The sequence below is a fragment of the Argopecten irradians genome, chromosome 1 (genome assembly GCF_041381155.1).
Source record: "Argopecten irradians isolate NY chromosome 1, Ai_NY, whole genome shotgun sequence".
NCBI lineage: Eukaryota > Metazoa > Mollusca > Bivalvia > Pectinida > Pectinidae > Argopecten > Argopecten irradians.
This window is the reverse complement of record NC_091134.1, coordinates 8430368-8574546: the sequence shown is the minus strand read 5'-3', so window position 1 is coordinate 8574546 and position 144179 is coordinate 8430368. Positions and strand designations below refer to the sequence as shown.

The 144179-nt window shown below is 38.6% G+C and overlaps 2 protein-coding genes across 5 annotated transcripts; both read left to right on the top strand.

Moving 5' to 3' along the window:
* Positions 1 to 8530: 8530 nt before the first annotated feature.
* LOC138316603 (uncharacterized WD repeat-containing protein all2124-like) lies at positions 8531 to 32987 on the top strand. Of its 3 annotated transcripts, XR_011207658.1 has the most exons (10): positions 8531 to 9631; positions 9772 to 9893; positions 9990 to 10112; positions 10346 to 10432; positions 12938 to 13026; positions 20943 to 21162; positions 22350 to 22472; positions 32277 to 32386; positions 32526 to 32544; positions 32707 to 32808. XR_011207658.1 is itself a non-coding variant. In XM_069258290.1 (9 exons), exons 1-9 carry the CDS (start codon positions 9567 to 9569, stop codon positions 32744 to 32746), a joined length of 888 nt encoding a protein of 295 aa, XP_069114391.1. In that variant the 5' UTR covers positions 8531 to 9566; the 3' UTR covers positions 32747 to 32883. The 3 variants fall into 3 exon arrangements, 2 of the variants coding, with proteins under 2 accessions (XP_069114391.1, XP_069114383.1); XM_069258290.1 differs by lacking the exon at positions 32277 to 32386 and having other exon boundaries at positions 32707 to 32883; XM_069258282.1 differs by lacking the exons at positions 32277 to 32386; positions 32526 to 32544 and having other exon boundaries at positions 32707 to 32987.
* Positions 32988 to 78456: 45469 nt separating this feature from the next.
* Positions 78457 to 135921, top strand: LOC138316622 (pleckstrin homology domain-containing family M member 1-like). 2 transcript variants are annotated; one of them, XM_069258299.1, is made up of 17 exons: positions 78457 to 78785; positions 79726 to 79846; positions 92765 to 92843; positions 93157 to 93210; positions 93569 to 93664; positions 93936 to 94015; positions 94322 to 94392; positions 95162 to 95287; positions 95735 to 96895; positions 99107 to 99246; positions 114116 to 114193; positions 126430 to 126532; positions 131046 to 131168; positions 131983 to 132095; positions 133086 to 133217; positions 133573 to 133743; positions 134231 to 135921. In XM_069258299.1, the coding sequence occupies exons 1-17, from the start codon at positions 78764 to 78766 to the stop codon at positions 134381 to 134383; spliced, it is 2823 nt and encodes a 940-aa protein (XP_069114400.1). In that variant the 5' UTR covers positions 78457 to 78763; the 3' UTR covers positions 134384 to 135921. The 2 variants fall into 2 exon arrangements, with proteins under 2 accessions (XP_069114400.1, XP_069114407.1); XM_069258306.1 differs by lacking the exon at positions 114116 to 114193.
* Positions 135922 to 144179: the final 8258 nt, after the last annotated feature.

Below are 144179 nucleotides of genomic sequence, written 5' to 3'. Positions count from 1 at the left end.
CACATGCGGTCACTTCAAAAAGTTGTGCGAAACTTTGTTTTAAGACGGCAGTATAGCATGTTTGTCTTCCCTATTGCCCGAAAATTCACTTTGAAGTTTTCCGTCTGAAGACACCAATTGCAACGCGCACCACACCCGGTCACATGATACTGACAACGTGAAAGGCGAACACGTTTGTCCCACCTGTTAGCTGAGCGCTAAGCAAAATGAGAAAAGCTACCACTAAGTTTAAAAATTGGACTTTATTAAGTCTCGACTAAAACAGGTAAAAGGAAGGCTTCAAAACATTTCAACGAATTGCCGAAAATGCATGTTCAGCAAGTGGAGGAGAAATTTGGAAGATAAAACTCTCAGTTAGAGAAGAAAAAGAGAAAACCTGGTGGAGGAAGGAAATTTACAAACCTTTTTCACATTGACCTTGAGTTATTAGAAATGGCTTAGGGATCACCAAAAAAAGCTCAAGCCCCCCAAGTTACTGGGAAAGCAAGTGCTACGAACAGAGAGCGATACAGTTTACATAAGGAAAGGGGGATGTCAGAGTTTTCAAAGCCTCTAGCAATTGGTTTCGATGTTTTAAAAAAATTGACACAAAATAAGTATGCGCCATAAACAACTCACATTGCCAAAAAAGTGTGCTGTCGGCTGTAGATCACCGTATTGACTATTCCTACGTTTTTATAAATAGAATGCGGCATTACTCGAACTATGATTTTAACACATATTGCAAACATGGATAGACACCTGTTTGGATGGAAATGCCCGGGGAGTCTACCCTTGACACCATAGGAAGTAAAAGTATTAGTCTCACATCTACCGGAATGAGAAATTAAGACTTACGGTGATGTTATCTTTACGCTGATGGTACTTGAAATGTCGCCGTTTGTATTGTTACCAGGCGTGAAACTCCATCCAAAAACTGATATTCCCAGTGGGATCGTACCCGATTCTGTTTGGGATGTACATATGTGCGGGAGTGGAAAAAAATCTTGGGCGGATGAAACCACGATATCAATATGGCTGAAAACCATTTTAGAAACAACACGGATAAAAGACTGCTTGTGTGGGACACGTTTAGGGGACACTTAAACTGAAAAATGTAAAAGATGTTGCGAGAAAAAAAATGTAATACAGATTTGCTTATATATTCCGGGTGAATGTACCATTATTAGACTTGCCCCCAGATGTCTCTTGTTTGAATAAACCATTTAAATCGTAATTTGTTTGAAATATCTTTACTGGTTTTCAGCGAGTGAGGTGAGTCTCACTAATCATGGGAATCGACGTTCTCATTTGTGTGTTCAAAAAAACTAATTCTGAGATGGATCAAGGAGTCTTGGCTTTCGATTTCACCAGATATTATAACGTTCTGTGGATCACATCAAAAAAAATGTGCTGATTATCACAAATGCGTTAGACGGTACAGAAGACGTATTTATTCCTATGGATTTGAATCCGACATTCGGAATCTGATAATGAACCAATTGGATTCAAGGATTTACTCCTAGTGACGTACGAACATACCTTGCTCAAGCGATGTATGACAACACCAGCGCAGGTGTGTACAATGTAAACATTGAACTGTCAGAAAGCAGTGACTCCAACAGTGATATGGATGAGATTGACCATTACTACTACTGTGCGAGTCCAGGTCATTGAATTGACACTCAAACTATATAGCTATCGGATAAATATGTGAGGCTGTTTATGTTATTTCATTCTGTACCTTTGTCCTGGTAAATTGAATATGAAATAAAAATCTAAAGGAAGGTAAGTGCGTTGTGTTTTTGTGATAACTGGACACTGCTCCATTTTTTTTTTTTTTTTTTTTTTTCTTTTTGAGAAAAAAAGGCAAAGGCGCCCTTATTACAGCAGGTGCCCTCTTAAGGTCAAATACGGTAGGTTACATTATTGAGAAGAAAAAGTTTGTGAATGACTGTGCATCACAACAATATTTATGTAGAATTTGTTCATATTGGTGACTTTGAAGTTTTGAAACCAGATTTTTCTATGGCCCAGTAAACGGACTGATGAAGTTGTTGATTCTGGTTTGAGGTTAAGTATTAAGTTGGTATGCTGCACTCAGTGAACCAGCCAAAAGTAAACAAAGTATTTTAGGGCTTGGTGTCCTGAATACGTTTCGTGTACTGCATTATAATGGTTACCAAGATTTTGCAGTAAAGATATTACTATACCTGCTTAAGCTGGTAACATGCGGTTAAACATTCAAGGGGAGGTAGATATGTGAAACGATAACAAACGATTAATAATTTATGCCAGAGTCAACATGTTGTATATTAATTTGCTATAAATATTTCAATTTTTTTCATATTTACTTGTTCCTATAGGGTAAACATAATATCATGAGGTGATATTGCTATGCAGGTTATTAGGTATCTAAAAAAAAGAGTATGCACAAGTTTGAATATCATTTAGCCTTCTAACACAGACTGATATTGTCAATCAAACATCTGTCTTTTTATATCTTCTAACACAATGGTTAATTAAGTGCCAATCTAGACACCCAAGATTGGAATTTTGCCAAAAAAGGCTAGATAAAATCACACAATGACTGAAGCTATGCCAACACAACTAGTACTAGAACATATTGCCAACATCAACCAGTGAGGGGGGGCTGAAAACACAAGACTAGATATGCCAACTAGACTAACGGGAGGGAAGTTGCCAACACAAGACTAGTATTGCCAAAACAATGACTAGATATTGTGCAGGTCACATTCTAGACTAGATATTTGCGTCCATAAGTAAAATTTCACAGGGGGGGGGGGGGGCCTTGCCTCATAAATAACATATATTCATAGTTATTCTGTTTACGCCTTTCGCCTAAATTACAGATTCTGATGATTTTTTGCGTGAAACAATAGGTAAACACGTGTAAAAAAAATGGTTTGAAAAACAGGTTTCGAAATTTATTTCATCATGAATTATCTCTATGACATTCATTAAAATCAACCTGAGACGCCAGGACCATAAGATGACAAACTAAAATCACAACGTAAAATCAACCTACTGTTTGGGGGGACCATATGAGATGACGATAGAGGACATAGGTTCAGTGCCTAGAGTATTTTTGGTTCAACAAGACATGATTTATCATCAATTGCCAAAATAAATGCCAAAGACCCAGAAGTCATCAGCGCAGCTCCCGGGGAGGAGACAGACTGATGAGAAACCTGTTGTAGCAGAGGGGAATACAAATGCTGCCTCAGGGAGTAACTCAAGCACAGAACACCCATTGTCAGAGTCAACATTGGCTTCCATTGTGGAGAAGGTGTTTTACAAGCTAACTATATAATATTTAATCAATTTGTTATTCAGTTAGGCATTAAAAAAAAGAAATGCCAGGTTTTCGCCAGAAAAGACAGCTCAAATGTGGATAGAAAGACAAGAAGATCAGGAGGGAATTGAGATTATTTATATCAACCCTGTCCCAATGAAAAATATTGTCACGTGACCTTTACTTTCCATTCTCTAGCTTGCAAAGACTTATATTATTTTCGTATTATTTTGAGTTTATATTACCGTATTTGACCGCAAATAAGACCCCTCCCGCAAATAAGACCCCCCCACCTATTTTGACACATTTTCAGACTTAGGGGGGATGTCTGCAAATAAGACCCCCACCTATTTTTCAGTTTACTGGATGATGGATTTGAGCAATGGAGTAATTAAAGATATCACCAAAATGACTTTGTATCGGAACTTCTTTTTGTTTGTTTTATCGGCAAAGAAATATCACGTAGAAAACAACTGCTTGTGTGCTTGTTATTTTTGTCATTTAATTCAAGTTAATTCACAGGTGATTTTATTTAATTATCAATAACTACGAATTGTGGACAGTGCTCATATTTAATTGGATTTTATTTTCAACAAAATACGCCGATATGTGTTTCCATGAGCACTTCATATCGGCATGGTTAACAAGTTTTAGTGTTCGTACGGCTTGTCATTTTTTACATGAATCGGCAAAGATATTCGTCATTGATGCAGATCGTTTCTGCAGTCGTGGATTCTAGTTCAATACAATCATTACCTAAAATATCTACTTAACGCATTTACAGTTTCAAATATGTTTATTTGTGAACGTGACGTACCTGTAGTTCACGATCAGTTGGAGAAACCATGCTTTACGTTTCGGCCGCCATGTTTTGTTTACGCAGTCAGTATAATATGATTAGCCGCAAAGTTTCGTATTTTACTCTGGATACAAAAATACTCGCTACGATGTTTTAATGCAGTTAATACTTGGACTAATATCTGAAATATTATCAAACTATCGTTGTATCAATAGCAATACCGATCAAATTCCCAAACATGACCCAGTGTGAAAATGTGAAAGTATGATGGTTTAACCAGGCGCCATTTTCCTACACATGTGTGTACGATGTTACAAACAACTGCATCAGTGCATGTCGGCACGTTGAAGTTAAATCACGATCGTTTGCTCATTTGGCTGAGACAAATGTATTGATATGTAAATGTTTGCAGTGAATTTTAAATAGACCACCTGAGTCTGCACGGCGATCGTCCTTCCGATTCACGGCGATTGATTCACGTGTTTACTAAGACGGAGATGTAGTTTTGTGATTGTAAACAATAACCGAATTTGAATATTTCAAAATTACTACACGATTAATAAAACTTATTGACTAAAATAATATTGCTTATGATGCGTTTAGTGTTTTTTCGTTTTGATTCAGTGGTGAATATCGAGACACTTGCAAAAGTGTGTTGTAAAAACATAGTCCGTTTCCCTTTCAGACTTACAACTTAATTAACTGCCTTGGTATTGTTTATATTTTAATATGATTTAATTTTACTCATTATTATCAATGCTTGAACATCTTGTTATTACCCATCTGCCATACGACTGTTACAACAATGACAAGACATTGAAAAATCCAAGATGGCGACCTCATATATCGATGTTATGAGGCGGGTTGTCCGCAAATAAGACCCCCCACCACTTTTGACCTTTATTTCTTCTCTGGGTGGGGGGTCTTATTTGCGGTGAAATACGGTAAGTAATTTATATATCTCAGATAGATGTGTTCTCTGTTTAAGTGAACAAGCTGGTGCTCCTGCATGGGCTTGTGACCCTCGTCAGACACGTAATGCAAATATGTTATCAATCATGATTGTGTATGCTGAATTAATGTTGTTACAAATGATAGATGGACACATAAAATGAAAGTAATTAAAATATCGTTACTAGAGTATGTATACGTTTACATTAAATATCCCTTGATTCACTGTACCAATAGTAAAACACAACATGCTTTGTTAAATTGTTTTATCAGTTACAACATACATCGAGTACCAGGCCAGGTACAGTTTGATGTTTAATGATGTATTAAACTTGGTTTATAAACTAAACAAGTGTCTCTATTTATCACTCCTTCAGTTCGCTCGACCGTTATACGCTATCATAGCTATATGTTTATGTACTGAGGAATCTTGTGATGACCTCGTTATGGGATCATGCATATTAAGTAGATCTGCTATATTTAGCATCACTCCGAGATGCATGGCCGAAGTGGTGACCTCTCCTTTGTGTTTAGTCATTTCAGTTGCATTATTTTCTATTTCATTTCAACATTCGCTTATGGAACAGACTATTCCTATCATTGACGCTTCTTGAGTTACCTAGACACTACTAAGGATATGTGTGCGTAATTTTATGTCTTTCGTCATAGGTGTTTTAATAATGGCACCTAAACGTAAGGCTACTCGCAATCACCCTTACGATGCTACCAACCCGGCAAATTGGACTGTGAAAGAAATGAGTGAGGAACTCGCAAAAAAGGGTATTGTTGTTAATCACACATCAATTTCTAGAGTGGCATTTTTGGAAATGTGTAAGGACAGTGGGGTAAATGTGCTGTCCACCCATGGCCCACCTCCAGCTCAATCACCATCGTCGGAGTCGTCAAGAACTACTAGACAAAGAATCAACACTCCCGATGTCAATCTAGACTTTGAACAACGTGTTGATGTGAATAATATAAGACTGTCATCATCACGTATACCAAGACCAGTCATCAGTATGCCGGAACGTGACGTACTTTGTTTCGACGCGGAGCCCGTTCCAACGGTAGAGATTGAGCCTACTGTGATTGAGGCGGCCCGCACTGTTGATGGAAATGACATTTAAAGTCATCCAATCTACTCATGGAACAGCATTCAACGAGTATCTTTATGAAGATATCAATGTTTGTTTTTGGTTGAGTGTATATATGTTTTGGTTTTCATATAATACAATTTTGCAGTTTATCATATGTGTATGTTTTTTATAAATGGGGTATTAATTTGGGTACCCAAGGACAAAATTTAGTACCCATGCCAGCCCTGTAGTATCAAGTGTTAAAAGAAGCCTGATTAGCTGTTTACGAGATGCAAAAATATCGCTTAAGATTCATCTTTTCTTCTTAGCATATTTGTGTTCTAACAGAAACATCCAGACTGCAAAGCATATATATAAATTTATGTTTTCCTCAATCAATCAATAATCAATAATTATTCAGAGCTCAAAGTGGGGCCTAACTTGTTGACCGGACTTTGGTTTGTAAGGTGCCTACATGGTGACTAGAAAATTTGGACAAGAAATAAGATAAATATTTAACCCCAACTGAAAACATGGCAAGTTAAGCCTACATGAAATGTTGATTTCATAAATAACTCAAACTAATTCGGTTTCATAATTATAGGTCAATATTACTTGCAACACATCTATCTTTCAGCATACAGGTGATCACCTGTGCCAAAGGATTGAAGCCTTTCTGGGTCAAGAGTACATTGAATATATTAGAGCATTTATCAAAATATTTCATAGAAATTGTAAAAGATTTTGTTTAGTTTCTTGTATGATAAATCTATATGATTCCAATTGTTAGTCTTTATTTTGTCACTAAATACGACTTTTAATACATCATCGGTGAGGTGCATGTTACTAGCCATAAAGTTGTTTTTTTCATGCTTCAGAAATAATTAGGGAAAATAGGACTAAGTGTTCAGTTAATGCACATAATTTACAATTAAAGATTTTTTTACAGAATTTTATGAAACCTATTTACTAAATTTATTTACCTATAAAATGAAAAACAGCAGGTAATTAACGTATTGATTGTGATATTGTTTTCCATGGTAAGTTCTTTGATTATCTGACAATTGCATATGTAAATCGTTGCAAAAGAGATAATATTAATTAAAGTTTATGTAATCATAAGCTGTGTATAGAACTGTAAAACCATAAATTTCTAAGAAATAAGAATAAGCTATTCAAATACGTTGATGAAATAAGATTTTTTCAATATGCGCACTTTTGCATAATAGGATTGTACACAGACTTACAATATTGACTCAACAATGGGCGAGCGTACACTAAATGAATTGTTTAATAAACAACTTTACACTTGATTCAGTTAAATTACATCATATTCACTGAATTACTGCCTTAACTTTTACAGGATTAGTACAGCGTTTGTTCTACAAAGGATTTCAAGATAAATTTCCTACTTGAATATGTTGGGAGAAAAAATCAACGAAAAGGAAGCATTTGCAAGGGAAAGTGAAATATTACTTTGCAGCTAAAAAATGTGTTTACAAAATAATTTCAGAATTGTAATTCCAGATGTTACACATACTATTATAAACAAGAAGGGCGATATTTCGGTATGTAAAAATTAGCTAAGAATGGGGTCTTAAGCTCTTAATTAGAAGAGAAACATATCACTGCAATGCATTTATGCTTTTTGTTTTCCTCATCAGATTTCTTTATTCTATGGAAATGAGTTTTGTTCAAAGATGTTTATAATTGTTGACCGGACTGTTTTGTAAGGTGCCTACATGGTTTTTTAGAAAAATTGACAAAATCATGAGCTAAAAATAAAAAATGCCTATAGTTTCTGTTCTTCAATTAGTTTTTTTTTGATAATATAAATCTGCATATATTTAGTTTACAAATATCTTAAAATGCTTTAATGATGCATACTAAAAATGCTATATCGATGAATTTGCTTGAGAAAAAGATGCTGTACATGCTATGAAAGGTATAATAAAACTTTATATCAAAATCATCTAAAAAAGAAAAAAATTCGAAAAACAAATATGTTTGTGGCCACAATTTGGTTAAGCAATCCATGCAGAATATCTATGACTAATAGTGATTTCAAGGAACTTGCAAAACGGACGGAAGCCTCAATCAAGAGACTTTCCAAATCTTGACAAAAGTTGGCCTGAAAACTTTGGGCCAGGTGATGCTAACTAGTAAAGAAAATTACACAGAAAGTGTTGGAGGACTCTAGGACTTTGAGTCGAGATTCAAACTGGACTTTCATCATCGAAAGTGTGTTTTGTCACTCCAACGACGGCCTGAGCTTGAGCTTGCCATGATAACAAACAGATTGACATAGGCACCAAAAATAGTTTGCTGGCGTATATAACTTGCAAGTTTAGCATACAAGTTTGAATATCATGTAGACTCTGTCTTTTTACATCTTCTAACAGAGATCAGGTCATGCATTTTTCCTTAAGATGCCCAAATCAATGAATACCAAACAAGATTTGGGTCAATTGGTTAAAAATACAAAAGTTTTCTACAACTTTTTCGCAAGAAAAATGTCAAGGAGCATTTCTGAAATCATAAATTATATCTCACATTACATGAACAATTTTTAGAACACTTTGGGGTCATCAAGTAGCACATCTAGTTTACCCCTAAAAGAAATCATTGAAAACTATTATAATTAAGAAAATCCAGCAGATTTTCTTTTATTAATCGTTCAAAACAAAGCTATATACCAAACCGCATAGAAAATCAAAACATTACGGAAAAGTTAAAGTTTCAGTATTGTAAGAACATGAAAAACAAAAATATTTTGAACATCGTAGCAACCATTAGTATTTCAGGGATCTCTACAAAAATGCATATCTTAAAGATGCTCCACCGCTGACAAATGGTATTTTTTCACTATCAAAAACAGGAGCAGACAATTTAGTATTTTTCTTCAGTTACAAAAGTTACTTACTTTATACCATTACCACAATTGAAAAATTTGAGCTTCTTATGAAAAACAATTAATTGCATACCGAAAAAATTCTGTGGCACTATCTCTTATATAGAATGAAGTAATGATTGCGCATGCACCAAAGGCGAAATGAATTATTTTATGTTATTTTTTGTGTTAATTATGCATATATATGCACCATTAAACACCAACTATTGTTCAAATGTTGAATATCATTTATGCTCTGTCGGCAGTGGAGCATCTTTAAAAAGCTAGGTTTGAAGTTCAAGAGAGTTGCTTTATCAATGTTTCTATTGCTTAAACAGTTGGTTTCTCATAGGTGCACAGAGTTTGGGAAGTGGCAAACATGTATTGAACCAGCAATGAATAATCAAAAATTCAGTATCCTCTTTGACAAAGATGCTAAGCGGATATATGTACACTGCAATTTCTCAATAATTAATTATCTTTTGTATTACAGAATGTGCCAAGTTGAAGGCTGTTGTCCATAAGTGGCGCCAGTGTAGGTTTGGTGTGGTGGAAATGGAGGGTCACAGTGACCTAATTACAGACGTCTATGCTGATGGAAAGTTTCTGGTATCTGCTAGGTATATATTATTTCACAATCATATTACCCTAGGCCTTGTACATCATTAGAATATACTATATATAATATTGATAGTAATGGCAATCGGATCTGAGCAATTAATAAAATGCAAATTAATATTTTGTTTTTTAATTATCAAAGCCGAGACACAACATTGAAGTTGTGGGACCTTGATAGCCTAACAGAGATTCACAGCTTTGGCGGCCATACTGGAACGGTAACCTCGGTTACCATTCTCAACCGGGAAGATTCACTCAAAGTTTGTAAGTATAGAGTTCATCATTTAGTTCAAAGTTCTTGTAATATCACAGGAAATGAAATGCTTTTATTTTATGTTTTATTCTATATTTTTTTCCAAGGTGAGTCCATTGATGTAGATGTAGGGGAGAGAATCATCCTCAGCTGTTCCCTTGACTGCTCGTATAAAGTATGGTCCACAGGACTTGATGTCATCATACCACCAGCAACAGTGATCAGGGGAGGTAACTCTTACAGTCATTACCTAAACACATATTTATTTATGTCTGATAATAGATGCTATTTGGTTACTAAATGAGAAGGTGTATTTTAGATAAAACTATTTTATGTTTGTTTAGCAAAATATAAACATTCAGATAAGATAAAACTGCAGTTATATGTATGCAAGTGGGTGGTGATGGTTAAGATCATGTTCTTTTGAAAATCTGATCATTTATTTGAATATTTTCTATTGAAGGACAGTCTCTGCGGTCAGTGTACACATACAATCCTGTTACTAGGGTAGCTTTCCATTCTGGGGCTGTGGCTGTAATTACAGGGTCAGGTAAGTACATGTAAAACCCCAAAACTTAGAGGCTGTTTAATCTATGGCCTGGAAAGCTTTCCATTAGATGGCTGGATCAACTATAAGAGAATCACACAATTTCTTTGCTGTAATGTACAGTCAAATTTATTTATATAAAGATCTCCCAAGGGACAAAAATTCTCAGTCTCATAGTCAATATGGTCTTCATACACATATGGCCATATTGTGTTAAAATCAACCAATTGGGACCCTAGTTAAGTGGTCTTAATATGCAGATGGTCTTTATTCAGAGGTGGTCTCTAAGGCAATAGTAATAATAATAACTGCATGACTTTATTTGACAGTAAAGCTTGTACAGAGGACTCCACATAATCGAATAACGGTTATTTGAATATTTCGGTTATTTGCATAAAATTCTGCGGTCCCGATTTTTTACTTCTTTATCTTTGTTTTTCAACTCCGTGTATTTGCATAGACTTTTACATGACCTGTGGTTATATGAATAAAATATTTGGGAAATTCTAAAAATAAAATTGAATATTTTTCAATTTTGCAATTTAATTCGCCGATATATGTTTCAAGATACTTCGCTTTTACTAGAAATCATCATGGTGACAGATTAACGTTACCGTATGGCTTGTTATTATATGCATGAATCTGCAAAGGTATTCGACGCTGTTACGATTTACATCAGCAGCGGTTGATCATAACTGAAGCATGATCACTGACTCAAATATCTAATAAAAGCATTTGCACTTTCAAATATGTTTATTTATTAACGTAACGTACCTTAGTTCGCGATCGGTTGGAGAAACCATGCTTCCTTACAACAATCGCCATTCATGAGTAGTCTCGTTCAACCATAGTCTTGTTGACTACGACAGACATGTGCGAATCAAGCGTCTCGTTGAGCGAGACATAAAAGCATGCAAAATCGGCATGCAATGACTACCGCAAGTTTCGTACAGTATGTAGGATACAAAAGATACTTGCTACGTTGTTTCATTGCTACTTGAATATGCATTAATTTCTGAAATGTTATCAAGCTATTCGCTGTATAGATCAACAATACTAGTGGTGGGCGGTATTATCGGTATACCGATATATCCAGGTTCAGTTTGAAAATGATATGTATCGCGGTACGATTTAGTCATATCGGTTCACTCGTAATGATTCTGAAATTTCCGTTTATTTCCATGTAATTTTCATTTAATGGGAAATATTTTTAAAACGACCATTTGTATAAAAATTAAAACTAAAATATATGTTTTAACAACATTTAGACCAAATGTATAGGTTAAGATGGATTTTTGGGATGTTATTATACGTAGATTACGATCGATCTTGTGCTTAGTAACGTTTCAAAATGGCAGCCTTCATAGGCACGGATGATAACCTCTTAAAAATTCCCAAAGCAAAAGCGGCTGTATGGCAGCATTTTGGCCTTATAGTACGTAAAGAGGAAAGAAATAGCGAAGAAAACATTGCTGAATGTCGATTGTGTAGGGCAATCGTTAAATGTAGTGGCAGGATAACAAGCACAACAACAGTCAATCAATCAAGCATTTCCCCCCAAAAAAACAGAATAAAAGTGATAAATTCACAAAACATTTATTTCATATTCTTTTTAGGTGATTGACAAAAAAAAACCATGCAATTTTTATTGTACAAAAATAATACCAAAATATCATGATACGTATCATAAACACTTATGATCTATCGTGATATATCGAGAGAATTCTCAAAACACATTTAGGTCCAGTGAACGCATGGCTTCATCACCTGCCGCCTTTTTCGAATTCATACACATTTGTACACTAGGCCTACTAGTTGATTGGCACTTTGAAGTTTAATCACGATCGTAAGTTCATTTTGCCAGGCAAATGTAAGTAAATTTGTTTATTAGACCTATTTAGGTTCAGAATTGTAGACACAATTCAATCCTGTTTAGTTATTGCATTTGATATCGATCGTTTAGCTGTTTCTCAAATATTCTTGTGTCGATCTAACGTAAACAAGAATCTAATATTGGAATATTTTTTGTTATTGAACAATTAAAATTGATTTACAACTTCGAAAATAATTACTTGTTGTTCGTGTGAAGTGTAAATGATTTACGTATTTATCAAGTAAACGAAACAAAATCTATTTGCCTGTTCACATACATATGTGTGAGGTCAAACAAAGGTGCAAAATGTCATCTATTCGAATACTCCGGTTATTTGCATATTTTCTTCTGGAAAATGACTTATTCATATAAGCAGAATCCTCTGTACATGTATTTATGCCCAGCTATAGGTAACACATCCCCTGATTAACAAAAGCCCAAACAATATTTTCAAAAGCCCTGTAAGCAATTAAAAAGTTACTAATTAACCTAGTAATTTTTAATTTTGGCTGATGATAAAGCTAATGTTTGAAAGTATTTTTGCAAGTACAGGATAATTATAAAGTCATTTGTTTATGTAAGAACATAAACTTTGTATGTAAACAATTTGTATGCATCGTGATTGTACATTGTAGATGGTGGAAAAGTAGAATTGTGGGAAGCTGCTAGTGGGGAAAACATTGAGAGTACCAAGCAGTTTGATTCAGCTGTAACCGGGCTAAAGGTCTGCTATTCTTTTAATTACTATGAAACATATAAGATTTATTGGTGGCAACACATAACTAAATTCACAGGCACCTGAGTGAAGGTAGATAACTCTTACATGCCTCAGCTTAAATACATCGTGTTTGGTTTTAGATTTAAGTCTGCATGTCTGAAGAAAAAGATGTACTTAAAACTACTCCTGAATACTGGATCAATTTCAATGGAACTTTGCAGCAATGTTGGGGACCATGTGTAGATGTGCATGCAAGCTTTTGTTTGCAGAGATATTTTGATTGATTGCCATGGATATCAGATGACACAGGTTTTGTTAAATGTTCAATATAGGTGATTAGCTTTTGGATCAATTTTGTTTAAATATTGGTCAGGTTTTGTAACATATAGATGTCTATAATTTAACACATCATATTCTAACATAACGGTTACCATGGAAACAAAATAGAGGAAGACTTGGTTGTAGATAACAACCAACTAAATAATTTTACATAGACCACAGTGTTAAACTTTGTTAAAGTTTTGTACTGTATTATTAAAACAAAGGAATATTAGCTAGCTATTGTGTTCTATAATTAAAGTCTAGGTTCTCATATAACACTAGATAGAAAAAAAAGTTTGGGTCCTTCTGCTCAAACTCCAACTAGGGTAGCTTTATTGAAATCAGGCGCATTTTGCACTAAAAAATCCTGAAATTCTAATGTGTTTACCTATTCATTATCAAAGTTGATATTTTGAACCTAAATCTCAATATGAATTTCCAAATTCATGTCATGGTTATCTGGGAATAATTACCTGTCAGAAAACATTTTTACTTTTGAAATTCATAATTAGCCAGCCAATCAGCGGCCGGGTTAAAATTTTATCCTGGGCTCAATCTTGTATACACAGAGGCCATTTCGAAGGTCTTTTTTTTATTTAGTTGGTTGTTCCCTTGTAATGGTTTGGGAGGGCGGGTGTATATACAGTTAAACCATATTGACTTTCAGTTCTAGTTATAAATTGGTGAAGGAAAACAGAAGTAACTAGAAAAAAACATTGACCTGCAGTCTGTAATTGGCAACTTTCCAATACATATGGGTTTCAAGAAGCAGTTGCTTACCAAGGCATTGAGCATCCAGCCATCAACAATTCACAAAATTGACTTCTTGTAAACCACTACTCAGAATTTAACTAAAACAATCCTAATGAGGTGGGGATTCAAAAGTGCACAAATAGTTGGGTCTGTCACTCCCAGGGTCTGAGGGGTGGGGCCAAAAGGAGTAAATTTGGCAATAAATTGCAAAGCACTATTCTCTGAAAGTTTTGAATGGATATATCACTCATATATACTATAACAAATTCTATCCAACATTTTTTCCGTGCTTATAGCTTTATTTAATTTAATAATTCTGACTTTAAAATAAGTAGATGGATATCAATTTCTTTTGAAATAAAAAAAAAGTTTTCTTAAAGATATTTTACCGCTGACAAATGGTAAGTTTTATCTACAGTGTATTATAAATAGTAGCAGACAAATTATTATTTTTATTCTGTAAAAAAAATACTTACTTTCCACTATTTACAATCATTTGTCAGTTTCTTTCAGAACAAAAGTATTTGATACAATTAATTGCATTCCAATATGTATTTTTGTGTTAATTAGACATGTATATTATATTCATGATAAAATATCAATTACTGTCTAAATGATAACTATTGTTTATGCTCTGTCAGTGGGGAGCATCTTTAAATAAATGTCAATTATGTTTATTTGGATTCAAGCAGATGATTTTCAAATTGTCTTACTTACTAAGGAAGTTTGTGTTCAGTAGAAATAAAGCAATAAATAAATTTAAAAAAAATACTGTTGTCATAAGTATTTCACAGTTATAAAATGTTGATTATTCCATAGGATGGTGGGTTATGTGACTTAACACCTTCTCCAGAAGAGTGGAGGAGCACCTTATAGGGGTAGGGGTGCTTATTAAAAGATTTGTGCAGTCATTAATGATAATTTCAGTTTATGCTGGAAATGGCTTTAAATTAGCACGTGTAGAAACCTCTCCGTGCCCCCCGCGCCCGGAATAACCTGTAAGCCGCCGATATCGAGGTCAAATTTTCTGACCCGATTATGCATATTTTCTAGCTCTAAACCGTGTGACGTCATAATAGTCCATGGCTTATAGCTGTACTATAACTGATGTGCTATCACTTACATCAACGGTCACAGGAAAAGCTGATCAAAGATTTTTTTTTATGATTACTTTTGAGTGAAGTTAATCGTACAATAACTTTGGCTCGAATATAAATAACTAAAAGAGTGAAATTGGATGTTTCAAATACTCTAATTCATGCTCTAATAGCAGGTATCTTCGTGTAATTATGAAAGAAAATTCACACAGAAATAAAAGATTCAGATTTTTTGTCGAGGAGTTTAGCAACGAATACATGTTAGCTTTAATCAGATAATATTTTCCTGTAGTCTGTGTCTTTGATACATTGTGAATTGCAAAGTTTGTGACGACTATTAAATGAAATTTTATGTGACAATTAAAGAAGCATCAAGGATATGATGCTTGACATACGTACACACCGATGATTGATCATTACAAACATTGTTGTGTGTTACTAACCGAATAAATCGAGATACATTTATTACAATACCGTAAAACGTTTCAACAAGTGGTAGAAAGAAATTATTTCTGTTATTATAAAAGATCAAATAATTGAGATATTAAGCTAAACAAACTATTTTTTCAGACCGCGCGGTCGCTTTCAATTTTTAATCGATATACGAGTAGATACACCGATATAGATATATAATTAGCCATGCCTTTGGTTTGATGGTTATGTAATACCTTGACCAGGAGGTTGTTAACCTGTACACAGCGCCATTCATCGAATTCACCTGTAATTACCTGGCCGCGGGCAATTTGCTATTCGGTGGACTATATCGGGTATTCGCTATTGTCTTACTGTCAATCAGGTTAGGACATTCGTTAATTGGATTGTGATTTGAATTATGGAAACCCTGTACATCTATGCTCTAGGTTTTTTATTGTCACCTCCATTTTAAAAATTTAGATGTAAAAGCAAATGGAAATAAAATATACCTGATCATACCTAGGAATATACATTACATACATATATATATATGTCGTACACAGGTAAAACAATATATATATATATATGTCGTATACAGGTAAAACAATAATGGAAGTTGACTTATTCAGAAACAAAAATGGTTCTAAGAACTATTTCAACTAAATGTTTAACCTGAAAAATTATTCCGGTCTAGTACTGTAATTACGGAATCGTGGCATATAGCAATCTTCTGTAATTTCTAAGGTATTAGTAAAAATTCTAAGGATGTATTTTCACCGTTTCGAATCTAAATGTACTTACTTAAATGTCACTTAGTATATTTTTAAAAGGGTACATCATAAAGCAAGAATAACCATTTACTCGAAAAACTCAAATTGTAGATCTAATGTACACGTATATGTGCTGATGTATAGTACTAGCTAGGCTTACCTTGTGTAGCCACAGACTACTCTGACATCACAAGACCACGTGACCACCTAGCTCATTATCTCTGAACCGTAGTCGACACTACGCGTAAATCACGACCAAAACCAACCGATAGTGCTAAAAGCTAGGCGATTCGTTCGGTGGGACTTAATTTTTAGGTCATCTGACCCGAAGGGTCAGGATGACCTATAGTCGTCATGTTTCGTCCGTCGTCGTCCGCCGTGCGTCGTGCGTTAACTTTTCACATTTTGAACTTCTTCTCAAGTTCTACCAGTGCGATTTGGCTGAAACTTGCATGAAATGATCCTGACATGGTCCCGACAAAGTGTTGTTACTTTTTGGGTCGATCCGAAATCCAAGATGGCCGCCACAGCCGCCATCTTGAAAACACACATTTTGAACTTCTTCTCAAGTTCTACTGGTGCGATTTGGCTGAAACTTGCATGAAATAATCCTGACATGGTCCGGACAAAGTGTTGTTATTTTTCGGGTCGATCCGAAATCCAAGATGGCCGCCACAGCCGCCATCTTGAAAATACATTTTGAACTTCTTCTCAAGTTCTACCGGTGCAATTGGGCTGAAACTTGCATGAAATGATATTTTTAATCGATGACATGGATCCCGATAGAAATTAGTGCCTTTGGTTTGATTTATGTTTCAGACCAGGAGGTCGTTAACCTGAAATCCAAGATGGCCGCCATTCAGCGCCAATTCACCTGTAAATACCTGGCCGCGGGCAATTTTGCTATTCTTGGACTATATCGTTTCGCTATTGTCTTACTGTCATTTTAGGACATTCGTTAAACTTGGATTGCATGAAATGATTATGAAATGGTACATCTATGCAAAGTTTTTTATTTTTCACCTCCATTTTAAAAATTTAGATGTAAAAGCAAATGGAAATAAAATATACCTGATCATACCTAGGAATATACATTACATACATATATATATATGTCGTACACAGGTAAAACAATATATATATATATGTCGTATACAGGTAAAACAATAATGGAAGTTGACTTATTCAGAAACAAAAATGGTTCTAAGAACTATTTCAACTAAATGTTTAACCTGAAAAATTATTCCGGTCTAGTACTGTAATTACGGAATCGTGGCATATAGCAATCTTCTGTAATTTCTAAGGTATTAGTAAAAATTCTAAGGATGTATTTTCACCGTTTCGAATCTAAATGTACTTACTTAAATGTCACTTAGTATATTTTTAAAAGGGTACATCATAAAGCAAGAATAACCATTTACTCGAAAAACTCAAATTGTAGATCTAATGTACACGTATATGTGCTGATGTATAGTACTAGCTAGGCTTACCTTGTGTAGCCACAGACTACTCTGACATCACAAGACCACGTGACCACCTAGCTCATTATCTCTGAACCGTAGTCGACACTACGCGTAAATCACGACCAAAACCAACCGATAGTGCTAAAAGCTAGGCGATTCGTTCGGTGGGACTTAATTTTTAGGTCATCTGACCCGAAGGGTCAGGATGACCTATAGTCGTCATGTTTCGTCCGTCGTCGTCCGCCGTGCGTCGTGCGTTAACTTTTCACATTTTGAACTTCTTCTCAAGTTCTACCAGTGCGATTTGGCTGAAACTTGCATGAAATGATCCTGACATGGTCCCGACAAAGTGTTGTTACTTTTTGGGTCGATCCGAAATCCAAGATGGCCGCCACAGCCGCCATCTTGAAAACACATTTTGAACTTCTTCTCAAGTTCTACTGGTGCGATTTGGCTGAAACTTGCATGAAATAATCCTGACATGGTCCGGACAAAGTGTTGTTATTTTTCGGGTCGATCCGAAATCCAAGATGGCCGCCACAGCCGCCATCTTGAAAATACATTTTGAACTTCTTCTCAAGTTCTACCGGTGCAATTGGGCTGAAACTTGCATGAAATGATCCTGACATGGTCCCGACAAAGTGTTGTTATTTTTCAGGTCGATCCGAAATCCAAGATGGCCGCCACAGCCGCCATCTTGAAAATACATTTTGAACTTCTTCTCAAGTTCTACCGGTGCGATTTGGCTGAAACTTGCATGAAATGATCCTGACATGGTCCCGACAAAGTGTTGTTATTTTTCGGGTCGATCCGTAATCCAAGATGGCCGCCAAAGCCGCCATCTTGAAAACACATTTTGAACTTCTTCTCAAGTTCTACCAGTGCGATTTGGCTGAAACTTGCATGAAATGATCCTGACATGGTCCCGACAAAGTGTTGGTATTTTTCGGGTCAATCCGAAAACCAAGATGGCCGCCACAGCCGCCATCTTTAAAACACATTTTGAACTTCTTCTCAAGTTCTACCAGTGCGATTTGGCTGAAACTTGCATGAAATGATCCTGACATGGTCCCGACAAAGTGTTGTTATTTTTCGGGTCGATCTGAAATCCAAGATGGCCGCCACAGCCACCATCTTGAAAATACATTTTGAACTTCTTCTCAAGTTCTACCGGTGCAATTAGGCTAAAACTTGCATGAAATGATCCTGACATGGTCCCGACAAAGTGTTGTTATTTTTCGGGTCGATCCGAAATCCAAGATGGCCGCCACAGCCGCCATCTTGAAAATACATTTTGAACTTCTTCTCAAGTTCTACCGGTGCAATTAGGCTAAAACTTGCATGAAATGATCCTGACATGGTCCCGACAAAGTGTTGTTATTTTTCAGGTCGATCCGAAATCCAAGATGGCCGCCACAGCCGCCATCTTGAAAACACATTTTGAACTTCTTCTCAAGTTCTACCGGTGCGATTTGGCTGAAACTTGCATGAAATGATCCTGACATGGTCCCGACAAAGTGTTGTTATTTTTCGGGTTGATCCGTAATCCAAGATGGCCGCCAAAGCCGCCATCTTGAAAACACATTTTGAACTTCTTCTCAAGTTCTATTAGTGCGATTTGGCTGAAACTTGCATGAAATGATCCTGACATGGTCCCGACAAAGTGTTGGTATTTTTCGGGTCAATCCGAAAACCAAGATGGCCGCCACAGCCGCCATCTTTAAAACACATTTTGAACTTCTTCTCAAGTACTACCAGTGCGATTTGGCTGAAACTTGCATGAAATGATCCTGACATGGTCCCGACCAAGTGTTGTTATTTTTCGGGTCGATCCGAAATACAAGATGGCCGCCACAGCCGCCATCTTGAAAATACATTTTGAACTTCTTCTCAAGTTCTACCGGTGCAATTTGGCTGAAACTTGCATGAAATGATCCTGACAAGGTCCCGACCAAGTGTTGTTATTTTACGAGCCGAATGGAAATCCAAGATTGCCGCCACAGCCGCCATCTTGAAAACATATTTTGAACTTCTTTTCAAGTTCTATCAGTGCGATTCAGCTGAAACTTGCATAAAATGATCCTGACATGGTCCCGACAAAGTGTTGTTATTTTTGGAGTCGATCCGAAATCCAAGATGGCCGCCACAGCCGCCATCTTGAAAACACATTTTGAACTTCTTCTCAAGTTCTACCGGTGCGATTTGGCTGAAACTTGCATGAAATGATCCTGACATGGTCCCGACAAAGTGTTGTTATTTTTCGGGTCAATCCGAAAACCAAGATGGCCGCCACAGCCGCCATCTTTAAAACACATTTTGAACTTCTTCTCAAGTTCTACCGATATGATAATCTGAAACTTGCATAAAATGATCCTGACATGATCCCGACAAAGTGTTGATATTTTTCGGGTCGATCTGAAGTCCAAGCTAGCCACCACAGCCGCCATCTTGAAAATACATTTTGAACTTCTTCTCAAGTTCTACCAATGCAATTTGGCTGAAACTTGAATGAAATTATCCTGACATGGTCCCGACAAAGTGTTGTTATTTTTTGGGTCGATCTGAAATCCAAGATGGCTGCCACAGCTGCCATCTTGAAAACACATTTTGAACTTCTTCTCAAGTTCTACCGGTGCAATTTGGCTGAAACTTGCATGAAATTATCCTGACATGATCCCGACAAAGTGTTGTTATTTTTCGGATAGAAATTGAAAGTGATCTTGACATGGTCCTGCCAAAGTGACACCATATATAATTAATTACTATTGCCAAGGTAGTCAGATGAACGTTAAGGCTCTTTGGGCCTCTGGTTCTCATTGGCCATTTGATGGTAATTTGGACGTCGATGTTGCTGTTTCCATTTTTTGAAACACTGTGTCAGGATGGTGTCCTAAGACCATTGTTCTTCTTGCTAAGTTGTTGGTCATTATATTGAATTCTAAAAGGAAAGGTATAGCACCATGCATATTGAGCTTAAAGAAGGTTAATAAAAAATGCAAAAAAAATATTAATTTAAAATGATTAAGCAATTCAAATTAAAGCATTTTTGAAAAAAGAAGATTTATTTACAAAACTGATTCCAATCAATTCCAATATGTTGACAGGTTGAGGGAGACAGAATTTATTGCTGTTCAGATGAGGGTCTCATCAAAGTATTTGATGTTAAGGATGGCCACCTGTCGTGTTTGTTTGCATCTGAAAATATCAAGCCTGCTCCTGGCTGTAACCTCACAGAACGACCAATCAGGGGCCTGGCAGTTTCTATAGATACTGTATACTATGGCGACGAAGGCACCAACATTAAGGTTGTTGACTGGAAGAAAGGTAAATATTAAAACTCAAAAGGTGATGTAACATATATAAATAAGTTTGTTAGTTGAATTACACAAGTACCCCACCCCAGTACTCCAGGATGTTGAAAAATCAGAAAAATTGAAAAGACAGGGTTTATGGACAGGGTTTACCTGGCTGTTACTGCAGAGCAAAATTTTTCGTGATTTAGACCTTAAAAATAGAGAACAAAATGTTAGCAAATCAAATTACATACTTGACCAGAAACATCCTTGGGGGAAGGGGAACACTCACGGAACTTGTATAAATTTTGGCTCTGACCCCCCGGGGGCAGGAGGGCAGGTCCCAATAGGGGAAATACAGGTAAATCCTATAAATCGCTACTTGTCCTAGAGTTCTGCATGGATTGTAACCAAATTTTGCCACAAACATCGTTGGGGAAGGGGAACAGAACTTGTATAAAGTTTGACTTTGACCCCTCGGGGCCACGAGGGGCGGGGCCCAATAGGGGAAATACAGGTAAATCCTATAAATCGCTACTTGTCCTAGAGTTCTGCATGGATTGTAACCAAATTTGGCCACAAACATCCTTGGGGGAAGGGGAACAGAATTTGTATAAATTTTGACCTTGACCCCCCTGGGGGCAGGAGGGACGGGGCTCAATAGGGGAAAAAGAGGTAAATCCTATAAATCGCTACTTTTCCTAGAGTTCTGCATGGATTGTAACCAAAGTTGGCCAAAAACATCCTTGGGGGAAGGGGAACAGAACTTGTTTAAATTTTGGCTCTGACCCCCCTGAGGGCAGGAGGGGTGGGGCCCAATAGGGGAAATAGAGTTAAATCCTATAAATCACTATTTGTCCTAGAGTTCTGCATGGATTGTGACCAAATTTGGCCACAAACATCCATGGGGGATGGGGAACAGAACTTGCATAAAGTTTGGCTTTGACTTCCCGGGGGCAGGAGGGGTGGGGCCCAATAGGGGAAGTAGAGGTAAATATTCGAATTCCTTCCGAAAAGAAACAATGAACCTGTATTTAGAACATTACTTAGCATTACAAACCAGGTGAGCGATATAGGCCCTCTGAGCCTCTTGTTCAAAATTCTCATGGGGAGAAAGTGCGTGCACAGCATTTCCCAGCTGAAAGACATGTCGCGCGCGTTACAAATTTAGTATTTATTCAAGGGAAGATAATTTTTATCTATGGATTTATTTTGAAGGTGAAGTAAGTAAGCTGATGAACCACTTAGAAGAGTTTGGTATGACTGACTCACTCTGTTGCCATGGTGATACCCTATTGTCCTCATCCTATAATCTGGATACCGGGAGAGGATCCATCAATGGTAAGTCTTAAAACCTATTTTTATATTGGTGTACGTCACACCAACTACTGAGATCACTGAAGGACAGACACCATGATATGGCATGTTTATGTCTCCTGTCAGTATATGTGTATTTTGGTAGAATTTTTGTCGAATGTCCTTAGCTTGTCATAGTGGAAATATTTACATTGCCACTGTACAGTAGCTATATGTTGCTACTAACCCCAATGTATGTTATTTTCCAATATTAACATTGGCAGTTAGGCTCTGGCGTACTAATACCACAATCACAGTTCAAGAGGTCACGAAAATACTGGGTTTTAGTCAGTGTGAGAATTCACTAAAAAAATGCTAAAATATTCTTAAAATTGATCAATATGAAAATATATTCTAGTTAAAATATTTGAAATGGATTGAAGTGTTGTATCTATCTATGTATATTTGGTTTATCGATAGGACTATTTCATCTACTGCTATTGTTTAGTCGGTTGTTCAGGACAACAGACCAGAAACCAGTGCCACCCAGTATTTCCTGCCAAAGCTGTTCCATCCACTGATATTTTTCTCTGTACATACGTATAAGTTTTATTTTCATGCTTTATTTTTTATCTATTTTATTTTTTTAAATGATAATGACTACTTTAAATGTAAATATAAGCATTGGATGTCATATTTTTGACATGCATTGGTGTATAACATACAATGTACAGTGGACCCTCGATAATCCGGACACCTTCGTTCCCAGCCTAAACCGTCTGAAGTACAAGTTTTCCGGACTGCCAAATTCTGTGTTCTTAGTCAATTAAATTGTCACGTACGAGTTACTCCCCTTGACCTCGTAATCGATGATAGGCTTTTATGTAATATAAGTGTATTATAATTAATACTTCGTTTGTTATGTTTTATAGGCATTCTTATATCATTACGTTAAGAATGTTAAATAAACGCATTTCTTTTTCAAAATACGAAACCTAAAGCCATAGTTAATTACGTACTATGTATGCATATAGCTATGTATCCGAACCTTGATCTGTCGTACAGCAAATTGCCTAACGAATTATCAATATCATCTACATTCTTGGCATGATAACAAATAGTTGTGAACATTTTATGAACTCATATAATTGTTATTTTGTATAATGTGTGTTTTTAATGACCATTTCCACAAGTCTTTGCTTTCTGACTTACAGACGTGTGTAACAACCAAGTGCCCGTTCACGTCTATCTTTGTGCACAATGTCACACACGTGTAAATGGCATGTGCTGTAGCTTTTATATCTTATACCACAGACAATGAATTCGAATAGATTCACATACATTTAAAATTCTTGTTAATTTTGTGAGTAGTTTCCACTTTATTGTATCCGATACTCATAGCGATATATTCTGTATGCGAAACAAGTAAGGTACAGTATCTACAACATACGTACCCATACCCAAGCTCAAACTGCATGTTTAAAAGCGTGTGGCAAATAAAATATTGGGTATCTCAATTACAACACTGAAGTTTGATCTCCTATAGAAAATCAACAAACTGTTACATGACTGCATGTACCCGTGTGAAAGGTGTTCAGGTAAACCAGACATGTTAACCTTTGGTGACCAAAAATAGGTAGATTTTTAACTCAAAAGCGGTAGCATTGCACATGGCATTTTTCATGGCGCGTCATAGATATATAGATATCAATAATATGCAAAATAATTACAAAAACATATTTTGTTAACAAATTATGTTTTAACTTTGATTATCACCATAGGCCTTGCATTGGTGGCTCATTTTGCATTTTTTAAATGTTAATTAAGGCTTACTTTACATTTAGAAGATGAAAAATGCCAATAAATACATTGTATTATTTCAATGATATTTATCACCTTTTTTAAATATACAAGTATTTGTTTGATTTTTAGGTCATCTGACCCGAAGGGTCAGGATGACCTATAGTCATCATGCACCGTCCGTCGGCGTCCGCCGTCTGCCGTGCGTAAACTTTTCATTTAAACGACTTCTTCTCAATTACCATAAGGGCTACCAAAGTTGTGAAAATAAATGACCTTGACCTACTTTCAAGGTCACGGGGTCAAAAAGGCTGAAATCTTTGAACTACTTCTTCTCAATAACCATACGGCCCAGAGTATTCATATTTGGCCTGTAGCATGCGGGGATGAAGGGCTATCAAAGTTGTGAAAATAAATGACCTTGACCTACTTTTAAGGTCACAGGGGACAAATAGGCTTAAATCTTTGAATGACTTCTTATAACTAACCGAAAGGCCCAGAGTACTCAAATTTGGCTTGTAGCATGCTGGGATGAAGAGTTACCAAAGTTGTGAAAATTAATGACCTGGACCTACTTTCAAGGTCACAGGGGTCAAATAGGCTAAAATCTTTGAGCGACTTCTTCTCAATAACCATAAAGCCCAGAGTACTCATATTTAGCCTGTAGCATGCTGGGATGAAGAGCTACCAAAATTTGAAAATAAATGACCTGGACCTACTTTCAAGGTCACATGGGTCAAATAGGCTGAATTCTTTGAACGACTTCTTCTCAATAACCATAAAGCCCAGAGTACTCATATTTGGCCTGTAGCATGCTGGGATGAAGATCTACCAAAGTTGTGAAAATCAATGACCTTGACCTACTTTCAAGGTCACAGGGGTCAAAAAGGCTGAAATCTTTGAACGACTTCTCAATAACCATAAGGCCCAGAGTACTCATATTTGGCCTGTAGCATGCTGGGATGAAGGGCTACCAAAGTTGTGAAAAATAATGACCTTGACCTACTTTCAAGGTCACAGGGGACAAATAGGCTAAAATCGTTGAGCGACTTCTCCTTAATAACCATAAGGCCCAGAGTACTCATATATGGCCTGTGCCATGCGGGGAAAAAGGGCTACCAAAGTTATGAAAATGGATAACCTTGACCTGCTGTCAAGGTCACAAGGGTCAAATAGGCTAATATCTTTGAACGAGTTCTCAATAACCATAAGGCCCAGAGTACTCATTTTTGATTTCCTATACAGCTATTGCCAAATTAGTCAGATGACCGTTAAGGCCCTTGGGCGTCTTGTTCTTTCACTTTTCTTTTTTTTTTTTTTAATACATACTGGACTCATTTTCTTTCGATTTGTGCAAGAAAAAATACAAATATTTGTTTCTAAAATTTACACCAGTATACTAGAAAATTAATCCTCCTGATAGAAAAATATAATTTTTTTAGTGATATCCTGAAAAAATAAACCAAAATCCGGCTCCTTTATTAGAATCACCCCATTCCAAAATGGCGGCCATTACGATTGCAAAGTTTATGACTTTCGCCAGACACTATACGCCTATTATACTTTAAAAACCTGTGTAAATCATTTCAATTATAAGTAGTGTTTGTTTTTGAAATGATGCTTACTAGTTTTAAGCACAAAATTTATTGAAAGGCCAGAAGATTGTTTCCTTACGGTAGGCCTACTGAAATACGTAATACACATCGTTACACTCAGACACAATAAGTGACACCACAGAGCCAAGGTGGAACTAGCCCCAGGCTGCTAATTAGCACCAGTGGGTGTTGGTCAAGGAGTGTTCACACCTCCTTTTTTTACTTAATTATGAAGCCAGTCCCCCTACTCAGTCTGGTATGCAATTTGAAGCCGCCATGGCAGCCCCAACTGACTGTAAAAAATTCAGAAATCGGAAGAAGAAAAAAATTAGACGATGTTTTGCAGAAATCGGAATATTTGGATATTAAATCGGTAGGCGGAATATCAGCCTCAGAAGCGGTAGACTTCCGCCAGAATCGGTAGGGTTAACAAGTCTGGGTAAACACCTTTGGCTATATATGACCTGGCAGCCGTAGTCATGACAATACACACACAGTGTTAAGTGATAGTGTGTATTGTACACATGACTTTAGTTTCCCTTGGATTTTCTCGGCACGTGGCGACAACAAATTGTCCGGATTATTGCGGGAATTTATTAACAAAAGTTACATTCCATTCCCGACATGGAGTTCCTGATTTGGAATACGAATTTCCGGACTAGTGATTGTAAATAACGTTACGGAAATCCGTTCCCTGACATTTCCGTCTGGATTGTGAGTTTTCCGGACTATCGGCGTCCGGATTATTGCGGGTCCACTGTATATAATACACCAATGTATGTCAAAAATATGACAACTGCATGCCTATATATGTAAAATTCTATCACTCTGAGACTTATTACACAGGACAGCAAAGAGTTACATTCTACCTTTAGTCACATTATGCTGAAAACTTGCCAATCAGTGTCCCACTCTGCATTGTTAGCCTACCTACCTCAACAAGGAAAATGAACTTATACCATGATTTAGCATCTGCAATCCCTCCTCCATCATCAACATATTCATGCAGGCATGAAGGCTGTCAATTTAGTTTGGTCAAATAATGGATTGACCACTTTAATCAAGGTCACAGGGGTGAAAGTCTTACTCTGGATTTTATGTCTTTAAGGAGCCCTAGCTAAGACCATATATGGTTAGTTGGTGTAGCATGCTGATATAAAAAGCTACTAATAGTTTGCTCAAGTAAATGTCCTTGACCTTCATTTAAGGTCATGATCAAGTCAGATACTAGCCTAAAGATAACGAAAGACACCAATATCAGGCCTTGATTTCTCAAAATAAACTGAAGTGAAAAACTGCTTCAGTCAAAATTTTTCATATAAGTTACAGAAGAAGAAAAGCTTACCTGGTAATTTTTAGGTCACCTGAGACGAAGTTGACTTCTTCTCCAAAATGCTGAAGCAATTTAAATGAAATTTTGCACAAACATTCTAAGGCATAAGGCCAATCAAAATTGTGAATTATATGGTCCCCACTTCTCAGGGGGCTGTGGGAGGGGCCAAAAGGGGTAAAATTGAGTAAAATTTCAAAAATCTTCTTCTCTACTCACAGATGTGGTAGAATCAAATACTCTTCATAGATAGAAAGGTCTTAAGGTCCTTTACAAAAATTGTGAATTATATGACCCTGGGGTCTCTAGTTTCCCCCTTAGGAGGGGCCACGTTTACTATAGTTTATATTGGAAAAACACATTTTTGCGCATTATTTGGTCATTTGTTATAGGAAATGAGTCAAATGTTGTCAGAATTATCAGTATGAGATAAAATTTTCTATGACTGACCCCCCAGGGGCCTTAGGGGCGGGATCAGAAGGGTTCAAATTGGCTAAAACTTTAAAAAAATTCTTCTGAAATTCTGGAAATGGTAGAATCAAATACTTTTCATAAATAGAAAGGTCTTAAGGTCTTTTACAAAAATTGTGAATTATATGACCCTAGGGTCTCACGTTTCCCCCTGGGGAGGGGGTCAAGTTTACTATAGTTTATATAGGGAAAGCACATTAATGAGCAAGTTTTGCCCAATTTTCATTGGAAACGAGTCAAACTTGGTTAGAATTATTAGCCTGAGATAGCATTTTAATATCATATCCACATTGGTCCTGGCCGACCCCCTGGGGGCAGAGGGGCGGGGCTAAAAAAGGGTCAAATAGGCTAAAACTTCAAAAATCTTCTTCTGAAATTCTGGAAATGGTAGAATCAAATACTTTTCATAAATAGAAAGGTCTTAAGGTCCTTTACAAAAGTTATGAATTATATGACCCTGGGGTCTCACGTTTCCCCCTGGGGAGGGGGTCAAGTTTACTATAGTACTAGTCCTAGTGTTCTACATGGATTGAAACCAAATTTGGCCAGAAACATCCTTGGGGGTAGAAGAACAGAGTTTGTATAAATTTTGGTTCTGACCCCCCGGAGGTAGAAGGGGCGGGGCCCAAAAGGGGAAATAGAGGTAAATAAAAGAAATCACTACTGGTCCTAGAATACTGCATGGATTGAAACCAAATTTGGCCAGAAACATCCTTGGGGGAAAAAGGAACAGACTTTGTATACATTTTGGCTCTGATCCCCAGGGGCACAGGGCGCAATAGGGGAAATAGAGTTAAATCATATAAATCGCTACTAGTCCTAGAGTTCTGCATGGATTAAAACCAAATTTGGCCAAAAACATCCTTAGGCATAGGGGAACAGAGTTTGCACAAATTTTGGCACTGACCCCCTAGGGGCAGGAGGGGTGATGCCCAATAGGGGAAGTAGAGGTCAATTTTCCTTCAGGAACGAATTATGAACCTGTATTCAGAACATTATTTGACATTACAAACCAGGTGAGCGATACAGGCCCTCTGGGCCTCTTATATTTAAATCTACACTTTTGCTTTGAGAAATCATAGCCTCAAAATTTTAAACTGGTATCACTCAAGGATTTAATGTTTCATACCTCATTCAAGATTAAAAACATATTAAAAGTGTAATGATTTATTTTAGGAACTTTGACCTGAGAATGCCAGAGAGGTTTCTGGTAGTAGTGATTTGGATCTATAGGTTATAAGTGAATCTGGTCCTTTAGGGTTAACATTGAAACACAGTATTTTGATTTTTGCAAGCCTTGGCAAGCAAACTAAAAAACTTCAAGATGAGTTTCATAGAATCTGATAAGAAATAAACACAAATTTAAGATACTTTTTATCACATTACTTAACAACCAACATTTCAAAGAATATAACGTAAAAATATTTTTCAAAAACCCAGTTGAGGCTGCCATTTTGTCCTACCGTCCTCAAAATCCTGATGTCATATTTTATTCTTTCTCAGTCATGACATCACAATGAAATTCCAGCCAGTGGAAATCGCTCTATATTACATCAGTGATATCAGGGCTCTTGCTGGGCCGTTTTGCCGGCCAATTATCGGCCCCATTCTCAATCTCAAATACCCATGTTTTTTCACAATTCCTCAAACTGATTTTCACAGTCACCTTTGTGTTGAAAAAATCAAAAGGTCAATGGCCAAAATGCTATGCTTTCGAGTGGTTTGTCGCCAATAAATCAATGTACTCATCACTCTAATGATATGTTAAGTGTTCTGTCGATTTAGCGTATATCCTAATCGCCATTGCGAAAGTAAAGCAAGGAGACAATGTCTCGAAACTCAAAATTTTACGGAAAGCAGATTGACAATAAAATAAAAGAAAGAATGTTGTTGCAATTGACATTCGATTGTTTTGTAGTCAATTTAAAAAACATTAGATCAACTACCATTGGATATATTTTTCTGTATCCAAAGGAGTATATCTACGGGTATGCAAATATTGTGAGTATTTTGTTATGCACAACTCTACAAGACAGTGACAGTCCGTTGCTGTCAGCTAATTTAGACAGTTAGGGAAAGGGCATTGTGAAATTTCAGCCAGGAGATAATGTCTCCAAAAAACTACAGAAAGAAAAAAAATTCTCTCTGATGAACAATTTTGTAACAAAGCCGAGATCAAGTTTACATGAAAAGTGAAATGTTGACTGTATAATGAGAATGGTGTCAGAGGGTCCTTTTTTACCTTATATTACTGCCAGTTGCAAAATGCTGTCAGCAAATTTTGACAGTTCAGAGAAAGAACTTTGGACTTCTAAATTACTAGCCAAAAGTAAAACTTAAATAAATTGCTTGAAATAAATAGTTTTTTGTTGTTTTTGTTATATTTGACAAAATATAATTTCCACAATTTTGGTCAATACCGCGATGATTTTCACAATTCTGACGGCTCCAGCCCCATTCACACAAAAGTGAGAGAGAGTCTAGGATATATGCAAAAATATTAGGCGAAATCACTGGATATCAGGCGAATTATGTGATTATTCAGAGTATTTGGTAAAAATAACCTTCAATTCAATATAAGCATTGCTCATAATTTATGGTTTTTGATAATTTCAACTAAACACTCATGAATTAACTTTTAAATGACAAAAATAACCAACTATAACAAACATATAAAAACAGTGCTTTCAATAAGGTACACAATCATTTCTTTATTGTGTATGTGGTCTTATTTTGCTGGAGGAGTTTAAAAATAAAATAATTGCCTACTAATTGATAAGTTATTTTGATTTTTTCTAATCTCATTTTTCATGACATTCAGGTAGAATATTAACTTATACAAGTTATTTTTGTTAGAATTTCGATCTTAGGTTTAGATTTTAAAGTGAACAGTCGGGCAAGGATGGCTAAAGTCGGTAAAAATGGTGTGAATGTATCCAATATAATTTCTTATGAAATGGAAAAATAAAATCTCTTGTCAAAATCTGTCTGCGTACGAAGAAATTAATTTAAAGTATGGAAATTCTAAAACATCCTCCCGGCTCACTATGTCCGTGGTTACATTTCCACGCAGCCTCGCTTTCAATGCTTTCAACTTTTCTTTACTTTAATGGTCACCGTCGTATTAATATGTGAGAACTTTTGGAAGGCCAATGAACGCATTTAGACTGGTTTTCTTTGCCCGACTATTCACTTTAACATTTACTCTGGAGGAAAAGCTAAACAGATAAAAAATCAATATTCCAGGGCATTAAACTTCTGTAAAAAATTCAAAACAAAATAAGAGTTCACAGAATTTTTCGTTATTGCTAAATTTGAAATAAATCAAAATTGACTTTCTCAGTTTATATGTACTAGGTATAACTGTGTCCTACTTTCGTCTGTAAGTTAAGCGGTATCTGTGACATTCGCTGGAGAGCTCTTATGGATCCCTCAAGGGGGTCATCAAACCTTTGTCTGTACTCTAGAGTTGATATCGCTGTTTCTAAAGTAAAGCTGTACTATTATCGTGTGGGAATGTTTACGTTATTGCATACAAAAACATCTTTTATTGCGTAAAAATACTTTGAAAATGTATATATTTGTAATTTGGGAATAGACAAGAGTACTTGTACTTATCATAATTGCACTATCATATTTAGGTCATCTGATGGGGTCAGGATGGCCTATAGTCATCATGCTTCGTCCGTTGATGTGCATTCTGCACCGTCTGTAAACTTTTCATTCAAACTTAAGACCAAAAAGTCCGGGGTAATGATATTTGGCCTGTAGCATGCTTTCATGAAGGGCTTCTTATTTAAATTTGTTCAAATGAATATCATGCTTTGTCTTTCGTTGTGCTCCATCCGTAAACTTTTCATTCATCCAACTTCTTCTCCATAACGGAAAGGCCCAGGGCACATATATGTGGCCTGTAGCATGCTGGGATGAAGGGCTACCAAGTTTCTTCAAAAGAAAGCATGACCTTGATCTTCGTTCAATGTCAAAGTGGTCAAATAGGCTAAAATCTTTAAACAACTTCTTGTGAATAACTAAGGGGCCAATAGACTTTATATTGGGCCTGTGAAAAGCTGGGATGAAGAGATACCAAGCTTGCTCGAATGAATGACTTTGACCTCCATTCAAGGTCACAGGGGTCAAATAGTCTTAAATCTTGAATAACTTCTTGTGAATAAATAAGAGGCCTAGAGATCTGATATTTGGCATGTAACAAGCTGGGATGAAGGGCTATCAAGTTGATTATGACTTTGACCTTCATTCAATGTCTCATTCATCTAATATATCAGAAACTGAACTTCTTCTATTTGAAAAGTTCTTTGTATTGCTTAATTGTTCTCCGAAAATCACCACCTTAAAAAAATGTATTACCTCTTTTCTTATTTAACTGATGTCAAGGTTGATGACTTCATGCGAAATACAACAGGAGGCCAAAGGGCTGTAACGTTCTGATGAACGTTAGGGCCTTTTGGTCTCTTGTTGTTTTTCTTAATGGAGTTTAAATCTGTGTATTTCGTTCTGCTATGCACAAATTCTAACCACTTGAAAACTAATTTAAAAAGAGACATTTGAAAGGAGTTCAAATCCAAATTCATATCCAAATATTCAAATTTATGCAAAACATCTTCTTAATTGTTTTTTCTTTTGATTTCATAGTAGGTTGGGGCTGCCATGGCGGCTTCAAAATGCATTACAGACAGAGTAGGGGGACTGGCTTGATAAATTTTTGACAAATCTATGATTGAGACCTGATATATGATTACCAGGTATATTTTATTAGATTTTATTAGCCAATGCTTCTGTACAGTAGTTAAATTTTGCGAGTGTAAAATTTCGCATATTTTTTGTGGTAACTAAACGATTTGCAAGGGGTTATTTTCACAAATTTTCTTTGTTGCTTTTCAGAGCATCATTCTTATGACAGGTAGGCAAAATATGTAAAACTATGAACTTGATTTATTTCGTGAGGTATTAAATTTTTGGAATTTGGATAGATCCACGAATTTAATGAAATCAAAACCCCACAAAATGTATCAACTATACAGTAAAGCGATTACAGTACAAGATTTTTGTTTTGTTTTTACAGTACGTTACCTACCCGAGGGGAACTACATGTCTACAATTGACGATGAGGAGACAGAGAGAATTATAGCCATTACTAGTACAATCCTTCCATCAGATAGAGTCACACTAGTAACAGCAGGAGTACAACTAAAAATCTGGACCATCGAGCCCCTGAACAGGTCAGTCATTTTAAAGTCAACTCCTGTTAACATCATATGTTGTTTAATTCCATTTTATGTGCATGTTCTGTTATGCCATATTTTCCAGACAAGTCGCACCTGTGCATAAGTCGCAAAGGCCTTTTTTCGTTCATGTATAAATCACACTGGTAAATAAGTTGCACCTAAACGTTAGGCCCATATACCCACGTAACCATGTGTATGCGATCAATCTCTAGCCTTACGAAGACTTGCTAAAGTCTGATGCATTGCATGAAGTTTTCTTGATATTATCATTCTTATAAATTCAAAAGAAATTTGAGTGTTATAAGTAACCAAATAATGTACCTTTTATTTGGCAAAAATATCTGGCCATGATTTATTATTACTCCAAAGTCGGCAAAGCAAAAATTACGATAATATGTTCTTCACGATAATATGTCGCCAACCAGTAGGCTACTGTATGGATCGTGACCAGTTATCGTGATTTCTTTGTTGTGTTTTTGGATTTATTAAAAAAGTAGCGACCTTTGAAGACTTAAAATTTGCATAAACTACCTGTAGTCCAAGAAGTTTCGGAAATAGCATTCATTTTTAGCTCACCTGGCCCGAAGGGCCGGTGAGCTTATGTCATGGCGCGGCGTCCGTCGTCCGTCCGTCCGTCCGTCCGTCCGTCAACATTTCCTTTAAATCGCTACTAGTCATAGAGTTCTGGATGGATTGTAACCAAATTTGGCCAGAAACATCCTTGGGGGAAGGGGAACAGAACTTGTATAAATTTTGGCTCTGACCCCCAGGGGGCAGGAGGGGCGGGGCCCAATAGGGGTAATAGAGGTAAATCCTATAAATCGCTACTTGTCCTAGAGTTCTGCATGGAGTGTAACCAAATTTGGCCAGAAACATCCTTGGGGGAAGGGGGACAGAACTTGTATAAATTTTGGCTCTGACCCCCTGGGGGCAGGAGGGGCGGGGCCCAATAGGGGTAATAGAGGTAAATCCTATAAATCGCTACTTGTCCTAGAGTTCTGCATGGATTGTAACCAAATTTGGCCAGAAACATCCTTGGGGGAAGGGGAACAGAACTTGTATAAATTTTGGCTCTGACCCCTCGGGGGCAGGAGGGGTGGGGCCCAATAGGGGTAATAGAGGTAAATCCTATAAATCGCTACTTGTCCTAGAGTTCTGCATGGATTGTAACTAAATTTGGCCAGAAACATCCTTGGGGGAAGGGGAACAGAACTTGTATAAATTTTGGCTCTGACCCCTCGGGGGCAGGAGGGGCGGGGCCCAATAGGGGTAATAGAGGTAAATCCTATAAATCGCTACTTGTCCTAGAGTTCTGCATAGATTGTACCCAAATTTGGCCAGAAATATCCTTGGGGGAAGAGGAACAGAACTTGTATAGATTTTGGCTCTGACCCCCTGGGGGCAGGAGGGGCGGGGCCCAATAGGGGTAATAGAGGTAAATCGTATAAATTGCTACTTGTCCTAGAGTTCTGCATGGATTGTAACCAAATTTGGCCAGAAACATCCTTGGGGGAAGGGGAACAGAACTGTATAAATTTTGGCTCTGATCCCCCGTGGGCAGGAGGGATGGGGCCCAATTGGGGAAATAGAGGTAAATCCTATAAATTGCTACTTGTCCTAGAGTTCTGCATGGATTGTAACCAAATTTGGCCAGAAACATCCTTGGGGGAAGGGGAACAGAACTTGTATAAATTTTGGCATTGACTACCCGGGGGCAGGAAGGGGGGGGCCCAATAGGGGAAATAGAGGTAAATCCTAAAAAATTCTACTTGTCTTAGAGTTCTGCATGGATTGTAACCAAATTTGGCCAGAAACATCCTTGGGGTTAACAGAATTCGTATAAATTTTGGCTTTGATCCCCCATGGAGGAGAAAGAGTGGGGCCCAATAGGGGAATTAGAGGTAAATATCCAAATTTCTTCAGAAAAGAAACAATGAACTTATATTCAGAACATTACTTGGCATTACAAACCAGGTGAGCGATGCAGGCCCTCTGGGCCTCTTGTTTATATTTGAGATGAATCATACAAAATATTGGCAGACAATGCATGCATTAAGTTGGACCTGTTCTGGACATCGACTGTACCAGTGATCATGATTTTTCAACTTTTTAGCTCACCTGGCCCGAAGGGCCGGTGAGCTTATGTCATGGCGCGGCGTCCGGCGTCCGTCGTCCGTCCATCGTCCGTCCGTCCGTCCGTCCGTCCGTCCGTCCATCGTCCGTCCGTCCGTCCGTCCGTCCGTCCGTCCGTCCGTCCGTCAACATTTCCTATAAATCACTACTTGTCCTAGAGTTCTGAATGAAATGTAACCAAATTTGGCCACAAACATCCTTGGGGGAAGGGGAACAGAACTTGTATAAATTTTGGCTCTGACCCCCCGGGGGCAGGAGGGGCGGGGCCCAATAGGGGAAATAGAGGTAAGTCCTTTAAATCGCTACTAGTCAGAGTTCTGCATGGATTGGAACCAAATTTGGCCACAAACATCCTTGGGGGAAGGGGAACAGAACTTGTATAAATTTTGGCTCTGACCCCCCGGGGGCAGGAGGGGCGGGACCCAATAGGGGAAATAGAGGTAAATCATATAAATCGCTACTTATCCTAGAGTTCTGCATGGATTGTAACCAAATTTGGCCACAAGCATCCTTGGGGGAAGGGGAACAGAACTTGTATAAATTTTGGCTCTGACCCCCCGGGGCCAGGAGGGGCGGGGTCCAATAGGGGAAATAGAGGTAAATCCTTTAAATCGCTACTAGTCATAGAGTTATGCATGGATTGGAACCAAATTTGGCCACAAACATCCTTGGTGGAAGGGGAACAGAACTTGTATAAAGTTTGGCTCTGACCCCCCGGGGGTAGGAGGGGCGGGACCCAATAGGGGAAATAGAGGTAAATCCTTTAAATCGCTACTTGTCATAGAGTTTGGCATGGATTGTAACCAAAATCAGCCACAAACATCCTTGGGGGAAGGGGAACAGAACTTGTATAAATTTTGGCTCTGATCCCCCAGGGGCAGGAGGGGCGGGGCCCAATAGGGGAAATAGAGGTAAATCCTTTAAATCGCTACTAGTCATAGAGTTCTGCATGGATTGGAACCAAATTTGGCCACAAACATCCTTGGGGGAAGGGGAACAGAACTTGTATAAATTTTGGCTCTGATCGTATAAATTTTGGCTCTGATCCCCCGGGGGCAGGAGGTGCGGGGCCCAATAGGGGAAATAGAGGTAAATCCTTTAAATCGCTACTTGTCCTAGAGTTTGGCATGGAATGTAACCAAAATCAGCCACAAACATCCTTGGGGGAAGGGGAACAGTACTTGTATAAATTTTGGCTCTGATCACCCAGGGGCAGGAGGGGCGGGGCCCAATAGGGGAAATAGAGGTAAATCCTTTAAATCGCTACTAGTCATAGAGTTGTGAATGGAATGTACCCAAATTTGGCCACAAACATCCTTGGAGGAAGGGGAACAGAACTTGTATAAATTTTGGCTCTGGCCCCCCCCCCCCGGGGGCAGGAGGGGCGGGGCCCAATAGGGGAAATAGAGGTAAATCCTTTAAATCGCTACTAGTCATAGAGTTCTGAATGAAATGTAACCAAATTTGGCCACAAACATCCTTGGGGGAAGGGGAACAGAACTTGTATAAATTTTGGCTCTGACCCCCCCCGGGGGCAGGAGGGGCGGGGCCCAATAGGGGAAATAGAGGTAAATCCTTTAAATCGCTACTAGTCATAGAGTTCTGCAGGGATTGGAACCAAATTTGGCCACAAACATCCTTGGGGGAAGGGGAACAGAACTTGTATAAATTTTGGCTCTGGCCCCCCGGGGGCTGGAGGGGCGGGGCCCAATAGGGGAAATAGAAGGTAAATTCTTTAAATCGCTACTAGTCATAGAGTTCTGCATGGATTGTAACCAAATTTGGCCACAAACATCCTTGGGGGAAGGGGAACAGAACTTGTATAAATTTTGGCTCTGATCCCCCAGGGGCAGGAGGGGCGGGGCCCAATAGGGGAAATAGAGGTAAATCCTTTAAATCGCTACTAGTCATAGAGTTCTGCATGGATTGGAACCAAATTTGGCCACAAACATCCTTGGGGGAAGGGGAACAGAACTTGTATAAATTTTGGCTCTGATCGTATAAATTTTGGCTCTGATCCCCCGGGGGCAGGAGGTGCGGGGCCCAATAGGGGAAATAGAGGTAAATCCTTTAAATCGCTACTTGTCCTAGAGTTTGGCATGGAATGTAACCAAAATCAGCCACAAACATCCTTGGGGGAAGGGGAACAGTACTTGTATAAATTTTGGCTCTGATCACCCAGGGGCAGGAGGGGCGGGGCCCAATAGGGGAAATAGAGGTAAATCCTTTAAATCGCTACTAGTCATAGAGTTGTGAATGGAATGTACCCAAATTTGGCCACAAACATCCTTGGAGGAAGGGGAACAGAACTTGTATAAATTTTGGCTCTGGCCCCCCCCCGGGGGCAGGAGGGGCGGGGCCCAATAGGGGAAATAGAGGTAAATCCTTTAAATCGCTACTAGTCATAGAGTTCTGAATGAAATGTAACCAAATTTGGCCACAAACATCCTTGGGGGAAGGGGAACAGAACTTGTATAAATTTTGGCTCTGACCCCCCGGGGGCAGGAGGGGCGGGGCCCAATAGGGGAAATAGAGGTAAATCCTTTAAATCGCTACTAGTCATAGAGTTCTGCAGGGATTGGAACCAAATTTGGCCACAAACATCCTTGGGGGAAGGGGAACAGAACTTGTATAAATTTTGGCTCTGGCCCCCCGGGGGCTGGAGGGGCGGGGCCCAATAGGGGAAATAGAAGGTAAATTCTTTAAATCGCTACTAGTCATAGAGTTCTGTATGGATTGTAACCAAATTTGGCCACAAACATCCTTGGGGGAAGGGGAACAGAACTTGTATAAGTTTTGGCTCTGGCCCCCCAGGGGCAGGACGGATGGGGCCGCATAGGGGAAATAGAGGTAAATCCTACTAAATCTATAACTTTGATATCCCATGGTAACATTATAGTTCCTCTCGGCGAAATCCATCCCATGCTCCTTTGGGGTGTCTTCACCGACGTTCGAGCATTTCGGCACAAAAGCGGACCATGGATTGAGCTTGATCATGGATCGATTATAACGGTAAACTGGAACAAGGATGCATCATTCAATCAATCAAAAGAGCTTGATATATCAATAAACAACAAACAAACAAAGATTAAGGTTTACCAGGTATATTAATGAACAACAAAAAACTTTGTGATTTGTGATCAATGTGTTATTATAATTTTTTCACTTATCTTCATGTTTAAACCACATCGACATGTACATGACATCTACAAAAGTTTTTCTATTAGGAATTACTAAATCATACATCATCAAATATTTGCTAAGATAGGTGATTAAAATAATGCATGTATTTGAAATTCAAAATCATTGAAACAATAGCGACATTTATACACAATATTTGATTAAGGGACAGTCATATAAATTCATTTACTGAAATAGATTAAGCCATTAAATTTGTTGGCTACAGATACAGGTATACAGATGTACATTGTTCCTAGTGTAGGAAGCTTAAGTTTGTTGTTAAGTTTTATTTTTTCAGCAAGTATATTATATGTTTACATCTGCATTTGTGTATACACACTTATAGCTGCTAATAAATTATCCAGATTTAACATGCATTACAAATGAAATTCTCTTCCTTCTCATTATACTCTACACACACAGTATGGTACCACACATCACAAACATCACACATGATATGGATCAAGTACAGTACAGTTCTTACGAAGACTTGCTAAAGTCCGATGCATTACATGAAGCTTTTTTGATGTCACCGAATAGCGTTCTTGTGAATAAAAAATAAATCTGAGTTTTATACGTAACGAAATAATGTACCTTTTATTTGGCAAAGTATCTGGCCATGATTTATTAGTCAAAAGTCATCAAAGGAACCCATTTTATTTTCTAAAAAGGAAACCAAAATATATCCGGAAATCGTAATATTTTTAATGTTATATTTTTCCGATAAATATTCTTAAATGTTAAGTGGATATGAAGATACGGCTATGTTAACTTATGATTTTTTTGTCTTTGAAGAGATGATGAAAATTCAACACTGCACACTTATAATTAGTATACTAAATTCAATATTTAAATGAAAAACCAATTTCTTAATTCCTTTGTTTTAGTCCTTCATTCACAGCATCTATGAGTGGCCTTGGCACTTTGATTAGGTCATCTGACCCTAAGGGTCAGGATGACCTATAGTCGTCATGTTTCGTACGTCTTCGTCCGCCATGCGCCGTCCGCCATGCGTTAACTTTTCAGATTTTGAACTTCTTCTCAAGTTCTACTAGTGCTATTAAGCTGAAACTTATATGACAGATAGCATTAGGTTAAATTAGACACAGTAATTATATCTATACATATAGATAAGAGAGTTAGACTGTCCACTGTGTAGTGTCAGGATAGAGGGACCATGCTGAGTTAGTACCCCTGGCTGAAGGGAAGGGTTGACCCCCGTGGTGACCACATGATAGCAGGTCTCAGTAAGAGCTAAAATAAATGTGTTTGTTTTATATTTAAAACAAGTAATAAGTAAAGAATTATAATAGTGAATAATGTAATTTACTAAGCACTGGATACAGTAAGATGTGTATTATTGATATACTGAGTTACAATTCAATAGGCAATATAGTTTGGAAGCTGTATAGCTTTTACAGTAATGTTTAGTATGTGAAAGTCAGTATTTCTAATGTAACATTTGTAATTAATAATAGTTCTATATATTTTCTATATCATAAGAAAGAAGATAAAGTTATCTTTAATTTGCAACCTTTATATTGGTTGTGTACTATATGGTTTCATTAATATATTAGGATAAAGATGTATAAGAAACACAGACTAGGCCTTTCAGGCAAAACCTAGAGATCCTTAGGGAGTCTGATTAGGGTGTCTTCTACCAGGTGTGGCAGGGACTTGTATAGTAGGGTTTTAGAGCCCAAAATCAATGCTAGACGATGCCATGGTAGGACATTTTAGGATCTAGGAGTCGTCTTCAAAATTAATAGATATATAGGTATAGCAGACGACTCCTCACTCTATGCTTTCTCTATATACTCTGCTCTTCCTACACCATTTCCTATCTTTTCTCGTGCCCCGAAACGTTATATTTAGCGTCACGGTACGTAAAACTCTTCATTCATTCACCCCAAAATCAAAACGAGGAGTTCCAGAGGTTCTAGAAGTTACAAAAAGTTATAGTAAGACCGTTGGAATATATATATATATGGAGTGTAATTGGTGAATGTGAGATGCTGATGTAAAATTGTGGAACCCTAAGTAATAAATATGAGGAACTGAGGATTGGACATTATATTTTAAGTATAAACTAAGCATAATCATTATGTATGATTATGCAAGTGCTATGACCAGCCACAACGCCCGGTCATACTTACATGAAATAATCCTGACATGGTCCTGACAAAGTGTTGTTATTTTTTGGGTCGATCCAAAATCCATGATGGCCGCCATAGCCGCCGTCTTGAAAACACATTTTGAACTTCTTCTCAAGTTCTACGTGTGCGATTTGGCTGAAACTTGCATGAACTGATCCTGACATGGTCCCGACAAAGTGTTGTTATTTTTCTGTTTTTTATTTACATATTTAATAAGACTTGGCATTTTTTTCAACTATATATGTTCATAATACTGTGCTATGAAGGTTTATTATCAAATATTTTGTTTATTTTAATGTTCTGATTTTTTTTATATTTTTTTTTACACAGACATTTTTAGGTCATCTGACCCGAAGGGTCAAAATGACCTATTGTCATCATGCACTGTCCGTCGTCGTGCGCCATGCGCCGTCCTCGGTGCTTAAAGTTTTCATTCAAACGACTTCTTCTCAATAACCGAAAGGCCCAGAGCACTTATATTTGGCCTGAAGCATGCTGGGATAAAGGACTACCAAGTTTGTTAAAATGAATGACCTTGACCTTCAATCAAGGTCACAGGGGTCAAATAGGCTAAAACCATCAAACGACTTCTTATGAGTAACCAAAGGACCTAGAGACCTGATATTAGGCCCATGACATGCTGGGATGAAGGGCTACCAAGTTTGTTCAAATGAATGACCTTGATATTCATTCAAGGTCACAAGGTTCAAAAAGGCTAAAATCATTAAACAACTTCTTATGAATAACCAAATGACCTAGAGACTTGATATAGGGCCTGTGACATGCTGGGATGAAGGGCTACCATATTTGTTCAAAGAAATGACCTTGACTCTCATTCAAGGTCACAGGGGTCAAATAGGCTAAAATCTTTAAACAACGGCCTCTTCTCAAGAACCGAAAGGCCCAGGGTACTCATATTGGGCCTGCAGCATGCTGGGATGAAGGGCTACCAAGTTTGATCAAATGAATGACCTTGACCTTCATTCAAGGCCACAGGGGTCAAATAGGCTAAAATCTTTAAACAACTTCTTATGAATAACCAAAGGACCTAGAGATCTTATATTGAGCCCGTGACATGCTGGGATGAATGGCTACCTAGTTTGTTCAAATGAATGACCTTGACTCTCATTCAAGGTCACAGGGGTCAAATAGGCTAAAATCTTTAAACAACTTCTTCTCAAGAACAAAAAGGCCCAGGGTTCTCATATTGGGCCTGCTGCATGCTTGGATGAAGGGCTACCAAGTTTGTTCAAATAATTAACCTTGAACTTCATTCAAGGTCATGGGGGTCAAATAGGCTAAAAACATTTAAACAACTTCTTTTGAATAACTAAAATGCCTAGAGATCTGATATTGGACCTGTGGCATGCTGGTATGAAGGGCTACCTAGTTTGTTAAAATGAATGACCTTGATCTTCATTCAAGGTCACAGGGGTCAAAAAGGCTAAAATCTTTAAACAACTTCTTCTCAAGAACAAAAAGGCCCAGGGTTCTCATATTGGGCCTGCTGCATGCTTGGATGAAGGGCTACCAAGTTTGTTTGAATAATTGACCTTGACCTTCATTCAAGGTCATGGGGGTCAAATAGGCTAAAAACTTTTAAACAACTTCTTTTGAATAACTAAAATGCCTAGAGAGTCTGATATTGGGCCTGTGGCATGCTGGTATGAAGGGCTACCTAGTTTGTTAAAATGAATGACCTTGACCTTCATTCAAGGTCACAGGGGTCAAAAAGGCTAAAATCTTTGAACAACTATGTTGTATTGTGCCAATAGTCAGTCAGATTGTCACAAAATGATGGGGCTGACCCCCCAGGGGGGCCTGAGGGGCGGGGGCCAAAAGGGGTCAATTTGGGCTATTTCCATATCTAAGAGTAATCAGAACTTCTTCTACCTGAACCACAAGCATGGGATAGCACCCATAATGCATGGTAGCATCCTTATAGGGTGGGGGATTCAAAATTTGTACAAATGATGGGAGGCCTAACAACCCCAGGGGGCCTGAGGGGGGGTCAAATGGGGTCCATTTGGCTGTTTCCATATAAACGACTTCTTCTCTGAAACACAATCTCTCTCTGCATGGGATAGCACCCATAATGCAATGGTAGCATCCTTATAGGGATTGCGGAGATTCAAAATTGTACAAATGATGGGGCTGACCCCCCGGGGGCCTGAGGGGCGGGGTCAAATGGGGTCAATTTGGCTATTTCCATATAAACGACTTCTTCTCTGAAACCAAGCATGAGATAGCACTCATAATGCAATGGTAGTATCGTTATAGGGTAGGGATTAAAAATGGTACAAATGATGTGGCTGACCCCCCGGGGGCCTGAGGGGCGGGGTCAAAAGGGGTCAAATTTGGCTATTTCCATATAAACGACTTCTTCTCTGAAACCAAGCATGGGATAGCACCCATAATGCAATGGTAGCATCCTTATAGGGTGGGGATTCAAAATTGTACAAATGATGGGGCTGACCCCCGGGGCCTGAGGGGCGGGGTCAAATGGGGGTCAATTTGGCTATTTCCATATAAACGACTTCTTCTCTGAAACTAAGCATGAGATAGCACTCATAATGCAATGGTAGTATCTTTATAGCTTGGGGATTCAAAATTGTACAAATGATGTGGCTGACCCCCGGGGGGCCATGAGGGGCGGGGTCAAAAGGGTTCAATTTGGCTATTTCCATATAAACGACTTCTTCTCTGAAACCAAGCATGGGATAGCACCAATAATGCAATGGTAGCATCCTTATAGGATGGGGATTCAAAATTGTACAAATGATGGGGCTGACCCCCGGGGGCCTGAGGGGCGGGGTCAAAAGGGTTCAATTTGGCTATTTCCATATAAACGACACCCCCAGGGGGCCTGAGGGGCGGGGTCGAAAGTGGCCAATTTGGGCTATTTCCATATAAACGACTTCTTCTCTGAAACTAAGCACGGTATAGCACCCATAATACAATGGTAGTATCCTTATAGTGTGGGAATTCAAAATTGTGCAAATGATAGGGCTGACCCCCCTGGGGGCCTGAGGGGTGGGGTCAAAAGTGGTCCATTTCCATATAAATGACTTTTTCTCTGCAACTTAACATGGGATTACGCTCATAATGCAATGGTTACATCCTTATAGGGTTTGGATTCAAAATTTTGCAAATGATGGGGCTGACCCCCCGGGGGCCTGAAGGGTGGGGTCAAAAGGGGTCAATTTAGCTATTTCCATATAAACGACTTCTTCTCTGCAACTAAGCAATAATATAATGCAATGGTAACATCCTTATAGGTTTGGGATTTGAAATTGTACAAATGATAGGGCTGACCCCCGGGGCCCTTAGACGGCAATAGATGCGAGGTCAAAAGGTCAATTAGGCTACTATTTTCATATAAATTACTTTGTCTCTGAACCTATGTATTGGATAGCATATTTGTATGGTATCAATAGCATCATTGTATGGTTGTGATTCAAAATTAAAACTTTGGGAGTCAATTTTGCTTATTTTTCTAATTGTCTGAGTCTTGTGATAATTACTAACAAAAAACCAGGTGAGCGATACAGGCCCTCTGGGCCTCTTGTTTATACTTCTATGTTGATCACTTGTTGACATTCTGCTTATAATCATATCCAATGTATTCTTTATAACACAGACCTGTTATACCCCCACAATGTTTATTATCATATTCTACTTGTTGTCATATTTTCCATTAAAAATGAAAAAAAATTAAGAATTATTAACTTAAGGCCATGGAATGCTCAGTAGTATTTCTGGTAAATATAACCTATCTGTACCTGTAACGTGCGGATGTATGTACTTTAAAGCTTTGAACCTATAAAGTTGTCTATCAAACTGAATGTACTCTAATATAAGGATTGGTCACAGGGTCTATGAGCACTCCAGTAGAGGTCAGAGTGTCTGTACCAGGGGATATTACTAAGTTATTTTTTTAGCATGATGGAGCGCAGCGTAGCTCCATCGTAGCTTATAGCATGACCCCTAGTTTTGAAAATCACCTTGTGAACAGGATATCTCAAGTTATATATCATTAACAGCAATGAAATTTGGTAGAGACATGTAGTTATAGATCAGGACGGAACTGATAAAATTTGGCGATAAACAGACATAAACTGTATATTTGGGGAATTGAAATATATTTCATTCCTTCTTTGTCTATAGTAATTAATATTTAAATGAGAAACACAATGCATTATGGGAAATTATATGGCCGCCGGTACTGCTTCATACAAAAGAAATATAATTTAAAGATGCTCCACCGCTGACAAATGTTATTTTTTCACTATCAAAAACAGGAGGAGACAATTTTGTATTTTTCTTCAGTTACAAAAGTTACTTACTTTACACCATTACCACCGTTAAAAAGTTTGAGCTTCAAATTTTGATTAAAGTTAAAAATATGAAATATAATTAATTGCATCCCGAAAAAATTCTGTGGCAGTATATCCTATATGGAATGAAGTACTGATTCCCCCCCCCCCCCCATCCCTCTGTGCCTGAATGTGTATAATTAGAAAATTAAATGAGTCTTCCGCTGGAAGACGATATTTGATTATAATTCTGTAAAATCAACTTCTACTGAGGGATCAATTGAGATGACGTAGAGGTCACGTGGTTCAGTCTTCAGAGAAATATACATGAATTCATCAGTCTATAAAGAATAGGGTAATATATGTATAGGGATGGCAGTGTATATATATATCTGTATTGTATATATTTACATAATGTGAAATATATGTTCAGGGAGGGCAATTGATCCCTCAGTAGAAGTTGATTTTACAGAATTATAATCAAATATCGTCTTCCAGCGGAAGACTCATTTAATTTTCTAATTCCGTAAAATCAACCTACTGAGGGACCATATGAGATTTCAGAGATGATGAATTCATGTAATACAACCTTGACAGATCATATAGATCTACATTGAATACATGAAATGACACAAAGTCAAAATAAAATATTTACATCTGTATTTACATATACTATACACATATTTACACATACTTATTTACATAACCACATAGTTTGCATCATGACGTCAATATATTCAGTATATCTAAACAGACTAAACTGAAGTAATAACAATGGCAATACCAATATTAATGTCCTTATATTACTGCAGATATAGTATTATGTCACAGAAAATGATCACTTGATCATGATTGAGCTCATTAATCGTCTGTTTCTTATTCCTGGAAATGTGTGAGCATGTCAACAGAGACTTAAGGTGTCTCTATCACTTGTTTGTCATAAAACCTTTGAAAAGTACATTCATTGCTCCACCCTGCCGTTTTTAAGATAATACTGATCGGAATTTTAGCTGTCTTTGCAGCGGATGCTGATGCACTACGAGTACTATGTGGTTTAAACCAGTTTGTATCAACACCAGAGTTTTTTAACACAGAAGTTATCCAGTTCCGTAATGTTTGGTTTGTTACACACACTGATGCGGAGGTAACAGTACTTATAAATAGTCTAGTGCGATCTCCTCGCAAAGGAGAAGTCCTCCGCAGATATTCTGTTATTGTTGTCACAATGCACAGTTCATGATCATGATTGAAAGCCTTTAGTTCTATCGGCGGACCGTGTTTCCCGGGTTTGGATTGTTTCACCAAATCTCCAATATGAATAGTGATTTTATCCTTTGTAAGTTTTATATTCCTGATATCAATCAGATGCAAAGTCTGACTTCTTTGGCAACTTAAAAGTGCCAGTAACATTACTAACTTCCAAGATAACAATTTCAAGGAGATAGTTTGAACTGGAGTTAAAGTTTTGAGATATTGGAGAACTGTTGAAACATTCCATGTTTGAGAACAACGAGGAAGAGAAGGTCTAAGATTATAGATTCCTTTCATAAATCTTTTTACAAGCACGCTATTTACACTATTTACACTACCAACCATCTCTAAAAAGGAAGATAAAAACGACTTAGCAGTGTTTATACTACTGTATCCCACACCTGTGTCATACATTTCGGACAGAAATTGTAAAAAGTCATATACAGATGGTGAAATCGGATCACACGTCCGTTGCTGTGAAAAAAACATCCATCGCCTGAAATGCACCCAATATTGCTGTTTTGTTGTCTCTCTCCAGGAAGATAAGATGATATCTCCAATGTTTGGTGATATTCCTTTACCTCGGAGATGATCCCGGAGAGTTTGCAGACAATCAATCTCATTTTCCTGAGAGGATGATCGTGCTGAGGTCGATTGGGTAAGTGTAACATCTGTGGATGATTGGGCAAGATGTGTGGTGTTGCAACTAGTAGCCGTAACATCTTCGGAAACCAATGCTGTGTTGTCCAAAGGGGAGCGATGAGTACCATGCGTGCTCCGTCCTCCTCTAGTTTCTGCAGAACTCGTCCCAGGAGACTGAAAGGAGGAAACGCATAATATAAGTGATCAATTGTCCATGTGAGGCTAAAAGCATCCACAGCTGAAACTGTTGGATCTGGGAGGAAAGACACATAGGTAGACAACTGAGCATTGAGTCGTGAAGCAAATAAGTCAATGTCTAACTGCCCATATATCCTAACAATATCACGGAACACGGAAGAGTCAAGTTTCCATTCCATGTCATCAGATAGTGTCCGCGATAACCTATCTGCCTCGGTATTTGATACACCTGGTAAATAACATGCTGAGAGCCATATATTCCGCGCTAGGCACCATAACCATATACGCCTTGCGAGATGATGAAGCATATCTTTCTTGCCACCCATTTTTGACAAATAGTTTACAGCGACAGTATTATCCATGTATATTCTGACATGAATGTCATGTTTGTCACCACAGAAACACTGTAATGTTAAAAAAGCGGCAAACAGTTCAAGATAATTAATGTGATGATTTTGTTCGCTATATGACCAATGTCCTCCGGTACGCGAAGAAGTTCCTTTGATAAGACCACCCCAACCACTTTTGGAGCTGTCAGTCTCAAGCGTCAGATTGGGAGATCCGCGATACACTGGATTAGCGCATAAATGTACATTATCTATCCACCATGAAATTTGTTCTCTCCCATCACTAGATACATACACTTTGCCTTCAAAATCTCCTTTTGAGGATTTTAAGGCCTGATCTTTTTCATGCTCCAATGATTTATAAAACAACGGAGCATGTGGTACTGCAGGCTCACAAGCCACCATTTTGCCAATCAGTTGCGCAAGTGTCCAAATTGTGACTTCACGGCGTTTGAGTACATCCCTACACAACAGTACTAAGGACTCAACTTTTTCGTCGGTAAGTTTCACAGTCATATCTACAGAATTTAACAAAAAACCCAGAAAAGTGATACACTGAGTAGGATATAGTATGGATTTATCTGGGTGAACGGTAAGACCTAGCGAATCAAACAGCGTTACTGTGTCTACAATGTTACACATACAGGACTCAAAAGACTCTGCTTGTAATAGACTGTCATCAATGTATGCTACATTGGCATGTCCTTGTTTCCTTAGAGAGGAGTAGACCGCTTTCATGATCTTAGTGAAAACCCTTGGAGCTGACGACAGTCCGTTAGGTAAACAAGTAAATTCATAACACAAGCCTTTCCATGTAAACCGCAAGAATTTTCTGTCACGAAAATGGATTGGTATAGAATAGTAAGCATCCTTCAAGTCAATAGATGCAAACCAACAGTTTTTTTGACATAAGAGTTATGGCAGATTTAAGCGTTTCCATTTTGAAATGTAAATGTTCAACATCAAGGTTTAAAGTTTTTAAATTTAAAATTAATCTGTATGATCCATATTTTTCGGTCGAAGAAAGATAGTAGACAGGAATTCATCACTGACCCTGTCAGAATTAGCAACTAACTCTATGACATGTTTAGACAGAAGTTTCTCAAGTTCAATATCTATAAACCCAGCTTCAGATGTTGAAAAAGGAATAGAATGCGGAGCACTTGCTTGATATGGCACTGACTGAAATTCTATTTGATATCCTTGAATCTGAGATCTAAGCCATGGATCAGATGATAATTGATTCCATGCTTCCGAATAATGTTTTACCTTACCACCACTGAAATTGTCAGGGACATTATGTAATGTTTCAAAAACGTCTTGTGCAGTTTTAAAACTGACATCAGTCTTGTCTAAACACACATGTCGTAACACTTACGTGTGAAGTATTCAGTCCTGTTTTTTCTTTGGTCCTTTTGCTGGTCTTTGCGACAAAAAAGGTCCCCGCTCAGAACTGTAATTGTTGCGGTGTCGCTGCTGTGGTCCCTGTTGGCCTTGACCGTGACCATGTTTGTTGTTGTTGTCCCATCTGCGGTGGTTCTGTTGTTGTTGTCCAGAATGCCGATTAGCATAATGTCCTGCATGTTTTCCTCCATGTGTTTGGCGGCTATGTGGTTGTCGGATAGGGTTGAATCTATCACTCTTGTGTGACAGTTTTGGTGATTTGGTAATCTGTTTGCTCACTCTTTTAGCATCACTAATTTCCTTTATCCTTTGCTCAAGTTCATCGCCTAACAATTGAGAGGTTACAGGGTTAGACTGAGCACACAAAGATTTGAATTCTTCATTTATTGCAGGCAAGAGGTTTTGTTTCCTGCGGTAGGAGATGTCAGTGTGCAGAATCTGGAGACATTTGAAAGTGTCATTTGCCAATGACAAACAGTCTTTCACTTCTTTTGGCCGAAGACCCTCTTGTGTCGCGTTAAAAAGTCTATCAGACAAGTGTAGCAGTGGGTATAAGGCTTTACACACAAGACTTTGGAATGATTGATACTTTAAATCAGTGTCCTTGTGTCGCCTCCCTAAACTATTCCAAATTGATGGAGGGAGTCTAGGAACCACGACGTTCTCACAGTTATTGGGTCGGAAGTGTTTTCCTAATAAAACCTTCTGTTTGTCTTTACATACCTTGGTATGCATGCCCGTATTGATAACTGCAGCCAGTTTACGTTTATAGCCGATGAACATTATTCTTCGTCATGGTAAAACGACATGATATTGTCAATAATGGCGTCGCCAGTACCTGTTTCAGTTGTATCCAACGCACTGGCAAATGAGGTATCCATTGATATCTCGTCTGAGATGGCGTCGGAGTCCTCTTCCTGATCACTGACAGACTGATTGTCAGATTGTTCGTCTACGAAATCTAAGGATACTGACTCCTCAACAGTAGCAGATCTGTTTCCGGACTGATCAATGTTCTCGGTAGGAGCAGTATTATCCGTTCGTGAGAGGTGGATATTTTGCTGTTTTGCCATCTGTTCCATTAAACGGAACATCATCTGATTCTGTAGCAACATAGATTGTTGTATGGCGATACCGGATGTTTCTGGCGGAAGTCTCGTAGTGACTCTCGGAGGGACGAGAGTTGGCTCTTCATTTGCATAATTTATGCTAGATGCTGAGCGTGGAGGCTCCGATGTCGTGACCTAATGGCGACCGTCATAATTTTCCACAGAAGCAGCAACCGTAACGGAATTGTTTCTTACTGCGGTATTAGCGGTAGAATTCCACGCAAAAGATTGTCTATTCCCAGCATTGGTTTCTGTAGACATATGCCCAGAATTGAGCGAAGTTTCTTCATTGACCGACCCAGAATTGGGTTCAGAGCCCATGGTGGGTCGCGAACTCGCTGACCCATGAGAATGTAAACACAGTCACAAATCTCCGTTAGCACGTGGAGAGCAACTTTCGTAAAATGCCAACTAAATCGTCATCAATTTAGTTAATAATTGGCAACGTAAAAAGTAAATTTGTAGCAGTATTGTTCCAAAAATCCAAAGTAAATTCCTCTGATGATAATTCACGTCTTGAACCACGTGACCTCTAGGTCATCTCATATGGTCCCTCAGTAGGTTGATTTTACGGAATGGCACGTACCTAATACACAGCAGCTAGTACGTTACCTTCCAGCTGACTGCTGTCCACACAAGTTATACACACTGGTGACTCACTTATACTCAACTTACATATCTAAGTGTTTCTTTCTGTGTATATTAAATAATGTTTTTTAAAAAACAGATATGAGATAAAAGACAATATAAGGCTGCCCTATTGTGTGCATGGTTTTGCTTACATATGTAAGTGAGCAATACAAGAGTGTAGGACAAAAGTTTTTTTAATGAATATAAGACTTTTGCTTTCTTTAATTTAAAATCTTTTCTTTTATTTATAAGAATTTTGATTTAAAAGAATGTCAAACAAAACATACACCCAGTATGGTTTTTCAGTGATCAGTTGAATATTCTTGAAATAAATTATATCAAAGTCAGTCAGAATTTAAGACATTTGACTGCTGATAGATACACACAGCTTTGAATTAAGCTTCTATAACACAGTTTCTGTTTCTGGGGGAATGGATATCTGCCTAACAGCTTAAAGTGAATAGTTGGGCAAAGAAAACCAGTCTAAATGCGTTTATTGGCCTTCCAAAAGTTCTCACATATTAATACGATGGTCAAGTTATGCTTACGTTTCCCAGTTCTGACCATTGAAATAAAGAAAAGTTGAAAGCATTGAAAGCGAGGCTGCGTGGAAATGTAACCACGGACATAGTCAGGCGGGAGGACGTTTTAGGATTCCTATACTTTAAATTAATTTCTTCTTACGCAGACATATGTTGACGAGAGATTTTATTTTTCTATTTCATCAGAAATTATACTGGACACATTTACCCCATTTTTACCGACTTGAGCCATCCTTTTCCCGACTGTTCACTTTAATGTTTTTAGAATGAATTACTCATATCATTAGGAAATTATTAGTTTTTTCAATATAATAACAATAATTGTCAACAGAATTGTGTATCATAATGTCATATAATCAGCATAACTTGAAACTAAAAATCATTTTGAATTATATTATTATTTGTGGCACTACTGCAAAAATTATTATATTTACAGTCAGACCATGAAGTCAAATTGTGGTCTACAATATCATTTCTTATGTTTGATTTAATTAAGCTGTACTTTGTATGGTTTGAGTCTAAGGGATTACATCCAGTAACATTTCAACTCTGTAATTTGAATTATGTTGACCTACGACATGCTAATTTCAATGCAGTTGACCTATACTGTATCTGAGCTATATGGATACACTGTTCTTGCAGATAATTATAATACAACAAATCATGTGCTATAAACTGATATGAATAAATGCTATATATTTTTGGGTATAAACAATTATTTTTCATCTCTTAGTTCCAATAAAACATATAAAATAATCGCATTTATATAAACTTATGTTCAAAGTGAAATATGTTGTTTGCATCTCACTAGCAACCTGTACGAAATAATCTGGTCGGACTGGAATCGGAATCTGATCGGATTTCAATGTTCAAAAATCTGCACGGATTAATATCTTCTCTTTACAGTATATCAAAATCTGATCATAATTTCCTGAATCCGATCGGGAAAACTTTTTTCTGATCGGAAAACAGGGGCGTAATATTTAAATGAATACAGTAAGATTTTCCATATATGGAAAATCCATGCAGAAAAAAATCCAGTTGTATTAAAATCTCAGCAGATAAAATCCGACTCAAAATTCCGACCAGAATTCAGAAAAAAATCTGATCAGATTTTTCTAAAAACCCAATCGTATTTTGAATTTTATTCCGATTGGATTTTGGAAAAATAATCTGATCAGATTTTCTGCAAACCATGATAGTTTACTGTAGCCACATATCTGATCAGATTTATTAGTACACCAGGGAAGTCAACAAAATAAACAAAAAAACTAACAAGAAAGTTTGTAAGCAGGATTTTTTATTCAATAATTATCTAATATAGAAGTTGAAAAAGTCAATTTAGTTCTTTAACCCATATTATGGCTTTTAGCTCATATATCTATAATATTTCAATGCCTCTTTATATATATACACATATATATATAATTAAGTCCTTTAGATAATAAGACAATGTTTTATTTTCCATGATTATTCTTGCTCCTCTTCGCATTAAAGAGTTTTTTTCCTGGTACTAAACTGAGATCCTTCCTTTCATTGATGAGTTTAATTTGTTAAGTAGCCAAAGGTGATAACTGTTGACTTTTACATTATCTGAAATACAGAAAAAAATCCATTCAATTTTAGTTTTAAAAAAATTAGTTGATCGCATTTCTCTTATCAACATCCTAATCCTAATTTTATACTTTTATAATGTTACATTATCTATAGTTATATATTTTAAAGCTGCTATCAGTATTATAAATTCACTGAGAAATCCAATCAATAATCACAGCTAGGTTTTCAGGTTTTTGTTTTTTAGAAAACTCAAGCTGTGTACAAAAAAGCATGCATGTATTGTATATATGTATTGATTGACCTACTCTGACTGAGTGTTTCAATACTATTTCTGTCACTTGTGTAAAGTAAATTTTATAGACGCATACTTTTTAGTAGTTTCTATGTGGATGCTATAGGCTGTATAAATGATAGAATAGTGTATCAATTTATGTTACAAACACAATTTTTACTGATTGCTTTCATAAATTCTAATTTTGTTGTGCTTTTGTACTGCTTATATTAATGATACAAACAATATTGATATTAGTAAGATGGATTTTATCTTGCTATTACTCTAGAGATTCAATTTTGAACAAATAGAATTTCTCATACATTTTAACTAAAGACCGTGTCCCAACAAGTATCATCTATAATCACATTAAGTTAAATGTTAATCTCAATATATTTCTGATTGAACGTTAGAATCGTCAACAGTAATGAATATAGCTCTCTATGGCAGAACATCCTTATCCTTCCGTACTATTGAATATAAATCCATATAAATGAATCTATCCTGTTTAAATTTTGTTAGATATTACCTCTTTACTGAACCATAGAATCCAAAATAGCACAATATAGTTCCATTCCTAGAACACTTTTATAGTTATATATTCACACAAAAATCACAGAGAAAAAAATAGTCTCCCTCCATCAACAGCATTCACTTTCAAAAGTGCTAGAATGTAGATTCCGGTTAGAAAAATTGGGGCACAAGAAAGGATTTTCAATCTAAGTGCCATAGTAATTAAAAAAGTGATTTAATTTCATTTGACATATTTGATTGAAAACAACTACATTACAGACATGTTATATATAATTATGTAAACATAATTATCATATATTTCCAGTAAAATAGAAATAAAACAGAAAATTCGGCTCCCATTATTTCCATAAATTAAAACTTGTTAAACATAAGCGGAATTTATTGGTTACTGAAACATCTTGCTGCGCGCCCTTTACAAGGGTTAATGTAAAGGCTTTTAAACAGTGATTATTTTGCAAGGCTAATAACCCATTTACTGTGCTGCAATTGACATGGAACTAATTCCATTAATTGTTGGTATATACCCTGGATAACTGTCAGTCTTTACTATTAATATGTAAATTTGTGAAGATGCTTGTAAATTCAGGAAAATATGAGAACAAAGAGGCCAATAGGGAGGACCTGTTATCGCTCACTCTGGTTTGTAATGCCAAATTAATTTTCTGAATACAGGTTCATTGTTTCTTTTTCTAAAGGAAATTTGAATATTTACCTCTAAATCACCCTATTGGGCCCCACCCCTCCTGCCCCTGGGGGTCAGAGCCAAAATTTATACAAAGTTCTGTTCCCCTTCACTCCATTTTTAAAGGATTTACCTCTATTTCCCCTATTGGGCCCCCACACACCTCACCTGCCCCCAGGGTCTGATCAGGAGCCAAAAATTTATACAAGTTCTGTTCTCCTACCCCAAGGATGTTTGTGGCCAAATTTGGTTACAAACTCCATGTAGAACTCTAGGACACAAGTTGCGATTGATAGGATTTAACCTCTATTTCCCATATTGGGCCCCCCCCACCTGCCCCGGGGGACCCAGAGCCAAAATTTATACAAGTTCTGTTCTTATTCCCCCAAGGATGTTTTGTGCCAAATTTGGTTACATTTCCATTGCAGAACTCTATGACTAGTAGCGATTTAAAGGATTTACCTCTATTTCCCCTATTGGGCCCCGCCCCTCACTGCCCCCGGGGGAACAGAGCCAAAATTTATACAAGTTCTGTTCCCCTTCCCCCAAGGATGTTTGTGGCCAAATTTGGTTACAATCCATGCAGAACTCTAGGACAAGTAGCGATTTATAGGATTTACCTCTATTTCCCCTATTGGGCCCCGCCCCTCCTGCCCCCGGGGGGTCAGAGCCAAAATTTATACAAGTTCTGTTCCCCTTCCCCCAAGGATGTTTGTGGCCAAATTTGGTTACATTCCATGCAGAACTCTATGACAAGTAGCGATTTAAAGGATTTACCTCTATTTCCCCTATTGGGCCCCGCCCCTCCTGCCCCCGGGGGGTCAGAGCCAAAATTTATACAAGTTCTGTTCCCCTTCCCCCAAGGATGTTTGTGGCCAAATTTGGTTACAATCCATGCAGAACTCTATGACAAGTAGCGATTTATAGGATTTACCTCTATTTCCCCTATTGGGCCCCGCCTCTCCTGCCCCCGAGGGGGGTCAGAGCCAAAATTTATACAAGTTCTGTTCCCCTTCCCCCAAGGATGTTTCTGGCCAAATTTGGTTACAATCCATGCAGAACTCTATGACAAGTAGCGATTTATAGGATTTACCTCTATTTCCCCTATTGGGCCCCGCCCCTCCTGCCCCCGGGGTCAGAGCCAAAATTTATACAAGTTCTGTTCCCCTTCCCCCAAGGATGTTTGTGGCCAAATTTGGTTACAATCCATGCAGAACTCTATGACTAGTAGCGATTTAAAGGATTTACCTCTATTTCCCCTATTGGGCCCCGCCCCTCCTGCCCCCGGGGGTCAGAGCCAAAATTTATACAAGTTCTGTTCCCCTTCCCCCAAGGATGTTTGTGGCCAAATTTGGTTACAATCCATGTAGAACTCTATGACTAGTAGCGATTTAAAGGATTTACCTCTATTTCCCCTATTGGGCCCCGCCCCTCCTGCCCCCGGGGGGTCAGAGCCAAAATTTATACAAGTTCTGTTCCCCTTCCCCCAAGGATGTTTGTGGCCAAATTTGGTTACAATCCATGCAGAACTCTATGACTAGTAGCGATTTAAAGGATTTACCTCTATTTCCCCTATTGGGCCCCGCCCCTCCTGCCCCCGGGGGGTCAGAGCCAAAATTTATACAAGTTCTGTTCCCCTTCCCCCAAGGATGTTTGTGGCCAAATTTGGTTACATTCCATGTAGAACTCTATGACAAGTAGCGATTTAAAGGATTTACCTCTATTTCCCCTATTGGGCCCCGCCCCTCCTGCCCCCGGGGGTCAGAGCCAAAATTTATACAAGTTCTGTTCCCCTTCCCCCAAGGATGTTTGTGGCCAAATTTGGTTACAATCCATGTAGAACTCTATGACTAGTAGCGATTTAAAGGATTTACCTCTATTTCCCCTATTGGGCCCCGCCCCTCCTGCCCCCGGGGGGTCAGAGCCAAAATTTATACAAGTTCTGTTCCCCTTCCCCCAAGGATGTTTGTGGCCAAATTTGGTTACAATCCATGCAGAACTCTATGACAAGTAGCGATTTAAAGGATTTACCTCTATTTCCCCTATTGGGCCCCGCCCCTCCTGCCCCCGGGGGGTCAGAGCCAAAATTTATACAAGTTCTGTTCCCCTTCCCCCAAGGATGTTTGTGGCCAAATTTGGTTACAATCCATGCAGAACTCTATGACAAGTAGCGATTTAAAGGATTTACCTCTATTTCCCCTATTGGGCCCCGCCCCTCCTGCCCCCGGGGGGGGTCCAGAGCCAAAATTTATACAAGTTCTGTTCCCCTTCCCCCAAGGATGTTTGTGGCCAAATTTGGTTACAATCCATGTAGAACTCTATGACAAGTAGCGATTTAAAGGATTTACCTCTATTTCCCCTATTGGGCCCCGCCCCTCCTGCCCCCGGGGGGTCAGAGCCAAAATTTATACAAGTTCTGTTCCCCTTCCCCCAAGGATGTTTGTGGCCAAATTTGGTTACAATCCATGTAGAACTCTATGACAAGTAGCGATTTATAGGATTTACCTCTATTTCCCCTATTGGGCCCCGCCCCTCCTGCCCCCGGGGGGGACAGAGCCAAAATTTATACAAGTTCTGTTCCCCTTCCCCCAAGGATGTTTGTGGCCAAATTTGGTTACAATCCATGCAGAACTCTATGACTAGTAGCGATTTAAAGGATTTACCTCTATTTCCCCTATTGGGCCCCGCCCCTCCTGCCCCCGGGGGGGTCAGAGCCAAAATTTATACAAGTTCTGTTCCCCTTCCCCCAAGGATGTTTGTGGCCAAATTTGGTTACAATCCATGTAGAACTCTATGACAAGTAGCGATTTAAAGGATTTACCTCTATTTCCCCTATTGGGCCCCGCCCCTCCTGCCCCCGGGGGGTCAGAGCCAAAATTTATACAAGTTCTGTTCCCCTTCCCCCAAGGATGTTTGTGGCCAAATTTGGTTACAATCCATGTAGAACTCTATGACTAGTAGCGATTTAAAGGATTTACCTCTATTTCCCCTATTGGGCCCCGCCCCTCCTGCCCCCGGGGGGTCAGAGCCAAAATTTATACAAGTTCTGTTCCCCTTCCCCCAAGGATGTTTGTGGCCAAATTTGGTTACAATCCATGTAGAACTCTATGACAAGTAGCGATTTAAAGGATTTACCTCTATTTCCCCTATTGGGCCCCGCCCCTCCTGCCCCCTGGGAATCAGAGCCAAAATTTATACAAGTTCTGTTCCCCTTCCCCCAAGGATGTTTGTGGCCAAATTTGGTTACAATCCATGCAGAACTCTATGACAAGTAGCGATTTAAAGGATTTACCTCTATTTCCCCTATTGGGCCCCGCCCCTCCTGCCCCCGGGGGGTCAGAGCCAAAATTTATACAAGTTCTGTTCCCCTTCCCCCAAGGATGTTTGTGGCCAAATTTGGTTACAATCCATGTAGAACTCTATGGACAAGTAGCGATTTAAAGGATTTACCTCTATTTCCCCTATTGGGCCCCGCCCCTCCTGCCCCCGGGGGGGTCAGAGCCAAAATTTATACAAGTTCTGTTCCCCTTCCCCCAAGGATGTTTGTGGCCAAATTTGGTTACAATCCATGCAGAACTCTATGACTAGTAGCGATTTAAAGGATTTACCTCTATTTCCCCTATTGGGCCCCGCCCCTCCTGCCCCCCGGGGGACAGAGCCAAAATTTATACAAGTTCTGTTCCCCTTCCCCCAAGGATGTTTGTGGCCAAATTTGGTTACAATCCATGCAGAACTCTATGACAAGTAGCGATTTAAAGGATTTACCTCTATTTCCCCTATTGGGCCCCGCCCCTCCTGCCCCCGGGGGGTCAGAGCCAAAATTTATACAAGTTCTGTTCCCCTTCCCCCAAGGATGTTTGTGGCCAAATTTGGTTACAATCCATGTAGAACTCTATGACAAGTAGCGATTTAAAGGATTTACCTCTATTTCCCCTATTGGGCCCCGCCCCTCCTGCCCCCGGGGGGTGAGAGCCAAAATTTATACAAATTCTGTTCCCCTTCCCCCAAGGATGTTTGTGGCCAAATTTGGTTACAATCCATGTAGAACTCTATGACAAGTAGCGATTTAAAGGATTTACCTCTATTTCCCCTATTGGGCCCCGCCCCTCCTGCCCCCGGGGGATCAGAGCCAAAATTTATACAAGTTCTGTTCCCCTTCCCCCAAGGATGTTTGTGGCCAAATTTGGTTACAATCCATGCAGAACTCTATGACAAGTAGCGATTTAAAGGATTTACCTCTATTTCCCCTATTGGGCCCCGCCCCTCCTGCCCCCAGGGGGTCAGAGCCAAAATTTATACAAGTTCTGTTCCCCTTCCCCCAAGGATGTTTGTGGCCAAATTTGGTTACAATCCATGCAGAACTCTATGACTAGTAGCGATTTAAAGGATTTACCTCTATTTCCCCTATTGGGCCCGCCCCTCCTGCCCCCGGGGGGGGGGGGGATCAGAGCCAAAATTTATACAAGTTCTGTTCCCCTTCCCCCCAAGGATGTTTGTGGCCAAATTTGGTTACAATCCATGCAGAACTCTATGACAAGTAGCGATTTAAAGGATTTACCTCTATTTCCCCTATTGGGCCCCGCCCCTCCTGCCCACGGGGGTCAGAGCCAAAATTTATACAAGTTCTGTTCCCCTTCCCCCAAGGATGTTTGTGGCCAAAATTTGGTTACAGATCCATGTTTAGAAACTCTATGACTAAGTAGCGATTTATACAAGTTCTGTTCCCCACTCCCCAAGGACCTCTATTTCCCCTATTGGGGCCGATTTATAGGATTTACCCCGGGCCCCTCCTGCCCCCTGGGGGTCAGAGCCAAAATTTATACAAGTTCTGTTCCCCTTCCCCCAAGGATGTTTGTGGCCAAATTTGGTTACAATCCATGCAGAACTCTAGGACAAGTAGCGATTTAAAGGATTTACCTCTATTTCCCCTATTGGGCCCCGCCCCTCCTGCCCCCCGGGGGATCAGAGCCAAAATTTATACAAGTTCTGTTCCCCTTCCCCCAAGGATGTTTGTGGCCAAATTTGGTTACAATCCATGCAGAACTCTAGGACAAGTAGCGATTTAAAGGATTTACCTCTATTTCCCCTATTGGGCCCCGCCCCTCCTGCCCCCGGGGGGTCAGAGCCAAAATTTATACAAGTTCTGTTCCCCTTCCCCCAAGGATGTTTGTGGCCAAATTTGGTTACAATCCATGCAGAACTCTATGACAAGTAGCGATTTAAAGGATTTACCTCTATTTCCCCTATTGGGCCCCGCCCCTCCTGCCCCCGGGGGATCAGAGCCAAAATTTATACAAGTTCTGTTCCCCTTCCCCCAAGGATGTTTGTGGCCAAATTTGGTTACAATCCATTCAGAACTCTATGACAAGTAGCGATTTAAAGGATTTACCTCTATTTCCCCTATTGGGCCCCGCCCCTCCTGCTGCCCCCGGGGGGTCAGAGCCAAAATTTATACAAGTTCTGTTCCCCTTCCCCCAAGGATGTTTGTGGCCAAATTTGGTTACAATCCATGTAGAACTCTATGACAAGTAGCGATTTAAAGGATTTACCTCTATTTCCCCTATTGGGCCCCGCCCCTCCTGCCCCCGGGGGGTCAGAGCCAAAATTTATACAAGTTCTGTTCCCCTTCCCCCAAGGATGTTTGTGGCCAAATTTGGTTACAATCCATGTAGAACTCTATGACAAGTAGCGATTTAAAGGATTTACCTCTATTTCCCCTATTGGGCCCCGCCCCTCCTGCCCCCGGGGGTCAGAGCCAAAATTTATACAAGTTCTGTTCCCCTTCCCCCAAGGATGTTTGTGGCCAAATTTGGTTACAATCCATGTAGAACTCTATGACAAGTAGCGATTTAAAGGATTTACCTCTATTTCCCCTATTGGGCCCCGCCCCTCCTGCCCCCGGGGGGTCAGAGCCAAAATTTATACAAGTTCTGTTCCCCTTCCCCCAAGGATGTTTGTGGCCAAATTTGGTTACAATCCATGCAGAACTCTATGACTAGTAGCGATTTAAAGGATTTACCTCTATTTCCCCTATTGGGCCCCGCCCCTCCTGCCCCCGGGGGTCAGAGCCAAAATTTATACAAGTTCTGTTCCCCTTCCCCCAAGGATGTTTGTGGCCAAATTTGGTTACAATCCATGCAGAACTCTAGGACAAGTAGCGATTTAAAGGATTTACCTCTATTTCCCCTATTGGGCCCCGCCCCTCCTGCCCCCGGGGGTCAGAGCCAAAATTTATACAAGTTCTGTTCCCCTTCCCCCAAGGATGTTTTGTGGCCAAATTTCAAGAATGTTCTATGAAATTTCAAAGCGATTTTACAATTTACCTTATTTCCCCTATTGGATCTCAGAGCCAAAATTGATACAAGTTCTGTTCCCCTTCCCCCATTGTTTAGGAAATTTGGTTACCTCTTATTCTCTATGACTAGTAGCGATTTAAAGGACCTCTATTTCCCCTATTGGGCCCCGCCCCTGCCTGCCCCTGGGGGATCAGAGCCAAAATTTATACAAGTTCTGTTCCCCTTCCCCCAAGGATGTTTGTGGCCAAATTTGGTTACAATCCATGCAGAACTCTATGACTAGTAGCGATTTAAAGGATTTACTTCTATTTTTCCTATTGGGCCCCCCTCCTGCCCCCCGAGGGTCAAAGCCAAAATTTATACAAGTTTTCTGTTCCCCTTTCCAAGGATTCAGTTTGCAGGATGGGGGTCTGGCCAAAATTGCCATGCACAATTATTATGACTAGTAGCGATTTAAAGGATAGACCCTCATTACCCTATTGGGCCCCGCTGCCCCTCCTGCCCCCGGGGGGGTCAGAGCCAAAATTTATACAAGTTCTGTTCCCCTTTCCCCAAGGATGTTTGTGGCCAAATTTGGTTACAATCCATGTAGAACTCTATCACGATTAGCGATTTAAAATATTTACCTCTATTTCCCCTATTGGGCCCCGCCCCTCCTGCCCCTGGGGGGTCAGAGCCAAAATTTATACAAGTTCTGTTCCCCTTCCCCCAAGGATGTTTGTGGCCAAATTTGGTTACAATCCATGCAGAACTCTATGACTAGTAGCGATTTAAAGGATTTACCTCTATTTCCCCTATTGGGCCCCGCCCCTCCTGCCCCCGGGGGGTCAGAGCCAAAATTTATACAAGTTCTGTTCCCCTTCCCCCAAGGATGTTTGTGGCCAAATTTGGTTACAATCCATGTAAAACTCTAGGACAAGTAGCGATTTATAGGATTTACCTCTATTTCCCCTATTGGGCCCCGCCCCTCCTGCCCCCGGGGGGTCAGAGCCAAAATTTATACAAGTTCTGTTCCCCTTCCCCCAAGGATGTTTGTGGCCAAATTTGGTTACATTCCATGTAGAACTCTATGACTAGTAGCGATTTAAAGGATTTACCTCTATTTCCCCTATTGGGCCCCGCCCCTCCTGCCCCCGGGGGGCCAGAGCCAAAATTTATACAAGTTCTGTTCCCCTTCCCCCAAGGATGTTTGTGGCCAAATTTGGTTACAATCCATGCAGAACTCTATGACAAGTAGCGATTTAAAGGATTTACCTCTATTTCCCCTATTGGGCCCCGCCCCTCCTGCCCCCGGGGGGGTCAGAGCCAAAATTTATACAAGTTCTGTTCCCCTTCCCCCAAGGATGTTTGTGGCCAAATTTGGTTACAATCCATGCAGAACTCTATGACAAGTAGCGATTTAAAGGATTTACCTCTATTTCCCCTATTGGGCCCCGCCCCTCCTGCCCCCTGGGGGGTCAGAGCCAAAATTTATACAAGTTCTGTTCCCCTTCCCCCAAGGATGTTTGTGGCCAAATTTGGTTACAATCCATGCAGAACTCTAGGACAAGTAGCGATTTAAAGGATTTACCTATAATTTCCCCTATTGGGCCCCGCCCCTCCTGCCCCCGGGGGGTCAGAGCCAAAATTTATACAAAGTTCTGTTTTCCCTTCCCCCAAGGATGTTTGTGGCCAAATTTGGTTACATTCCATGCAGAAACTCTATGACAAGTAGCGATTTAAAGGATTTACCTCTATTTCCCCTATTGGGCCCCACCCCTCCTGCCTGCCCCCGGGGGTCAGAGCCAAAATTTATACAAGTTCTGTTCCCCTTCCCCCAAGGATGTTTGTGGCCAAATTTGGTTACAATCCATGCAGAACTCTAGGACAAGTAGCGATTTATAGGATTTACCTCTATTTCCCCTATTGGGCCCCGCCCCTCCTGCCCCCGGGGGGTCAGAGCCAAAATTTATACAAGTTCTGTTCCCCTTCCCCCAAGGATGTTTGTGGCCAAATTTGGTTACAATCCATGTAGAACTCTATGACAAGTAGCGATTTAAAGGATTTACCTCTATTTCCCCTATTGGGCCCCGCCCCTCCTGCCCCCGGGGGGTCAGAGCCAAAATTTATACAAGTTCTGTTCCCCTTCCCCCAAGGATGTTTGTGGCCAAATTTGGTTACAATCCATGTAGAACTCTATGACTAGTAGCGATTTAAAGGATTTACCTCTATTTCCCCTATTGGGCCCCGCCCCTCCTGCCCCCGGGGGGGTCAGAGCCAAAATTTATACAAGTTCTGTTCCCCTTCCCCCAAGGATGTTTGTGGCCAAATTTGGTTACAATCCATGCAGAACTCTATGACTAGTAGCGATTTAAAGGATTTACCTCTATTTCCCCTATTGGGCCCCGCCCCTCCTGCCCCCGGGGGGATCAGAGCCAAAATTTATACAAGTTCTGTTCCCCTTCCCCCAAGGATGTTTGTGGCCAAATTTGGTTACAATCCATGCAGAACTCTATGACTAGTAGCGATTTAAAGGATTTACCTCTATTTCCCCTATTGGGCCCCGCCCCTCCTGCCCCGGGGGGTCAGAGCCAAAATTTATACAAGTTCTGTTCCCCTTCCCCCAAGGATGTTTGTGGCCAAATTTGGTTAAAATCCATGTAGAACTCTATGACAAGTAGCGATTTAAAGGATTTACCTCTATTTCCCCTATTGGGCCCCGCCCCTCCTGCCCCCGGGGGGTCAGAGCCAAAATTTATACAAGTTCTGTTCCCCTTCCCCCAAGGATGTTTGTGGCCAAATTTGGTTACAATCCATGCAGAACTCTATGACAAGTAGCGATTTAAAGGATTTACCTCTATTTCCCCTATTGGGCCCCGCCCCTCCTGCCCGGGGGGTCAGAGCCAAAATTTATACAAGTTCTGTTCCCCTTCCCCCAAGGATGTTTGTGGCCAAATTTGGTTACAATCCATGTAGAACTCTATGACAAGTAGCGATTTAAAGGATTTACCTCTATTTCCCCTATTGGGCCCCGCCCCTCCTGCCCCCGGGGGGTCAGAGCCAAAATTTATACAAGTTCTGTTCCCCTTCCCCCAAGGATGTTTGTGGCCAAATTTGGTTACAATCCATGTAGAACTCTATGACTAGTAGCGATTTAAAGGATTTACCTCTATTTCCCCTATTGGGCCCCGCCCCTCCTGCCCCCCGGGGGGTCAGAGCCAAAATTTATACAAGTTCTGTTCCCCTTCCCCCAAGGATGTTTGTGGCCAAATTTTGGTTACAATCCATGTAGAACTCTATGACAAGTAGCGATTTAAAGGATTTACCTCTATTTCCCCTATTGGGCCCCGCCCCTCCTGCCCCCGGGGGTCAGAGCCAAAATTTATACAAGTTCTGTTCCCCTTCCCCCAAGGATGTTTGTGGCCAAATTTGGTTACAATCCATGCAGAACTCTATGACAAGTAGCGATTTAAAGGATTTACCTCTATTTCCCCTATTGGGCCCCGCCCCTCCTGCCCCCGGGGGGTCAGAGCCAAAATTTATACAAGTTCTGTTCCCCTTCCCCCAAGGATGTTTGTGGCCAAATTTGGTTACAATCCATGTAGAACTCTATGACTAGTAGCGATTTAAAGGATTTACCTCTATTTCCCCTATTGGGCCCCGCCCCTCCTGCCCCCGGGGGATCAGAGCCAAAATTTATACAAGTTCTGTTCCCCTTCCCCCAAGGATGTTTGTGGCCAAATTTGGTTACAATCCATGCAGAACTCTATGACAAGTAGCGATTTAAAGGATTTACCTCTATTTCCCCTATGGGGCCCCCCCCCTCCTGCCCCCGGGGGGTCAGAGCCAAAATTTATACAAGTTCTGTTCCCCTTCCCCCAAGGATGTTTGTGGCCAAATTTGGTTACAATCCATGCAGAACTCTATGACAAGTAGCGATTTAAAGGATTTACCTCTATTTCCCCTATTGGGCCCCGCCCCTCCTGCCCCCGGGGGGTCAGAGCCAAAATTTATACAAGTTCTGTTCCCCTTCCCCCAAGGATGTTTGTGGCCAAATTTGGTTACAATTCCATGCAGAACTCTAACAAGTAGCGATTTACAGGATTTACCTCTATTTCCCCTATTGGGCCCCGCCCCTATGGGTCAGAGCCAAAATTTATACAAGATTTGTTCCCCTTCCTCTATTTGGCCCCTTACAATTGGAAATCTATGCCCCGCCCCTCCCTGCCTATTGGGCCCCGCCCCTCCTGCCCCCGGGGGTCAGAGCCAAAATTTATACAAGTTCTGTTCCCCTTCCCCCAAGGATGTTTGTGGCCAAAATTTGGCAAATTTGGTACACAATCCATGTAGAACTCTATGACTAGTAGCGATTTAAAGGATTTACCTCTATTTCCCCTATTGGGCCCCGCCCCTCCTGCCCCCGGGGGGTCAGAGCCAAAATTTATACAAGTTCTGTTCCCCTTCCCCCAAGGATGTTTGTGTGGCCTAAAATTTTAAAGGTTACCTCTATTTCCCCTATTGGGCCCCGCCCCTCCTGCCCCCCGAACTCTAAGTTCTGACTTTCCCCTTCCCCCAAGTAGCGATTTACAATCCATGGAACTTACCTCTATTTCCCTATATTTCCCCTATTGGGCCCCGCCCCTCCTGCCCCCGGGGGGTCAGAGCCAAAATTTATACAAGTTCTGTTCCCCTTCCCCCAAGGATGTTTGTGGCCAAATTTGGTTACAATCCATGTAGAACTCTATGACAAGTAGCGATTTAAAGGATTTACCTCTATTTCCCCTATTGGGCCCCGCCCCTCCCTGCCCCCGGGGGGGGGTCAGAGCCAAAATTTATACAAGTTCTGTTCCCCTTCCCCCAAGGATGTTTGTGGCCAAATTTGGTTACAATCCATGCAGAACTCTAGGACAAGTAGCGATTTATAGGATTTACCTCTATTTCCCCTATTGGGCCCCGCCCCTCCTGCCCCCGGGGGGGGGGGGGGTCAGAGCCAAAATTTATACAAGTTCTGTTCCCCTTCCCCCAAGGATGTTTGTGGCCAAATTTGGTTACAATCCATGCAGAACTCTATGACAAGTAGCGATTTAAAGGATTTACCTCTATTTCCCCTATTGGGCCCCGCCCCTCCTGCCCCCGGGGGGTCAGAGCCAAAATTTATACAAGTTCTGTTCCCCTTCCCCCAAGGATGTTTGTGGCCAAATTTGGTTACAATCCATGTAGAACTCTATGACAAGTAGCGATTTAAAGGATTTACCTCTATTTCCCCTATTGGGCCCCGCCCCTCCTGCCCCCGGGGGGTCAGAGCCAAAATTTATACAAGTTCTGTTCCCCTTCCCCCAAGGATGTTTGTGGCCAAATTTGGTTACAATCCATGCAGAACTCTATGACAAGTAGCGATTTAAAGGATTTACCTCTATTTCCCCTATTGGGCCCCGCCCCTCCTGCCCCCGGGGGTCAGAGCCAAAATTTATACAAGTTCTGTTCCCCTTCCCCAAGGATGTTTGTGGCCAAATTTGGTTACAATCCATGCAGAACTCTATGACAAGTAGCGATTTAAAGGATTTACCTCTATTTCCCCTATTGGGCCCCGCCCCTCCTGCCCCCGGGGGGTCAGAGCCAAAATTTATACAAGTTCTGTTCCCCTTCCCCCAAGGATGTTTGTGGCCAAATTTGGTTACAATCCATGTAGAACTCTATGACAAGTAGCGATTTAAAGGATTTACCTCTATTTCCCCTATTGGGCCCCGCCCCTCCTGCCCCCGGGGGTCAGAGCCAAAATTTATACAAGTTCTGTTCCCCTTCCCCCAAGGATGTTTGTGGCCAAATTTGGTTACAATCCATGTAGAACTCTATGACAAGTAGCGATTTAAAGGATTTACCTCTATTTCCCCTATTGGGCCCCGCCCCTCCTGCCCCCGGGGGGGTCAGAGCCAAAATTTATACAAGTTCTGTTCCCCTTCCCCCAAGGATGTTTGTGGCCAAATTTGGTTACAATCCATGCAGAACTCTATGACAAGTAGCGATTTAAAGGATTTACCTCTATTTCCCCTATTGGGCCCCGCCCCTCCTGCCCCCGGGGGGTCAGAGCCAAAATTTATACAAGTTCTGTTCCCCTTCCCCCAAGGATGTTTGTGGCCAAATTTGGTTACAATCCATGTAGAACTCTATGACAAGTAGCGATTTAAAGGATTTACCTCTATTTCCCCTATTGGGCCCCGCCCCTCCTGCCCCCGGGGGGTCAGAGCCAAAATTTATACAAGTTCTGTTCCCCTTCCCCCAAGGATGTTTGTGGCCAAATTTGGTTACAATCCATGCAGAACTCTATGACTAGTAGCGATTTAAAGGATTTACCTCTATTTCCCCTATTGGGCCCCGCCCCTCCTGCCTGGGGGGTCAGAGCCAAAATTTATAACAAGTTCTGTTCCCCTTCCCCAAGGATGTTTGTGGCCAAATTTTGTTACATTCCATGGTCAGAACTCTATGACAAGTAGCGATAACCTCTAAATCCCTATTGGGCCCCACCCCTCCTGCCCCCTGGGGGTCAGAGCCAAAATTTATACAAGTTCTGTTCCCCTTCCACAAAGGATGTTTCTGGCCAAATTTGGTTACAATCCATGCAGAACTCTATGAGAAGTAGCGATTTAAAGGATTTACCTCTATTTCCCCTATTGGGCCCCACCTCTCCTACCCCCCAGGGGGTCAGAGCCAAAATTTATACAAGTTCTGTTCTCCTTCCCCCAAGGATGTTTGTGGCCAAATTTGGTTACAATCCATGCAGAAACTCTAGGGACAAGTTGCGATTGATAGAATTTACCTATAATTCCCTATTGGGCCCCGCCCCTCCTGCCCCGGGGACCAGAGCCAAAATTTATACAAACTTCTGTTCACCCTTCCCCAAGGATATTTCTGGCAAAATTTGGTTACATTCCATGCAGAACTCTATGACTAGTAGCGATTTAAAGGATTTACCTCTATTTCCCCTATTGGGCCCCACCCCTCCTGCCCCGGGGGGTCAGAGCCAAAATTTATACAAGTTCTGTTCCCCTTCCCCCAAGGATGTTTGTGGCCAAATTTTGGTTACAATCCATGCAGAACTCTACGACTAGTAGCAATTTATAGGATTTACCTCTATTTCCCCTATTGGGCCCCACCCCTCCTGCCCCCGGGGGGGGTCAGAGCCAAAATTTATACAAGTTCTGTTCCCCTTCCCCCAAGGATGTTTCTGGCCAAATTTGGTTACAATCCATGTAGAACTCTATGACAAGTAGCGATTTAAAGGATTTACCTCTATTTCCCCTATTGGGCCCCGCCCCTCCTGCCCCGGGGGGGTCAGAGCCAAAATTTATACAAGTTCTGTTCCCCTTCCCCAAGGATGTTTATGGCAAAATTTAGTTACAATCCATGTAGAACTCTATGACAAGTAGCGATTTTAAGGATTTACCTCTATTTCCCCTATTGGGCCCCGCCCCTCTTGCCCCCGGGGGGGTCAGAGCCAAAATTTATACAAGTTCTGTTCCCCTTCCCCCAAGGATATTTGTGGCCAAATTTGGTTACATCCATGTAGAACTCTATGACAAGTAGCGATTTAAAGGATTTACCTCTATTTCCCCTCTTGGGCCCCGCCCCTCCTGCCCCCGGGGGGTCAGAGCCAAAATTTATACAAGTTCTGTTCCCCTTCCCCCAAGGATGTTTGTGGCAAAATTTAGTTACAATCCATGTAGAACTCTATGACTAGTAGCGATTTAAAGGATTTACCTCTATTTCCCCTATTGGGCCCCGCCCCTCCTACCCCCAGGGGGTCAGAGCAAAAATTTAAACAAGTTCTGTTCCCCTTCCCCCAAGGATGTTTGTGGCTAAATTTTGTTACATTCCATTCAGAACTCTATGACAAGTAGCGATTTAAAGGATTTACCTATATTTCCCCTATTGGGCCCCGCCCCTCCTGCCCCCGGGGTGTCAGAGCCAAAATTTATACAAGTTCTGTTCCCCTTCCCCCAAGGATGTTTGTGGCAAAATTTGGTTACAATCCATGCAGAACTCTATGACTAGTAGCGATTTAAAGGAAATGTTGACGGACAGACGGACGGACGGACGACGGACGGACGACGGACGGACGACGGACAACGGACGCCGCGCCATGACATAAGCTCACCGGCCCTTCGGGCCAGGTGAGCTAAAAATTCTTCTTTCTCTTATGTGGATTTCCTTCTCAAATGGGGGTTTTGGGGATAAGGATAAAGTGAGATATATGAATCAAAAAATAAACAGAAAATTCGGGCTCCATTATTTCCATAAATTAAACTTGTTAACATTGCGTAATTAATGGTTACTGAAACATCTAGCTGCGCCCTTTAAGGTTCATGTAAAGGCTTTAAACAGTGATATTTTGCAAGCCTATAACCCATTACTGTGCTGCAATTGAACAGAACTAATTCCATTAATTGTTGGTATATTACCCTGGCTAACTGTCAGTCTTACTATTAATATGTAATTTGTGAAGCTGCTTGTAAATTCAGTAAAATATGAGAACAAGAGGCCCAGAAGGGCCTGTATCGCTCACCTGGTTTGTTGAATGCCAAATATATTTTTTCTGGAATACAGGTTCATTGTTTCTTTTCTAAAGGAATTTTAATATTAACCTCTAAATCCCCTATTGGGCCCCACCCCTCCTGCCCCCTGGGGGTCAGAGCCAAAATTTATACAAGTTCTGTTCCCCTTCCACAAAGGATGTTTCTGGCCAAATTTGGTTACAATCCATGCAGAACTCTATGAGAAGTAGCGATTTAAAGGATTTACCTCTATTTCCCCTATTGGGCCCCACCTCTCCTACCCCCAGGGGATCAGAGCCAAAATTTATACAAGTTCTGTTCTCCTACCCCCAAGGATGTTTGTGGCCAAATTTGGTTACAATCCATGCAGAACTCTAGGACAAGTTGCGATTGATAGAATTTACCTATAATTCCCATATTGGGGCCCCGCCCCTCCTGCCCCGGGGACCAGAGCCAAAATTTATACAAACTCAGTTCTTATTCTCCCAAGGATATTTCTGGCAAAATTTGGTTACATTCCATGCAGAACTCTATGACTAGTAGCAATTAAGGAATTATTTCCCCTATTGGGCCCCCCCTCCGCCGGGGCAGAGCCAAATTTATACAATCTCCCTTCCCCAAGGTTTTTGGCCAATTTGATTTACCTCTATTTCCCCTATTGGGCCCCACCCCTCCTGCCCCCGGGGGGTCAGAGCCAAAATTTATACAAATTCTGTTCCCCTTCCCCCAAGGATGTTTGTGGCCAAATTTGGTTACAATCCATGCAGAACTCTATGACTAGTAGCAATTTATAGGATTTACCTCTATTTCCCCTATTGGGCCCCACCCCTCCTGCCCCCGGGGGGGGTCAGAGCCAAAATTTATACAAGTTCTGTTCCCCTTCCCCCAAGGATGTTTGTGGCCAAATTTGGTTACAATTCATGTAGAACTCTATGACAAGTAGCAATTTAAAGGATTTACCTCTATTTCCCCTATTGGGCCCCGCCCCTCCTGCCCCCGGGGGTCAGAGCCAAAATTTATACAAGTTCTGTTCCCCTTCCCCCAAGGATGTTTGTGGCCAAATTTGGTTACATTCCATGTAGAACTCTATGACTAGTAGCGATTTAAAGGATTTACCTCTATTTCCCCTATTGGGCCCCGCCCCTCCTGCCCCAGGGGGGTCAGAGCCAAAATTTATACAAGTTCTGTTCCCCTTCCCCCAAGGATGTTTTGTGGCCAAATTTTGTTACAATTCCATTCAGAACTCTATGACAAGTAGCGATTTAAAGGATTTACCTATATTTCCCCTATTGGGCCCCCGCCCCCTCCTGCCCCCGGGGTGTCAGAGCCAAAATTTATACAAGTTCTGTTCCCCTTCCCCCAAGGATGTTTGTGGCCAAATTTGGTTACAATCCATGTAGAACTCTATGACAAGTAGCGATTTAAAGGATTTACCTATATTTCCCCTATTGGGCCCCGCCCCTCCTGCCCCCGGGGGTGTCAGAGCCAAAATTTATACAAGTTCTGTTCCCCTTCCCCCAAGGATGTTTGTGGCCAAATTTGGTTACAATCCATGCAGAACTCTATGACAAGTAGCGATTTAAAGGATTTACCTCTATTTCCCCTCTTGGGCCCCGCCCCTCCTGCCCCGGGGAGTCAGAGCCAAAATTTATACAAGTTCTGTTCCCCTTCCCCCAAGGATGTTTGTGGCCAAATTTTGTTACAATCCATGTAGAACTCTATGACAAGTAGTGATTTAAAGGATTTACCTCTATTTCCCCTCTTGGGCCCCGCCCCTCCTGGCCCCGGGGGGTCAGAGCCAAAATTTATACAAGTTCTGTACCCCTTCCCCCAAGGATGTTTGTGGCAAAATTTAGTTACAATCCATGTAGAACTCTACGACTAGTAGCAATTTATAGGATTTACCTCTATTTCCCCTATTGGGCCCCGCCCCTCCTGCCCCCGGGGGGGTCAGAGCCAAAATTTATACAAGTTCTGTTCCCCTTCCCCCAAGGATGTTTCTGGCCAAATTTGGTTACAATCCATGTAGAACTCTATGACTAGTAGCGATTTAAAGGATTTACCTCTATTTCCCCTATTGGGCCCCGCCCCTCCTGCCCCCGGGGGGTCAGAGCCAAAATTTATACAAGTTCTGTTCCCCTTCCCCCAAGGATGTTTATGGCAAAATTTAGTTACAATCCATTCAGAACTCTATGACTAGTAGCGATTTAAAGGATTTACCTCTATTTCCCCTATTGGGCCCCGCCCCTCCTGCCCCCGGGGGGTCAGAGCCAAAATTTATACAAGTTCTGTTCCCCTTCCCCCAAGGATGTTTGTGGCCAAATTTGGTTACAATCCATGTAGAACTCTATGACAAGTAGCGATTTAAAGGATTTACCTCTATTTCCCCTCTTGGGCCCCACCCCTCCTGCCCCCGGGGGGTCAGAGCCAAAATTTATACAAGTTCTGTTCCCCTTCCCCCAAGGATGTTTGTGGCTAAATTTAGTTACAATCCATGTAGAACTCTATGACTAGTAGCGATTTAAAGGATTTACCTCTATTTCCCCTATTGGGCCCCGCCCCTCCTATCCCCGGGGGGTCAGAGCAAAAATTTAAACAAGTTCTGTTCCCCTTCCCCCAAGGATGTTTGTGGCTAAATTTTGTTACATTCCATTCAGAACTCTATGACAAGTAGCGATTTAAAGGATTTACCTATATTTCCCCTATTGGGCCCCGCCCCTCCTGCCCCCGGGGTGTCAGAGCCAAAATTTATACAAGTTCTGTTCCCCTTCCCCCAAGGATGTTTGTGGCAAAATTTGGTTACAATCCATGCAGAACTCTATGACTAGTAGCGATTTAAAGGAAATGTTGACGGACAGACGGACGGACGGACGACGGACGGACGACGGACGGACGACGGACAACGGACGCCGCGCCATGACATAAGCTCACCGGCCCTTCGGGCCAGGTGAGCTAAAAATTCTTCTTTCTCTTATGTGGATTTCCTTCTCAAATGGGGGTTTGGGGATAAGGATAAAGTGAGATATATGAATAAAAATAAACAGAAAATTCGGCTCCATTATTTCCATAAATTAAACTTGTTAACATTGCGTAATTAATGGTTACTGAAACATCTAGCTGCGCCCTTTAAGGTTCATGTAAAGGCTTTAAACAGTGATATTTTGCAAGCCTATAACCCATTACTGTGCTGCAATTGAACAGAACTAATTCCATTAATTGTTGGTATATACCCTGGCTAACTGTCAGTCTTACTATTAATATGTAATTTGTGAAGCTGCTTGTAAATTCAGTAAAATATGAGAACAAGAGGCCCAGAGGGCCTGTATCGCTCACCTGGTTTGTAATGCCAAATAATTTTCTGAATACAGGTTCATTGTTTCTTTTCTTAAAGGAATTTTAATATTAACCTCTAAATCCCCTATTGGGCCCCACCCCTCCTGCCCCCTGGGGGTCAGAGCCAAAATTTATACAAGTTCTGTTCCCCTTCCACAAAGGATGTTTCTGGCCAAATTTGGTTACAATCCATGCAGAACTCTATGAGAAGTAGCGATTTAAAGGATTTACCTCTATTTCCCCTATTGGGCCCCACCTCTCCTACCCCCAGGGGATCAGAGCCAAAATTTATACAAGTTCTGTTCTCCTTCCCCCAAGGATGTTTGTGGCCAAATTTGGTTACAATCCATGCAGAACTCTAGGACAAGTAGCGATTTATAGAATTTACCTATAATTCCCCTATTGGGCCCCGCCCCTCCTGCCCCCGGGGACCAGAGCCAAAATTTATACAAACTCAGTTCTTATTCTCCCAAGGATATTTCTGGCAAAATTTGGTTACATTCCATGCAGAACTCTATGACTAGTAGCGAATTAAAGGATTTACCTCTATTTCCCCTATTGGGCCCCACCCCTCCAGCCCCGGGGGGCCAGAGCCAAAATTTATACAAATTCTGTTCCCCTTCCCCCAAGGATGTTTGTGGCCAAATTTGGTTACAATCCATGCAGAACTCTACGACTAGTAGCAATTTATAGGATTTACCTCTATTTCCCCTATTGGGCCCCACCCCTCCTGCCCCCGGGGGGGGTCAGAGCCAAAATTTATACAAGTTCTGTTCCCCTTCCCCCAAGGATGTTTGTGGCCAAATTTGGTTACAATCCATGTAGAACTCTATGACTAGTAGCGATTTAAAGAATTTACCTCTATTTCCCCTATTGGGCCCCACCCCTCCTGCCCCCGGGGGGGGTCAGAGCCAAAATTTATACAAGTTCTGTTCCCCTTCCCCCAAGGATGTTTGTGGCCAAATTTGGTTAATTTCCATGTAGAACTCTATGACTAGTAGCGATTTAAAGGATTTACCTCTATTTCCCCTATTGGGCCCCGCCCCTCCTGCCCCCAGGGGGTCAGAGCCAAAATTTATACAAGTTCTGTTCCCCTTCCCCCAAGGATGTTTGTGGCCAAATTTTGTTACATTCCATTCAGAACTCTATGACAAGTAGCGATTTAAAGGATTTACCTATATTTCCCCTATTGGGCCCCGCCCCTCCTGCCCCCGGGGTGTCAGAGCCAAAATTTATACAAGTTCTGTTCCCCTTCCCCCAAGGATGTTTGTGGCCAAATTTGGTTACAATCCATGTAGAACTCTATGACAAGTAGCGATTTAAAGGATTTACCTCTATTTCCCCTATTGGGCCCCCGCCCCTCCTGCCCCCGGGGGTGTCAGAGCCAAAATTTATACAAGTTCTGTTCCCCTTCCCCCAAGGATGTTTGTGGCCAAATTTGGTTACAATCCATGCAGAACTCTATGACAAGTAGCGATTTAAAGGATTTACCTCTATTTCCCCTCTTGGGCCCCGCCCCTCCTGCCCCGGGGAGTCAGAGCCAAAATTTATACAAGTTCTGTTCCCCTTCCCCCAAGGATGTTTGTGGCCAAATTTTGTTTACAATCCATGTAGAACTCTATGACAAGTAGTGATTTAAAGGATTTACCTCTATTTCCCCTCTTGGGCCCCGCCCCTCCTGGCCCCGGGGGGTCAGAGCCAAAATTTATACAAGTTCTGTACCCCTTCCCCCAAGGATGTTTGTGGCAAAATTTAGTTACAATCCATGTAGAACTCTACGACTAGTAGCAATTTATAGGATTTACCTCTATTTCCCCTATTTGGCCCCGCCCCTCCTGCCCCCGGGGGGTCAGAGCCAAAATTTATACAAGTTCTGTTCCCCTTCCCCCAAGGATGTTTCTGGCCAAATTTGGTTACAATCCATGTAGAACTCTATGACTAGTAGCGATTTAAAGGATTTACCTCTATTTCCCCTATTGGGCCCCGCCCCTCCTGCCCCCGGGGGGTCAGAGCCAAAATTTATACAAGTTCTGTTCCCCTTCCCCCAAGGATGTTTATGGCAAAATTTAGTTACAATCCATGTAGAACTCTATGACAAGTAGCGATTTAAAGGATTTACCTCTATTTCCCCTATTTGGCCCCGCCCCTCTTGCCCCCGGGGGGTCAGAGCCAAAATTTATACAAGTTCTGTTCCCCTTCCCCCAAGGATATTTGTGGCCAAATTTGGTTACAATCCATGTAGAACTCTATGACAAGTAGCGATTTAAAGGATTTACCTCTATTTCCCCTCTTGGGCCCCACCCCTCCTGCCCCCGGGGGGTCAGAGCCAAAATTTATACAAGTTCTGTTCCCCTTCCCCCAAGGATGTTTGTGGCAAAATTTAGTTACAATCCATGTAGAACTCTATGACTAGTAGCGATTTAAAGGATTTACCTCTATTTCCCCTATTGGGCCCCGCCCCTCCTATCCCCGGGGGGTCAGAGCAAAAATTTAAACAAGTTCTGTTCCCCTTCCCCCAAGGATGTTTGTGGCTAAATTTTGTTACATTCCATTCAGAACTCTATGACAAGTAGCGATTTAAAGGATTTACCTATATTTCCCCTATTGGGCCCCGCCCCTCCTGCCCCCGGGGTGTCAGAGCCAAAATTTATACAAGTTCTGTTCCCCTTCCCCCAAGGATGTTTGTGGCAAAATTTGGTTACAATCCATGCAGAACTCTATGACTAGTAGCGATTTAAAGGAAATGTTGACGGACAGACGGACGGACGGACGACGGACGGACGACGGACGGACGACGGACAACGGACGCCGCGCCATGACATAAGCTCACCGGCCCTTCGGGCCAGGTGAGCTAAAAATTCTTCTTTCTCTTATGTGGATTTCCTTCTCAAATGGGGGTTTGGGGATAAGGATAAAGTGAGATATATGAATAAAAATAAACAGAAAATTCGGCTCCATTATTTCCATAAATTAAACTTGTTAACATTGCGTAATTAATGGTTACTGAAACATCTAGCTGCGCCCTTTAAGGTTCATGTAAAGGCTTTAAACAGTGATATTTTGCAAGCCTATAACCCATTACTGTGCTGCAATTGAACAGAACTAATTCCATTAATTGTTGGTATATACCCTGGCTAACTGTCAGTCTTACTATTAATATGTAATTTGTGAAGCTGCTTGTAAATTCAGTAAAATATGAGAACAAGAGGCCCAGAGGGCCTGTATCGCTCACCTGGTTTGTAATGCCAAATAATTTTCTGAATACAGGTTCATTGTTTCTTTTCTAAAGGAATTTTAATATTAACCTCTAAATCCCCTATTGGGCCCCACCCCTCCTGCCCCCTGGGGGTCAGAGCCAAAATTTATACAAGTTCTGTTCCCCTTCCACAAAGGATGTTTCTGGCCAAATTTGGTTACAATCCATGCAGAACTCTATGAGAAGTAGCGATTTAAAGGATTTACCTCTATTTCCCCTATTGGGCCCCACCTCTCCTACCCCCAGGGGATCAGAGCCAAAATTTATACAAGTTCTGTTCTCCTACCCCCAAGGATGTTTGTGGCCAAATTTGGTTACAATCCATGCAGAACTCTAGGACAAGTAGCGATTGATAGAATTTACCTATAATTCCCATATTGGGCCCCGCCCCTCCTGCCCCGGGGACCAGAGCCAAAATTTATACAAACTCAGTTCTTATTCTCCCAAGGATATTTCTGGCAAAATTTGGTTACATTCCATGCAGAACTCTATGACTAGTAGCGAATTAAAGGATTTACCTCTATTTCCCCTATTGGGCCCCACCCCTCCAGCCCCGGGGGGCCAGAGCCAAAATTTATACAAATTCTGTTCCCCTTCCCCCAAGGATGTTTGTGGCCAAATTTGGTTACAATCCATGCAGAACTCTACGACTAGTAGCAATTTATAGGATTTACCTCTATTTCCCCTATTGGGCCCCACCCCTCCTGCCCCCGGGGGGGGTCAGAGCCAAAATTTATACAAGTTCTGTTCCCCTTCCCCCAAGGATGTTTGTGGCCAAATTTGGTTACAATCCATGTAGAACTCTATGACTAGTAGCGATTTAAAGAATTTACCTCTATTTCCCCTATTGGGCCCCACCCCTCCTGCCCCCGGGGGGGGGTCAGAGCCAAAATTTATACAAGTTCTGTTCCCCTTCCCCCAAGGATGTTTGTGGCCAAATTTGGTTACAATCCATGTAGAACTCTATGACTAGTAGCGATTTAAAGGATTTACCTCTATTTCCCCTATTGGGCCCCGCCCCTCCTGCCCCCAGGGGGTCAGAGCCAAAATTTATACAAGTTCTGTTCCCCTTCCCCCAAGGATGTTTGTGGCCAAATTTGGTTACAATCCATGTAGAACTCTATGACAAGTAGCGATTTAAAGGATTTACCTCTATTTCCCCTATTGGGCCCCGCCCCTCCTGCCCCCGGGGGGTCAGAGCCAAAATTTATACAAGTTCTGTTCCCCTTCCCCTAAGGATGTTTGTGGCCAAATTTGGTTACAATCCATGTAGAACTCTATGACTAGTAGCGATTTAAAGGATTTACCTCTATTTCCCCTATTTGGCCCCGCCCCTCCTGCCCCCAGGGGGTCAGAGCCAAAATTTATACAAGTTCTGTTCCCCTTCCCCCAAGGATGTTTGTGGCCAAATTTTGTTACATTCCATTCAGAACTCTATGACAAGTAGCGATTTAAAGGATTTACCTATATTTCCCCTATTGGGCCCCGCCCCTCCTGCCCCCGGGGTGTCAGAGCCAAAATTTATACAAGTTCTGTTCCCCTTCCCCCAAGGATGTTTGTGGCCAAATTTGGTTACAATCCATGTAGAACTCTATGACAAGTAGCGATTTAAAGGATTTACCTATATTTCCCCTATTGGGCCCCGCCCCTCCTGCCCCCCGGGGTGTCAGAGCCAAAATTTATACAAGTTCTGTTCCCCTTCCCCCAAGGATGTTTGTGGCCAAATTTGGTTACAATCCATGTAGAACTCTATGACAAGTAGCGATTTAAAGGATTTACCTATATTTCCCCTATTGGGCCCCGCCCCTCCTGCCCCCGGGGTGTCAGAGCCAAAATTTATACAAGTTCTGTTCCCCCTCCCCCAAGGATGTTTGTGGCCAAATTTGGTTACAATCCATGCAGAACTCTATGACTAGTAGCGATTTAAAGGAAATGTTGACGGACGGACGGACGACGGACGGACGACGGACGCCGCGCCATGACATAAGCTCACCGGCCCTTCGGGCCAGGTGAGCTAAAAATGTATATTTCTGGAGAAGACATAGAACTCGTGTGAATTGCATTCATTTGATGGAATCAAATAATCATGCCATCGTGTTCAGTTGTGAATATGCCAGGTACTTCAACAGTTTGTTTGGCAAAATCGGACCAGCAAATAGCGCAGGAGCCTATTGTAGTAAATGCAAATGGCTGCTATAAATGGCAGATCACAAATATCGCATATAAGAAGTCATCTCAATTGATACAAATGTTCTTGTAGACACCGTAAGGTACTCTGAACATGACAAGAAGACTATTTACGAAAAAAATTGTTCAACCGATCTGTTTGGAGCAAAAAATGCAAATTTCCGGAAAGAGCCTCAAAGTCCACATTTTAACTATTTTTTTTGTAAATAGTCTTCTTGTCATGTTCAGAGTACCTTATAGTGTATATAAGAGCACTTGTATCAATCAAAATGTCTTCTTATATGCTATATTTGTGATCCGCCATTTAAAGCAGCCATTTGCATTTAAAACAATAGGCTCCTGCGCTATTCGCTGGTCCGATTTTGCCAAACAAACTGTTGGAGTACCTGGCATTGTCACTACTGCACACGATAACATGCTTATTTGGTGCCATCAATGCAATTCACACGAGTTCTATGTCTTCTCAAGAAATATACATTTTTCTCTTATTTTACTGAAATTTACAAGCAGCTTCACAAATTACATATCCACAGTAAGACTGACAGTTAACCAGGGTACATACCAACAATTAATGAAGTTAGTTTTGTTCAATTGCAGCACAGTAATGAGTTATAGGCTTGCAAAATGTCACTGGTTAAAGCCTTTACATGAACCTTAAGGCCCTGATTTCAGTCATATCACAGGGCCTTGTTACTATTGATGATATATATAAGATAGGTCACGTCTATATAGACGTGACCTATCTTATATATATCATCAATAGTAACGAGGCCCTGTGGTCATATTATATTAAAATATATATATATACCGGAGTGTCCCCAACCTGTTTAATGGGATATTACTTTTACTAAAACCATACAATGCACCGAGATATTTAATGATTATATAGATAAAATGTCTTCTAAATAGAAATGCTATTGGTTGAGTCGTTTGAATGGAGAAAGCATGCAAAAAGTTAATTTCATGAAGCCACATTTTAATGAAAAATAAATTATTGTTTTGACAAAGTGAAAGGTTGTCAATGCTCTGACAATGTGACTATACTTTGTAATACTCCTCGTCCGTAAGTTCCCGGTCGATCCTCTCTAAATTTTCTATTTGTCTAAGTTTCTTTCTCAATTTTCTGATTTCCAATGCTGTTGACGTTCTTGCGGCAGCCATTGCTGCTTCCGCTTGGAACTCTTTTGAAAGTTGTTCCGAAAATGACCGGAAGTAGAGGGAATTCCCACTAGAGGGCGTGACTAAGGGAAAAATATCCTGTTGACAAACACCCATCACGAGAAAAAAAACAAAGACTTCAACGTCAAATCGGAAATTTTATTAAGTGTGATGATCCAACCAAATGAGTTTATTTAGGAAGCGCGGTAAGTATTTGTAAGATTGAAGCTACAATTGATTTAATTGTTTGCATTGATTATGAATGTGCGAACCTTGCTTAGGGACACCCACTTTCATCAGGTCAGTTTTGAAGTTATCATGTGTACTATGAATAAGTGTAACGATATCTTGTTGATTAGTCTAGCATATCACATATATATCTCACCCTGATCAGCTATATTAGGGGTACAGAGCTTTAGGATGCTCTTTAGACTAGCTCTAAATTACATTGCTCATGCAAATCTAAGAAAAAATGTACCATTTGAATCGTGTTATTATTTAAATTAGATATGAATGCTGCATGTTTTGTATGGCCTACATCTTTTTATTTTGTCACCATCCGTCAATAGTGACGATTATAGGTGAGGTGATACGTACAGCTCAGTGGCGTGGGGTAGGGGGTTATATACAGTGCATTTTTTCTCTCTCTGGTGCTGGAATAGATAAAAGTAGATAGGTTAAAAACATGATAAAAATGAAGTGTTTATTTGTGGGTAGCAGCTGATAATATATAGGTACACATTAAATTCATGATTCATCATCACAGAATATTGATTGAATTTAACAATAAAGTTTAGTATACATATTATATAATTGATTACATATATGATATCAGGTACTATATATAGAGAGATACTGGGAAAATCAGAATGTTATATGAATTATGTAGGCCTATATTGTTATTAGACCACAACTAAGAGTTTACATATAAACTATGTTACCTGCTATTTATATATCATTTTATAGTATATATAGGGTCTGAGTGTTTTTATATTTACATACTGTAAATAACAATTGTTTTGTGGTATTGATATTAACTAGTCTAGCTGATACACTACACATCAAATCTACCAACTACATTAAAGATACAATGTATTTAATTAAAAGCACATTTCTTAAAATTATAATTTCTGAAATTTAATGTAGGACCTACCTCAGAAGATGTTGCACGGGAAAATCAGATCAAGAGAAATATCACCAAGGAGTTGTCCTCCTCAATTAGGACTCTCCAGCGGGAACACCATCGCAAGGACGAGGCCATCTCGAGGTGAGTAGGATGTTTTAAAGTTCACATACAAATGTATAGGATACAGTCCTATGTTATAAATCACTACTGATTGTTCTGGTGCAGTAATTACTTGTATTCATGTAATGTGGCCACTGGCCAACATGCAGGCCTTTATATACCAGGTTCTGATTGTTCTGAATTTTAACTAGGCATTCAAATTCTTTCCTCACATTTCAAGTAACTAGATATTTTAATTATACAGTCTATATTATATATATAGTATTAGCTACTGGAATACCAGGTATTACATATAGTTCTAGTGGCCATGCATACATTCTTATAATTTTAATTCTTTACTCCTATTAAAATTAATATGAGTTATTTTCTTCTGGTGATGTATTGATATTTAAATCATGAAAGAAAAAGAATACACATACATGTATACATATATGTATCTCTTTTACAAAAGACAATGATAAAAAAATTACTGAAAGTCAATAAAGGAATTTGTTAGATTATTCTGGAGGGCTGAAGTTGGTTGCGAGTTCCTAGTTCCTAGTTCCGTTTAATAAACGGAACTAGGAACCAGACCCGAGTTCCGTTTAACTTAAACGGAACTAGGAACCAGACCCGAGTTCCGTTTAACTTAAACGGAACTAGGAACCAGACCCGAGTTCCGTTTAAGCTTATACGGAACTAGGAACCAGACCCGAGTTCCGTTTAACAAACATACTGGCCAACGAGCGGAGTTCCGTTTATTAGGATTCCTATCTCTAACTGCATGTTCAATTACCTGTTATATACAGGAATCGAACTTAGAGCTTCCATGAATAATATAGAACAGAATTAATATCTATAACACAGATTTCCTTAAACGGATCTGATACCTAGACCTCAGTTCCGTTTAACTTAAACGGAACTAGGAACCAGACCCGAGTTCCGTTTAAGCTTATACGGAACTAGGAACCAGACCCGAGTTCCGTTTAACAAACATACTGGCCAACGAGCGGAGTTCCGTTTATTAGGATTCCTATCTCTAACTGCATGTTCAATTACCTATTATATACAGGAATCGAACTTAGAGCTTCCATGAATAATATAGAACAGAATTAATATCTATAACACAAATTTCCTTAAACGGATCTGATACCTAGACCTCAGTTCCGTTTAACTTAAACGGAACTAGGAACCAGACCCGAGTTCCGTTTAAGCTTATACGGAACTAGGAACCAGACCCGAGTTCCGTTTAACAAACATACTGGCCAACGAGCGGAGTTCCGTTTATTAGGATTCCTATCTCTAACTGCATGTTCAATTACCTGTTATATACAGGAATCGAACTTAGAGCTTCCATGAATAATATAGAACAGAATTAATATCTATAACACAGATTTCCTTAAACGGATCTGATACCTAGACCTCAGTTCCGTTTAACTTAAACGGAACTAGGAACCAGACCCGAGTTCCGTTTAACAAACATACTGGCCAACGAGCGGAGTTCCGTTTATTAGGATTCCTATCTCTAACTGCATGTTCAATTACCTGTTATATACAGGAATCGAACTTAGAGCTTCCATGAATAATATAGAACAGAATTAATATCTATAACACAGATTTCCTTAAACGGATCTGATACCTAGACCTCAGTTCCGTTTAACTTAAACGGAACTAGGAACCAGACGTTGGTTCTTTTTAAGCTCAAACAGAACTAGGAACCATATTCGACTTCCGTTTATTTGATCGAATCTAGGAACCAGACCCGAGGTCAGTTTAGAGCTGACGCTCGAAACCTGTTCTGTTCTGTTTAATAGTATACGGATCTAGGAACAAGATCCTAGTTCTGTTTAAGCCGATGTTGGCCTATACATTGCCTTTAAAGACTTTAATGAATATCTTGATGCTTAATAGGGCCCCGTATCGCAATACGGGTGCCTTATAGTAATCAGGTTGTCGATCTATCTGTCCGTCCGTCCGTCCTTTTTTAGGTTTTTTTTGTTACCAAGAAGTCTTAAATTGCAGATGTAGGTTACCTTAGTGCCCCTGTTCTGCATATTACATTTTAGGGCCAATCGACATGATGGCTGATATAGAAACAACTTTGATTTTGGAAGTTGAAGATGTTTATCTCTATTTCTCAGAAAGCACCAAAGGGATCTGTCTGAAATTTCAGAGGTTGGTTTCCCCTAGGTTCTTAGTTGCGTATAATGCATTTTTGAACCGATCTATCAACAAGATAGCCCCAAATGGGCCATACAACTCAATGAAACAAAATCAACAAGATGGCCAAGAGGCAGCCATCTTTGATTTTAATATTTATAGTTTAAAAAGCAGAGAAAAATATTCCTCTTTCGTCAGACATACATCATTATTTCGTAGGCGCCAAGGATCCTCTAAGATCTCTTGTACTATACTGTCATCAAACATTTCGAAATCAGAGCTTCAATTGTACATTTCATTGTCAAGATATTACTTTTCCTAATCGCAAAGCACCTTGAGCGGTTCCTTTTTTGACGTGTCAGTGTTCTAGCATTTTACAGTAATCGTCTTCGGAACCTTTAGGAACATATAATCACAGTAAAACTCATTATAGCGTAGAAACGGAGTCGACAAACCATGTCAGAGTCCCGTTTAAGATCATACGAATCTAGGGATTAGACCCGAGTTCCTTTTAGCCCAACGCATTCAAATTCCATATTCAGTTCACGTGCTTTTACTAACCAATGCGTTGAGTTTGTTTATTATGATTCCCACGTGTAATAAGATGTTTACTAGATATTTTCATTGGACAATTTGACGTGTGTTTATCTAACAAGGAAAAGTGGTCAATGACATTCATATCTTAACTTGAGTTATGAAGAAGAATTTTTCCTCATCTCGCACGCTTAGGTTAGCCCTGTTGCACCTCAGTTTTGGTCAAAGGTTCAAGCCCCTGGTTATGCAATACATGATAGACTGCCGTCCTCTTTGCCAGCTAAGCTTGAGTGTTGAACTCGGGAAACTTGGTCAGGGAACCAGGTAGTGTTCGTCCTCCAAGGAGCACCACAAGATGGAGAGGCTGTTGCGTCTCTCCATCCAGAATGTCATATATAAACTTGAATACTTCTGCCCTGAACAGGACATTGAGATCATTGGCTTCTTTGAAGGTGCCATTGCTCGTCAATGTCTTGTTGGCTAGGAGTTTTTCTCTGTTTTGAAAACATAGAAAAAATTCAGAGATTGGAGGCCATTACCTCACAGAGGTCAGCACCACCAAAGAAGAAGGCTAGAAATTCTGCTCCCATTGTTATATGCGACCGAAGTCAAAGCCTTATTTCAAGAGTAACATTGGGAAGGGTAGGAAGAGTACAAACCCTCATTGGGACAAGACGAAAAGTTCCTGATTCGTTTCTCCGTCCTTGATCGTTCCATACGAAAGGTCTGTTCTTGAGAATTCAGCCAGTCTGAGATTCAAGTCCTCCTCTCGTAAATTAGGGTTTGGGTTAAGCAACAATTCTCCATCTGTGGAGGTCTCGATATTCCTCGTTTTCATCTTCCTGTAGGAGATCGTCAGTCCACCTTCTTTCTAGAGTCAATGGAAGAATATCACACAGGACTCTTGAGCCTTTTCTGTAGTGAAGGAGCGGTTTGGCATTCCATACTTGCGGCATCCACACTTTGTGTAAAGGATGTATTTTTCCCACCTTCGGGGGATCCGGAGAAGGCAGTTTCCATCCGGGAGGAAGTAAGGACCATGCTTTTAAAGGGCGTGGTCGAGGGGTGCCTATTATGGACTACACACTCGGCTTCTATTCCAGAATATTTCTGATCCGCAAGAGGTTGGGAGCTTGGTGTCCCATCATCTGCTGTTGGTTGTAGTGTGATTTCTGCACTCTAGGGAAGATATGTTCACAACTATGTCGAAGAATTGCTAACGATACATCTAGTTCGGGAATCTGTGGATCGGAACACCCGATCCACAGGGTCTCTGCAGACTTTTTAGAGGATTCTGCATTCCAATGCGGTTTGAATGGCTACGGACAACTCTACAGTGGTCGCTTATCTGGAGAGACAGGGACACCAGCTTACCTCCTTTGTGCCCTCGCTGTCCGTATTTCCGTATTATTCCTATCTATAAGGAAATGCAGTTAACAATTTTAGTCAAGCATTTTCCAGGAAGGGCGGATAATCTCCAGGCAGCGCCAGCTGGTTATGACAGAACGGCATCTATATCCCTCGACCTTTTTGCCTCTTTTCTCAATAGTCAGTTGTCAACCTTTGTGTCTCCGTGCCAAACCAAATGGCTTGGGCCGTGGACGCAGGGTTCTACAGAAGTTTCCGGGGTATTATTGCTCCCTCTTTCCGATAGCGCCACTGTTGCCGCGACAACCCTGGTTTTCGGAGCTCTTGTCGTTTCTGGTGGCTCGTCCTCTGGTTCTCCCACCAAAAGCAAATGTCTTTCGTTAGAATCGGCCCCAGACGTTACCTTCACGCTTGGACATGATTTCAGGAGTCCTAGCTCAGACAGGCTTTTCTTCGGATATGTCAGCTCTCATCGCCCGATCAATTAGGTCTTTGTCCTCTGCCGTCTACCAGTCACGCTGGAAGATCTTCTTTGATTGGTGTATCGTCAGGAGGATTGATCCGGTCATGGCCTCTGCCCAGCTGATTGCGAGTTTCATTCTCCTTGTTGTTTAGGGAGCGCAATAATGTACTATTGCAGGCTATCGTTCACAGCTATTGCCAGTGGGTATGATCTTCATTTCTTTGTCTGTCTTGATTCGGGGGTTCAATCTGGACAGGCCTAACGTCAGCTCCACAGTGGAACCTAGAACTCATGTTAAAGTCACAAATGGGGGCTTCGGCTTCTAATGTGCCTTTAGGATCGGTCTCCATAAAGTTTTTAACTTTAAAGACTGTCTTCCTGCTTGCTGTTGCCTCAGGCCACAGGAGAAGTGATATTCATGCATTGTCTTTTCGCTCTTCGCGTATTTCTAGCGACTTCTTTGGCTCTCCGCAATAGGTCCTTGTACCAGGACATGATGTCTTCTGCCGTTTGGCGTGGTCAGTCTACTTTCACCTCCGGTCTCTGTCCTTCCACTCTGATGGACTGTTTTCCTTGGGCCCAGTTGTGATGATTCAGTCTGTGACTGTTCTTCCTCAGTAGACATTATATACATATATGGTCTTTTAACATTATGCAAGCAGGTTTCACAATGGTGCACCTCTTTCCACGGGGAGGTATTTTCGTTTTTTCCTTTGTTCATTCAACCCTGTTTTATATTCTCTGCCTGGGGCCTGTCCCCTACATTTGCCATTTGACTGGGCTGCCTGGCTTCGGACTCTCCATTACGGTAAGACAAATTTGCGTACTAAAGTTATGGTAGCGTATTACTGAAAAGAAATTGAGGTTTTTCAATGTAAAACCAATTTACATGATGTAAAACTAACAATAACTTTATGGGGTTCCACCCTTCTGTCCTCATTCCCTTTCCTCCTCAGTCATTTGTCCTCGTGGCTACATAGAGGTTTTTAGAAAGGGACACCATTCTATATACTCTGGTCGAGTACGAAATAAAGTACGGTAGGGAGACGGGATTCTCAAATATAATGTTTTCAGGGCTATAAAAATTGGTGTATGTAGTGTATTTGAATTCTAAAGTTATGGTAAATATTATATCATGAAAAGTGGCTTAACATTGAAAAACTCTAATTTCCGTATAAAAGACTTCTTCTCTAAAACTTAGCACGATATATAAAAAAAAATATTGCAAAGGTAGTATCTGTATGGGATGAGGATACAAAATTATACAAAGGGTGTGGCTTACCCCCTTGGGCCTGAGGGGCGGGGCCAAAAGGGGTCAATGTGTTTATTTCCATATAAACGACTTTTCTCTGAAATTAAGTATGGGATAGTGCTCATATTCCGATGGTAGCATCCTTAGTGGGAATTCAAAATTGTAAAAATACTGGGACTGACTCTCTACCGTACGGCGGCGTATTAGGGCCACTGCAAAATTTGATTTATCTTGTACGTACAAGTTATAATCTTGTACGTACAAGTTAATATCTTGTACGTACAACTTAGTATCTTGTACGTACAAGTTACTATCTTGTACGTACAACTTAGTATCTTGTACGTACAAGTTAATATCTTGTACGTACAAGTTACTATCTTGTACGTACAACTTAGTATCTTGTACGTACAAGTTACTATCTTGTACGTACAACCTAGTATCTTGAACGTACAACTTAGTATCTTGTACGTACAAGTTAGTATCTTGTACGTACAAGATACTGCAAGATAGTATCTTGTACGTACAACTTAGTATCTTGTACGTACAAGATACTGCAAGTTAGTATCTTGTACGTACAAGTTAATATCTTGTACGTTCACGTTAGTATCTTGTACGTACAACTTAGTATCTTGTACGTACAAGATAGTACAATGTTGAAACTCTCGGTATTAAAGAATGTGACTGGTTTACTGTCACAATCGCATCGCATGAAGCTATACGTATATTACGTACCCTTTGTTTAAGCCAAATGGAAAAAAAAGAATACCTTGCGACATTTTGTGGAGTTGTGATGCTTTGATAAGTTTCCGAACATATACAGGGTGTCCCAAAAAACATGTCCCGACTTTGACGGATAATAAATTTTGCAATACTAAACTTTTTTTGAAAATTCAAAATGATTTGGAAAGCAGGAGTATCCAAATTTAACTTAATTGGGTACAAATTTACAGATTACATCGCCATTATGTGTGATGACGTCATAATAGAAATGATGATATCATCGATTATGTCATATTTTGATGACTTTCTAGCACCATGAAGATTCATGCTGAAGTTATTAAAATCTACAATGCGATCGGAAAATCCCATACTTACATTAATGAAATTTTATGAAAATGTCACCCAGGTATGCTGTTCATCTGCAGGAAGCAGATTTACAGAATTGTGAGGTGGTGAGGAATTTCTGGGTCAGAATTCATCTTGTCATCGAAAAGAAGGGCGGACACCTCGTGCCCATTCTTTAACTGAAAGTTATTGATTTTCTGAACAAAACGCAAAATTAGCGAAATATGACTTTCTCTCGATTTTCAATATAAGTCTTCACAAAAAGATATTTGTCCGGATTGTTATATATCGTTGTACAGAGCAGATTACTACCTTTCTAATGGTAAATAGATCAAATTCCTCTGTCTACCAAAACCATTTTTATAAAGCGTCAAACTCGGGATATGTTTTTGGGACACCCTGTACATGTTAATGTTTATAACGGAGTAATAAATATGATCATCATTTGGACAATAATTGATGTGTGTATATATGTCTAATAAACACAAAAAAAAACCATATGAAATAATTTGTTTTGCCTTTGTTGTCTTTGCAATCAGTGCAATCAGTAACTCGTTCGAATTAGGGCATAATGCTTAGGATTTTTTTCGGAGGCAGTTAATTATTTTCAATACTAATATTCTGATGTAAAATAAATGCTCCAACATTTCCAATAATGGCACCAGTATGAAGTATTTAACTTTAATTACTGAAGAAAATTACGAATTTGTTTTCTCCTCTTTTTAATAGATAAAACTTATCATTTATCGGAGATGTATCATATACATTTTATCACTAAATATATCTTATCTATAAAACAAGCGACTATACAGTTTCCTCGAAAGGAACTATACAGTGTCAGTTTCAAAATAATGCAAGTGACTATACAGTTTCAACTCATAATCCGGCAATTTCAAATTATGATTGTGAAAAAGATATTGTCCTCATTAATATATATTTATATTTTGAATATTGTCAAATAAGTTAATAAACCTGTGATCGTGCTTGAAGCAATGAAAAGTAGACAGACTATCTTTAATTACGAAAAATATCAGGCAGAGGACTCAATTCTGCGGTGATGAACAGCAGTTCAACTCAACTTGTATGTACAAGTACTAAGTTATACGTACAAGATACTATCTTGTACGTACAAGATACTAACTTGTAAGTACAAGATACTAAGTTGTACGTACAAGATACTAAGTTGTACGTACAAGAAAATAACTTGTACGTACAAGATAAATTAAATTATATAGTGGCCCTAATACGCCACCGTACTACCGCTATTGCAAATCGTGGAGCCTGTTTTACTATTTCCAATTGTTTTTGTGACAATTACTTCATAAAACAGGTGCTTCCTTGTGATCTATTTTGTTGACTCATGGAAGGATATTCTTAACCAAGATCAATAGGTACAATATACATGTATATTTCAAAGGCAGTTTTGGTTTATGCTTGAAGTTCGATAAAATGCACATCAATTTAACAGAATATTAAAATATCAGAAAAATATAAATTTGAAATACTCTTTCACATAAAAATAAAAAAATAAAAATAAATGAAGAAACATAATCTGGAAATCTGAATATTTCGAGAAAACATTGTTAGATTTAAATTTTAAAATAAAATCCTTTTACCATGGGGATTAGATAAAGATATCTGTAAAAATCGTATGTACTGGGCTTAAACGGTCTGTTGCCTAGAATTTCCATTTAATTTCAACGGAATTCCGGTCTCATTCATCACGCCGCACGTCGCGCTATCGCATAACTTAACTCGGTCCTTTGGACCAGTTGAGCTAAAATGAGTAAATGCTATGGCAAGCCAATTTAAAATTTATTGAAGGAGCAAGGTCCATCCAGAATTTAATCGAATTATATAAGATATCTTATATTATTATATTCGATATCAGGCCCTTCGGGTCAGGTGAGCTTTACAAATGTCTATGCAAGCGATGGGTTATACGGAACTCGGGTCTGGTTCCTAGTTCCGTATAAGTTTAAACGGAACTGGGTCTGGTTCCTAGTTCCGTTTAAGTTAAACGGAACTGAGGTCTAGGTATCAGATCCGTTTAAGGAAATCTGTGTTATAGATATTAATTCTGTTCTATATTATTCATGGAAGCTCTAAATTTGATTCCTGTATATAACAGGTAATTGAACATGCAGTTAGAGATAGGAATCCTAATAAACGGAACTCCGCTCGTTGGCCAGTATGTTTGTTAAACGGAACTCGGGTCTGGTTCCTAGTTCCGTATAAGCTTAAACGGAACTCGGGTCTGGTTCCTAGTTCCGTTTAAGTTAAACGGAACTGAGGTCTAGGTATCAGATCCGTTTAAGGAAATCTGTGTTATAGATATTAATTCTGTTCTATATTATTCATGGAAGCTCTAAGTTCGATTCCTGTATATAATAGGTAATTGAACATGCAGTTAGAGATAGGAATCCTAATAAACGGAACTCCGCTCATTGGCCAGTATGTTTGTTAAACGGAACTCGGGTTTGGTTCCTAGTTCCGTATAAGCTTAAACGGAACTCGGGTCTGGTTCCTAGTTCCGTTTAAGTTAAACGGAACTGAGGTCTAGGTATCAGATCCGTTTAAGGAAATCTGTGTTATAGATATTAATTCTGTTCTATATTATTCATGGAAGCTCTAAGTTCGATTCCTGTATATAATAGGTAATTGAACATGCAGTTAGAGATAGGAATCCTAATAAACGGAACTCCGCTCGTTGGCCAGTATGTTTGTTAAATGGAACTCGGGTCTGGTTCCTAGTTCCGTATAAGCTTAAACGGAACTCGGGTCTGGTTCCTAGTTCCGTTTAAGTTAAACGGAACTGAGGTCTAGGTATCAGATCCGTTTAAGGAAATCTGTGTTATAGATATTAATTCTGTTCTATATTATTCATGGAAGCTCTAAGTTCGATTCCTGTATATAACAGGTAATTGAACATGCAGTTAGAGATAGGAATCCTAATAAACGGAACTCCGCTCGTTGGCCAGTATGTTTGTTAAACGGAACTCGGTTCTGGTTCCTAGTTCCGTATAAGCTTAAACAGAACTCGGGTCTGGTTCCTAGTTCCGTTTAAGTTAAACGGAACTGAGGTCTAGGTATCAGATCCGTTTAAGGAAATCTGTGTTATAGATATTAATTCTGTTCTATATTATTCATGGAAGCTCTAAGTTCGATTCCTGTATATAACAGGTAATTGAACATGCAGTTAGAGATAGGAATCCTAATAAACGGAACTCCGCTCGTTGGCCAGTATGTTTGTTAAACGGAACTCGGGTCTGGTTCCTAGTTCCGTATAAGCTTAAACGGAACTCGGGTCTGGTTCCTAGTTCCGTTTAAGTTAAACGGAACTGAGGTCTAGGTATCAGATCCGTTTAAGGAAATCTGTGTTATAGATATTAATTCTGTTCTATATTATTCATGGAAGCTCTAAGTTCGATTCCTGTATATAATAGGTAATTGAACATGCAGTTAGAGATAGGAATCCTAATAAACGGAACTCCGCTCGTTGGCCAGTATGTTTGTTAAACGGAACTCGGGTCTGGTTCCTAGTTCCGTATAAGCTTAAACGGAACTCGGGTCTGGTTCCTAGTTCCGTTTAAGTTAAACGGAACTGAGGTCTAGGTATCAGATCCGTTTAAGGAAATCTGTGTTATAGATATTAATTCTGTTCTATATTATTCATGGAAGCTCTAAGTTCGATTCCTGTATATAACAGGTAATTGAACATGCAGTTAGAGATAGGAATCCTAATAAACGGAACTCCGCTCGTTGGCCAGTATGTTTGTTAAACGGAACTCGGGTCTGGTTCCTAGTTCCGTATAAGCTTAAACGGAACTCGGGTCTGGTTCCTAGTTCCGTTTAAGTTAAACGGAACTGATCCGTTTAAGTTAAACGGAACTGAGGTCTAGGTATCAGATCCGTTTAAGGAAATCTGTGTTATAGATATTAATTCTGTTCTATATTATTCATGGAAGCTCTAAGTTCGATTCCTGTATATAACAGGTAATTGAACATGCAGTTAGAGATAGGAATCCTAATAAACGGAACTCCGCTCGTTGGCCAGTATGTTTGTTAAACGGAACTCGGGTCTGGTTCCTAGTTCCGTATAAGCTTGAACGGAACTCGGGTCTGGTTCCTAGTTCCGTTTAAGTTAAACGGAACTCGGGTCTGGTTCCTAGTTCCGTTTAAGTTAAACGGAACTCGGGTCTGGTTCCTAGTTCCGTTTATTAAACGGAACTAGGAACTAGGAACTCGCAACCAACTTCAGCCCTCCGATTATTCTGTATTGAATTCCATATACTTCTTAATTGATACAAAACTTCATCTTCATCACATGTAGAGTTACACTGATTCATGTATATATAATTATAATATTAACTACATTATTTGTGGTGGCCTAGATGGGGACCAATATTATTGCTTAAGTACTGATGATCCCTGTTAACAAAAGTAACAGGATCAACTGATATTTTTTCTGATTGTGAGAAGTATCCTAGCTATCTAATCAGTTTCGTGGTTCATCTTATCAAGTACAATGTATAAGACTTTTGTTGTCAAGAAAACAAACATTCTCTATATATCACTAAAACTAATCACTTCCTGTTGTCTTGATAAGCTATAACTGTAGATCTTTTAATAAATCTTCATATTTCTACACTTATATTTACTTCCTCTTCATGATCAGAAGACCATCACAATTGTATTGTTCTAAATCTCCAACCAAGGAAGCATGTTGATGTTATTATCAGCTAATTAATATAAACAAAACATTGTTATCGACTATAAAAAAGGTTGGAGTACTAGTTGAGCTATCTGCATGGTTTGACATGTTTACCAATTGTTCAAGGAATGCTCTTTTTAGAATGAACACATTTTTACCTTAGATATTATGTTGTTATACTACAATTGCCAAAATAGGTAAAGGTACCTTTATACAATGTAGCTACCTGGATAAAATTTGTTCAGTATTAAGTACATGTATAATAAAACACATTTATAATGAACAAGCTTACATTACTGTGAATTTATGGTTATAATGTAGTAATTAATACAACACGACTAACGTTTGTATTAATGCTATCCGGTTTACTATTGATGTGTAGGACTGAGTAGGACTTACCCTACAATGACGTCGACATCTAGTGGTGACCTAGCTCTTGAACCATTTCATTCATAAACTTCCATTCATAAATTCCCTATTCATTGAATAATATTCCTTTGGACCAATCAGTAGTCATGGGAAGACTGCCTTCTGGTTGGTAGAATACACAGAGTGTTATATAATACACAGCCCATCTAGGTCAACTGTTGCCTGCTAATGACTCCTCTGTCCAACTTACATAATCTCTGTTAATAATAATTCAAATTGGACTTACTATCTAAGGCTTATAAACGTAAGAGTTTTAAAGTAAACTAATAATAATTCAAATTGGACTTACTATCTAAGGCTTATAAACGTAAGAGTTTTAAAGTAAACTAATCATATGCACTTTTTGTGTACTTTAAAATAATGTTTTTAAATGAATGTTAAACACAGATCTGAAGGCAAAATAACTTATAAGGCTGCCCTCATATGTGCATGGTTTTACCAAAATAAGTGTATGTGCAACATAAGAAACAAGAGTAAACTCATTTTAATGAAGACTTTTGTTTTCTTTGTAATTTTCATGTAGGAACTTTAATTAAGAAAAATGTCAAACAAAAAATATGTATTTTCTGTGATTAGTTGAATGTTCTTGAAATAATTGATATTAAAGTCTTTATAATATGGTTAATATATTTTGATTTTGGAAATTCATTTGATTTCATTCTATTTTTCTGTTTCTGCCGCGTTGTATTTGCAGTACTTTAATTTGAGTACTTTGATTTTCATTCACCATCATTGTTCACGTTTAAGATATATGTAATGTGTGGTTATAACACATTATGCTTATAACCAAGTGATTTTGTGTGTCCCTAGAGGTTCATTATAACTGTTTTACTGTAAATATAATGTTTTCATTGCAAATAAAGTTGAATCATTAAGCTAATTCTAAGATGTGTTATAAAAAATTAAAATTGCATGTGAATTATAATTACAACTGTATCATCTGTATTTGTATCACATGTTTCTTTCATATTTCAGCACGGACAGAGCAAATGCTGTGTGCAATATCCTAGAAGCCATTTTTCTGCATAACTTGAAGAACTCTGTCTCCAAAAAGGTAAAGAAATACATTGATAGATTATAGCAACAAGTTTTAAAAACTTGTAATACATGAAAGGCAAAATAATATGTCAAAGTCATACATGTAATGTAAAAGTGGAAATAATTTTGGCGACTGGAAATGTTCATTTATTTTGATTCCCTTCCATTAAATCTTTGCAAATACATCATATTATGATTAGTATAAATAATTTTTGTTTACAGTATGGTATTGTAGATTTATTATATGATTGAGGATTAATGTGCTACTAATATCTAAAATGGACATAAATTGAAAATAATTTTATTATTTGTTTTGTCTTTTATTGCAGTTTGCGAATTACATGGGGTTCAGTGCAAATGGAGAAAATGCTGATATTTCAATTGTGAGTTTATTTTATGTGTCTCATTGTACATACATGTACATACAGTACAACATGTAGGTCATATTTAACATTTAAAAAAAATATATACCCTTATGTTACCATTCTTGCTGATGTCTTAATTAACTAAAGACTGCACAAATGTTAGAAACTTCAAATAGTTTTAACTACAAAATCATTTGAAAAGTTAAGAATTATTTTGTCATTTTCATTTCTTGCACTACATCATTTTTCCTGACAAGATCTAAAGACGAAGTGTTGCAAATTTTAATTTGTTTTTGAAATATTCAGTAGAATGTATATGTTTTTCAGTTTGCTATGAAGAAAAATATAATAGATTTTATTGTGTGATGCTCTTCAGAATTTTTGGCAGTTTGCTGTGAAGTTTACCCATAGTGATGTCACCGCCCAGCTGAAGAGGCTTGGTCAGGTGACCACAGAAGTCGGGCTCTGTCGGGTAAATACCGCTGACTTATTAGAGATAAAATGTTCAAGGTCGCACACGCTTTATTTAGTGAACACCTATCATGAGTTCTGTAAGTTCATCTTTGTCTGATTTCTTGAAACATAAAGCGCCAACTAGGTAACTATTTATTTCTATGTCCTGTTTTGGCGTTTCGAGAAATCAGCGCCTGTTCTTATCTTTGGTAAAATGTTTTAAAAAAGAACAAAAGAAAGTAACTTTGTTTGTGAGATGATGAAGTAATCTCATGTGTGTTTTTGACTAGGCATGGATCCGTTTGGCCCTAAATGACTGTCTAATGGAGAGTTATGTAGACGCGATGTTGGCTGATAAGAAAGCTTTAGAGTAAGTACATGTATTATTTTCTATTTCAAAAGTTGACCATGTGTAATACTGAAAACTAACCTAATGGTTCAGATTGTTATTGTATTTTGAGTTGCTATAATATCTACTGTGTCAGAGTTCTAGATATGCAGGGAACAGCTGCAAGTAGGTCCTTAGTTTTTCTCTGGTAACTGAGGCTTTCCTTTACTAACGTTAAAGACCTATCCTCTAATAATCAATCATTTACTCAATACATACCTAGTAAACACAATCATCAATTGAAACCACCATCAGTTTATTTTAACATATTTTTTTATTGATTTTCAGGTCATTTTATCACAGAACAGCTTATCTCCGAGATCATGAACAACCAGAGATATTCAAATCTTACCTCAAAGGTGGGTTTTTTACTGCAGCTGACATATGTAGAGAGAGAACATGATCAGATGGAAACGTCACTAGATTGACATGCAAAGTTCAAATATCAAAGTTATTCCCCCTGATTGTTCAAACTATTTTGTTAGAGATGATCATGATAATGCACAAACATTGGAAGTAGGAACAAAACATGCTATGGAGCTATGGCTACTTTTAAAAGCTGTTGTCTCATTTTCTGTTGGTTTATTTCTATTTTGTCGAAGAAAACAGTAAATACATTGACACCTGTCTTATACAACACCTAACTTTTTAACATCCTGTGAAATCCAACACTCTTATTACTTTTTAAAGATGTTGTCTCATTTTGTGTTGGTTTACTTCTGTTTTGTTGAAGAAAAAAGTAAATACATTGAAACCTGTCTAATCCGACACCTAACATTTCCAACATCCGGTCAAATGCAACACTCATATTGTATTCCCCTACATTAGTCAACAACAACACCTGACCTTTTTGACAACCTGTCTAATCTGATGGGCAATCCCCCTTGGTGTTGAATTACAAAGGTTTCATTCTACGTCAGTGGATATACAAAAAATGTAAATTGATCAAATATCTAGATATGCATTACAATAGTCAGAAATATACCTGAACATGGGTCCTGATGATTATACGTTTTAATTCTCTGTCTGTATTTTGAAGAAAGTTGAAATATGTAGACAGGATTTGCAAATGAAGCATCTTTTCATTGGTTCTTTGAATATCTAATAAGTGAAATTTGTCAATTTTAGGACTGATGTCTTTGGAATTCAAACTGTCGTATAACTCACGAGTTTTGAATAGCTGGTCGAAGACTCCTTTAATCTTGGCGGGTCTTCTTCAGCCAGACAATACCCCTTTACCAGTTATTTCCTCAGGTAAAGAATATATATTGGTCTTATGCTGTATTACTTTATCTTTTGTTATATTAAATTAATAAAATATCAATATCATTAAAGTTTGGTTTTAACAGTTTTAAAGTTATTCTTCTCCATAATTATGAAGTTGAATTTGAGGGTGTGACCAGTTTAAAACTGGAACTTTAATTATCCCTACTATTCATTTTGTAAGGTAGCAAAACATTACATTAAAATTTTGAAATAAAATTATCAATTACAGTCAAACCTGTCTATAAAGACCAAATGGACCAAAAGCAGTCTTTATAGCCAAGTAGTCTTTATAGGCAGGCAAAAAAGTATTGAAATTGACAATTGTGGACCTTGAGAAAGTCATATTAAGCAGATGGTCATTATACAGGGATAGTTGCTAAGGAAGGTTTGACTACATTTATTTAGTATGATTGAAAATATATTCAATGCTTTCAGAACAAAAAGAATCTAGCCCAGATGAGAAGTATTATGAAGGGGAGGTAACTAATGGTCATGAAGCTGTGGACGTGAGGAGTATCAGAACTAGGTCACAGGGAAGTAGTTCCGAAGGTGAATCGTCACGAAGGCCATCTAAAGGTCACTCTTCAAAAAAGTCTCAAAAGCAGTTTTTAGAGTCGTCCAGTGACCAAAGTAGTAATACGCTTGCTATAAGCTCAGAGCTTTCTCGCAGTGACGTTGAAAAAATAAGAAACATGGGCAGAACATCTTCACAAGCAGGAATGTCAGAATGTTCAAGTTCTAGTCATATATCATGTCCTGATCCAGTTAAATACAACAAAAGCGCAGTGTCTTATGTTGAAAACGAAAAAGAAAATATGTTCAGTTTAACAGATGATAATGATGAGGTATCAGAGACACAGAAAAATGAATCACCCGTTTGTGATAATTTGACTCCAATACCAGAAACGACTACAAAGTTTAAGATTGGAAACTCTCCTGAAGTGAATCATATTGATAATGACGCTATAAACGCCAGGATTCTTGAGGATATTTTAAATGAAAGTGATGAAGAAGGTACAAAACTTGCAGCCACAAACTATTTTCAACAGTCGGGCCTTCCTGATCTGTCGTTAACATCCGATTCAATAAAAGTTGATAATTCACCAGTTTCCAAGTCTCTGTGCTCAACTCCAGACTTTGATAGAGTTTCAGTTTCTCCAGTAAGTCCAAAAGAAACGAAGAAAATGTCAAGTAAAATAAAAGGAAAATTACAGAGACTTAAACCCGATTTAAGTCCTCCTCAAAAATCTGCTGCAGCTCCACAGTTGTCTTCTGCTGTTGCTGTTGGCATAGAAATGGCAGGGTCAATGTCAAGAAGGGGGAGATTATCAATGCCCGACATTCGGGTCGCAACAAGAACTGAACGACAGAGTCACCTAGGTGTAATAGACGCTCGGTCGGAATCGGATATTCCGGGACAGATACACGATAGCGAGGACAATGATAACGATTCTCATATAGGCTCACCTTATGTAGGGAACAGCCTCGGTGCTAAAAGTGGTTGGTCATCCTCATTTGACCTTGAAGCTCAGGACACCGTCCAGCCACTTCCAGGTCCAAGTGCTAGTGTTGAAGTGACCACAGGGCGGCCAAAATGTAAGTGTTAAGGTTAACTCGCTTGACTTTATATAAAGGCAGTAACTAATTTGTGAAACACACATGTAAACATCAGGTGTTCTCAAATAAAATTCATTTCATTCCTTTTTTAGATTAAACTTAACATATTTCGAAGGAATACAGATAGCACTTTTTATCATACATTTATAGAGGGAACCATTCTTATATATTTACATCAATATTTCATCAAAATTAAAAATGTAATATTATTTACTGGATACCTTTTTACCCTTCCGCTATATTAAAGTGAACAGTCGGGCAAGGATGGCTAAAGTCGGTAAAAATGGTGTGAATGTATCCAGTATAATTTCTTATGAAATGGAAAAATAAAATCTCTCGTAAAAATCTGTCTGCGTACGAAGAAATTAATTTAAAGTATGGGAATTCTAAAACGTCCTCCCGGCTCACAATGTCCGTGGGTTACATTTTCACGCAGCCTCACTTTCAACTTTTCTTTACTTTAATGGTCAGAACTGGGAAACTAAGCAGAACTTGACCGTCGTATTAATATGTGAGAACTTTTGGAAGGCCAATGAACGCATTTAGACTGGTTTTCTTTGCCCGACTATTCACTTTAAGGCAATTTATTATTTAAATCAAATGATGTGTAAATTTATGTTCGTTTTATACGAGATTTATGAAACGAGTCTAAAGACGTTTTTATTTTTCGAGCCTTGGCGAGGAAAAGGCAAGCCAAAATTTAAACTTTGAGACGAGTTTCATATAATCTTAAATCAAATGAACACAAATTTAAGATACTTTTTATCACATAACTATAGGCATAAAATAGCCTACAATTTGAAGAATCTCATGTCAAATTGTATTACCAAAATCCAATGGAGGCTGCCATTTTGTCCTGTTGTCCTCGAAATCCTGCATCACTAATTCATTTTTCCTGTTGTTACTTTGTTATCCCCCGCCCAACAAAGTTGGCGGGGGATATACAAATGGGTTCAGTCCATCTGTCCGTCCGTATGAATGGTTTCCGGAGCATTACTCTAAAACCAGTGGAGATATTTCCACGAGACTTCATACACACATTGGTCGTATGGTCTAGTAGTGCCTTTTGCTATTTTTAGGTTTGCATTTTTTGCATTTTTTCCGTAACCATGGAATTATTGCTGAAAATATCATATTTTTGTACCAGGTTCGTTTCCGTAGCATAACTCTAAAACCAGAAGAGATATTTCCACGAAACTTCATAGAAACATTGGTCTTATGGTCTAGTAGTGCCTTTTGCTATTTTAAGGTTTTTACTTTTTGTACTTTTTTCTGTAACCATGGAAACATTGCTGAAAATGGCAGATTTTTGTGTAAGAATCGTTTCCGGAGCACAACTCTAAAACCAGCAGAGATATTTCCATGAAACTTCATAGACACATTGTTCTTATGGTCTAGTAGTGCCTTTTGCTATTTTTAGGTTTTCACTTTTTGTGCTTTTTTCTGTAACCATAGAAACATTGCTGAAAATATCATATTTTTGTAGCAGGTTCATTTCCGGAGCATAACTCTAAAACCAGCAGAGATATTTCCACGAAACTTCATAGACACATTCTTTTTATGGTCTAGTAGTACCTTTTGCTATTTTTAGGTTTTCATTTTTTGCACTTTTTCCGTTACCATGGAAACATTGCTGAAAATATCATGGTAAATGGTAAATGTTACTTTGCAAAACTCCACCCATCTTTGTGTATATAGTCTAATATAAATGTCAAGGCTGTATACCTGATTCAACAATTGCAGCCCCGCTCTACTTGAATTATATTCCATCTTTCTTTAGCTCAACTTCCTTTTTCCTGTTTTTTTTTTCATACACATAAGTCTCCACAATCAAACTTACTTCAGCTTTGATATCTCCATTGGCGGGGGATCTGAATGACTATGTCCTTGTTGATTCTGTCATGACGTCACAACAAATTTCCTGCCTAGTACAGCCAAGGAAAATTGCTCAAGGTTATGTTACATTTGTGATATATGCAAAAATATTACATGAGCAAAATCACCAGATATCTGACAGATTATGTGATAGAACTATTTACTTTCAACAAAATTTCTACAACTGTGACAGCAACACAATATGTACCTGTATTATGACTGTGAAACATTTCTCAAGCAGAGATATTTAGAGACAAAGTCGATTATAACTAAATCTGTTGTCTGTGAAATATGGCTACATCTTTTTTTCCACAGCGGAAAGCTTTGGCAGCCTTTTACAGAGTTACACCCCCTCAAGTTCGGCCATGACATCTACCTCATTGGATGACGTGTTACAGGACTTAACCAGCCTAAACAAAACCTCACCGCCAAAACCAAGTGATCATCCAGATCAGGTAAACGTTTATAAGATGTAAACAATCTTGTGATAAACACAGCATTTATATACTCCATCCACTCGAGCACACCAGAAATAAGACACAAGGGATACCGTATACATAAGACATAATCAGCAAGTCAGTACATGTAACCTTTGGATGGTGGTTGGGCTTTCAGGGTGTGCTTCCCTTATCCCCAATACCATATTTTATTTGGGATGGGTGGTTACAAAAGGGTTGCTGGTAAAATGAAGGTGAGATTCTTTACTTAAAGGCCGGGCACAGGGTATAAAAGGGAGACAACTTGAGAAAATGGCTGGAAATACAAAATTTTGGCAGCTTTCACTTCAGAGAAAGATTTTCTTTTATTTCATGTTTTTAGCTCACCTGGCCCGAAGGGCCGGTGAGCTTATGTCATGGCGCGGCGTCCGCCGTCCGTCGTCCGTCCGTTGTCCGTCCGTCGTCCGTCCGTCAACATTTCCTTTAAATCGCTACTAGTCATAGAGTTCTGCATGGTTTGTAACCAAATTTGGCCACAAACATCCTCGGGAGAAGGGGAACAGAACTTTTATAAATTTTGGCTCTGACCCCCCGGGGGCAGGAGGGGCGGGGCCCAATAGGGGAAATAGAGGTAAATCCTATAAATCGCTACTTGTCCTAGAGTTCTGCATGGATTGTAACCAAACTTGGCCACAAACATCCTTGGGGGAAGGGGAACAGAACTTGTATAAATTTTGGCTCTGACCCCCCGGGGGCAGGAGGGGCGGGGCCCAATAGGGGAAATAGAGGTAAATCCTATAAATCGCTACTTGTCCCAGAGTTCTGCATGGATTGTAACCAAATTTGGCCACAAACATCCTTGGGGGAAGGGGAACAGAACTTGTATAAATTTTGGCTCTGATCCCCCAGGGGCAGGAGGGGCGGGGCCCAATAGGGGAAATAGAGGTAAATCCCTTAAATCGCTACTAGTCATAGAGTTCTGAATGGAATGTAACCAAATTTGGCCACAAACATCCTTGGGGAAGGGGAACAGAACTTGTATAAATTTTGGCTCTGACCCCCTGGGGGCAGAAGGGACGGGGCCCAATAGGGGAAATAGAGGTAAATCCTATAAAACGCACTTGTCCTAGAGTTCTGCATGGATTGTAACCAAATTTGGCCACAAACATCCTTGGGGGAATGGGAACAGAACTTGTATAAATTTTGGCTCTGACCCCCCGGGGGCAGGAGGAGCGCGGCCCAATAGGGAAAATAAAGGTAAATTCTATAAAACGCTACTTGTCCTAGAGTTCTGCATGGATTGTAACCAAATTTGGCCACAAACATCCTTGAGGGAAGGGGAACAGAACTTGTATAAATTTTGGCTCTGACCCCCCGGGGGCAGGAGGGGTGGGGCCCAATAGGGGAAATAGAGGTAAATCCTATAAATCGCTACTTGTCCTAGAGTTCTGCATGGATTGTAACCAAATTTGGCCACAAATATCCTTGGGGGAAGGGGAACAGAACTTGTATAAATTTTGGCTCTGACCCCCCCGGGGGCAGGAGGGGCGGGGCCCAATATGGAAATAAAAGGTAAATATTCAAATTCCTTCAGAAAAGAAACAATGAACCTGTATTCAGAACATGACTTGACATTACAAACCAGGTGAGCGATACAGGCCCTCTGGGCCTCTTGTTCATTAACACCTTTATATTAAATTCTGTCATGGTAATTCATATTTTAGTAAGGAATCTGAATATGTACCGTAAAAACTTATGTGATTTGCGCACTTTTTCTGTGCAAAAAGAAAATTTGAAGTTGGGGGTGCGCAAATTATATTGATAGAAGAGATTAAAAAATTTTACGGGGGAAAAATTTGTCCATTCTGAGGGACTGACGATCTATGAATGTTGAGGTACCGCTCTGTGTATGGTAGCCATTTTATATGATAAAAGGTATTAAAGATTGTAAAAACAATGCCTCACCTATTAAAGTGGATAATCTAAGGCTAATTAAAGTGTTAAGTTATGATCACATTGTCTTGTTTCCATTTGCTCTGAGAATTCAATGGCGACTGACTGAGAGCATGGCTTCTACTCTCAGCAAGAGATGTATACCCTGTGCACCTCGTAGTATAATGGGACAGCCACAATCAGTGACTTTGGCCGGGTCAATCTAGTTTACCTGTATTTTTTTAGGGGAGAGAGACTGTAGAGAAAGTCTGTAGAGAGTGTGTGTGTGTATACACAAACATACGTATACCCCAGCTGCAGGCCATGTGCAAAAAGTCAAAACACACGTGGGATTTACAAGATGCCTAAACTGACCTATATTTAGGACTTTTAATAAGTGGTTTGCAATTTTATTACTGCAGAATTAACAAGCTACAAGGTTAGTGACATATTCAACCGTATTGATAAATATTATTAGCCACCAGCTTTGCACATGAAACCTTACATAGGGCCCAGCTGTAGGCCGTGTGCAAAAAGTCAAAACACACGTGGAATTGATAAGATGCCTAAACTGACCTATAATTAGGACTTTCAATAAGTGGTTTGCAATTTTATTACTGCAGAATTAACAAGCTACAAGGTTAGTGACATATTCAACCGTATTGATAAATATTATTAGCCATCAGCTTGGATCTGGTACCATACAGGTAGTGAGTTTACTCGCACGGTGATTGTTGCAAGCTAACATACGTATCCGCTAGCCGATTGTTGTTGATTGTTAATGATCTCAAAAACACTAATTACTTATTGTGACAATTTTAAACAAATAGATTCAAATCTTTTTAAATGTTCCTGATTACTATTCATGTGTAATATCTCAAAACATTGACATGTGCACGGAGTACGGCGGACCGGACCGCCGATGTTTTAGACATCTGCAAGATATTAAAGTTTCAGGTTAAGGTGGCCAATAAAAGAAAACAAACACGATGCGGTTTTAATATGTTATTTTATTCTTAATACAACACTTCTTTGTGCAAGTTGTCAAGCATCTTAGGGGAATATTTTGCATTGAAATTGTCACCTTCATACATCGATTTTGGGACTCCCTGGACATCGTTTTTTCCCAAAATTTTTGATGCGCAAAACATACTGATAGTAGATTTTTTTCAGCATTTTCAGCCCTAAAAAGTACCTGCGCAAATTACACTGGTGCGCAAATTACACAAGTTTTTACGGTAAATGGTTTTCTTATCAAAATTATTTTTTTAGTAGTTATTTCAATTTATAGAAATATTTGGCAAGATAAGGGTCATGTCAATCAAAATTTGAATTTGCCGTTGATCTTACCGGAAGTATATAGCGGATGTTTACAGACACACTGTTGCTATGATCTAGGCTACGCATGCTGAGTAACAAATTACCCTACCTTATCTCAGTTTTGGCGCTGATAACCAGAATCTCACACAGGTTTTATCCAATTACCAGAGTAAATCTCACACAGGTTTTATCCAATTACCAGAGTAAATACCAAGTTATGTACTATCCATAATCCAGTAATGTTAATGATACAAATCAATTACAACACAGAGCTTCTGGTCAACGGTTCATATTTCACCCAAAGGCCAAGATGATTTCACAGTATAACACATTGACGACAAACCACGTTTTGTTTCTACATGAGAGGTGATTGTTATCAAAGAATAAATTTATGTGGTTAAGGAGTATCCAAAACCATCAGCATTTAACCATTCCTTTGTAAATTATCAGTTTTACATGTCCTTCCTGTGTTATGTTGTTTCCTGCCATATCTGTCTTATTCTTCAACAATCCCAACTCACAACCTCATCTTTGTCTTATTAAATCACAAACCAACTGAATCCCTTTGTGTTTCAATTGTTCACTCTTATTTCTAAATCCTTATATATTTTGTCTCCTGTTTGTGTTCAAGCATCAAAAGTTGCACAAACTCTGGGAATTTCCATCACCATCAGACGATGCCCTAGTTTTGTTATCTATAACCCCTTACTAAGAGTTTTGAGGATTTAACGGATGGAAAATAAAGGGCATGAAATTTCAGTTTCATGTTACAGAGGAATGTTGTGAAGGGAGTGTAATCTATTAAATACATTACATCCATTTCAGCTTTGGATTACATATTCAAAATTGTTCATCATTGCACATTCCTTATAAAGGTTGAATTTGGTATTATATTTTTATAAAGAAAATGCATATATAACTCTTCAGTTGTTTTCTAAAGTAGGTTTGATCGTATGCAGCCTGATTATAAAAACATTAATTTTGATTCCATAACTAACAAAAGGAACTTTATTTAAGGATGTACACCTCTGAGAAGACAATATTTTCTTGTATTAAACTTTTTTTCTCATATATATTTTGGAAAAAGGAGTTCATACCATAAAAGAAAATGGAAGAAAAAACATGTGTGCTCGTTTTTGAGCTTTTGTCACTCAAAGACACACTACTGCATGCCAGCACATGAATTTGCCATGAACAGTTGCCCATGAAAATAATGCATGAAAATTCCATGAAACTTTGCCATGAAAAAACCCTTAAAAGGATCATTATTCATGGCCATGAATTTGAATAAAGAAACATGAAAATGCCATGAATGCATGTTAAATTTTTACCATGAAATTGAATTATGTCATCATTCAATTTCATGGCCATGAAACCTTGGAATAATTTCATGGGGATTTTCATACCCATGATTATCGAATGCAGGGTTCGCACAGGCTTGAAAAGGCCTGGAATTTTGAGTGTCTGCCTTGAAAGGCCTTGAAATTGATATATGGCCTTGAAAGGCCTTGAAAAATGGTCCTATAGCCTTGAAAACATAATTATAGGCCTTGAATTAACTTAATCTATCACAGACACCTTCTAATTTTGGTGGTTAATTGAAGAAAAATTGTTAAAAAAATCCTAACCCTTACCACGCTTATCACAGCATATTGACAAGAAAATGAAAATGACGTTTGTGGAGTCTCTAGAATGTACCACCTGTTATCGGTAATATGATACTCGGAACACATCTGGTTTTATCACTATTTAATAAGAGAAGAATCAGGGTCAGAAGAATTAGTTGTGAGTTTGTTATTTATGAGGGGTTAAGTAATAATAAGATATAGACAGATAACTGAGCTGGATCAGTCAGCATCACTAGCCAGCTACAAAAAGATGGCGGGGAGCCTGGCTATCGTCAGAAGGTGAGGACAATAATGATGACTGCATTTTGATATCATATTAAATTCTGACAGTGAATTGGATAAGTTTAATGGTTTTCTTTAGATATTGTTCAAGGCAATTTATAGTTAAAGATCGGCAGTTTGAGATGGTTAAATCATAGTTAAATATCGGTATTTTGAGACGATACAATCTCCAAAAGATTGGGACCTTCTTACAGATGTTCAGGAGGGATGGTAATGAGTTAGATATAGTGATGTATGGGAAAGAGATATAGTGATGTATGGGAAAGTAGAGGAATTGAAGCATCTGTAATGTCAATCTTGTTCAAGCAAATTGAAGTTATAAGGGAAGACTAAGAGTATGGCTTTCTAGTTTTTATTTGACAATGATGTGAAGATTTTTTTGTTCACTTAAAAATGTCTCTAAATTCATCAGTTATCATCAATATAAAGGATTAATGTGAGAAGAATGAAAGAAACATTTTAAATTCCTTGTCAATATGAAATTCTTATGCTTATAATATAATAAATGCCTTGAATTTTATCATCAAAAGCCTTGAAAAGGCCATGAAAAGCCTTGAATTTCATGTCTTGATTTCTGTATGAACCTTGGAATGAATCAGAACTATCCTTGCATCATGGCCATGAAATTCCCCTTAAAAGGAACATAATCCATGGTCATGAATTTTCAACCCATGAGAATTGCTTGTCTGATGTGATTTAACCATTTTCATGGCCATGGAACCAATACAATCACATAGTTTCGATTTTCATGAAATTGACATTAGAATGCATACTTATCATTCATGGCCATGAAATTTATGATAAAGGAATTAAAGTACAAATATTACATTCGGCATGATATGATCAGTTTTCCTAAATCTGTCATCACAAACTCTTTGCTTTAATGTATTTTAAAATAAAGAAATATAATGAAAAAAACAATCTTCAGTTTGAAAGTTAAATTAGCATTAACAAAACATATAAAGCATTCAACATGCAGGCACATGGCAAATAAATTTGCACACTGTCATGTAGTTGATTGTGAGAATTTGGCAATGCCGCCCAGAGTATGCAATTTCATTATTTGTAAGGAATCACATCTTATCTAAAATTGTTTACAGTACCTTTAGGAACTCAGGATTAAATTCAGCACTTGTCTACAGAGTGTATAACAGATTAGTAAGCATGAAAATTCTGTTCCTGGTCATACATCAACAGACACAGTAGCCATTTTGGATTTCCTCTGTTTAGGCGGGAATATTCAAGTCATGTGACTCAAGTATTAAAATATAGAATTAAAAAAGTCACATGACTCTAATAATAGAAAACAGAAGTCATGTGTCTCAAGTTTTAGAAAAAAGGGAGTCATTTGACTTTAATTATTGACTTTTGACAAACAAAACTCATCTTAATTAGGGCAAGGATATGAAATTACTAGTGAGAACCTTAATTAGGTAATTTCTAATTAAGGTTAATTTTCATAATTGTAAATTTTCATGGCCATGAATCATCAGTTATTTTTTTTCATTATCAACCTAAAAAAACATGGCCTTGGAATACTTTCCACTTAAGCTCTTCTAATAATTCATGGCCATCATTATTAAATCAATGGCCATGAAATACTACCTTTCATCAAAGCTAAAATTCATTGTCATCACTGACAAATCAATGGCCATGAATCTCACATGAAAAAGTGATCATTACAGAAATTCATGGCCATTAACTTAGACTGATTTCTTTCAATGATAATTTCATTGATTATTAATAGAACCACTGTCAATAGTCATGGGATATTCAATTAATTCATGGCCATGATATTGATTTTTCATGGCATTTAAAACAATTCAGGAGTACACATGAAAAAAAAAAAAAAAATTCATGGCCAGATTCATGGTATTTATGAAATTTCATGGCATTTTCATGTGTATTTCATAGCTTTTTTATGGTATTGACGTACAGTAGTGACACCTAGTTGACAAAATATTGCAGGCCAGGATCTGGGGGGGGGGGGGGGCCCCCCCCCCCCCCCCCCCCAACTTAACGATTAACGAACCAATGTTTTTCTGAAGCCTTATGACACACTGATAACGAAATCGAGAGGTAACATTGTATAAACTGGGATGAACTTCCGGTTATGATGTCATCAAGATGGCTGCCATCTCGAATTTCGCTAAAAATTGAAAAATATGCGCAACAACAAATTCATATGGGGACCACATAATTCAATATATGTAGTGATTTCTAGGTAGGAAATGAAAAAATCGGATTTTAAGCTCAAAAATGATAATTTTTTAGCTAATTTTTCATATTTGGCTTGACGCAGCAAAAATGTTTACCAACAGCAAAATATTATTCGTAAGCAATTATTTGACTTCTAATCATTCAGTAAAACAATAAAATATATAGAGATACAAAAAAGAATTATTGTTATACCATCAATAAGTTTACAAAACATCACCGGGTGCGTATACTGGGTATATGCTATTTTTCCAACTCCAAACCGCTGACACTACAGTTTCCTGGTGTATTATATAAGTTCCTTAAATAAATTTGACTATTGGCGATTTATAAGTAGGAAACATTAATGTAAAGTTGACAGAATATCTAGGTAGGACAAGTCACAGTTTCGTTTTTTTCCTATGCATAGTATAAGCAAAATGTCAGATGGTTACCACAATGTCACATATTTCTTTCACTGGTTCTCAATTATAACCATTATCATTGTGCGTGCTTTCCCGCCTCACTGCACTATCCTCTTACGTGACTCGGCATGTCTGGTAGCTGGTACATGCAGTCCAAATCAGAGTAATCGAGATATCAGTATCCAATTCGTCGAAAGCCAGAGCGTCGAGGTCTTTAATGAGGTCATAAATGTTAAATGTTTTTCATTGGTCAGACTTTCCCTAGTCCCTTGAAGGTACTGGTTGTGTCGCATCTGGTGTATGCGTGGATACACCATTGAAGACTCTCCAGAAAAAGTTTTCTGCAGTGCTCTCCAGACTTGACAAAGAGAGGAACTTCACTGTAGACCTCATTTATGACCTCAAAGAATTCACCTGTGCCATATATGGTCACTGAGGGTTCACAAGAATGAGGGATTGTGCTTCATACGAATTAAGGAGAAGCAACTCAAACCTTCGCAGGGTGTCGCTCTGGTGTCTTTTCCATCCTACCCCGGAGAAGTCTGGAACATCATATACGACATGTGGATCACTAGGTTGAAAACAGGATGAGCTCCCACATCCACGAACCCGATGTTCTTGATGTTACCTCTGGCCATGGACGGTTGACAAGTTAGAACCACGATGGTAAACCGGTAATGTAATGTCGCATCAGCTCATCAGCTCATCCACACTCTGGCGAGAAAGCACGCACAACGATAATGCTTATCATTAAGAACTATTGAAAGAAATATGTGATACTGCAGTAACCATCTGACATTTCCTTACGTTATACACAAAAAATAAAGTTAACAGTGGATGCGCTATTTCTAAAAGAAACAAATTTCGGAAAGTGTCGTGGTATTAACAGAAACAAATGCTTTCTTCAGTTTTAATTTGATACCCTATTAGTTGGCGTTGTGCTGTAAAAATTCATTTTGAGACGCTACTAGTCTACAAACTTTCGAACATGAAAATGGATTATGTTAGGAAATTGTCAAGTCCCACTTAAAATTCAAATGTGTTAAGATATGAATCGTCAATTGCCAATGCTATCTTCAGGAAATTCTAAGACATCCGGAAACTGTAGTGTCAGCGGTTTGGAAAAAACAGCAATCATATACCCTGTAAACACACCCGGTGAGGTTTTGTAAACCAAATGATGGTGTAACAATAATTCTCTTTTGCATTTCTATATACTTTTGTTGTTTTTCACTAATGGATAAGAGGTCAAATAACTGATTACGAATAATAGTTTCTTGTGGGGTAACAATTATAGCTGCATCAAGCCAAATATGAAAAAAATGCTAAAATATTACCATTTTTGAGCTTAAAATCTTATTTTTTCATTTCACTATTTATATAGGATTATTTGGTCCTTATATGTATTTGTTGTTTGACTGTGGTAATTTTGATACCTCATTTGTCTGCTTCGGTTGAAAAATGTCTATGACTATTTTTAACTTTTCCGTGAAATTCGAGATAGTGGCCATCTTGATGATCTTATACGATGTTAACATTGGTTTTTTTTGTTGGAGTTGTTTTTACTGATTGATAAGAGGTCAAATAACTGATTAGAAATAATACTTTGCTGTTGGTAAACATTTTTGCTGCGTCAAGCCAAATATGAAAAGTTTGCTTAAAAAATTACCATTTTTGAGCTCAAAATCCATTTTTTTCATTTCCTGTGTAGAAATAACTACATATATTGGATTATATGGTCCTGATATGTAATTGTTGTTCTATTGTGGTCATTTTGATGCCTCATTTGTCTTCTTCGGTTGAAAAATGTCAATGTTATGACTATTTTTCAATTTTTAGTGAAATTCGAGATGGCGGCCATCTTGATGACGTCATAACCGGAAGTTTATCCCAGTTTATACAATGTTACCTCTCGATTCGTTATCAGTGGGTCATAAGGCTTCAGAAAAAACATTGGTTCGTTAAGTTGTGGGGGGGGGGGTTGCACGTGGACTCGGCCTATTGGATTTTATTGGAATTTTGCCGTTTTGACCATATAAGATAGAGATTAAAGCCATAATTTCCCAATGAGGTGTTTGATATGTATGAATGTTTATAGAATTCTTAATTTTAGCTGGCCCATTTCCTTGTTTCAGGTTTCGGTCTCCGATCTCAATGAAAAATTTGTCTATGGGGGTTTTAATTGATGCCGAACAACATGCAAACATTTTCGTATAGATTTTTGGTATTCCAAGATGGCAGATGGCCCACTTCCTGTTTTAAGGTTTCAGTCTCCGATCTCAATGAAAATTGGTCTATAGGGGTTTTAATTGATGCCGAACAACATGAAAACATTTTCGTAAAAATTTTGGTATTCCAAGATGGCCACTGGCCCACTTCCTGTTTTCAGGTTTCAGTCTCCGATCTCAATGAAAATTGGTCTATAGGGGTTTAGGACAGGACCGAGCTAAGCCCCATGGGGATAGTAGGGTGGAGGTCCAAAATGGGAGCTTTGCTGAAATTTGGCTTTAAAATCTGACTTCTCCTCATATTAATCCTTGAATGGGTTACAACCCTATATGGATGAAGGGCTACCAAGTTTGTTCAACAAATGACATTTACCTATTTCAGAAACTTACATATTCAACTAAGGAGTTCCTTGTATTGTTTATATTAATCTTTAACCAATACCTTATACTGTGACTTTGTTGTTTTGTGCCATGAGTCAGATGACCGTTAAGGCCCATGGGCCTCTTGTATATAAATGAGATAAATCCGACCCCTAGGGGCAGAGGGGCAGGGCTCCAAAAGTGCTAATTTTCTTAATTTAAGCTAGATCCTACTCCTCCTTCATTTCCTTGGATGGATTTCATCCATATTTGGTGTGAAACATAATTGGGGAAGGACAATCATATATTTTATAAATGAGCCTGGTTCGACCCCTAGGGGCTGAGGGGTGGGGCCCCAAAAGGGCAAATTTTCTTAATTTTAGCTTTAAAATCCTACTCCTCTTTCATCCTTGGATGGATTTCATCCATATTTGGTGTGAAACATCATTGGGGAAGGACAATCATATTTTATATAAATGAGTCTGGTCCGACCCCTAGGGGCTGAGGGATGGGGCCCAAAAAAGGGCAAATTTTCTTAATTTTAGCTTTAAAATCCTACTCCTCCTTCATTCTTGAATGGATTTCATCCATATTTGGTGTGAAACGTCATTTGGGAAGGACAATCATATGTTATATAAATGAGTCTGGTCCGACCCCTAGGGGCAGAGGGGCGGGGCCCAAAAAGAGGAAAATTTCTTAATTTAAGCTTTTAAATCCTACTCCTCCTTCATCCTTGGATGGATGAATTTCATCCATATTTGGTGTGAAACATCATTGGAAAGGACAATCGTATTTTATATAAATGAGTCTGGTCCGACCCCTAGGGGCTGAGGGGTGGGGCCCCAAAAGGGCAAATTTTCTTAATTTTAGCTGGCCCACTTCCTGTTTTCAGATTTCGGTCTCTGATCTCAATGAAAATTGGTCTATTGGGGTTTTAATGGATGCTGAACAACATGCAAACATTTTCATAAAGATTTTGGTATTCCAAGATGGCGCCGCTGGCCCACTTCCTGTTTTCAGGTTTCAGTCTCCGATCTCAAGGAAAATTGGTCTATAGGGGTTTTAATTGATTCAGAAGGGGGAACTTTAGGTGAGGACAATCATGTTTTATAAAGGACCGAGCTAAGACCCATGGGGATAGTACGGCGGATGTCCAAAATGGAAGCTTTGCTGAAATTTGGCTTTAAAATCTGACTCCTCCTTATATTAATCCGTGAATGGGTTACAACCATATATGGATGAAGGGCTACCAAGTTTGTTCAACAAATGACATTTACCTATTTCAGAAACTTACATATTCAACTAAGGAGTTCCTTGTATTGTTTATATCAATCTTTAACCAATACCTTATACTGTGACTTTGTTGTTTTGTGCCATGAGTCAGATGACCGTTAAGGCCCATGGGCCTCTTGTTTGATAAAATTTGCATTTGGCAACTTGCTACAGATACTGAAAAATTATATTTGAAAATCTCATAACTTCTTTGATCTATGTTGAAACGAGACTTCAACGGGACTGAAATCTCAGAAGAATACATCCTTAATATTGTACGATTTTAAATTTGCTTTATTAAATAAAAGGCTACAAAAAATACTTCTGTAATAGAACTTTAAACACTATCATACCAAATATCTTATACCACTTATAAAACAATGTTATTCTATGCTAGCAGTAATCTTCCCTCACCATCAACAGTATACACTGACCATGTGGTTTAGACCCATGTGGTACAAGCTGTACCAGAGGCTGGTCACTATGCACTATAAGTATAGTCCCACCTACTCCCTTATCGGCTTAATTGCCAACCACCCGGTTTTTGATGCTGTGAAACAGCATTCTTAGGTACGCTCAGAGAGCCTGTACACATCAAAACAATGAAACCACTCCGCGATGAAAATTAAAAGTTGTTTTGTTCATTTCACGTAATACTTGATGGTATGAAAAAAATAAAACCCCAATATTCAAAACCACAGACATAGAATTTGTACATACGTATACACCACGGATGGAGTGTTTTAAGTGTTCAGTTGGGACTCTATTATATTTGTATTACTCCGAGAACACTGGTCTCCCGAAAATCACGAACAACGCCTTAATTCTTCGCTGTCTTCCTCCGAGACAGACTTTCGCTGGATTTTGGATTGTGTATGTTTATTTAAATTTTACATAATTTATGCTAATGATCGATTATTGCAATCAAATGTTAGGAAGGTAACTGCAAAAGAAAGTTATTATAACGCTTATAAAGTTTTTTTTGTGTTGGTTGTATTGACGAACTATATCTGAGCTATTATTGCGCAGTAAAAGTTAATAGTTTTGAGTACGTGCCTTCTCCCTAAGCTTGATCTGTCACTGGGAGTTCTGTCTTTTGTTTATGGACAAATGCAGAATTTTGACAGGGAAAAAGTACCAAATCTATCAACATAAACTTACAAAATATAATGATGATGTAGATCTATTTATGTACGAGCAACTTAAAGTGACAAATGAACTTATATTGCCGTGTAATGTACGGTAGCCTTATGAAGACTTGCTAAAGTCCGATGTCTTGCAAGAAGTTTTCTTGATGATAGCGTTCTTATGAATTCAAAAGAAATTTGACTGTGATAAGTAACCAAATAATGTACCCTTTACTTCACAAACGTATATGGCCATGTTTTATTATAAGTCAAAAGTCGGCAAAGTAAAACTCACGATAAATGTTCTGCACAATAATATCTCGCCAACCAGTTACTGTTAGGCTTACGAAGACTTGCTAAAGTCCGATACATTACTTGAAGTTTTATTGATGTTAACGGCTAGCGTTCTTGTGAATTTAAAAGAAATCTGAGTGATATACGTAATGAAATAATGTACCTTTCATTTGGCAAAAGTATCTGGCCATGATTTATTAGTCAAAAGTCGTCAAAGCAACCCATGTTAGTTTTCTAAAAAGGAAACCAAAATATAATGTTAGTTTTCTAAAAAGGAAACCAAAATATATCCGGATATGGTAATATTTCTAATGTTATATTTTTCCGAAAATGTTCTTCAATGTTAAGTGGATATTCAGATACGAAAATGTTTACTTATTATTTTTTTGTCTTTTAAAATACATTGATGAAATTGATAATTTAGCAATTAATAAAGAATTATAAAAAAAAATGACTACTCAGATTCTGAACAGTTTCTTTGGTGTTGAAATCGTTATTTCAAAAATAATTTAGAAATAAAATTTATTACAGTTATTTCAGGATAATAAGTTATTCAACTTATTGTTCTTGAAAAACTTCAAATATCATAAAATAAATACGGTATATCGTAAACATTTTTTTTTATTAAACTCCGAAATTCAACACAGTATACATAGTTTACTATATTCTATATTTAAATGAAAAACCAATTTCTTTATTCCTTTGTTTGAGTCCTTCATTCACAGCATCTATGAGTGGCCTTGGCACTTTGATTTAAGTAGGTCGTGCCCGGCCTTTAAAACTAATTGATTTTATTTAAGATGTGATTTATGCTCGTTTTCAAAAGTGTGAATATTAACATTTGTATACCTCTTGATAAAACATCCCTCATGAAGATACAAGGTTAAGAATATATCTTTCAATAGAGTACATCAGATTCAATAGAGTACATCAGATTATACTGTAGATGGTGAGGGAAGATTACTGCTAGCATAGAATAACATTGTTTTATAAGTGGTAATCTGATGTTAGTTCTTAATCAATTCACAATTTGTTAGCTTTGCAAATAATCGTATGATGTAAATGCAGTAAATTGATTCAGAAACAGCAAGATACTTTGCAATTGACAATATTATGCTCTTAAATTTCCTTTGAGGTGATTGTCTAACTAACAGTAACAGGCTCTGCTAAATACTGATTGATGATTTCTAAGGCTTAAAAATATGGGGGTTTGAGATCCCAAAACGATTTGGATAAAGTACAATTTACCGTTGATTTGTCACGGCCCTCTTTCCAGTGATTATGACGTCAGAAGATGGCGTCACAAATTACAATCACCAGTAAATTGTACTCATTAGAACCCACTTTGTTTTAGGAAGGTATTGAAAATTTGATTCCAATTGATGAAGTTCTTAAAAATTCTCATACCAATATATAGATGAAAACGAATAATTTGAAAATGAGTTTCATTCACTGTAAAAAATATTCTTAGCTTGTGTTGATGTTAACCCTTATAACTTAAGGAGAATTTTTCTTAAAAAAAATTGAAAGAATTTTTGCAAAATATGTTATGGATAGAACCAATTTTCCATGAAAGCATCAAGTATCTTGTCAGGATTTTACACATTTAGCTTTGTAAAATATAAAAATTTTAAAGTGAAGTGATTTGTAAATGTACTAAGGGGGTATATTTCCTAAAATGCCCGCTCTATTTTTCTTCCTTGCTTCATTCTTCCCAAATGTTTTTTCCTACCCCTTAACCCTGCTCCATTGCCCACTCCTAACCTATTATAATTTGCTAGGCTTTTTGCTGACCGTATCCTTGCTTTTTTGTTGATTTACAGGAAGAGAAAGATAATACTGCTGACGACTTTGAAATAGTGTCGGCTTATAGTTACGCTTCTCATCAGAAGCTCAACCGAGTAAGTCTCTATTTCATAACTGAATCTGCATGTAGTTATACTTCTTTCACAGTCTGATTGGATCTTTTTCTCTAATACAAGCTTCATTAGAATTAACCTATGTATTAAAAAACTGCTAAAATCTGCATGGTCTTCTAGTTATACATGCATTTATATATTTCATTTTTCATTTAATGATACATGACATTGTACAGTATAACAGGTCTATACTGGATGCCACTGGGACTAGCATATTTGAACGGTATAGACAGGTTCTGGATTATACAGAATTGACTAATGATTAAAAACAATAATGCCAAACAGTAATGCTGGAATAAACAGTGATCCAGATTATACAAGGATCTGTATTGACAGGTTATACTGTACATTGTATTACCGTAGGGTTTTTGTGTAGATACATATATAATTACATAGATATAACACACTATGTACTTTACTAATCATATTTAAGAGAGTTTGTATAGTAAAACCAGCCTAATTTAATTATCACCTTTGTATTGAAACCACTTGCTTTATAAGGCAACTTTCTTTGGGTTATTGTTCTGTATGACCTATTTCAGCACACTTTGACTTATATATGAAGATTGCTTGACTCAATACAAAAATCTCACAAAAATAAAGTTGACTTACACCATATGAAACATTTGATTTATTTGAATATTTTATTTACACAGTGTTTTTAAAACAAACTTAACTAGAAATAGATAAATCAATATGTTCACATCCTTCACCTGAAATAAATATTAGATGACTACATGAATTGACGGATTGCCAGCTGTCAATCAAACCATATTATGACTTTGCATTTTGTATGGTGTATGCTACAATGTTTGCCCCGACATTGAATAGGTACATGAGCGTTTGCGAGCAAGAGCTGTGGCTATAGATATGCTGCCTGGCGATTGGTTGATTTCCGCCGTCCGCCGTCCGCCGTCCATAAACTTTTCACATTTCAATCTTCTTCTCAAGTTTGACCAGTTGGATTGAGCTGAAACTTATCTTTAATGATCCTGAGATGGTCCTGACCAAGTGTTGTTATTTTTCGGGTCAATCCGAAATCCAAGATGGCCACCACAACCGCCATCTTGAAAACACATTTTGAACTTCTTCTCAAGTTCTACCCGTGCGATTTGGCTGAAACTTGCATGAAATGATCCTGACATGGTCCCAACAAAGAGTTGTTATTTTTCGGGTTGATCCCAAATCCAAGATGGCCACCACAGCCGCCATCTTGAAAACACATTTTGAACTTCTTCTCAAGTTTTTCAGGTGCGATTTGGCTGAAACTTGCATGAAATGATCCTGACATGGTCCCGACAAAGTGTTGTTATTTTTCAGGTTGATCCGAAATCCAAGATGGCCACCACAGCCGCCATCTTGAAAACACATATTGAACTTCTTCTCAAGTTCTACTGGTGCAATTTGGCTGAAACTTGCATGAAATAATCCTGATATGGTCCCAACAAAGTGTTGTTATTTTTCAGGTTGATCTGAAATCCAAGATGGCTGCTACAGCTGCCATCTTGAAAACACATTTTGAACTTCTTCTCAAGTTCTGCCTCTGCAATTTGGCTGAAACTTGCATGAAATGATCCTGACATGGTCCCGACAAAGTGTTGTTATTTTTCAGGTCAATCCGAAATCCAAGATTGCCACCACAGCCGCCATCTTGAAAACACATTTTGAGCTTCTTCTCAAGTTCTACCATTGCGATTTGGCTGAAATTTGCATGAAATGATCCTGACATGGTCCTGACAAAGTGTTGTTATTTTTTGGGTAGATCCGAAATCCAAGATGGCTGCCACAGCCGCCATCTTGAAAATACATTTTGAACTTCTTCTCAAGTTCTACTGGTGCGATTTGGCTGAAACTTGCATGAAATGATCCTGACATGGTCCCAACAAGGTGTTGTTATTTTTCGGGTCGATCCGAAATCCAAGATGGCTACCACAGCCTCCATCTTGAAAACACATTTTGAACTTCTCAATGTCTACCGGTGCGATTTGGCTGAAACTTGCATGAAATGATCCTGACATAGTCCCAACAAAGTATTTTTACATCTCTGGTTGATCCCAAATCGAAGATGGCTACCATGACTATATCTATTTAATTTCCTATATGTTTAGGCCCTTGGGCCTCTTGTTTCCGATAAAATTTGTTGAAAGAAAGTGAAAATGATCCTGACATGGTCCTGACAAAGTGACACCATATATAATTAATTTTACTATTGCCAAGGTAGTCAGATGAATGTTAAGGCCCTTTGGGCCTATTGTTTTTAGCTCACCTGGCCCGAAGGGCCGGTGAGCTTATGTCATGGCGCAGCGTCCGTCGTCCGTCGTCCATCCGTCCGTCCGTCCGTCTGTCCGTCAACATTTCCTATAAATCGCTACTTGTCCTAGAGTTCTGCATGGATTGTAACCAAATTTGGCAACAAACATCCTTGGGGGAGGGGGAACAGAACTTGTATAAATTTTGGCTCTGACCCCCCGGGGGCAGGAGGGGCGGGGCCCAATAGGGGAAATAGAGGTAAATCCTTTAAATCGCTACTTGTTCTAGAGTTCTGCATGGATTGTAACCAAAATTAGCCACAAACATCCTTGGGAGAAGGGGAACAGAACTTGTATAAATTTTGGCTCTGATCCCCCAGGGGCAGGAGGGGCGGGGCCCAATAGGGGAAATAGAGGCAAATCCCTTAAATCGCTACTAGTCATAGAGTTCTGAATGGAATGTAACCAAATTTGGCCACAAACATCCTTGGGGGAAGGGGAACAGAACTTGTATAAATTTTAGCTCTGATCCCCCAGGGGCAGGAGGGGCGGGGCCCAATAGGGGAAATAGAGGTAAATCCTATAAATCGCTACTTGTTCTAGAATTCTGCATGGATTGTAACCAAATTTGGCCACAAACATCCTTGGGGAAAGGGGAACAGAACTTGTATAAATTTTGGCTCTGATCCCCCAGGGGCAGGAGTGGCGGGGCCCAATAGGGGAAATAGAGGTAAATCCCTTAAATCGCTACTTGTCATAGAGTTCTGAATGGAATGTAACCAAATTTGGCCACAAACATCCTTAGGGAAGGGGAACAGAACTTGTATAAATTTTGGCTCTGACTCCCCCAGGGGCAGGACGGGTGGGGCCCAATAGGGGAAATAGAGGTAAATCCTATAAATCACTACTTGTCCTAGAGTTTTGCTTTGATTGTGACCAAATTTGGCCATAAACATCCTTGGGGGAAGGGGAACAGAAATTGTATAAATTTTGGCTCTGACCCCCTGGGGGCAGGAGGGGTGGGGCCCAATAGGGGATTTAGAGGTTAATATTAAAATTCCTTCAGAAAAGAAACCATGAACCTGTATTCAGAACATTACTTGGCATTACAAACCAGGTGAGCGATACATGCCCTCTGGGCCTCTTGTTTCACTTTTCAAAAATACAAAAAATGGTGCAATAAACAAAAATAAAATATCCCTACTGTTGCATATATCTATTCCATCTATCATGTCGAAACTTGACTTTTAATTTTTTAGGTTACCTGAGACGAAGTCTCAAAGTGATCTATTCTAATCGCCTTTTGTCTGTTGTCGTGCGTCGTCCGTCGTGCGTCGTATGTCCGAAAACAATTTACATTTTCGACTTCTTCTCCAAAACTGCTGAAGCAATTTAAATGAAATTTTGCACAAACCTTCTAAGGCATAAGGCCAATCAAAATTGTGAATTATATGGTCCCCACTTCTCAGGGGGCTGTGGGAGGGGCCAAAAGGGGTAAAATTGAGTAAAATTTCAAAAATCTTCTTCTCTACTCACAGTTGTGGTAGACTCATAGATATAATGGTCTTAAGGTCCTTTACAAAAATTGTGAATTATATGACCCTGGGGTCTCTAGTTTCCCTCTGGGAGGGGGTTAAGACTATAGTTTATATTGGGAAAACATATTTTTGCGCATTTTTTGGTCATTTGTAATAGGAAATGAGTCAAATGTTGTCAGAATTATCAGTATGAAATGGCCATTTAATCCTATTAACAAATTTTCTATGACTGACCCCCTGGGGCAGAGGGGCGTGGCTAAAAAAGGGTCAAATAGGCTAAAACTTCAAAAATCATCTTCTGAAATTCTGGAAATGGTAGAATCAAATACTTTTCATAAATAGAAAGGTCTTAAGGCCCTTTACAAAAATTGTGAATTATATGACCTCGGGGTCTCATGTTTCCCCCTGGGGAGGAGGTCAAGTTTACTATAGTTTATATAGGGAAAACACATTTATGAGCATTTTTGCTCAATTTTCATTGGAATTAGTCTGAGATAGCATTTTAATATCATATACATATTGGTCCAGGCTGACCCCCTGGGGGCAGAGGGGCGGGGCCAAAAAAGGTCAAATAGGCTAAAACTTCAAAAATATTCTTTTAAAATTCTGGAAATGGTATAATCAAATACACTTCATAGATGAAAAGTTCTTAAAGTTTGTTTATAAAAATTGTAAATTATATGACCCTGGGGTCTCCTGTTTCCCCTTGGGGAGGGGGTCAAGTTTACTATAGTTTATATAAGAAAAACACATTTATGAGCATTTTTGCTCAATTTTCATTGGAATTAGCCTGAGATAGCATTTTAATATCATATCCATATTGGTCCAGGCTGACCCCCTGCGGGCAGAGGGGCGGGGCCAAAAAAGGTCAAATAGGCTAAAACTTCAAAAATATTCTTTTAAAATTCTGGAAATGGTATAATCAAATACACTTCTTGGATTTTGATAGTTAAAGTTTGTTACTGCTATTTCTCAAAAAGTACAGAAGGGATCTTTCTCAAATCTCATATGTCGGTTCCCCTAGGACCCTTGTTGTGCATATTGCATTTTGGGACCGACTGGTCAACAAGATGGCCGACAGGCAGCCATCTTGGATTTTAATGGTTAAAGTTTGTTACCACTATTTCTCAAAAAGTGCTAAAGGGATCTTTCTCAAATTTCATATACAGGTTCCCCTAGGACCCTAATTGTGCATATTGCATTTTGGTACCGATCGGTGAACAAGATGGCCGACAGTCGGTCATCTTGGATTTTGATAGTTAAAGTTTGTTACTGCTATTTATCAAAAAGTACTGAAGGGATCTTTCTCAAATTTCATATGTCAGTTCCCCTAGGACCTTAGTTGTGCATATTGCATTTTGGGACCGACTGGTCAACAAGATGGTCGACAGGCGGCCATCTTGGATTTTAATGGTTAAAGTTTGTTACCACTATTTCTCAAAAAGTGCTAAAGGGATCTTTCTCAAATTTCATATACAGGTTCCCCTAGGACCCTAATTGTGCATATTGCATTTTGGGACCGATCGGAAACAAGATGACCGACTGATGGCCATCTTGGATTTTGATAGTTAAAGTTTGTTATCAATATTTCTCAAAAAGTACTGAAGGGATCTTTCTCAAATTCCATGCATAGTTTCCCCTTGTACCCTAGTTGTGCATAGTAAATTTAAGGACTAATCCATAATGCCTTTCGGCACTGATTGGTAAACAAGATGGCAATCCGGCCGCCATCTTAGATTTCATTGTTGAAGTTTGTTACCACTATGTCTTAGAAAGTACTATAGCGATCTGTTTCAAATTTTATATGTAGTGTGTTTGAACAAGTTTGAAAAGCAGGGAAAAGATCCCTCTTTCCATTGTCAGACATAGATCATTCTTTGGTGGGCGCCAAGATCCCTCTGGGATCTCTTGTTTAAAATTAGGATCGTTCAGTTAACCTTAAACAGACAAATTTTTTTTTTTGACCTTATTTACTTTGTTATGCATGCTGTTTCTACATGTATATGTGCATGTATATGTATACAATTTAGTTTATTAGCCCACCATCATTATATGGTGGGCTATTCAAATCGCCCTGCGTCCGTGGTCCGTCGTCCGCCGTCCACCGTCCGTCGTCCATCCGTAAACAATGCTTGTTATCACTATTTCTTAAAAACTGCCGCAGAGATTTTGCTCAAACTTCACATGTAGGGTCCCCTTGGTTCATATTTGTGCCATACAGATTTTGAGGCTGATCGGAAAAACAAGATGGCCGCCAGGCAGCCATCTTTGATTTTGGCAGTTGAAGTTTATCGATATTTCTTGAGAACTGCTGAAGGGATTTTGTTCAAACTTCACATGAAGGTTACCCTTGGTCCCTAGTTGTGCCATACAGATTTTGAGGCTGATCGGAAAAACAAGATGGCTGCCAGCCAGCCATCTTTGATTTTGGCAGTTGAAGTTTGTTATCGATATTTCTTGAGAACTACTGAAGGGATTTTGTTCAAACTTCACATGGAGGTTACCCTTGGTCCCTAGTTGTGCCATACAGATTTTAAAGCTGATCGGAAAAACAAGATGGCCGCCAGGCAGCCATCTTTGATTTTGGCAGTTGAAGTTTGTTATTGATATTTCTTGAGAACTACTGAAGGGATTTTGCTCAAACTTCACATGGATGGTACCCTTGGTCCCTATTTGTGCCATACAGATTTTGAGGCTGATCGGAAAAACAAGATGGCCGCCAGGCAGCCATCTTTGATTTTGGCAGTTGAAGTTTGTATTGATATTTCTTGAGAACTACTGAAGGGATTTTGTTCAAACTTCACATGGAGGTTACCCTTGGTCCCTATTTGTGGCATACAGATTTTGACGCTGATAGGAAAAACAAGATGGCCGCCAGGCGACCATCTTGGATTTTGATAGTTAAGGTTTGATATCCCTATTTCTCAAAAAGTGCTGAAGGGATCTTTCTCAAATTTAATAAGTAGGTTCCCCTAGGGCCCTTGTTGTGCATATTGCATTTTTGGACCAATCGGTGAACAAGATGGCCGCCAGGCCGGCATCTTGGATTTTGATAGTTAAAGTTTGTTATGGCTATTTCTCAGATAGTACTGAAGGGATCTGTCTCAAATTTTATATGTAGGTTCCCCTAGGGACCTAGTTGTGCATATTGTGATTTGGGACCGATCGGTCAACAAGATGGCCCCCAGGCAGCCATCTTGGATTTTTATATTCAAAGTTTATAATCGCTATTTCTCAGAAAGTATTGAATGGATCTTTCTCAAATTTCACATGTAGGTTCCGATCCCCTAGGGCCCTAGTTGTGCATATTGTGATTTGGGACCGATTGGCCGCCAAGGAGTCATCTTGGATTTTGATAGTTGAAGTTTGTTATCGCTATTTCTCAAAAGGTACTGAAGCGATCTGTCTCAAATTTTATATGTAGTATGTTTGAAAAAGTTTAAAAAGCAGAGAAAAGATCCATCTTTCCTTTGTCAGATATAGATCATTCTTGGGTGGGCGCCAAGATCCCTCTGGGATCTCTTGTCAATATAAACATTATTAATACCGTGTAATGAAGCTTATGTAAATAAGCGTTGTTTAAATTGACAAATAATTATGGTACTTAATTATGGTGATTTAATCATGCTTTTACTGTTACAAGTTTATATTTACCGCGTCAATTTTAACAGCCCACCTATAGTATCGTAGTGACATGCGTACACCGACACTTACATATAGGGCTCTTGTTTTAAGCCTCCTGATTGGCGTAATGATTCTATTTATAGTACGTACAATGTACTTGTATACAAGCTCAGTTTTGCATTTACGTAACTCTGGTACAGAAGCTGGTGTGTTCGACTTGAACCTTCATTTTTATTCAACATATTTAAACAACTACATTTTATACTCGGATGTTAGACTTTAACACAATGTTGCAGTGATCAGAATCGCAATTCTGTAACGATTTCTAACGTTACGAAGCCTATGTTTTTTTGGGGTACTCAGTTTAAATTCAATATCCTCTTTAAACTGAGTTTTGAAAATTTTCATCTTATTTTCAAGTGTTTTCAATAAGATTCATATCATCCCCAAAATATTAAGTTTCTTAATTGACTTTAATTTTAATTTTCAATCATTCATGTAAGTTAATACTATCTTATTCCTTGTCTGGTCTGTAACTCAGCAAGTTGCATCGATGAGGTTTAAGAGGTGTACATGTTGATTTCATTCAATTTACTGACCTTAAAGATGCTCCACCGCTGACAAATAGTATTTTTTCACTATCAAGAACAACAACAGACGATTTAGTATTTTTCTTCAGTTACAAAAGTTACTTACTTTACACCATTACCACCGTTGAAAAGTTTGAGCTTATAATTTTACTTTAAGTTAAAACTATGAAAAATAATTAATTGCATCCCGAAAAAATTCAGTGCCACTATATCCTATATAGAATGAAGTACTGATTGCTCACGCACAAAAGGCAAAATAAATTATTTTATATTATTTTTTGTGTTAATTAGACATATACATACACGATTAAACGTCAATTATTGTTCAAATGATGAATATCATTTATGTCCTGTCGGCGGTGGAGCATCTTTAACACATTTTATTCTGATCTTCATTATTTCCCTTTATCCGGACTTGGTACCTCAGCAAGCTACCCCGGTACAAGGAGAAATAGTTTCAAAACGGGATGATATATAATACATATATGGTAATTCCAAAACTTTTTCTCAACTGGTTCATTCAGTAGCTCATCAGGCTGCACCAGTTTGGGAAATTGGTTGTTTCTTCACTATCCTCCTTTTTCATCTAGTCAAGCCTAGCACTGTGACACAGGCACACACACGCCTTCTATGCAGTCCGCTTACTCTCTCGAGGAAAAGTGAGAAACATTATCATTCTATATCCTTCTCCAATTTATTTTTCATTATTATCTACCTCAATATAAGTGCGACTCGATATGTACGTGGAGAAGGATATATATATTTTTTGGATAGGTTAATGGTAGCTGAGTACCCCTTACGCCAAATGTAATGTTGTAATTATTATATTGGATTGTTTTCATTGTTTATGATATTGTGTTGTTGTAGTTAATAAACTTAGTTCATTTTCTATATACTTCTGTCAACTGTTATTTGTTCAGTTTAAACTTATAAATGTATTTCTATAGGCGGTGTTATTCAACTCTCAAGGTATCAAATAAACAGTGTAGCTGTTGAATAACAATTTGTTTATTCCACATGTGGTATAAATTTGTATATTTACATATGCCTCTATATAGTCAATGGGAGGGGGAGTTGCAATAGAGTAAATTAGAGTAAACGCAACGACGTATGAATACAAACCCATAGTAGGATCGGACAACTTCTATTTCACGCTTCGGTAAGATTTTGTGTCATATGATAATCTAAATAAACTTTAATTGCTTAATTTACATTTTACTTTTTCACAGATGACAGATTTGCTTTAAATTAATAATAAACTGAAAAACGATTTCGATCTTCTATTTGTCTCAAGACTGATCCTTCGACGGCACAGACAATATCATGCTCGTCATTAGCCTGCTCAGTTGGCCTACTTTATGAAGTGTAAATAAAGTTTCCTCATTGTCGGATTCAAAATAATAATAAAGAGTTGTTATTAGATCCAATTAAAATGTATTTGACATCAAAACGGAATATGTGTTCAAGCATTGTAACGGTAAAAAAACAACAAAAAGAATCGCTGGTCATGCTACAACCGGAGGCTTTCCTCAGGAATGTTCGAGGAATTCCATAGTTCCGTCAGTCACTCACCATGCAAACACTTGTCTATCATCCGTACAATAAAATAAAAGTCATGACTATGAAGAATTTAGTCTATATCGCGTACATAGATTACAAACATTCAGCAGGTCAACAGTCATAACATTTAATCAACAGGCTATTTCACAGTTACTTTCCTAGGTTGAAAACCAAATATGGCGGCTTGCTCCACTTCGGACCGCATCACTACACTGACAATAATAGATACCTGTAGTCGTTCTGCCTTGGTTATCTCAATTTTTTGTTCGAAATGGACATTATTGATACATTATCGAATTTAAAAATAAAACATAATTTAAAAATGATTTAAAGGTGTCATTGTTATATTTCAAATTCAACTGCAGCTATAACATTCAACAAACGGAACTATATCTTCGGTCATCCTGACTACCGTAGTTACCATACTTAGCAACCATCACCGTTTTAAATTTGACATAAAAGGAGACTTATTTATATAAATATAAAGATTGAACAGTGTTTTGATTGCGTTAAAGGTGGTATGAAAGCAATGGGATACAGACATATTCTACATGTAAACGCTAACGCACTACATTGAATATGTCTGTATCCCATTGCGTTCATACCACCTTTAATGCAATAAAAACACTGTTCAATCTCTATTTATACCACACGTGGTACAAATTTGTTTAACGTGTATGAAACAAACTTTATCTTGATGGTAATGCCTTGATGATTATGTGGCGGGGAAAAAAGGGATGCTGTGTCGTGGGAATACTTTTACATCTATACATGTAGTCCGACATGAGTTTTATAAGGTCATCTGACCAACCTATTGTCATCGCGTTTCTTCCGTCGTCGACCGCCGTGCGTCGTGCGTAAAACTATTTATACAAAAGCCTACTCCTCCTAAACCCTTGAGTGAATTACATCCATATTCAGTGTGAAACATGCTTGGGTAAGGACAATAATATTTTATATAAATGAGATAGGTCTGACCCCTAGGGGCAAAGGGGCGGGGCCCCAAATGGGCTAATTTTCTTAATTTAAGCTTGTAAATCCTACTCCTCCTTCATCCTTGAATGGATTTCATCTATATTTGGTGTAAAATATCATTGGGGAAGGACAATCATATTTTGTATAAATGAGCCTGGTCTGACCCCTAGAGGCCCTCTTCCTGTTTTAGGTTTCGGTCTCCGATCTCAATGAAAATTGGTCTATAGGAGTTTTAATTGATGCCGAACAACATGCAAACATTTTCATAAAGATTTTGGTATTCAAAGATGGCCGCTGGCCCACTGCCTGTTTTCAGGTTTCAGTCTCCAATCTCAATGAAAATTGGTCTATAGGGGTTTTAATTGATGCCGAACAACATGCTAACATTTTCGTAAAGATTTTGGTATTCCAAGATGGCCGCTGGCCCACTTCCTGTTTTCATGTTTCAGTCTCCGATCTCAATGAAAATTGGTCTATAGAGGTTTTAATTGATTCAGAAGGAGGAACTTTAGGTGAGGACAATCATATTTTATAAAGGACCGAGCTAAGACCCATGGGGATAGTACGGCGGAGGTCCAAAATGGGAGCTTTGCTTAAATTTGGCTTTAAAATCTGAAGATTTGAACTCAATTAGACGTTAAGTGAGTATTATTTAACCCTAAAGATGTTCTCAATTAGAAGAATTTGATATCGATGGATTTTTTATCAAACGATGACTTTTGAATAGTAATTAGTGTCTTTTTGCTGATGAAAATATTACTACACCTTATTTGCATATTTCGGTTAATACATGTTGCCGTGTCCCGTCCGTATTTCTATCAGCTAAAAACGAATATGATTGTGGTAGAAACAGGTCACACTACTTGTGGTTGTTGAATATTGAATTTATTCCACACTCATAAGTTGTTTTATTAAAGTTACAAAAAGACACTTGCTAAAGCTTGTGTCTTCTTTAACTTTTAAAAAATAACTCACTCGTGTGGAATAAATTCAATATTCAACAATCACTCATTGTGTAACCTCTATATATACATGTATATTTGACAGATATACACATGTATTGTCATGTATATTGATGTTCATATACAGCTGTTGTGTATCATTTGTCAGTGAATAAACTAAGCTTATTGAACTGTTACTAAATCATCATTTACATTTAGTTCAAGTTTGATAAGATATTTTATGAAAAGATGGTTATAGTGTTAATTTGCATGCAGTCATTATTTCATGACATTGTCAAACAAATAAGCAAAATTAAAATGCTTAATTAGCATCTTTACTGAGAATGAATTTATAAATTAATGTATAATTGTCTGTCTCTGCCTTGTTTCTGTTACAAGTGCATACGCATTGTTTGTATTTATTGCATATTTTATCAAATATGTCATGTTTCTTCTTTTATTTACTAACCTTATTTAAAAGCTTTTATCTTTTTATTGAATTTTAATGAAAATATGGACTAAAATATTTGGATATGCTTATAAAATTAAAACAAGAAAATTAGTACACTGTAACAATAATGCAAAAAATGGGAGATATTGATTCTTAGCCACTAAATAAATCTTAATGTTAAAAAAGTGACTTTGAAGCAAGAGGAGTCTTATTTTTTTTAGTTTGAGTAATAACTTTGAGTATACATTGTATTTTGAGTTATGATTCATCTACTCATCTCTGTATTTCAGCATATTGAGTCTCGGCTTGCACTACTAGGAGAAATTGCGTGTGAGAAAGGTATGGACGCTCAGAACTACAAGTGTGGGGGATGTAGTCGACCTGTTGGTCTTAGTAAGTAACAACAAGAATCTTCTCACATATCTTTGTTAATAAACATCCACAAATCTCTGCATTTTTAGGTCATCTGACCGAAGGTCAGGATGACCTATTGTCATCGTGTTTCGTCCGTCGTCGTGCGCCGTCCGCCGTCCGCCGTGCGTCGTGCATAAGACTATTTATACAAAAGCCTACTCCTCCTTAACCCTTGAGCGGATTACATCCATATTTTGTGTGAAATATCATTGGGGAAGGAAAATCATACTTTATATAAATGAGCCTGGTCGGACCCCTAGGGGCTGAAGGGTGGGGCCCCAAGAGGGCAAATTTTCTTTAATCTAAGCTTTAAAATCCTACTCCGCTTTCACCATTGGATTGATTTCATCCATATTTGGTGTGAAACATCATTGGGGAAGGACAATCATATTTTATTTAAATGAGCTTGGTCTGACCCCTAGGGGCTGAGGGGTGGGGCCCCAAAAGTGCAAATTTTCTTAATTTTAGCTTTAAAATCCTACTCCTCCTTCGTTCTTGAATGGATTTCATCCATATTTGGTGTGAAACATCATTGGGGAAGGACAATCATATTTTATATAAATGAGCTTGGTCTGACCCCTAGGGGCTGAGGGGTGGGGCCCAAAATGGCAAATTTTCTTAATTTTAGGTTTAAAATCCTACTCCTCCTTCATCCTTGAATGGATTTCATCCATATTTGGTGTGGAACATCATTGGGGATGGACAATCATATGTTATATAAATGAGCCTGGTCCGACCCCTAGGGGCTGAGGGATGGGGCCCAAAAAAGGGTAAATTTTCTTAATTTTAGCTTTAAAATCCTACTCCTCTTTCATCCTTGAATGGATTTTATCCATATTTGGTGTGAAACATCACTGGGGATGGACAATCATATGTTGTATAAATGATATAGGTTCGACCCCTAGGGGCTGAGGGGTGGGGCCCCAAATGAGGAAAATTTCTTAATTTTAGCTTTGAAATCCTACTCCTCCTCCATCCTTGGATGAATTTCATCCATATTTGGTGTGAAACATCATTGGGGAAGGACAATCATATTGTATATAAATGAGATAGATCCGACCCCAAGGGGCTGAGGGGTGGGGCCCCAAAAGGGCAAAGTTTCTTAATTTTAGCTGGCCCACTTCCTGTTTTTAGGTTTCGGTCTCCGATCTCAATGAAGATTGATGCCGAACAACATGCAAACATTTTCGTAAAAATTTTGGTATTCCAAGATGGCTGCTGGCCATCTTCCTGTTTTCAGGTTTCAGTCTCGGATCTCAAGGAAATAGATCTATAGGGGTTTTAATTGATTCAGAAGGGGGAACTCTAGGTGAGGATAATCATATTTTATAAAGGACAGAGCTAAGACCCATGGGGATAGTACGGTGGATGTTCAAAATGGGAGCTTTGCTGAAATTTAGCTTTAAAATCAGACTCCTTCTTATATTAATCCATGAATGGGTTACGACCATATATGGATGAAGGGCTACCAAGATTGTTCAACAAATGACATTTACCTATTTCAGAAACTTACATATTCAACTAAGGAGTTCCTTGTATTGCTTATATTAATCGTTAACCAATACTTTATATTGTGACTTTGTTGTTTTGTGCAATGAGTCAGATGACCGTTAAGGCCCATGGGCCCTCTTGTTTAAAGTATATATCTCTCAAGTTAATAAGTGTGATGAGTACATGTTTGGGTAGAATATGGTTCTGTAATTATATCACCATACATACATGGATATATTTGACCCAATAAGCCCCAAGCTGGCATTTCAATGGTCATAAAATGACGGGGCACTGAATAAGACTAAATTTGGACTAAACCTTTCACAATATTATTGCACAAAGTGAGTCATCAATCAATCTGCAGAAGAAATTTAATAAAGAAACTAAATGGTATTCATATTTTAAAGTGTACACGGAACGGAAAATAATATTTAGATATGTTATGCTCTTTGATCTCCTGACAAGAATGTTGAAAACCGCATCAAAATCGGCCATTTCAGTACCGAGATACCGCCCTCCGAAGTGCTCGATTTTTACCTGTATATCGACTGCTAATCAGGGAATCGGCCGCTCACGCTGATTTGGGGAATAACCGGATGTGACGTCACGGGGATAACGGCAGTGAGGTGTTTGGTAGTGGTTATAGTACAAAGGTGGACATATATGTATTCCTGAAATGGGGTTACGAGAATTTTACAAATATGTATACAGTTAAGATGACGTTTTAATTATATATAAAATAGGAAATATTGCAACTGAAATCAGGCTAAATACATAAGTAGATTAGAGGAAACATGTATAAGTTATATATGTTCTGGTATAAGCCAGGTGGACCTTAAGCTTGTATACAAACTTTTAACTAGAAATCTTATGTCTGTTTTAACAGCTTACTAAATTAACAGACCTCGAGAATATTCAATTTGCATTATGTGATCTAACAGACGAATTCGAAAAATGATGGCCATATAATTATCCATTTGAATATGTTTCTGTATAAATAAAATTCACTAGGCCTATGGATTTCAAGAATCAGTATGACGAATAGAAAATATGTGAAATGTATTTCATAGTTCAATACACGTAAATATCATAGAGATAAATTGGGGGGGAGGGGGGTTAAACAATATTAAAAAAAGGAAACCACTTGAGAGATTGAATTTATGATATATAATTCATATATAGCTGTAACAAGTCTCTCTTCCTTTTAAAGCTACAAGTACCTGTATACCGACATGTGTTATTTTAACAATCTTCAACGGTACATTTTTTTGTCATATAGATTATCATTATTGGTATTCAATAATGATCGATATTGACCAAATTCACTAAGAATTGCATATCCGAAATCTAGCAACTATCAGAAATATCAAAATTCTGACATTGGGCATTATATTTGCATTGTTCTTTCTCGACATGCCATATGTAAATAATTTTGTAGTTTCTGTTATTACAATACATATACATGTAACCAGAAACATATATACAAGACAAATGTATATGCATGAGTCTTTCTGAAATATATACATCTAGTGATTGATACACTTGTTACATGTTATGTACGGACGGTATATTTTACTGTAAACCAAGGATTTATAAGTGTAAACAAATATGACATTATACAACAATTACATGATGGTCCATCGCTAACTTACCTGTGATCTTACTTTTGACACCTGACGAGAGCTAATCAACAACGCGTGACAGGTCACTAAACACCTTTCTTACGTAATCTGGTTAGCCCCCTCATTAGTCTCGGTTGACCACGCGTTTTAGTTACTGCAGTATACAGGTATAGAGATTTACGCAGCACGACATTGGCAATTCGGAAGTATTTTGATTTTGATACTAGATATTCGGATAAGACATAGACATCTTCAATCTCGTTTTTTTTTGTCTGACCCGTGCATGATTTATTTTTCAATTAAAGACACTAATGATTGAACTTGAGCAAAATATCAACAAGTCGTCGGATATGCTGTATTATATGAAAGCTGAATGTATTTCGTTAAAAAAAATGGATCGATTTCAGTTATAACGCAGTTAAAAGATGCATTTACATATATGCAAAAAAAAATCTGTTTAGAATCATACCATCATAATTCGTATTGACAGGCCTAGGTTATATGAAAAAGTCAGAAATTTATTTAAAAGCAAGTTTGACAAGTAGACATTCAACGACACGAGACGGGTTTTGGATATGTGGTTTCTACAACGTACGTGGATTATTATTTACATTTTGTTGCGTATAATTATGCAGTAATCGCACAGAGATGTTCATTTATCTACGAGAGGTACATCAATATATGCATGGTATAAATCCCTATTTTCAAGCATATTCTAAACTCATATCTGTGATTGAGGATAATATTAATTAGGTATCGGACATGAACACTGGTATTTGTGTATTTAAAATCGATATTTACCAACAGATAGTTTTTATTAGATGGCAGACACCGAAAATCGCCACTCTATCTTATGCGAGTAGAGTAGGGCCCGTTGTCCTCGTGACATCACAGGTCAGGGGTCCCGAATCGGGGTCAATGGCTTGGGGCTTCAGGTGTGTTATAGAGAATAGTCGCATTATCTCTAATACCGTAACCGCTATGAAGCTCGAACTATCTCCTTTCTAAATTGTATCCAATAACGCGTTTATCAAGCCATATATGCCAAACTGTATTTGATATGAGGTAAGTGAATAAGAGGTCATATAAAATTCAGTTTCTGGTAAATTTTTTTGTTTTATGGAATCAGAATCCAACATTATCAAGTGATAGTTCTTATTTTAAGATTAAACAATTTGTTAAAAGAACAAACCCAGGAAAGTTATAGACAAGTGAATTATAAAAAATTACTCTTCTCTGAAAATTCAACAAATTGGAAAATTTTTAAAGTGTTTTTGCTCATTAAATAATTTTTGGTCCATATTGTGTATTGTGAACATTTCACAACTAGCAGGTGATTGCACGTTATTTTACTATGACCTGTAATTTTCCATGAACAGTCTATGGAAACCCACGTCTATGTACGTTTGACGGCATGTATTACTGCTTTGAATGCCATGAGAACGATGAGTACTACATTCCAGCGTTTATCATCCATAACTGGGACTTCAGGAAACACAAAGGTTTGAATTCAATTACATTACTAACAAATTACATCTATTTTATATAAATTTTATATAATTATCATTTAAATACTTTTATTTGTCACATTTCTAGTTTATTGCTTTCAGTTAACATCAGTTATATCCAAAATGCAAAGTGGTGTTGTGATCAGTGATATAACAATTGTACGCTTCAGGATTGTTAAAGTATCCATTGTTAGATTATCTTTTTTCAAAATAGATACAGATTATTTTCATAAATAATTGACCATAAAAAACTTTGTGTCAATTTTAGAGATACAGAACTATAATAACTTCTTTCAAATTGAAGAAAAAATTAAATTTAAAAAAAAAAAAAAATTATCTCTAGCAATAACAGTTGAGGGGATCAGGCCTAGACCTGTTTCTAAATATTTGCATAGATTACAATATTGGTTATAATTGCAATTTAAAATTCCATCTGTTTAAAAAAATGAAGTTATATTTACACTGAATAAAACATGTTTTAATGTTGATTGAAGAAAAGAGGTAGTATCTGTTCAGAAAAAAAATCTGGAATAAGCGAAAACTAACGAAAAATTGGTTGAATGATTTTCTGATTTCATGTATAAGTGGAGATAACGATATATAAAGATCGCTGGAATTACTTGATAATTATCATTTATGAGTCAATAAATATTAAAAATTAGCGTTGACAAATGATTCAGAAAATAAATAAATAAAGATATAAATTTGTTGCTGTGTGAATAAGATACAGCATGGTACATTTGTTTTGCTGACAAGGTCATATGTCTAAAAGGTTTAATCATTGTTCATGGTTATATATCATTTTCAGTGGCAAAAAGAAACTTAACTTTCCTTCAGGACACAGAGGACCAGGCCTTGATCAACATCACAGAGATTAATCCTAAACTGTATGAGCATGTCAAAGAAATGGAGGATGTCCAGGTAGGTTGAAACAAGGTCAAGGTCATTGTTGTCATATATCATGTATTGTGGTAAGCCCATTCCTTTTCAAAACTTATTGCAAATTAGTAATATTGATCCACTCATGAATGAAATGGTAGGATAAGTAACCAGTGACCTTTGTTGCCTGGGTAATGTTGTTATACACAGGTCAAGGTCAAAGGTCAAGTTACATTTGGATGTCATATAATACAAGTCAAGGTTGAATACTATTGAAGAACAAGAATGTAATGTCAAAAATATTGGTAAGAGTCTGAACACGTACGAAGTAGTCTTATGTCACGTTGAGGGTAAAGGGCAATTGTTACATGGGAGTCAGAGTTAAGACATTTAACATAATTATATAATAGAATAGAAGTCAGGTTCAGAGGTCAAATAATGATAAGATATCACAGTGAAGTAAAAAGTTAAATATCAGTGTTTTGTCACAGAGAGTCAAATATTATGATACAATGCAAGTAATCTGTAGTGGGATTGGACTGGGTCGATCATCGGTGACTAGGTAGCTCAGCGGTAGAGCATTCAACTAGTGTTCGGAGGTCCCAGGTTCGAATCCCAGTCTGACCACTACATTTTCTCCTCTCCTGTTTCAAAATTGCAATTAGTGCCCATGCAAATAAAATACCCACGGTGGTGGTGTAAGGGTCTCCTATATGTCTTTGATGGTGAAGACTTTGAAAAAGGAGGGAAGAGTGTAGCTGAAATGGACTAGGGTTGATCATCGGTTACTAGTTAGCTCAGCAGTAGAGCATTCAACTAGTGTTCGGGGGTCCCCGGTTCAAATCCAAGTCTGGCAACTGCATTTTCTCCTCTCCTGCCAGAAGTCTAAAAAAGAAAAGTTCACTACTGTCTTGTCTGAAATCAGGAATTATTGAATTTTCATTTCAAACTAAGATTTATTTAAACATATTTATCAGTTTTCAAAGTAAGTAGATGTGCCTGTATCTACTACTTTTATAACTTCTATTACAGCAAAGTCGGATGCAGCTAACCTACTTAAAAACGTATCTGTTTACTTGTAAACAATCAATCGCTGAGGAGTTCAGAAAGAGTGTTTGGCCTAAAGATTACCTGTATGATACCAGAGATGTGTATTCACTTTCTGTAAGAAAACAATTTGTTTATTGAGATTTTTGATAAAAGGCAAAACCTGCCAATACATGTACAATTTTCCTGAATTTCACATGTGATGAGAATTCACAATAATTTATCTAAACAAAAAAGAAATCCTACTGCAAATACAATTAGAACATTATGAACTGTTAATCAAAAAATCAAAATGCTCAGAAAACATTATGAAGTGTTAATAGAAAATTTTAATTGCTCTGAAAAAGCTGTTAGACATGAAAACATGAAAATAAGTGCTGTAAATATTATTCATTTTTATGTTTTCTTAAAATATGTTTAAGTTACATGCTTAAAAGATATAATTTTGTCACTGTGTTGTTCCGTCTTTCAGGATTTGCTTCAGGTTCCTTCATGCCAGTTACAGCAGAGCCTGAAAAAGGTCATTAAATTTGCCTCAAAGCATGTTTATGACTGTCGACTCTGCAGCCAGAAGGGCTTCATATGTGAACTATGCAACAACCCCAATGTCATCTATCCGTTTGAGATTTCACTGACAGTTAGGGTAAGTAAGGAGTTATACCTGTATAAAAAGGTCAAGGTCATGTCTGATTAAACTTATGTTTCTATAAAAGAGAACTCTAAAATACATGAAAAGAAATACTAAAAGAGGTCAAGGTCATCAGAAATACTAACAGAGGTCAAAGTCATTAGAAATACCAACAAATATCAAGGTCTAGAAATACTAACAGAGGTCAAGGTCATGAGAAATACTAACAAAGGTCAAGGTAATAACTACGGTAATATTAACAGAAGTTAGGTAATTGCCAAATTTATCTGCAGTTATATAGTTTACAATGTATGTTAAAGTCAGATTAAAGTAAATTGTCACACTGTCATGTTAGAAATTAACATGTAAGGATACCATCGCTGTTAGTTATTTGATATGCATATTTAAGGATATTGTTCTAATAGCAGAAAGGTTTAGTTATTGATTTTAATCTTTTAGCAGAGACACACACAAAAAATAAGCAATGTATTGTACATTTCAGTGTCCTCGATGTAAATCTGTCTTCCACAAGAGTTGTAAAACTGAGTCTCGACATTGTCCAAAGTGTCAGCGCCGAGACAGTCGCAAGTCGCTTGGACACAGTGATCCACAAACACCAGATATTCATGATTACGCTTATTCTCCTCATCGATAACAGTTACAAAGGTCATTATGTCATGCGATCAAAGGGTCACATGGTTCACAGTGTCATGAGGTCAGATGATCAAAGGTTGATAAGGTCCGATGGCACTCTAACGCCATATATTATTGATCATCAATGTAAACAACACGTAACAGGGACTAAACATTTAATATAAATCTAAAAGTTCAAAAGGTCACAGGGTTATGCGTAGTCAGCAAGGCTATCATGTCTTACTCTAATAAACTGTACGTATGACCTCAAACTAATGTCAAATATCAAATAAATATGTATTGTCTCATGTTGTCATGTCCACGCTATACATATTCCAGCAATTCAAGATAAATTGGGGCATACTGAAATCACCCATATATGACCGATTGCAAGGAGTAAAGCAAGGTGATGCAAACAACATCTTACATTAAACTATTAAAGAGAATGAAACAAATTTTGTTCAAAATATCAAATTACATTAATTTACATTCCAATTTACATCTGTTCAGATTGCTACTTTGATGTTCCAAGTTTTTTGTTGTGACCACCATTCTACTACTAATATTTGAATAATAAGTATTATTTTATTTTCTGTCTTAGATACTGTGTATGCAATATACATGCATGAAGAATAATGTATTTTAAAACTATTTTAGCAATAATATTTATGTGGGTTATTTTGGTCATATATTGTGAAAAAAATCTATAATCTATAAAAATTTCATTGCTGAAAAATTGTGTTAGTCAATTTCGAATTCCCCTATTATTTCTTTGAATGTAATATATTACATGAGAAAGGATCTTCCATGACTTTGGCCCTTTTTACAAGGTTGACATTGCTGGTGATATTCAGCTTTTAATAATAAGAAGTAGAAACTACATGTATACCTCCCCTTTAGACCTATACTTAATTCTACTTAAAGATGCTCCACCGCTGACAAATGGTATTTTTTCACTATCAAAAACAGGAGAAGACAATTTTTTTTCTTCAGTTAAAAAAATTATTTACTTAACACCATTACCACCATTGAAAAGTGTGAGCATCTAATTTTACTTTTAAATGGTGGTAATATTAAAAAAAAAAACAATTAATTGCATCCCGAAAAAATTTGATGTCACTACATCCTATATGGAATAAAGGCAAAATAAATTACTTTGTTATATTTTTTGTGCTAATTAGACACGATTAAACACCAATTACTGTTCAAATGATGAAGATCATTTATGCTCTGTCGGGGATGAAGCATCTTTAATCAGCTAATTAATAAATGACTTAATCAGCTAATTAATGAATGAAAACTTTGTAGTCTGAGATGGTGATGACCTATAATATGTAACCTTTTGCTTCATTGCCAGTGGCTTAAACAGAAAATAAGACATATCATCCTAATATTAAACTGATTGGAAATCTTTGGTATTGGAGATAGAAAACAACCTGATTTTTCAACTAAAACTTCTCTTAACAACAGCAGTTTGGCTGTTAATTATTCCTATGAGGTTTGTGTTTGTTTAAATGTAATGAATGAGATGGTTGGAATACAATGGAAAGGTTTCTTTTATCTTTTAACAGAGGTTTTTAAGTGTTTTTGATAAAATTAAAATGTGATAAAATGATGTACGACATAATTGCATGTGAAAATGTTTAATGAAACCATAATCTGTGTAATGTATATGGTCTATTTGAATTTTTACCGAATACTTTCAATATCCTGTGATAATGTGTTCATAATAAAAACAGTTTTATATAGCTACATTGTGATAAGTGTGAATGATTTAACTTGTACTTTGAATAGCCATGCATGGATCACCTTGCAAGCATTGGCTACAGATGTCATTTTAATTATATGGGGTGTAAGTTACCATTGTATTTTAATGTGAAATCAACAATTTTATATTTCTCTACTGATTAGTATGCTCTAGGCTCTAACTTTTATCTTATGCTTTCATTGTAACATACAGACACTTACAGTATTTGCTCAAATAAATAATATCTAAAAATTAATATCAAAGCTACTGAGCCTCAAAATATTTTTCTTGAATAGTAATTTGCACCTTTTATAATGTTTATGTGTGGATATATGAGTGAAAATTCAAAGAAAGCAAAATTTGGAAGAAAATTTGATATCAAGAAAAATTCTACTCTTATATACAGAATCCCAATAGGTGTCCTTCAGTTTTCATTTTTATTTTTCCCAGTACCATGCGTATGGCTATTTTTTAGGTGAAATATGGTACAGGCATTTTTATACTAATAATTGCCATTCTTTAATGGACTGAGGTCTTTAAAGAATTTTTTTTAAGAGTTCCTGTGTCACTTTTAGCTGTGGAAAGAAAATTAGGTCTATGTTTTAATTCTTTAAAGTTGATATTGTTTCATCAAAATATTGCATTTATATCTTTTGTAAGGTATTCCTAGCAAAGTGCTAGCAAGCTTTTTTAAGATAAGACTACTTAAATATACCTTTCCTTCAGTAAAAGGAAACTTCTTTTGTAAGGTTGGTTGTATCTTTTTATATATTTCAGTGTTTAATACTTTAATCCCCTTGGTTATTTATTTGGTCATCAGTTTTAACATATTTAATTAAAATGTTCAGTTTGACTATTATATAGTTGTAAATGTTTATTAAGATATACTTAAGTGTACATCGGATTATAAATGATATTTATAAGATTATAAATGATATTTATAAGATTATAAATGATATTTATAAAGATTGAGTCTATCGTTGCCATTAAAAGATAAATAATGAAATATTCTTTAAATTTGTAGTCTATATGTAGTTTATTGTGATTCTAGGCACTGCAAACCTTATAATTAATACATATGTATGAGTTCGCATAAAACAAAAAAATCTTTGTCTTTGTACTGACTTTCTGATCGGCCGATTCTCATTGAAGCATTAATGTCACAATTTTTAGCTCACCTGGCCCAAAGGTCCGTCGTCCGTCCGTCAACATTTCCTTTAAATCGCTACTAGTCATAGAGTTCTGGATGGATTGTAACCAAATTTGGCCAGAAACATCCTTGGGGGAAGGGGAACAGAACTTGTATAAATTTTGGCTCTGACCCCCAGGGGGCAGGAGGGGCGGGGCCCAATAGGGGTAATAGAGGTAAATCCTATAAATCGCTACTTGTCCTAGAGTTCTGCATGGATTGTAACCAAATTTGGCCAGAAACATCCTTGGGGGAAGGGGAACAGAACTTGTATAAATTTTGGCTCTGACCCCCCTTGGGGCAGGAGGGGCGGGGCCCAATAGGGGAAATAGAGGTAAATCCTATAAATCGCTACTTGTCCTAGAGTTCTGCATGGATTGTAACCAAATTTGGCCACAAACATCCTTGGGGGAAGGGGAACAGAACTTGTATAAATTTTGGCTCTGACCCCCTTGGGGCAGGAGGGGCGGGGCCCAATAGGGGAAATAGAGGTAAATCCTATAAATCGCTACTTGTCCTAGAGTTCTTTATGGATTGTAACCAAATTTGGCCACAAACATCCTTGGGGGAAGGGGAACAGAACTTGTATAAATTTTGGCTCTGACCCCCTGGGGGCAGGAGGAGCGGGGCCCAATAGGGGTAATAGAGGTAAATCCTATAAATCGCTACTTGTCCTAGAGTTCTGCATGGATTGTAACCAAATTTGGCCACAAACATCCTTGGGGGAAGGGGAACAGAACTCGTATAAATTTTGGCTCTGACCCCCCGGGGGCAGGAGGGGCGGGGCCCAATAGGGGAAATAGAGGTAAATCCTATAAATTGCTACTTGTCCTAGAGTTCTGCATGGATTGTAACCAAATTTGGCCAGAAACATCCTTGGGGGAAGGGGAACAGAACTTGTATAAATTTTGGCTCTGACCCCCTTGGGGCAGGAGGGGCGGGGCCCAATAGGGGAAATAGAGGTAAATCCTATAAATCGCTACTTGTCCTAGAGTTCTGCATGGATTGTAACCAAATTTGGCCACAAACATCCTTGGGGGAAGGGGAACAGAACTTGTATAAATTTTGGCTCTGACCCCCTTGGGGCAGGAGGGGCGGGGCCCAATAGGGGAAATAGAGGTAAATCCTATAAATCGCTACTTGTCCTAGAGTTCTGCATGGATTGTAACCAAATTTGGCCAGAAACATCCTTGGGGAAAGGGGAACAGAACTTGTATAAATTTTGGCTCTGACCCCCAGGGGCAGGAGGGGTGGGGCCCAATAGGGGTAATAGAGGTAAATCCTATAAATCGCTACTTGTCCTAGAGTTCTGCATGGATTGTAACCAAATTTGGCCACAAACATCCTTGGGGGAAGGGGAACAGAACTTGTATAAATTTTGGCTCTGACCCCCCATGGGCAGGAGGGATGGGGCCCAATTGGGGAAATAGAGGTAAATCCTATAAATTGCTACTTGTCCTAGAGTTCTGCATGGATTGTAACCAAATTTGGCCAGAAACATCCTTGGGGGAAGGGGAACAGAACTTGTATAAATTTTGGCTCTGACCCCCTTGGGGCAGGAGGGATGGGGCCCAATTGGGGAAATAGAGGTAAATCCTATAAATTGCTACTTGTCCTAGAGTTCTGCATGGATTGTAACCAAATTTGGCCAGAAACATCCTTGGGGGAAGGGGAACAGAACTTGTATAAATTTTGGCATTGACCCCCCCCCCCCCCCCCCCCCCCCCCCCGGGGGCAGGAAGGGCGGGGCCCAATAGGGGAAATAGAGGTAAATCCTAAAAATTCTACTTGTCTTAGAGTTCTGCATGGATTGTAACCAAATTTGGCCAGATACATCCTTGGGGTTAACAGAATTCGTATAAATTTTGGCTTTGACCCCCCTGGAGGAGAAAGAGTGGGGCCCAATAGGGGAATTAGAGGTAAATATCCAAATTTCTTCAGAAAAGAAACAATGAACTTATATTCAGAACATTACTTGGCATTACAAACCAGGTGAGCAATACAGGCCCTCTGGGCCTCTTGTTCAACTTCATCGGGGTATGAAAAGAAATTTGTTTGCCAACTGTTGATCTAGAGGTATGAAGTTTAGAGCCATTGAAGGTTCACTCTAATGATGGTTTATATAACAAAGTAACATGCAGTTCCTTTCTGATAGCTACTGTGCAATACTCGTATGTGGTAAGGTATAAAAAAGTATTTCCCTGCATTGACTGCTTGTAACGATTTGTGCATGGATCCGAAAGATTTATGCAACAGAATCCTCCATTGTGGTTATATAAAGAAACTATTGCTCGAATGAAATATACAATTTCTTTCAAAGCTTAGTCCAGCCTTAACCTTAATTGAGCTCCAGCTTAAACTATAGGAGAATAATAAGTAAAGGTATTATTGCCATTATATAATAAAAATTGTTTTCAATGCCAACACTAAATAGCAGAAATCATCGTGCCAACAATAAATAGCAGAAAAAGTCATCAGTTTCAACACTAAATAGCAGATATTGCCGTCAGTGTCAACACTAAATAGCAGATATTGCCGTCAGTGTCAACACTAAATAGCAGAAATTGCCGTCAGTTTCAACACTAAATAGCAGATATTGCCGTCAGTGTCAACACTAAATAGCAGATAGTACCGTCAGTGTCAACACTAAATAGCAGAAATTGCCGTCAGTGTCAACAATAATTAGCAGATATTGCCGTCAGTTTTAACACTAAATAGCAGAAATCACTGTGCCAACAATAAATAGCAGAAATTGCTATCAATGCTCACAGTAAATAGCAGAAATTGCCGTCAGTGTCAACTATAAATAGCAGATATTGCCGTCATTGTCAACAGTAAACAGCAGAAATTGCCGTCAGTGCCAACAATAAATAGCAGAAATTGCTATCGATGTTCACAGTAAATAGCAGAAATTGCCGTCAATGGCAACACTAAATAGCAGATATTGCCGTCAGTTTCAACATTAAGTAGCAGATATTACCGTCAGTGTCAACACTAAATAGCAGAAATTGCCGTCAGTGTCAACAATAAATAGCAGATATTGCCGTCAGTTTCAACACTAAATAGCAGAAATCACTGTGCCAACAATAAATAGCAGAAATTGCTATCAATGCTCACAGTAAATAGCAGAAATTGCCGTCAGTGTCAACTATAAATAGCAGATATTGCCGTCATTGTCAACAGTAAACAGCAGAAATTGCCGTCAGTGCCAACAATAAATAGCAGAAATTGCTATCGATGTTCACAGTAAATAGCAGAAATTGCCGTCAATGGCAACACTAAATAGCAGATATTGCCGTCAGTTTCAACATTAAATAGCAGATATTACCGTCAGTGTCAACACTAAATAGCAGAAATTGCCGTCAGTGTCAACAATAAATAGCAGATATTGCCGTCAGTTTCAACACTAAATAGCAGAAATCATCGTGCCAACAATAAATACCAGAAATTGCTATCAATGCTCACAGTAAATAGCAGAAATTGCCGTCAGTGTCAACTATAAATAGCAGATATTGCTGTCATTGTCAACAGTAAACAGCAGAAATTGCCGTCAGTGCCAACAATAAATAGCAGAAATTGCTATCGATGTTCACAGTAAATAGCAGAAATTGCGTCAATGGCAGCAAAAAAAGCAGAAATTGCCGTCAGTGTCAACAGTAAATAGCAGAAACTGTCGTCAATGCCAACAGAGAAATTGTCATCAATGCCAAAAGAGATATTGTCATCAATGCCAACAGAGAAATTGCGGTCAGTGCCACAATAAATAGCAGAAATTGCCAACAGAAAATAGCAGAAACTATCGTCAATGCCAACAGAGAAATTGTCGTCAGTGCCACAATAAATAGCAGAAATTGCCAACAGAAAATATCAGAAACTATCGTCAATGCCAACAGAGAAATTGTCGTCAGTGCCAACACAGTTTGTAATGAAAATAAGAGCCGGACATATGAAAAAAAGAAGACAAAATACATTTGTGTCAACATGATTTAATTGATACATATGCAATGCAATGTAAATTATTACATGTATGTGTATCTAACCAGAATAAATACAACTTGCAAATTCTAATAAGCGGCATAATTGATCAAAATAGCATTTTTATATTTTATGTAAAGGAAATTAAAACCTAATAACTGTTTGCATTCCTTGTACAGGAACAACAATATTTTAGGTGCATGAACTTTAGCGAGAACATACCATCTTTAAAAGATTGATGGTGTTAATAATATCCGGATTCTCCGTATCAGACTCTGTATATTAGTATTACCCTTAGAGGTTACTCCCAGAATCCTTTGTACTTACGGAAGTTGACGCCATTAAAGCATGTCATGTTTTCAGCCTGGCTCCGCATCTTACTTCTACTAAACAACTACCAATACGTCAATGACAATCAACATGGTGGCAGCGGTAAGGAACTATGATATAGCAACGACCAGGCAATATAAACTTTCTGATGAATTGTTTGAATGATCACAAATTCTCCTCATCTATGTCGTGTTTTCTACACTCGTGATACACACGTGCTCGTGGCTAGATCTTGATACGTGTACTTATTAACTTCTCGACATGGCTGATCCTGTCCAACCTGCAGCGACAGAAAACGTGAGTTTTGCTGCGTCCTTAAGAACCCCACCCCCTCTTGATATATCCACGGGGAACATCGCCGAAAATTTTAAGCGATGGAGAAGACAGATAGACATTTACGTCGACGCTTCCGGTGTATCTGAGAAAAGCCAAAAAGTGCAGATGGCAGTTATTCTCAACTGTGCTGGGCCACAAGTAGTGGAAGTATATGACAATCTTACATGGGATACTGATACTGACCAGCATGACCCACAAAAGGTTTTACAAGCAATAGAGAACTATTGTAACCCCAGGAAAAACGAGGTATTAGAAACCCATCGTTTCTGGAACACTGTGTACCACGAGCCCTTTGATAAGTTTCTGACAGAACTGAAAACGCGTGCGGGTGCTTGTAATTTCAGTGAAAAAGACCGCATGATACGTGACAAAATCGTATTTTCAGTTTCTGGTAAATTGCAAGAACGTTTACTGAGAGATGACGACTTAGATCTCAACAAGGCTGTCAAACTCTGTAGGGCCTATGAACAGTCAACCAACAGGCGAAGGAATTTCGTGACCAGTCTACAGCATCTTCTAATAAAGTTAATGCAGTTGGACATCAGAAAGGTCCAAACAGAAAGAAAAGCCAACACCACTCAACTCAAAAATATAAGAAGACTGTAAGTCAGAGTAAAGAGTCTGGAGAGACACTAAAATTCAACTGCAAATTCTGTGGATTTAAACATAAGAAACAACGGGGATCTATCACGCACATGCACATCAATGGCCGTTGGTCTAATGTGTACACGATTACGTTTATATACACCACCATCCTGTCCCTTTAGCTCATACGTACGCTGACCGAGAATTCCGACAACTTTCCTGCGTTTCCACTGTTGCCCTTCGGAATGCTGATAATACACAGATTGGTCAATTTCAAGTTGTGACAAGTTTTTGGAAACAATGGGGAAAATGTTCGGCATGGGGAAAGAAATGTGATCATTGTCATGGTAACAATCACTTTAAGTCACATTGTAAGAAAATAAATGCTGTGTCGGAGCTGAAAGACATTGATGAATCTGATTATGATGATAATTGGCTCATGGCGGTAAACAAGAACAACTCGAACCGTATCAAGGCTACACTCATCGTGAATGATAATGACGTTTCCTTCCAAGTTGATAGTGGAGCAGACATAAATACTATCTGCCAGAGATATGTCCGTAAAGATCAGGTGACCCCAACTAAGGTTAGACTAAACATGTGGAACAACACAAACCTGAAACCACTAGGAGAATGTCGACTTCCGGTTTACAACCCACGGAACAGAGAGGTCTCCAACATAACCTTTGTTGTTGTCAAGAACGGATATACCAACTTGCTAGGACTACCTACTATCAAGCAGCTTGGTTTCGTAACCATACACGAGGATCGTTTTGTGTCAAAAGTTGAGACCACAACACTAGGTGATCTAGGGGAGGCAACCCTACATGTTGATGAGACTGTACCTCCAAAGGTATTACCCTGTCGTAAGATTCCCATAGCACTACAGGATAAAGTCAAACAGGAACTTGACAGTTTAGTAGATAGAGGAGTACTGATACCTGTGTCTGAACCAACCAAATGGGTTAGTCAGATGGCCATTGTTCATAAAGCTAATGGCAAACTGAGAATATGCATAGACCCTCAACCTCTCAATGTCGCTCTAAGGAGACAGCACTACAAACTTCCCACTCTGGAAGATGTCTTGCCAAAACTAGCCAACACTAGAGTATTTAGTAAGCTGGATATCAAAGAGGCATTCTGGCATGTTCGACTTGATGAAGATTCAAGTTATCTCACAACTATGATGACACATTTTGGACGATACCGTTGGAACAGACTTCCATTTGGCCTCAAAGTCTCAAGCGAGATATTCCAACACAAACTGGATGAAGCTCTAGGCGACCTTGAGGGAACTTTCTGTGTCATTGACGACATAATCATCGCTGGACGTGGTAATTCTGATGTAGAGGCCAAGAAAGATAATGACGAGAAATTAGCAGCTGTGCTGAATCGTTGCTCTGAAAAGAACATTATTTTGAATAAAGACAAGCAAGAAGTAGGGCTATCGGAAGTAAGATTCCATGGCCATCGTATCACTAAAGATGGAGTGAAAGTTGACGAATCAAAAGTCAAAGCAATACTTAAATGCCTGCACCAAGTGATGTGTCAGGTGTCAAACGACTTTTTGGAATGGTACAATACATGTCCGGTTTCCTGCCAGATCTCTCAGACAGGATTGAGCCTATCCGTCTACTTACCTGCAAGAATACTCCA

Excerpts from the sequence above, each read along its gene's own strand:
- LOC138316603 (XM_069258282.1), top strand. The coding sequence starts at position 9,567 with ATGGAGGGTCACAGTGACCTAATTACAGACGTCTATGCTGATGGAAAG. Across the intron at positions 10,433-12,937 it reads GGCTGTAATTACAGGGTCAG|ATGGTGGAAAAGTAGAATTG; the intron begins GTAAGTACATGT and ends TGTACATTGTAG. Across the intron at positions 13,027-20,942 it reads CAGCTGTAACCGGGCTAAAG|GTTGAGGGAGACAGAATTTA; the intron begins GTCTGCTATTCT and ends ATATGTTGACAG.
- LOC138316622 (XM_069258299.1), top strand. The coding sequence starts at position 78,764 with ATGAGTTTATTTAGGAAGCGCG. Across the intron at positions 93,211-93,568 it reads AAAATGCTGATATTTCAATT|AATTTTTGGCAGTTTGCTGT; the intron begins GTGAGTTTATTT and ends GATGCTCTTCAG. Across the intron at positions 96,896-99,106 it reads GACCACAGGGCGGCCAAAAT|CGGAAAGCTTTGGCAGCCTT; the intron begins GTAAGTGTTAAG and ends TTTTTTCCACAG.